The 130,177-nt window shown below is 46.1% G+C and overlaps 3 protein-coding genes across 5 annotated transcripts; 2 read left to right on the top strand and 1 right to left on the bottom strand.

Annotated features, from left to right (window-relative positions):
• Positions 1–9,140: 9,140 nt before the first annotated feature.
• Positions 9,141–20,980, top strand: LOC142923835 (uncharacterized). Its single transcript, XM_076064815.1, has 2 exons — positions 9,141–11,236; positions 20,171–20,980. Exon 1 carries the CDS (start codon positions 9,938–9,940, stop codon positions 10,547–10,549), a length of 612 nt encoding a protein of 203 aa, XP_075920930.1. The 5' UTR covers positions 9,141–9,937; the 3' UTR covers positions 10,550–11,236; positions 20,171–20,980.
• Positions 20,981–22,059: 1,079 nt separating this feature from the next.
• Positions 22,060–82,761, top strand: LOC116956393 (MARVEL domain-containing protein 3-like). Of its 3 annotated transcripts, none has more exons than XM_076064816.1 (7): positions 22,060–22,164; positions 26,418–32,171; positions 49,787–49,912; positions 63,572–63,854; positions 65,660–65,865; positions 70,048–70,136; positions 71,488–82,761. In XM_076064816.1, the coding sequence occupies exons 3-7, from the start codon at positions 49,789–49,791 to the stop codon at positions 71,800–71,802; spliced, it is 1,017 nt and encodes a 338-aa protein (XP_075920931.1). In that variant the 5' UTR covers positions 22,060–22,164; positions 26,418–32,171; positions 49,787–49,788; the 3' UTR covers positions 71,803–82,761. The 3 variants fall into 3 exon arrangements, with proteins under 3 accessions (XP_075920931.1, XP_032833875.2, XP_075920932.1); XM_032977984.2 differs by having other exon boundaries at positions 49,777–49,912; XM_076064817.1 differs by lacking the exon at positions 22,060–22,164 and adding an exon at positions 22,186–23,996 and having other exon boundaries at positions 49,777–49,912.
• Positions 82,762–124,171: 41,410 nt separating this feature from the next.
• On the bottom strand, positions 124,172–130,113 carry RAB24 (RAB24, member RAS oncogene family). The gene is made up of 2 exons (XM_032978155.2): positions 129,987–130,113; positions 124,172–125,778 (listed from the first exon to the last, which is right to left on the bottom strand). The coding sequence occupies exon 2, from the start codon at positions 125,727–125,729 to the stop codon at positions 125,100–125,102; it is 630 nt and encodes a 209-aa protein (XP_032834046.2). The 5' UTR covers positions 125,730–125,778; positions 129,987–130,113; the 3' UTR covers positions 124,172–125,099.
• Positions 130,114–130,177: the final 64 nt, after the last annotated feature.

Below are 130,177 nucleotides of genomic sequence, written 5' to 3'. Positions count from 1 at the left end.
GTTTTGTCGGGATCCGTGGCTATCCAGAACTCGCTAACAATGTGGCCCAAATACGCACTGACATTTGCAAACAAATGACACTTCTGTGGTTTGAATTTAAGATTGGCCACCCGCACCCTGATAAACACCAACCGAAAACCGCTGCAGGTGCTCCTGGAACGTGCGCCCGGACACACTTGTATCGTCCAAATAAAATAGGCAAGAGTCCCACCTGCGAAGACAAATTCCATAAGCTGCTGAAAGGTGACCGGAGCAGAGTGAAGACCCAACGGGAGGCAGTTATATTGAAACAACCCTTGTGGTGTCCGGAACGCGGTTTTAGGTTTGGACCCTTCATGCAAGGGTGGAGAAAAACTGCGCACCCAACAAGGCATCTAAGAAGTCGTCCATCCGGGGTAGTGGGTACGTGTCCGTCACGAAAACTTAATTTAATTTATGGAAGTCAATGCAAAAATGCTAATTCCTATCCCGCTTTTTAAACAAGACAATAGGAGCCCCCAAGGACTGGTGAAAGGGGAGATAATGTCCGCGACCAACATTTCATCAACTGGCTGGCGAACGTGGTCCTTTTCCTTGGGACTGAGCCTGTACAAATTTTGCCGTATTGGGGCAGCATCACCCGTGTCGATACGGTGATGCAATAGTGACATGTGGCCAATATCAAATTTCCCGTGACTAAAAATATCTTCAATTTCTCAGAGCAAGGTACGCAACTCGTCCCGCTGCTCCCCAGACAATTTATAATTTTTCCCACACAACGCGTCCATCCAAGCCCCATCTGATTTCCCTCCCCACTCCACCATGGCAACGACCTCTGCAGCCTCCTCGCGGGCCTCCTCACAGCATGCGGCTGTCGCATGGGCCAAAACTGTACCCGCTTGGACCACCGCAGCCCCCAGCCCGACGTTCAGCACTTGCAAAAAGGGTTCATAGTCCCCTCTTACTGCAGTCTGGTTCCCCACCAACGCGAGGCCCCGAATTGTCCTGTTCGAAATGGTTAAAAGGACCCCTTCAACGGTATCTGCGCAGTCAATTTGCTTCCGTAACCGCAACAGCACCAACATCTGAGCGCCTGGAGGAACTGCAACCGTTTCCTTTGCCAGGGCCTGATCCGTGGTTTCGGACCTCTTTAACTGAGTTGGGGACTTCAGAAAAACCAACTGCCATCTCAGCGGCAATTCAATACAACCCTGATCAACCATAATCTTAAGGGACATCCTCCCGAGAAAATTGGGGTCCAAAAGACGGCACAGCCAATGTCTTAGAAACCAACATTGGCCCTGTCAACTCAATGTCCCCAAAGTGGACTTTCGCCAATATTTGGCAGATAATGCCCAAACTCCCACCATTCGTGGCGACACATGCACTATTAACTCGGTAAAGACAATAGGAGCTAGGTGTCAAGGACTTAAAAATAAGCTCACAAATCACACTAGCCGACACTCTTGTGTTGATCAGCACCCTCAGCTCTACCCCGTGCACATTCCCGACCACCGCAGACGATTCTGCTGCCACGGCACGGTGCGCCAATGCGTTCCACTGCCCCGCACCCCACGGCCACCCATTCCCCACCGAAGTCCGTTGCTCGCATACCGTGACACAATGAGGGATGATGGAGATGCATGGAGTGACATTAGCAGCTGGGTGTCTGATGTATTGCGACTTTCCTGCGGGCCTGAGGAAGCGGAGATCGGCGGGGCGTCGAAGGTGAGGAGAAAGATTCAGTGCCAGTGTGACACCGCCTGGTGATGTGGCCTAGCTGGCCGCATTTAAAGCAGGTGATCGGGGACCTCCATGTGATTAAAACTATTAAAATGCCATACATTGTGGGAGTAACTGATACACTAGCCAAATATTTGGAGGAAAAAAAAAACATCCAAGTCAGTTTTGGCACGGTACATTAAATACAGAAATCAATATCTGGTACCAAAGATATATTACCGGAGCTATCAAGAGAAGGTGTGTACCAGATTAACTGCACTTGTGGCAAATGCTGTGTTGGACAAACATGACGAATGATCAGCATGAGACTAAAAGAACACCAACAAAATATTAAATACTCCAAAATACAACTGCCAGCAGTGGCAGAACAAGTGCGCCAACAAGGACACTCAATTGATTTTGATAATGTTGAAATTCTGTGCAAAACTAGGTACCACTGGCCAAGACTAATTAGATAATCTATCGAAATTGAGATAATTGATTTTTGTTTAACCGTACGGATAGCTACAGGCTTAGTGCTGCTTGGAAGTGAAATCATCAAATACTACATCGTTGAAATCCATGCCTATACAGGTCAACATATGACAATGGGGATTACCTGTGAGCAGACAATAACAGGTACTGCAATTTTAGTGCACACAAACAACAGGAGGTACAAGGACAATGTGCATGCATAACATACATTGATTACCATATGAATAACCCAACCAGTAATGGATACCCATTGTAATTCATATGCATTCATTAACCCCCCTCCTTCGCACGTGAAGGGCTAACAAGTGACGTCATCACATTTTGTCCATATCACTGTGGGAGCATCACCCATGCAGGCCCGTGCCCAGGTAACTGGGCCGTGTAGCTGCGGCTTGGTCAGATGCTGCTGCACCTCTTTGGTCACGGGCGTTCCTGGGGAAGGAAGGCAACCTTCCTGAGGTTGGTTCATCATGGCAAGTGACTTTCCTGACCTTGGCAGTGATGAAGATAGTGAAGGGGTGAAGGTGTAACTTATTAAGCTTGTGCGGTAGGCACCAGAGGGACAGGTGTCTATGATGTTTCCTGGCCAAACCCCATTTGGCAGAGCTAGGAAACAGAATCTTTACCCTCGGGGCTCCTCTAGAAATAACAAAAACCCACGTCGGATGGCCACGTTGAATGTTCAAACGCTCACTGCGGAGGAGAGTCTGCAACTCCTCTGTCGGGAGCTGGACCAGTACCGCCTGGATCTCTGTGGTATTCAGGCTCTGGCTCCTGCCACAATGAGGGGTGGACAGTCTTCTATTTGGGGCAGGAGACTGCCAAACAACTGGGAGTGGCTCTTCTTCTGAACAAAAGAAAGAAGGGGTGTAGGAGCGTGGCGGTGAGGTATGGGAAGCTGTAAGCCCCAGGCTACTTTGGGCTTGCCTTCCTATCAACCAGAGGCGAGGAGTGGGGGTCGTGGTTACTTATGCCCCCACCGAAGACGAACATCCGTGGAGGGATGCAGGAAAGGCCGATTAGTCAGATGCCTTCTATGACCTCCTGTCACAGGTGCTGGCTAAAGTGGCCCCTTGGGATAGAGACATCTTGTTGGGTGACTTCAACGCCCGAGTTAGTCATGATGCTATTACATGGTCGGGAGTGATTGGAAGACATGGGCCAGATCAGCTCAATAACAACGGTAGGAGGCTGCTAGATTTTTGTGCAGCCCATGGGCTTGTAATTACCAACACACTGTTCCGGCATCGGCGCATCCACACAACATCATGCATGCATCCTGGGTCCAAGCAATAACATCTGCTGGACTACATAGTGATGGAACAGCGGATGCGGGCCCATGTCCTTGACACCAGGACCTACCGTGGAGCTGATCTGCCAACTGACCATCGACTATGTGCTTGCCATTCTTCCACTCCGGTGGTGGGTGTACACCCAGGATCCCATTCAAACCCATAGTGGCATAGTCTCAGCTAGCTGATGAACGTTGTAAGCGAGAATTTCATCATCACTTGCGGCTGGGGTTGGCATTGTCCCCCACTCCTCCTGATGTCGAGGGGAAATGGACAAGGTTAAAGACTGTGGCTAATGCAGCTGCAATGGCTGCTTTGGGTACACGGTCCAAACCTCCCCAGAGACTCTGGCTGACAGAAGAGGTGTTCAGGCTGGCTGAGAAAAAGCGACAGGCCCACTCTCATCGTCTACAGCATCCCACGTCAGAGAATGAGGAGGCTTACCGCAGCCAACGCTCAGAGGTTCGGAGAGCCATGAGGCACTGCAAGGATGGCTGGTAGTCGCGGGTTGCTGAGGAGATAGAGTCTGCCTCAACGGCCCGTGATCATAAATCGCTCTTTAATTCCATCAAAAAAGTAACCTGCAGTGCCACACCTATTTCCATCATTAGGGGAAAGAACAGTGATCCAATCTCCAACCCACAGTAACAGGTTTGCAGATTTGCTGAGCATTCTGTGAGGTCCTGGGGGAGGGGAAATCCCTCATCCAGGAAAACATCATGAGACAAAGTGGGGATGACCCCAAGTCACCCCCTGTGAGTAGGCTGAGGTGCCATCTGTTGAGGAAGTAATGAGGGCGATCGAGAGTCTGAGACTAGGAAAGACACCGGGCAGAGATGATCTCCCAAGCGAAATACTGAGGGAGGGAGGCGTTTGTGCACAGACTGCCCTACATGACATCATAACAACAGTCTGGACCACTGGATGGGTTCTGCAGCATTGGAAGGATGCCCTGGTGGTCCCCCTCTTTAAGAAGGGGGACCGCACAGACTGTAACAACTACAGGGGCATCTCACTCCTCAGTGTGCTGGGAAAGGTCCTGGCAAGGATTATTCAACATCACCTTGCCAAGCACGCTGAGGAAAGGCTTGCAGAGCCCCAATGTGGTTTCAGGAAAGGGCGGTCCTGCACAGATGCCATATTTTCTGTCTGTCTGCTACAGCAGATGTGTAGAGAATTCCAAGAAGATCTACATCTCTGCTTTATTGACCTGGTCAAGGCCTATGATACCATCAGTAGGCCTGGTCTCTGGGCTGTTCTCCATGCTTTCGGAGTCCCTGACCCGCTGCTCACGATCATTAACGACCTTCATGATTTAAATTTTGATTTAAAGCTTTCGTGACTGCAGTAATTCATATTCTTAGCTCTTTCGGTAAAGTCACGTTGAAGGGAAACAATAAAATAATAAAATATATATAAAACAATACAAATTTTCACGACGTTTCGACCATAACACAAACGGGCGTCATCAGGTGTGTCGGTTTGCATTAATTAATTTACTTTTAAACGGTGTATTTATTTATTTTAAAAAACGTCACCGCCACGCGCAGCGATTTAGCAGTTTATTTAGAAGGACGAGTCCATCTATGTTCTGAAAAGAGGAGGGGGAGACGAAAAATTAATGTATGCTGTCTGAAAGCCACTGTAAGTGTGAAAAATCAATTAAGACCTGAAATGGTTAATCAAATCTTTCCAATGATTGCTAAGCCAGAATCCATCTTCTCGGTTGAAATTGTCTCTGTGCTTGTATATGTGGATAGCCTCATGAACGAATCTCTCATGGTAGCCAGATGGCTTACAAAGAACCTCTGTCTTGGAAAAGTCAATGGCATGTGAGCCTACTGAATTATAACAATGATCTGCCACGGCCGAGGTGTTGGTCCTACCGTGTTTAAGGTCTGCTTTGTGTTCACGAATGCGGTCCGAGACATGGCGTTTCGTTTCTCCAATGTAACTACTACCACAGAGGCAACTTAGTTTGTAGACACCAGGGTACTGTATGTCCGGAATCACATCTTTTACAGACGGAACCAGATCACGGATTTTATGTAATGTGTTGAAACGGACCTGGATCTTGTGTTTATTCAAGGTTTTGGAGATCTTTTTTGTGATCCCCGCAATGTAGGGTAAAGTGATGGTTTTGAAAGGCTCCTCAAGAGGGTCCTTCTTCATGGTTTGAGTGATAGCTTTGCGGATTGTATAGTCGGAGTAACCATTAGCCTTAAGAGCTTGGTGTACGTGCTTGAGTTTACTGCCTATGTGTTCCTGGTCGGATATGCATTGGGCTCTCTGGTACAGAGTCTTGATGAGAGAATTCTTCTGTGATGGATGGTGGTGGGAATCCGGTTTCAGATAAGCATCCGTATGGGTAGCATTTGATAGACAGAGTGGCTCATTGAACTATCAGGTCTCTTTTTATTAGGACATCCAAAAAAGGTAGCTTGCCATCTTTTTCGACTTCCATGGTAAATCTGATGGCTGGGTGTATGGAATTGATGTGGTCGAAGAATTGGTCTAGAGCAGGCCGGCCATGTGGCCAGATGACAAAAGTGTCATCCACGTACCTCTTCCATAAGGTTGGGCGCAGAGTGGCAGTCTGGATGGCGTCAGTCTCAAATTTCTCCATGAAAATGTTAGCTATAACCAGAGATAGGGGGGAGCCCATTGGGGTGCCCTCAGTTTGTTTGTAGAAAGTTCCATTCCAAGTGAAGTATGTATTGGTTAAACAGTGTCTCACCAGGGGGGGTACCTCAGTGTTTAGCCCTTGATGAACCAAGTCTTCAATGATTGCGATGGTGTCAGGTACAGGAACCTTGGTGAATAAGGAAACTACATAAAAACTGACAAGGTCGTCTGGGGACAGGGAAATACCCTTGATTGTCGATACCAGGTTAGTAGAATTGTGTACCGCAGAGGTGGTTTTTCCAGTGAAAGGACGCAGGATTTCAGACAAAAAAAAACGAGCCAGTTTGTAGGTGGGGGAGTTGATAGTAGAGATGATGGGACGAAGGGGTGTGTCTACTTTATGTATTTTTGGTAAGCCGTATCATCTTGGTGGCCTGGCAGCAGAAGGTTTCAACGAAAACTGTTTAGATTGATCAATTAATGCGGTTGAATCAGAAATTATTTTGTTGGTTTGTGTGACGAGGCTGTTGGTGGGATCTCTTTTTATTTTTGTATAACTACCATCGTCGAGTAATTCTTTAATTTTGTTGTTGTATTCGATTTTATCCATGATGACAGTAACATTGCCCTTGTCAGCTGAGAGGACTACAATGTCATCCCTCTTTTTTAATTTATATAATTCAAAACGCTCATCTTTGCTGAGGTTGCTAGCTGGCATCTTAGCGTTTTTGACCTTTATGATAGTGAGCGGGCCCGGGTAAAACTACGTGGCCGGGAGTCGGAGCCATTCCCTGTACACCTTGGGGTGCGACAGGGATGTCCTCGGGCTCCCACATTATTTAACATCTATTTCGACCACGTAGTTCGTGAAGCCTTTGATGGCTGTACCGGAGGAATTTCCATCTGATACAGATACAATGGGAGGCTGATCGATGCCCGGGTGCGGTCAAGGGATGGTTCCCTATTGCTCAACCATGTTATGTATGCTGATGATCTGATAATTGTCGCTCACTCAGAGGAGGAGTTGGAGGCGCTGCTGCTGCTGAACCTGGAGCGTACCACTAAGAGGTGGGTCTTTACCATCAGTCCCACCAAAACTAAGCACCTGCCTGGGAAATTGTACCATCGGCCACTCCACCCCCACAACTCCCAATTGGTGATGGGGCAGTTGTGGAGAGGGTGGAGAGTTTCCATACCTGGGCAGTGTGCGCATGACCGGTTCCGGTTTGACAGCAGAGGTCTCACTCCGAATCAGTTGAACGGCATTATTTTTACATTGGTTGCGTAATGCTGTGTGGAAGCTACCTGGTCTGTCGCTCCGCACGAAGCTTCATTTCTTCTCGGCCACGGTCATTCCCCCCCATTTCTATGCTTGCGAAATGTGGACCCCCCTAATGGAACATCTTCGCCGGTTAAGCTGGCCTGCCCACGATCAATCCTGGGTTTAACCAGGTTGGATTGTGTGAGGAGCTCACAAATCCTTGAAAAATCTGGACAAAGTCCCATTGGTGAGCTCCTCCCGCAGGCAAGGCTGCGTTGGCTGGCTCATGTCGCCCGCATGCCCAGTCACTGCATGCCTAAACAGCTTTTTTTTCAGTCGGATAGACGGGGCTAAACGGGCGCGGCATGGGCTCAAGAAGAGATGGAGTGATGTGTTAAAGGAGTATGTGGAGTTGAGTGGACTTGCCGATGACTGGTACCAACAACAACGGAGGGCAGAGGAGCGATGCTCACAACGAGCGGAGCGCCTGGTGGCTAAAGCACAGCAAGTTGGCACAGTAGGGGGCACAGGTGGTGCATCAGCCAGTCATCTCAGTCATCTTAGTCAGTCGACCCGTGGCACCTGGGTCTGCCCCGTGACCTGCCAGCAGGCGTTCGACACTTCAGTGGCCTCAACGTACACATAGCCTGGCACAAGCGTCGTGGTGACGTCACCGCTACTTAATGGCGAATGGCGGTTGTTGTTGCTGAAGGTGTAGGTGATCGCAGTAACCCGATTTTTGGTGAGTGTAGTGGGTGCTCTAGTGGTGCGTCTGTGGTATGCTTCGACCGGTCCAGCTTTAAACAGGCGGGATGTACATACAATTGCCAGTGTCCCAATTTGACATGTACACATTGAGGCCTGAGAATCTCCACCACCCAAAATACAGGTCTTTTGAGTTAGATCACTATATAAATGTGTCGTTAAACCCGCCACCATCCGACACAGCCAATTTGTAAGTTGTCATGTAAACAGAACATGCCAATTCGTTACTATTACAGCACACCGGTATGTTAGAGAGCAAAGCCACAACATTTACAACCTTAGTACGACTGTTGCCAGAAATTACAACTATCTACATCAGCCAAATGTGTGGTGAAATACTCCTGTTTCGTTCATTAAATAGAGGGGTAGATGTAATGACATCACTTGTGAGCCCTTCTTAAGCGATATCGAGGGGGGGGGGGGATTAATGAATGCATATGATTTTATGCCTTTTGCCTGATGTAGAGACCGGAGTTAAACAGACAGACAGAAGGTTTCTGATTTTGTATGGTTGTTTTTTTCCCTAAGAGAACTTCAATGTTAGTGTTATTTAGTTGAAGAAATTGTATGTGGGTCCGAAACTGCAGTAAGCCAGGAAGACAGTGGAAAGTAGATTTAAATCATATGAATAAATTTGTGTATCATCGGCATAGCAATGGTGTTTATACCATACTTTGATATGAGTTTGCCAAGAGTGAATATAGTGAATAGAAGAGGACCCAGAATAGACCCTCAGAGAACACTACAAATCAGAGGTTTGTGCGAGGATGTGACACCACTTGTAAAAACGTAACACACCCCATCAGAGAGATAAGAAGAGAACCAAGTTAGAAAGGCATAAAAGCAGCCGACATGGTTATGAAGACCCTCGAGTAGGATGGAATGATGCTGGGGATAAATCCAGGAGACCCAAATAAGAAAGAGATCCAGTCCAAAACCGAATAGCATCTGATCAGAGATTATGTTGAATAATGATTAATTAGATTATTGTATATGACATTCCCTGACCTTCGATAAGAATGGAAGATTTAAAATAGGGTGGAAGTTTCAAAATTAAGCAACGGATTTTTGAGAACTGGGGTGACAGCAGCTACTTCAAGTGCAGATTGAAATACCAGGGACCAAAGTGGGTCATTAATAATTTTGGTAATACATAGAATTAAAACAGTAGAACATGGAATACTTAAAAATTAAAACCTTGATTTAGACAAGAAGAATCCAATGAGCCATGAAGGTTTTTTTTACGCAGATGCCCATTATGGGCGAGTCAGCAAGTTACAAAAAGAAAAAAATACAAACACGACAGGAGTGCAAAAAAGTAAAATAGAAAGCAAGTCGCTAAATATTTTTAGAGTAGTTTGGGGACGTGACATCATACGCGCTGTGTGGTGCGATGACGTCATGTCACCTCGGGGTACTTAAGGGGGGCCCATGACGAAAGCGGGGTCGTTGTGGGAGCCCGGGATGGAGAGCAGTTGAAGATACAGTCAGGGGTAGAGCTGAGGGAGTCTGGAGAGAAGCCAGCGGTAGTTGTAGAAGGTGCTGCTCTCCTTGGTCGGTCGGTGTTGGTTAAACCCCCGATCCAACTCGAGAGAGAGAGCTCAAGAGATAGCTGAGCTAGGGACAGACAGAGACGAGGGTCCACGTGAAAGACCAAGTGTAGGCCACCTACCTCTGGTGATAGTTGTCACCAACCCTTGATAATAAACCGGCGCAAGCCCTTATATGAAGACCTGCCTCAGCGTCGTCATTTAGCACACAACAACTGGTGCCATAAGTGGTGCCGACCTTCGCCGCCATGTCAAAGTCAGCGGCGAAACGGAAGAACCCACCTGTTGTGCAATCTGACGATGAGGACAGCATGGAGGAGGACCCTGCAACGTTCCCGGAGACCGGGGCCCCGGAGATGCGCCCCGTGGAGCCGAGCCGCCCGGAGCAGGAGGAGATGGCGGCCGTGGGTGGCTCCTCACCGCCGCCGGACACCTGGCGTGTCCTCTCGAGCCAGCTGGAGCTGCTCCTTCAGTCGGTCGCGCAGCTCGCCATCACGGTGGCCGAGGTGGGAGCACGAACACGTGCACCCGACACATTTTCGGAGCGGTATCGGTGGATTCCCACCATGGTGCCTCCCGCCTCGCTCGAAATTGGCGCCATTCCCTCAACGGACGCGACGCGGGAGTTGGGCGCCATTGCTGTGCGGGACGCGACACTGCAACCGGACGCCATTTTTGCCGTGATGCCGCAACCTGGCGCCATTGCCAACGTGACTCGACATCCCGGCATTGCTACGGCTTCCCCAGCGACGCCTCCATGTGTGTCCTCATCGATGTTGACGTCCGGTGGCCAGAGGCTCTGTCGCTTGCCACCTGTCCGCCCATTCATCGCGGAAGGAGGTGATTGGATGGCTTTCTAGGACCGGTTTGAAGTGGCGTATGTCTCTGTTGGGTGGCCATTGGACGAAGCTATTAAGGTGCTCCCCACATGTCTTGATGACAGGGCTTGAGCGGATTTTAAAGCCATCCCACTGGCCGATAGGGCGACACTTCCAGCTGCTTAGCGCAGATGGCTGCCATTTTTGAGCCGTCTTCTAGTGCGCACCTTAAATTTTCACTGCGGAGGCGGGAGGAGGGGGAGCCACCGCTTGCCTTCCGCAGCTCCTTGCTGGCGCTGGCATGGACAGCCTATCCCAACCTTGAAGGAAAGGCACTGGACTCGCTGGCCCTGGAGCACTTGCGCTCCCTGGCGCAGGAGCTGGGGATTGCTCCGACAATCGCGGAGGAGGCTGACATCTCGTCGTTGAGAGTGGCGCAGAACATCAATGCGCACCTCGCCCTGCGACAGTCGCCCGGTATGGCGGCATGCGCGGGGGTCCCGATGCCTGCAGGGGCTGGCACGCCTCAAGGGGAGGATGTCCTCGCTGCTCTCGCCGTGGGCGATCGGCGGGCGGGGGCTCTTCGTTCAAGGCTCGGCACCCACGGCCTGCTTCCGCTGTGGTCAGCAGGGCCACATCGCGTTGGACTGCCGCAATGCTCCTGGGGCCTTCAACAAGGATTCTTCTTCTTCCCCCGGCTCCACATCAGCGTCGGCTACTGGTCCTAAGGTTAGTCACGATGCATCGATCACCCGGCCGATCCCCTCACCTCACTCATCTAGCAAAGTTAGGGTCCATACTTGCAAGGTCACTGCTGGGGATTCGGGTTCACTCGGTGCTCACTCGTTGCCATTCGCCGGGTGGCCTAGGCGGGTCCATCAATGGTATGCGCTCGCGCATCAGGTTGTAGCATCCGCGGCCGGTTCCTCTGCGGTGGCTGGTTACGTGCAGGGGGTTGAAGTGCGGGTTTTGGTGGACACGGGCGCGTTGGCCACTATTATATCCAATTGTATTTTTGGGTTGTTACCACTGTTGTATATGTAGGCTTTATGAAAATCTTATGAAAATAATGAAAATGAAATGAAATTTAAAATTTGCACAATGTATCCGAAATTATGCATAGAAATTATGCTAATTCGAGAGATAATCATATTAATTTATGCGAGTGGGTGTAGTTATGTTAATGACAGCCTTTCTGATAATCAGGCCCCGCCTCGTTGACAAGGGTCTGTTATCAATCGGGACAATGCAATTAATCGTATGCAGTTATGCTAGTGTCAAGAGTCAACTCGGCTTCGTGGTTTAACTTCGTATTATCGATCAGGATAATACAATGATTCTCGCTTTAACATTTACCGAGTATGGATTAGAGTTTATGTTAGGTCCCCAAGTTCATATCATTCTCACTTTAACATTTACTGAGTATGGATTAGTGTGTTTGTTAGGTCACCAAGTTCATATCTCATCGCAGAACCAGATCTTATGCATAGATTTCAGGAAAGAATCACACGACCACTTCTGCATTAATCAATTTATTTCTAATTAAACCTTAACTCTAAAAGATACAACTCTCGGCTTGGAATTACAACATAGTATCAACACAGTCTCATCAATGACTGCGTGGTTTCACTTTGACACCAGCACCTGTGGTTAATTCCGGCGCGTAACGCGAGCTGTTGGTGAGAGAGAGAGTCGTTAAAACATCTAAACACAACAAAACTTGATACTCTATTATGAAAGATTACACTGGAATTCACTCTATTATGAGAGATTATACTGGAATTTACTCTATTATGAAAGATTATACTGGAATTTGCACACAGTACCGCACTTATTCATAGATCCATAAGCAACCCTTATCACGTTGTTAGCACATTAGGTCACGGAACAGTTGAGTATTCTGTAGAGTACGCGAGTACGTCCGCGATCAGTAACGAAAAGTACTTAAAGATTATATGACGATATTAATATGAAAAAGGCGATCAAAAACAGTTATTATTCCCAAAGGCACAAATATCTCAACAGATCCATCGGGTAGATTATATGATTACCGGAATGGCTTATGGTGAGGGGGTGCGGTGGGGTGTGCTCTCTCCCCTGATATCCTTATCTTGGACTAACATTTAATTAATTGTGGACCAGATCGCCTGATAAGGAAGCCGGTTGGATACGCTATCCCCCCCCCCCCACGTGAGCGTAGCTCTGTGGTGAAGGTGTCAAGGATTCATTCATATTGATGGATCGGTTGGTACTTATGCGATTAGAAGTACAGCCCAAAACAAAATATTAAGGAGGAAATATTACGAATATACTTATAAACGACGGAGTGTTCACTCGATCTGCCGCGAAGCCTTCACAGCCACTGATGGCCTATGGACTTGAGTATTGGCTTCTGGTTAAGGACCCGTGCATGTTTGAGTGATATGAATTGTTCTGAATAGTCAGTGTTTGGAGTTGAGTCTTTAGGTCAAGCGAACGCCTGATTTGTCGTGTAGTGGAGCAGTGTGCGTCATACGTATCAGTTGATTAGGCTCGGCCCACACTGGTTGACGTAGGCTGACCAGCTGACACGTTGTTGTAGTTGCGATGGCGTACACAGCATGCTCGTAGCGTGCGCAGGAGGTGACGTCGGCTTGGCAGCTGGCTCACGTTGTGTCGCTGAGTGTTGACCACCGATTGCGCTATCGGGCACTGACGATACACGTTCGTTGCGATACTACTTTGATAGTCTTCTTTGGTTCTTTCGGTAAAGTCACGTAGAATGAGAATAAAATAATTAATTGATAAAATAAAATAACACAATAAAATTCTCACGACGTTTCGGCCACAACACAAGCGGCCTTCATCAGGTGAAGGGACGAGACTGTCTGGAGGACAGCGCTGGAGCGAACACAGCCAAGCTCAGACCGCGACCTTTAAGCTGTGTGAGAAAAAACAGCGCCTTGACAAAGGAATTAGCACGGGGCTCGTAGCTATCCGAGGTGCTAAAGTTGATGGTAAGAATCCACCCATTTTTTCGCCATATAGCATTGTGATATTTAACGACTTATTGTTGGTAGCTTAGCTGATTGGAGAATATATAGAGTTTATTGATAACATTGAGGTAAATTTTGATTTAAAGCTTTCGTGACTGCAGTAATTCATATTCTTTGTTTTTTCGGTAAAGCCCTTCAACGTGACTTTACCGAAAAAACTAAGAATAACATTGAGGTAGTTTATATATATTTTTTTTTATTGGTTTACTATATAGTATTCATTATATAGTGTAGTGTATACCCAGTTACTGTTAATAGCTCAGCTTATTGAAGAATATATTGAGTACATTTATTATATTGATGTAATTTAGACTTAGGTTTTTTCACATCGGTTTACTATATGATAGTCGAGTTGTTGCAGCCCCTTTGGCGTCCATGTACTAGGTGCCTCTAGATGTGTAGGCTTTGACTTTAACATAGCTATTTCTATGACCAGTCACAAGCTAATCCCTCAGTTATTTCAATGCTAAATTATCCTGTTTGATTTATACTAGGTGCCTCTGTGGATGTGTAGGCTTTGACTTTAACATAGCCATTCCTGTGACCAGTTACAAGCTAATCACTCAGCTATTTCAATGCTAAATTCTCCTGTTTGATTTGTACTAGGTGCCTCTGTAGATGTGTAGGCTTTGACTTTAACATAACTATTTCTATGACCAGTCACAAGCTAATCCCTCAGTTATTTCAATGCTAATTTGATTTGTACTAGGTGCCTCTGTGGATGTGTAGGCTTTGACTTTAACATAGCCATTTCTGTGACCAGTCACAAGCTAATCACTCAGCTATTTCAATGCTAAATTCTATGCTAATTCCTATGTCAAGGCGCTCTGTTTCTTCTCACACAGCTTAAAGGTCGCGGTCTGAGCTTGGCTGTGTTTGCTCCAGCGCTGTCCTCCAGACAGTGTCGTCCCTTCACCTGATGAAGTTCGCTTGTGTTGTGGCCGAAACGTCGTGAGAATTTTATTGTGTTATTTTATTTTATCAATTTATTATTTTATTCTCATTCTACGTGACTTTACCGAAAGAACCAAAGAAGATGAATCCTTGCAGTCACGAAAGCTTTAAATCGATACTTTGATAGCGCCAACACGCACCACATAGCCCCGTCGCTAAACAGCGAGCCTTGCTACTCTGGCGATGGTAGAGACTTCTTCTGCGTCTGTAGGAATGAGTTGGGCTGGCAAGCTGGTCTTGTCAGCTTGCTGATGAGTTCAGTTGATAAGCTGGCGAGCGGGACTTGCTCGCTTGCAGACAAGGCTGATGAGCTGATGAGCTGGCAAGCTTCTCCGGTGAGCTCACAAGCTACCCCGAACTCTTGCTGGTGAGCTCAGCTGAAGAACTCAGCTGAACTCCCGTCGAACTCAGCGGCGTTCCGGACGAACTGAGTTGAGGTGATGAGCTCCTTACTGGTGAGCTGAGGAGCTCCGTTGAGGAGCTCCATTGATGAGTTCCCCCGAACTGAGTCTTCAATGCTGTAGCGTCCTCTTTTATGCCAAAATCCTTCCTCTTGACTCCTCCCCACAAGGTGGGGCTTCTTTTGATTTAGCGGTGTGTCGTGGTCTGGAGCGCGTGTCCGTATGCGCGTCTGTATGTGTGTCCTTGTGTATGTGTGTCCTCGTGTGCGTCATTTACGGCATTGTTCTATTGATTCCTCTTTCCATAGACCACCAATAAAAACAACAGGTGTTACAAATCGTCTCAAGGCATCTTTGTCTGGGTTGCACAATCTAGAGGGAGGCGAGATTCTCTCCTGTGTGACCGACTCTCACCGCTTCCCAGACCCAGGCCTCCTCTTTCCATAAACCATCAAAAACAACAGGTGTTACAAATCGTCTCACAGGCGTCTTTGTCTGTGTTGCACAACCTGGAGGGAGGCGAGATTCTCTCCGCTTTGAGCCCCGCGTCCGTATGTAACCTTCCCTGACGCACAAAGAAATGGTTAAGTTTTTTTAAAATTCATCACAGTTATTCCATCATAGTCCTACATCGTGGTGCTTGACTTTAGCTCAATGAAAGGTGCTCTCTTAAGCGTATGTATACTCTCATCATGTACGGCAGGGAGACAAAGGCGGCTGGGAGACACTCTTTTTCCCTGGCCCCCGATTTAACAACGCTCAAGTATGTGTAGTTTTTGTTTAACAAGGTTGTGTTTATCGTGTGGTGTGTGCGTTGTTTATTAGGTTTTAACTCTTCCTTGAGCACAGACAGCCTGTGGTAACTCTCTCAGTCTTCCCTTCAGGGATGCGCTTTGAGCTGTTTTTCGGTCTACACACGCCATGCATCTCAAGGTTCCTCATTAATTTCGTCATTCCGTCATTCCGTCTGGCTGCGGTGGGGGAGTGTTATCTACAGACTCTCCCTTCTCGCGAGTACAGGTGGCAGCAATAATGAGTTGGCTCTGATTCTTTCCACTCTTATCTCTAGCGTGCCGAGGTCAGTTTCACACGCTGCATTCAGTGTTGCCTCTCTCCACGCCCTTGGTTTTTTTTAGGCTCTTTGGCTTACGTGTTTTTCCTTCTCTTGCTCTTTGAATTAACACTGCATTATTAGTCGCTTATGTCCCGAGGTTAGGGAATTCGTTTTGACTTAGAAAAAATATTCTGATTGTCATAAGCTTCGGTCAGGTTGTGCAGAAACCACTAAAGGTGAATTAACATGCAGTATTGAACCAACAAATGGGCAATGGTTCCTGATGTAGCTCGTAGCCTGGTCTCCAATTGGAGCGAGCGTGAGGGTCGATAATTTAGCCTACTCCTGTTGTTGAATTTCGAACTTTAACGTTACTTTAAAAGCAATGCAGGATAAATGGATGAGCTTTTTGACTTAACTATGTCTAGGCTAATGCGAACTTTCGGTGACCCTAGGCTCCGTGCTTACGTCACCCTGCAGCTTGCTGTGCTGCGCTCTGTCTGCTTCATTATTTTGATTTCAAAACAACGGCCCTCTCATGGCCTCCACGTGCGGTTTGTTTAGGTTATCTCTACCTTGCACACAGCCTGTGATAATTGCCTTGCCTTCGGGCTTATCTCAGCTCTCTCACTCTACGGGAGGACAAGGTGTCTTTTTGGCTTACGTGTTGGTTTATTCATTCATTATTTCGAGAAGAAAAAGTATATATGTATAAGCAAATTTCTTGTTAATTTTAAAGATGGAAAAATGGGCCGTATACAACACCACACAACGTTGGCCCATAACGGCTGGTTCAAGGGGCTTGTGTTGCCGCAAATGGCGGAGGTTTGGGCATTTTGGGCCACATTGTTGCATCTATCAGAATTGGCGAAATCGAATTGGAAGGACGGATTTCTTGGCCAAGATGCCCATTCGAATACTCGTGGACCAAGGTTGTGTGGAGATGCCATCGGGCCATCGGTTGCACTTTTGCAGTCTCCCACCGTTTTGTCCCCCTTTGCGGCCAGTGTGCGAGCCCTGTCCAGGGATTTCATGACCATTCCACCTGGGTCACAAATGTTGGTACCCCTAAGGTTGCGCAGACCCCTGGATTTGCATTCGCCGGGGACGGGCATCCTGATGTCTCCCTCGAACTACTTCTCGAGGACACCCTGTTTGGTGGGTGCCCGTACAGCCGTGCTAGGGGATCAGGACCCCTTTTTACAGATACTCAATTCAGGTCCCTCACAGGTGACGACTCCGGCCGGCACCTTTTTGGCGCATGCGACCCCGGCTTCTCCACCCGATGATGCCATGCCGGCTGGGGGGGTTGTGGCAGGCATGATGCAGGATAGGAGGATCGACGCATCCTGGATCGATGCGCTGTGTCGGGAGAACGCCCTCTTGTCCCCCAGAGAGCGCCAGCAGCTCCGTGCGCTCATTGAATGGTTCACCAATGTGTTCAGCCAGAGTAAATTCGATATTGGACATACGAACCTATTGGAACATCACATAGACGCAGAAAATTCACGCCCTATTCGGCTAAATTCGCATCATTTCAGCCCTAAAGAAAAGATCATGTCCGCTTGGCCGTTGATGAGATGTTGGCGGGGGACATTATCTCCCCATTAACTAGCCCTTGGGGCGCCCCCATTGTGCTCATCAAGAAACAGGACGGGAGTCTCCGTTTCTGCGTCGATTTCTGGAAAAAGATTTCGGTGGCTGATGCATATCCCTTGCCCCGCATAGATGATTCCCTCGACGCCCTCTCGGGTGTGTGGATCTTTTCGACCCTAGACTTGCTCTCCAGCTTCTGGCAATTGCCACTGGACGAGGCCTCTAGACCAAAAACAGCGTTCCGCACAACACAGGGGCTGTTAATCGGCTCTCTATGGGCCTCCATTCGGCCCCGACCACCTTCCAGCATCTCATGGAGATGGTTTTAGCGGGTCTGCAATGGGAATCTTGCTTAATTTACTTGGACGACGTCATTGTGTTCAACCGTACATTTGACGAACACTTGCATTGTCTTGAGTCAGTATTCGTCAAAGTACGTGCTGCGCGCTTGAAATTTAAACCACAAAAGTGTAATTTGTTGCAACTATCGGTGAAATATTTGGGCCATATTGTTGGTGCGTCAGGTGTCGCCACAGATCCGGAAAAGACAGCTTGTGTTCGGACATGACTGACTCCCACATCTGTCGCTGAGGTGTGCAGCTTCGATGGCTTCGCCTCATATTATCGCCACTTTGTGCGCGATTTCACGATCATAGCGAAGCCGCTGCATGCTCTGTCCACGAAGGGTCAAAAGTTTAATTGGGGCAAAGAGGAGGAAGCGGAATTTGTGGCGCTGCGAGCGTCTTTGGCAGATGCGCCGCCCTTGGGGTACCCCGACTTTTCCATGCCCTTTGTGCTCAACACAAACGCCAGCGACACGGGCATCGAGGCTGGTGGTCAATGGCATGGAAAGGGTCATCGAGTATGGCAGTCGCGTTTTGTCCCCTGCTGAACAGCGGTATTGTGTGACCCGGAGGGAGCTGCTTGCCATTGTGTTCTTTGTGCAGCTATATAGGCCCTATTTGTATGGCAGGCGATTTACCGTTCGGACTGACCATGCGGCCCTGCAATATTCGTTGCGGATCGATAAGCCCTCGGGTCAGCTGTCCCACTGGTTCAAGGTGCTGCAGGAGCACTCCTTTGACGTCATCCAAAGGAAGGGGGCACAGCATGGAAATGCTGATGGGCTGTCCAGGTTGCCTACGGAGGGCGGATGCGCGTGTACCACGGGTTCGAGTCACTGCAGGGCCCCAGTTGACACCTCGGCCCAGTTGGTTGCAATGGCCAACGCGGCCCCCCCTCCAGTTGTATCATTGCCTGTCGATTTCGGCCTGGGTCTCCCTCAAGAGGTATGGTCTAAGATCCAGATGGAGGATTTCTCTCTGCTGAGGCTGCGACACCGGGTTGGGCTGAAAGCCTGGGGTTCAGCTCCTTTGGCCGCCCCGGTTGTCGCTGTGCACGATGGCCTCCTTATGCTTTGGGATACAGAACTGGAGCGATATTGTGTAGTCGTGCCCACTGCACTGTGAGGAAAATTGATCCGAGCCATTCACGAGAAACTCGTGCACCTTGGTTACCATAAGACCTTGCTGACCCTTAAACGTGATTACTACTGGCCAGGTGTAGAGTGACGTGGCACTGTTATTGAAGGGTTGCCACGATTGTGCACGGCGAAAGGCCCCGGTTGGCCGCGATCGGGCCCCGCTGCAGTATATCCGGGTTTCTCGTGTTAATGAGCTCGTGGCACTCGACATTTTGGGGCCCTTCCCAACATCCCAATGGGGCCACAAGTACCTCTTGGTCGGTGTTGAGTACCTCACACGTTGGTCTATGGCGTGGCCTTTGGTGGACCCATCGGCCTCCTCCATCACCGAGGCGTTTTTACAGGGGTATGTTCTTGACAAGGGTGCTCCGGAACAACTGTTGACCGACCAGGGTCGGAATTTTTCTTCCCGGTTGCTCAAGGAAGTCTGCGACCTCCTTGGCACCAAGAAAATACGCACCTTGCCCTACCACCCTCAGTCCGATGGGATGGTTGAACGGTTAAACCGCACCCGCACGTCCATGCTGTGCCACCACGTGAGTACGTCCCAATCGGACTGGAACCTGTTCATTCCGGGGGTTCTGGCCGTGTATAGGTTGGCTCCTCATGCCTCAACGGGGTTCTCGCCCTTTTATTTAATGTATGGAAGGGAACCGAAGCCCCCGATGCACGTCCAAATGGACCTTGGGACATCGAAGAAGGGATCTGCAGTGCTCTCTCCAATGAAGGCCGTGCTCGACCGGCTGCGCTAGGCATGGCAGGCAGCTGTAGACAATTCGGCCAGCCGGCAAGCGGCTAACGAGTGCCTGCCGAAGCATCAAGCCTCCGGCCTTCCGTGGGTAAAGGGGCAAAAAGCGTGGCTCTACTGCTCCCAAGTACCTGTTGGCATGTCCCCTAAATTGCATTGCCCTTGGCAGGGCCCTGTTGAGGTCGTGGAGGTCTGACGACCACAATGTGTCCGCATTCGCTTCGGTCGCCAGCACTGGATCGTACACCCATCTCGGCTGAAAAGATATGTTTCACCTAGCCTCGTCGATTCATCCCCACTTCCTGAGCGGCCGGTGATTGATGCGTCCGACGCGCCGGGCAGCACGGGTCATGATGGCGAGCACAATGTCTGCCCTGTATGTGCGCCTACAGAGCCCTCGCCAGTAGCTCCGGAGGCAACGCCTCCTCCTGTGGAGGCCCCGGCGACGGCCCTGTCACCAGCTGGCACATCGTCTGTCCCGACGACCCACTCCGCATGGGGGAGCGGACCTGCAGTTCACACGCGTTCGAGGGGCGTTCGGTTCTGATGACCGCCATTGGGAACGTTGTCATCGGGCCCCAGCCGTCGCCATCATAATCGGCACATTGTTCCATGAGATGAGGGCCTTCCTTATTGCCATGCTGCCCTATGTTCCTGTTCGTTCCTGCGCAGACGGCTCCGCCTTTACGCTCGCTTCACATGGTTGTTGTTGTTGTTGTTTTACGTTGATGTCTTCCTCTTCGGGTTAACGGGGCACCGCTTTTGTATCGTCAGCCGGGTCGGCTGATTTTTTTTTCACGGTGGGGGGGGGGGGGGATGTAGAGGAGTAGTTTGGGGACGTGACGTCATATTCGCTGTGCGGTGTGATGACGTCATGTCACCTCTCAGTACTTAAGGGGGGTCCCGTGACGAAAGTGGGGTCGTTGTGGGAGCCCAGGATGGAGAGCGGTTGAACAGTCAGGGGTAGAGCTGAGGAAGTCTGGAGAGAAGCCGGCGGTAGTTGTGGAAGGTGCTGCTCTCCTCGGTCGGTCGGTGTTGGCTGAACCCCCGATCCGACTTGAGAGAGAGAGAGCCCAAGAGATAGCCGAGCAAGGGACAGACAGAGCCGAGGGTGCACGTGAAGGACCAAGTGTAGGTCACCTACCTCTGGTGATAGTTGTCACCAACCCTTGTTAATAAACCGGCAGAAGCCCTTACATGAAGACCTGCTTCAGTGTCGTCATTTAGCACACAACATATGAATACGTAATTATATAAGTCTGACGTATACAGATTGGATAAGGCAGAAAAAACAACAAAGCAGTCACAGAGCACACAAAGATAACACACAGCAGTAGTAGGCCCTCAATAAAATGGCACATTAACATTGAACTATCAATAAACAGGTAATGCTCTGCTTCAGGATATACTTAATGAAGAAGGCAAAGCGCCAAGACTCACGATGTTTGTTTTAGTTGTTCAATGTGAAAAGAGAGAATCGTTGTCACCCCAATCTACCTGCTCCCTCCCTGTGATACCCGCGGTACGGGGGAGGGCGCAGAGCCAGGCAGAGCTCGGCGCTCAGCGCCCAATCTGCTGAGGAACGGCGCCCACAAAATCAGAATATTTTTTGATACTGGAAGAATCCGAAGAAATTTGAAGCCCTTTTTCACAGATTTCCAGTAGGAGGCACACAGTCAGAACATTAGAACAACAAGCAATACAAAAACATGATCGGAATGCCAAGTAGAGGAAAGGTAAACACATAACTTAAAAAAATACAAATGAAACTAATCTATTTATTTTGTCTTACTAGGTAAAGCCCACTGAGCTATTAGATTATTTTTTCAGAAACGACCTGGCCACAAATTATAGCTTAACTAAGTGGCTTATCGTGTGTAAATGTATCATAACCAAACAGTAATCTAAATACTTTGACTTAAAACTTTCGTGAATGCAGGAATTCATATTCTTGGTTCTATCAGTAAAGTCACATATATAGAAAACAAAAACGAATAAAAAGAATTCAATCAAATAAAAAATATTGAAAATAATAAAAGCAAAAAACCCACAATAAAAATAGTTAAATAAAACAAAAGTCAATGCAATGTATCTATTATTTAATTTTTATTTATTATTTTTATTGTGTTTTTTCTTTTATTAGTTTCAATGTTTTATTTTTATTTCATTTCATTATTTTTAGTAAATTTTTCTATCTACGTGACTTTACCCAAAGAGCCAAGAATATAATCTAAATATGATCACGCGTGGTGATTCGAAACGATGACGTGAGTGGGCGGAGTTCCCTGGTGACGTCACTCGTGGGGGAACTCCTTTGACCCGACGAGGAGCGCGTCTCGCGCTGATGACGTCACGCGAAGTCGCGAGCCCAGAAGCCACGAGCGGGGTGAGTACAGTGCAGGTGCTGTGTGTACTTTGTGTTGGTTTATTGTGTGTGTACTGTGTGGGTATATTGTGTATGTGTACTGTGGAGGTATGGTATGAGCACTGTTTTTTGTGTGTACTGTATTGTGTGTGAGCATTGTGTTTGTGTATATTGTGTTTGTGTATATTGTGCGTTTGTATTGTGTGCATGCTGTGTGTAAGTATTGTGTGTGTACTGTATGTGTACTGTGAGTATTGTGTGTGAGTACTGTGTGTGTATTTTGTGTATATTGTGCGTTTGTATTGTGCGTTTGTATTGTGCGCATGCTGTGTGCGAGTAATGTGTGTAGGTATTGTGTGTGAGTATTATGTATCTATTTAGTTGTTTTATTAGTGTGCGTTAATGATTAACGTTTTTTTCGGCGGCTTGGTGCGTGTTTTTTTCCATCCCGCGTGCGTGTGAAGCGACACGTTCGTCTGTACAGTATTTGTATTGTGTCTGTGTTATTTGTGTCTGTGTGTTTGTGTATCTGGGTGCGTGTGTTCGTGTCTGTGTATGTTTGTGTGCATTGTTACGTTTTAATGTATTGCACTTATACAGTAGTGTGCAGTTCAGCGTCGTGTGGCTTACTGTATAGTGTTCAGTAACGTGGTGTCCCGCACGTAGCGTGTGGTGCACTTCAGTGTGTGTGTTTGGTACGGGTTGTGTGTGTAGGCTATGTGTGTGGACCGTGGTGGAGTGAGTGTGGGGAGCAGTAGTGAAGTGGTTAGCGCGCTGCGTCAGGAACCCGGCGACCCCAGTTCGATTCCTGCTCACGGCCAACACCAGTGACAATTATCTGAACTGGTCCTGGGCCCTACCCTAGGTCGACTCGGCCTCAAATAAGTAACGAGTGCGGATGCCACTCCTCTGTTAGGAGACGAACCAGTACGGCTTGGGCCTCTGTGGAATACAGAAGGTTTGGTGGAGCGGTTCTGGCTCCAGTCATAATGAGGGATGGACAGTTCTCTACTCGGGGCAGAAAACTGCCAAACAACACGAATTAAGGGGGTGTGGGAGCGTGGTGGTGAGGATTGGGTAGCTGTAAGTCCCAGGCTGCTGTGGGCTCACCTCCCTATCAACAAGAGGCGAGGAATGGTGGTGGTTGCTTACAGCATTACTGAAGGTGAACATAATTGAAGGGATGCAGAAAAGGCTGATGAGTCAGTCGCCTTCTATAACCTCTTTTCCCAGGTGCTAGCTAAAGTGGCCCCTCAAGATAGAGTCATCCTGTTGGGTGACTTTAATTCCCGAGTGGGTCATGACGCAGACACCTCGGTGGGTCATGGGCCAGATTAACTCAATAATAATCTGTGCAGCTTGTAATTACCAACACGCTGTTCCGGCAGCGGTGCATCAACAGTGCATCAAGCACGAACATCTGCTGGAATATATATTGTGACAGATGAGCAGATGCAGGCCCATGTCATTGACACCAGGACGTACCGTGGAGCTAATCTGACCATCGGCTTGTCATCTGTAAGCCGCACCTGTCATTTTTCCACTCCGTTGGTGGGTGTCCATCTCGGACCCTATTCAAACCCACAGTAGCCTTGTCTCAGCTAACTGAGAATAGTTACAAGCAGGTATTTAAACTAGGGTTGGCATCGTATCCCCTCCGCCTGATGGTGAGATTCAGGAATGTTGCTTAAGCAGTTACAATGGCTGCATTTGGTATGCAATTTAGACCTTCCCAGAGACCCTGGCTGAAGGAGGAGGTCTACCGGCTGGTTGAGAGAAAATGACGGGCCTACTGTCATCTACAACGTCTATCATCGGAGAAAGATGAGGCTTACTGCAGCCTTCGCTCAGAGGTTCGGAGAGCTGTACGATGCTGCAAAGATCAGTGGTGGGCGTGAGTTGCTGAGTAGGTGGAATGTGCCTTAGTTGCCCACACAAATCACTCTTTAATTTCATCAAAAAGCTTACTTGCAGTGCCTCCACCTATCACCATCCTTAAGGGAAAGAATGGCGATCCAATCTCCAGCCCACAGGAACTACTGGTCTGTAGGTTTACAGAGAATTTCTATGAGGTCTTGGGGGAGAGGAATTACCTCAGCTCAGACAACATCATGGAGCAAGGTGCGCACGACCTTGATGGGGCTGCTGTGCCTCAAATATTGGCAGAAGTTGCCACCCCTTTTGAGCGGTTGACTGAGGTGCCATCTGTAGATGAAGTGAAAGGGGCAATCCAGGGTCTGAGTCCAGAAAAAGCGCCAGGCAGGGATAATCTCCAAAGCAAAATGCTAATGGAGGGTGGATTCTGTGTAGATTTCTCTACATGATATCACAAATAGCTGAACCACAGGACGGGTTCTGCAGGATTCGAAGGATGCCCTGGTGGTCTCCAGTCTTTAAGAAGAGGGATTGCACAGATTGAACAATTGTGGGGGCATCTCTTGCCTCAACATTGCCTTTCCAGGCAACCTGAGGAGAGGCTTGCGAAGCCGCTGTGTAGATTTAGACCAGGGCGGTCCTTCACGAATGCCATATTCTCTGTCTGCTACAGTAGAGGTGTAGGGAATTCCAACAACACCTACATCTCTGCTTTATTGACCTGGTCAAGGTTTATGATACCATCAACATGACAGGCCTCTGGGCTGTTCTTTGTGCTTCCGGAGTCCCTTACTCTGCACACAATAATTAAGGGCCTTCCTGATGGTGGGCAGGCCCAGGTAAAGCTACTTGATCAGGAGTCACAGCCATTCCCTGTCCACATGGGGGTGCGACAGGGAAGTTCTTTGGCTCCCACATTATTTAACATCATCTTTGACCACGTAGTTCGAGAAGACTTCCATGGCTGTACCGGAGGAATCTCCATCTGGTACAGATACAATGGGTGGCTTCTTGATGCCCAGATGCAGTCAAGGGACGGCTCTCAATTGGTCAACAATGTTATGTATGCTGAAAATCTGGTGATGGCTGCTCCCTCAGAGGAGGAGTTGGAGGCACTGCTGCTGAACCTGAAGTATGCCACTAAGAGGTGGGATCAGCGCCATCAAATGCTCCACCCCCTCAACTTCCCATTGGTGATAGAGCAGTTGTGGAGAGAGTGGAGATTTTTCTACTCCTGGGCAGTGTACTTACGACCAGCTCCGGTTTGACAGCAGAGGTCTCACTCCAAATCAGCCGAGCGGCATTATCTTTTAATCGGCGTCATAATGCTGTGTGCAAGTTACCTGGTCTGTCGCTCCACACGAAGCTTTGGGTTTTCTTGGCCACAGACATGCCCTCCCTTTATGCTTGCGAAACGTGGACCCTTCTAATGGGACATCTGCACTGCTTAGAAACATTCAGGCTAGCCTGTCTATGATCAATCCTAGGTTTGACCAGGTTGGATTGTGTGAGGAGCTTACAAATCTTTGAAAGATCTGGACACATTCCCATCAGTGAGCTCCTCTGGCAGCCAAGGCTGCGTTGGTAGGGTCACATAGCCCGCATGCCCAGCCACTGCATGCCCAAGCAGCTTCTGTTTAGCCGTATAAAGGGGGCTAAACAGGCATGGCACGGTACAACGGGACGTAGAGCTGAGTGGACTTGCCAATGACTGATACCAGTGGTATCAAGATCAGCCTCTGTGGAGGAGGCTTATGAAGGACGCTACTGGGCAGTTGGAGGCAGTCGCCCTCTAGCAACAACGGAGGCACAGGAGCAATGCTCACAACAACGAACGGAGCGCCAGGCGGCTAAATCATAGCAAGTTGGCATAGTAAGGGCACACAGGTGGTGCATCGGCCAGTCTTCTCAGACAGTCAACCCATGGCACCTGGGTCTGGCCCATGACTTCCTGTCAGCAACCCTTCGACACTTCTCGTGGCCTCAAAGTGCACCTGGCCTGGCACAGTTACCGTGGTGAGTGAGTATTGTGTGAGAGTATGTGTTTGTGGATATTGTGTGTGTGTCAGTAGTGTGTGTGAGTAGCGTTGTATGTGTGTAGTATCTAGTAAATTAGGCTACATTAACTCATCGACTGTATTGTGTGAGTATTGTTTGTGTGTGAGGATTGTGTGTAAATGTGAGTGGTAGTGTGCTATGAACCAGGGCGACCAGAGTTTGATTCCTGCTCATGGCCAACACAAGTGACGATTATCTGAACCAGTCAAGGGCCTACCCTAGGTCGACTCAGCCTCAAATGAGTACCTGTAGAAACCAAGGCTGCCTGGCATGGTGCTGGCCACCCACCTTCTTATGAGCCATGCCGGCCTTCATAGGTGTTTTTGTACGTTTATCTGCAGAATCATTCACATGGAGAAGAGACCCTCGACACAGCCTGGTGCTAAAAGGCACCAATGCGACCAGTGTTCGTACCATACGGATCGCACTGGACACTTGAAGAAGCACCAGAGAACACACACGGGTGAGAAGCCCTTCAAGTGCTTTGTGTGTGGGAAGGCGTTTACTCAGTCAGGAACTCTTCAGATTCATCAGAGAACACACACAGGTGAGAAGCCCTTCAAGTGCACTGTGTGTGGGAAGGGGTTTACACAGTCAGAATCCCTTCACAGACACCGGAAAACACACACAGGTGAAAAGCCCTTCAAGTGCACTGTGTGTGGGGAGGCATTTACACAATCAGCAACTCTTCACGTTCATCAGAGAACACACACTGGTGAAAAGCCTTTCAAGTGCACTGTGTGTGGGAAGGGTTTTACAGTGTCAGGAAACCGAAAGAAGCATGAGAAGATCCACAAAGAGAAGAAGGTGAAATCGACTTCTGAATGTCAAAGTGCTGCACTGAGCCCTTCTCTTATAAAACAAGAGCCAGAAGACAATCCCAGCTTTGAAACGTGGCCAGGAGTGAAGGTGGAATGTGAAGAAGTGAAGGTGAAATTTGAAGATGAAGATTCGACTGCAGGACATGACCTCCAGGTGGATAGAGGCAGCGTGAAGCAGGAGGAAAATTCAGAGTCTGAGGGAGAGCGGGTCGGGGAAGGTCTGTAACTCTCTATGTGAGCTGTACTTAATCTCAAAGATGTCGGAGATCATGGCCCTCCATTTAGCTCTGTCTATGATTTCTATGGGATGACTCTTTGTGTTTGACCAGAGAACAACGACAAGAGGCGACCAGTACAAGGACAATGCAAATATCAAAGCATTAATAACCCGGGTCGAGCAGTTATATATCTGGGATGCTTTGTTGCTGGCATCACGATGCTGAAAAAAAAAGAAAATATGCTTTTCCTTTTCTGGCAATAACACTGGGTTTTAAGATGTTCAAGCACCAAATAGACACCCATTATTGCGAGGCATCATCAAGACTGTAATAACCACACTTCATGCTTGTGGTAAAACATGTAAACAAACATGCTTTGATAATAATGTATGCATTGTCCTTTAAACTAATTGGCCTATACAAGAGAGACAAACTCTTTTATAACATTGTCTCATCAGTGTTAGACTAACTGTAGAAGGTGGACAGTACAAGGACAATGCACATATTAAAGCATCAATAGCTCGGGTTGAGCAGTTATATCTAGATAGAATGTTAATGGAAATCAGTCTGAACATTTGCTAAAGTAAATTAAATAACCCTATGCACGTGATTTGTAAAAATAAATATAATCTTATGTGTCTTGACTTTTCAACAAACCAGTATATTCTCCTTTTAAGGTCACAGTGTTATTTACAAATGTGTTTCAGTTATGGGAAGCCCTCAACTTATGAACGGGTTCTGTTCCTGGACTCCATTCGTAAGTCGAACGGTTCATCAGTCGGAACAATAAAAACATATTATGGTTCAACAAAAAAGGGAAGCATTATTAAACTTAGAAATGAGATATTGTACAATTGCATGGAATAAATATTTTATAGTAAATCAAACTTAAACTAAAGTAACAAATTGACGTATTCGTGGTACACTGGTGCAGCATGACGCATCGGTCCTCAATACATGGTAAAATCTAAAAATTAAAACGGAAATTTGTTTATCAGTCTTTTTATTTGACCCTGTCATCAAGTTTCACACAATTCGAAGGTTTATTCAGGCTACTAAGACTTGCTAAAATGGTCAATATTGACCGTTGATTTTGGTCCGTGGAATCGAGGATCCGTCCAACCAAGTCTAGGGTATGAGTCAAATCTGCCTTTGGAACACGGAGCCAATCGTCATCAGGCTGGCCGCTATATGTCAACAGACTGTGAAGCTTCGTGTTCAGCTGCTAATAACATTCATCTTACGATCGCTTCAACATCATGAGAACTGATTTTGACGCATATCACAACATTGACCGGGATTTCGAATCGCAGGAAAATAAATAATTGTGAAAAATGTGCTATTTTATGCCGTGCACCAGTGTACAGCCAATACATTGCTTGTCGGAAGGGATGCAATGAGACCCCACAATTGCACACACACACGGGGATATGTGCGCACACGCACAAAGACAGACACACACCAACAACGGCGATCCCCATACAACCTTTACAGACTGTTGGGGCAAGTACAGTTAGCGAGCAGCGCCTATGAACGCTGGCACAGCACACGAGGGGGTGGGTGATGGCTAGAACCTCGCCTCCGTTGTTGTTGGAGGGCGACTGCCTCCAACTGCCCAGTAGCGTCCTTTACGAGCCTCCTCCACAGAGGACGATCTTGACACTGCTGGTACCAGTCATCGGCAAGTCCACTCAGCTCCACATCCTCCTGTACCACATCACTCCATCACTTCTCGAGCCCGTGCCGTGCCCATTTAGCCCCCTCAATCCGACCGAACAAAAGATGTTTAGGCATGGGTTGACTGGGCATGCGGGCTATATGACCCAGCCAACGCAGCCTTACCTGCCGGAAGAGCTCACCGATGGGACTTTGTCCAGATTTTTCAAGGATTTGTGAGGTGCTCACACAATCCAGCCTGGTTAAACCCAGGCTGGATTGTAGGCAGGCCAGCCTAAATGATGCCAACTGGCGAATATGTTCCATTAGGGGGGTCCACGTTTCGCAAGCTAGAGAAGGGAGGGAATGACCATGGCCGAGAAGACCTGAAGCTTCGTGCGGAGCTACAGACCAGGTAGCTTCCACACATCGTTACGCAACCGATGAAAAGATAATGCCGCTCGACTGATTCGGAGTGAGACCTCCGCTGTCAAACCGGAGCCGGTCATGAGCACACTGCCCAGGTATGGGAAACTCTCCACTCTCTCCACAACTACCCCATCACCAATTGGGAGTTGTGAGGGTGGAGTGTCCGATGGTACAACATACCCAGGCAGGTGCTTAGTTTTGGTGGGCTGATGGTAAGCTCTTAGTGGCACGCTCCAGGTTCAGCAGCAGTGCCTCCAACTCCTCCTATGAGTGAGCGGCAATTACCAGATCATCGGCATACATAACATGGTTGAGAAATAGGGAGCCATCCCTTGACCGCACCCGGGCATCGATCACCCTCCCATTGTATCTACCAGATGGAAATTCCAGCCATCAAAGGCTTCACGAACTACATGGTCAAAATAGATGTTATATAATGGGGAGCCAGAGGACATCCCTGTCGCACCCCAAGGTGTACAGGGAATGGCTCTGACTCCCGGCCACGTAGTTTTACCTGGGTCCGCTCACCATCATGAAGGTCCTTAATGATCGTGAGCAGAGGGTCAGGGACTCCGAAAGCACGAAGAACAACCCAGAGCCCAGGCCTACTGATGGTATCATAGGCCTTGACCAGGTCAATAAAGCAGAGATGTAGGTCTTGTTGGAATTCCCTACACCTCTGCTGTAGCAGATGGACAGATATGGCATCTGTGCAGAACTGCCCTTTCCTGAAACCACATTGGGGCTCTGCAAGCCTCCTCAGCGTGCCTGGCAAGGCGATGCTGAATAATCCTTGCCAGGACCTTTTCCAGCACACTGAGGAGTGAGATGCCCCTGTAGTTGTTACAGTATGTGCGGTCTACCTTAAAGAGGGGGACCACCAGGACAACCCTCTAATCCTGCGGAACCCGTCCAGTGGTCCAGACTGTTATGATGTCATGTAGAGCAGTCTGTGGACAAACGCCACCCTCCCTCAGCATTTCGCTGAGGTGCCTTTCCTGGTCTCAGGCTCTGGATCGCCTTCAGTACTTCCTCAACAGATGGCATCTCAGCCAGCCACTCACAGGGGGTGACTTCTTCCCATATTTTAGGCACCGCAGCCTCAGCAGGGTCATCCCCACTTTGTCCCATGATGTTTTCCAGGCTGAGGGATTTCCCATCCCCCATGACCTCAGAAATGCTCAGCAAATCTGCAAACCTGTTCCTGGGGGTCGGAGATTGGATCACCGTTTTTACCCCGAATTATGGTAATAGGTGTGGTGCTGCAGGTTACTTTTTATGGAATTAAAGAGCGATTTGTGATCGCGGGCCATGTGAGGCAGACTCCATATCCTCAGCAACTCGCGACCACCAACAATCCTTGCAGTGCCTCACGGCTCTCCGAACCTCTGAGCGAAGGCTGCGGTAAGCCTCCTCTCGTTCTCTGATTTGGGATGCTGTAGACGATTAAAGTGGACCTGTCGCCTCCCCTAGGTTGACTTGGCCTCAAATTATTACTTGCTGCAGTGTGTAAACATCGCCACTGGGGAGACAAAGGCAGCAGTGCGTAGTGCTAGCCACTCACCTCCTTATGTGCCGTTTCGGCTTTCATCGGTGCTGCTCGCTAACAACACTTTCCCCAAAGACAGACATACAAGCGTGCCCCATGTGTGTGTCTGCCTTTGTGTGTGTGTGTGCAATTGTTGTTACTCATTGGGCCCTTTCCGACAAGCAAGCCAGCATCAGGACTCAAGGTAAATGAACGTAAAACAGATTTTTATTCATTAATGTTACTTTATTTTACGTTTTATTCGCAATAGAGTATTGTTTTCCACTGTTACATGCAAATGTACAATTTCTTCTTATTTGTGAGTTAAACAATGCTTCCATTTTTCCTGAAACGTAACATTATTTCATAACACCGTATTGGCGTTTAAATACAGTACATTGTTTTGTTTCGACTTACAAACAGTTCGACTTACGAACCGGTGTCAGGAACTAAGTGTTCATAAGTCGAGGACTATATAACGCTTTTTGTCTCAACTGTGATTCTTAAATATGTTTATGTTAGTTTTAATCTTATGTTAGTCATATAATAAAAATCTGTATTCATACTGGAGGAATCCGATGAGGAATGAAACTCTTTTTCACAGATGTCCGCTAGGGGCACGCGTTTATAACGTTACAACAATACAAAAACACGATAGGAGTGCAAAGTATAGGAAAGGTAAAAACATCACTTTTAAATATACAATTAAAACTAAACTTTTGTTTACTAGATAAAGCCCACTGATCTATCTTAACTTATTTTTCAGAAGCGACCTGGCCATTAATGATAACGAAGAGGCTGATGTGGAAATGTATACCTTAAAAATTTAATAGCATCTTTGTTCTTTGGGAGATGAAAAAAATACAATTCTGTCGGGAGAACTTTCAAGTTCCGTGCTATCCGGGTGCCTCGTTTTGAGTGTTGTGTTGAATTTTGTTCAAAACCAAAAACAGGTTTTTCTAGATTTAGTGTGTGTAATGAGGTGCTGAATACAGCCCAACCCTGCATGGGAATGTACACTCCAGCTGAGCACAGAGACACGGGGAGAGACATACACGGGGAGATTAAGATAGATCCAGACAAGAAGATATCAAGATTTGACACAGAGACACGAGACAGACTAAAACACACTCAGACTCGCACGTAAACTTACACTCTGACGTAGACTCGCTCACTCACTTAGACTCAAACACATAAACACACTCGCTCACACAAGTAAACATTGTCACACTCTCACATACTCACGCACGGTCACATAACACACTCACAAAAATATAGTCACACGCACTCACTCAGACTTACACACTTAAACATACATTCTTACATAGTCTCACACACACTCAGACTAACATACTCATTCAGACTCATACACACGAGCCCAGCTGATCGAGTGGAATGCTGGCGATCACCGCTGGTTGATAACTGCAGCCTTCCAAGCTTGAGGTGAGACCCTTCCAATCATTTATGCCACAATGAAAGGCCATTGCCCGAAACGTTTATTATAGATAGTAATACACTAGTTTAACACGTAGGCTTTCGCGACCAATATTCATAAAGGTTTTTGGGTTAGATCGCGTTATTTATAAATGTGTCGTAACCCTTCACCACCCGACACGGCCAATCAGCAAACAAGTGTCACGTTGACAAAAGACAAATAGTTCACTACTTTAGCCCACCGGTGTGCTGAAGAGTGAATCCACAACTGTAAATGTTGATGGGTGCGGTAGTTGTCCTGTCCCCTTAGAAAAACCCCCAAAGCATAATGTTTCCACCTCCATGTTTGATGGTGGGGATGGTGTTCTTGGGGTCATAGGCAGCATTCCTCCTCTAAACACGGCGAGTTGAGTTAATGCCAAAGAGCTCCATTTTGGTCTCATCTGACCACAACACTTTCACCCAGTTGTCCTCTGAATCATTCAGATGTTCACTGGCAAACTTCAGACGGGCATGTATATGTGATTTCTTGAGCAGGGGGACCTTGCAGGCGCTGCAGGATTTCAGTCCTTCATGGCGTAGTGTGTTACCAATTGTTTTCTTGGTGACTATGGTCCCAGCTGCCTTGAGATCATTGACAAGATCCTCCCGTGTAGTTCTGGGCTGATTCCTCACCCTTCTCATGATAATTGCAACTCCACGAGGTGAGATCTTGGATGGAGCCCCAGGCCGAGGGAGATTGACAGTTCTTTTGTGTTTCTTCCATTTGAGAATAATCGCACCAACTGTTGTCACCTTCTCACCAAGCTGCTTGGCAATGGTCTTGTAGCCCATTCTAGCCTTGTGTAGGTCTACAATCTTGTCCCTGACATCCTTGGAAAGCTCATTCGTCTTGGCCATGGTGGAGAGTTAGGAATCAGATTGATTGATTGCTTCTGTGGACAGGTGTCTTTTATACAGGTAACAAGCTGAGATTAGGAGCACTCCCTTTAAGAGTGTGCTCCTAATCTCAGCTCGTTATCTCTATAAAAGACACCTGGGAGCCAGAAATTTTTCTGATTGAGAGGGGGTCAAATACTTATTTCCCTCATTAAAATGCAAATCAATTTATAACATTTTTGACATGCGTTTTTCTGGATTTTCTTGTTATTTTCTCTCACTAATCAAATAAACCTACCGTTAAAATTATAGACTGATCATTTCTTCGTCAGTGGACAAACGTACAAAATCAGCAGGGATCAAATACTTTTTTCCCTCACTACCTACCCATCTACCTACCTACATACCCACCCACACATACCTACATACCCACCTATCTATCCACCCAACCCACCTACCCACCCATATACCAACCTACGTACCCACCTGCCCTGTACAACAACTGCTTTGCGCCGCATATAAAGAAATATAACATACAGTACAATATATTATTCATGTACCATAGTTTTAGGTGTGAATAGTAAGATAAAAATGTATGTATTAAGATATATTCTCACCTTTTATATTATACATTATTAGTTTATCATGTAAGAATAGTTTACACTTGTGTAGTGTCTTCAAAAATTACTCACACCGACACATTGTTACAAGTCACCTGCTTACACTTTATTCACCTATTCTTGCACCAGTTTAAGGCACTCCTATAACTATCTATATGGTCACGTGTTTAACTTCTCCGCACTCTTTTCTACCTTTCACCTCACTTATCCTGCACTCAGCAGCTCTGCTCTCAGCGACTCTGCTCTCAGCGACTCTGCACACAGCGTCTCCGCACACAGCGTCTCCGCACACAGCAGCTCTACATCTCCACCGCTGCCCTCACCTATGCTCCCTCAGACTCTCTCATGCGTCTGTCCCGGGCAGGGAGATCAGCCAAAACCCACCCGGCGACGGTGTGAGGGTTCAGGTCCCGTTGACGGCTAGAGCGGCAGTGGCGAGATGTCTTCACTCTTCGTCTCCAGCAACAACTCCCCCTCCACTCACACCCTTATATCCCTCTGCTAATTATCCGAGACCTCTTGTGTGTCTCTTTAAGCTCTCACCAGGCCGGCGCCTGTTGACCCATCAATCAACCCTTATCTCCCGTCTCCCTGGCAAGACCTCCGGTCTCAACGTGCAAAACCAGTTGACCCCGTTTGCATCTGCTTTGCCCCTTAACAACTGGCGGTCTGTCCGTGCAAACCTCATGTTGCACACGCGCACCTGTTTGTCCTCAGTTGCCCTTAGTTAACTGTTCGCACCACGTATTTCACTCTACACTTGTGTATTGACTAACTCAGAGGCACTAAGAGTTGAAGGCACTTCTTTATTAACAAGCACCATTGGGGTTAACACTTTTATAATAAGTCCATCTATGATTAGCAACGTTACTAATTCAAGGCAGTTGGTAGGCTGCCTGACTGGTGACGCCCCGAGATGGTGAAGACAGAGATGACGACAAAGATGGTGAACAACTACGAGAAGAATGGTGAAAACTTCAGCAGCACGATGGGGATTCCACTCCATATGACAGCCCCAAGGTCCCCTACAGGGGCCCTTCTTATACTGTCAGCGTGGCCTGGCTCCGCCCCCAGCCATGCCTCCTTTCTAGAACCTACCAGCGGGTTCTTGGTGTGTGCCTTCTGTGACCATTCCCCTAGATCCCCTTCTGGTGTATAACCTGGTCTGCTGACATCAGGGCTGCCGAAGCTGCAGATCCCCTTCCCTGCCAGCAGCCAGCGATATGCTGCTACACTACTATTATTCTATGCCACTACACTTGTGTAGTGTTGTAAGGACGAGCAGACTTCTTTAGGAGGCACACGCTGTTTATTGTATTATTTCCTTATACAACGCTTAACACACACAGAGGGATATTCGGTCCCCTCACCCGATACCCTAGGGAGGTACAGCCTCCGGACCTGGCGGGACTCTCACGTCTACCGCTAACCTCCTTGATACCTAAGGAGGTACAACCTCCGGACTTGGCGGGACTCACACGTCTACCGCTATCCTAGTCCTCCGGCTAGGACCTAGGGGAGGCTATCTGACCCACCGCTGGCCCGGTGGGTCCTGACCACTGGGTATGCCGAGCCTTAGCCCTTAGAAGGGCTGAAAGGCTGGTCCAGGGTCCTAGCTAGGCTTCAGCCCAGTCTTCTATCTTCGTGCAGGGAGAGAACTCCCCGAGGTCCGTTGGGTCACCCGTCTTATACCCCTTCGTGGCCAGGTAGAACCAATCATACATTCCCACGTGGAACCGTCTGATTGGTTCGCACCAAACCCTGGCCACGATCCGTTTCACCTCGACTGACCCCAACCGTTGTACCCAGGGGTAATGCTGCACTGCCCTGGTGGCAACGCAGGTTACGCAACAGCGCGTAGTTAACACCTCTACATCACCCCCTCCTTCGGAAGCTCCAGCCGTCCCGGCTGCAACAATGGGAAACTCCGAAATTACCAACGGTAGAAGAATTGTGAGTGTGCCTCACGAACAACAAGAACAATTAAACCCCGATAAATACCCCCCTTAACAACATAACGTATGTACAAGGCACTAGACATGCCAAAAAAACATAACAATCGGCGAGATTTCGCGCGCGTGCGTGCGTTTCGCGGGACCATCGTAGGGGATGGCAGGCTTTGTCAGCGGCACAAGGGAAGGAGGAGGATGAGCCAGAGCATCCGGTGGGCCTTTAGGCATCTCCACGGGGACACCTGCTGCTCCACGGTCCATTGAGGCCGAACGTGGCCTGCATGGAGCCGTCACTCCCGCGTCATCTGCAGGAGGAATGAGACGCCTGCGCTGCGGGTTAGGCACCAACGGGGCAACATCCGGCTCGTCGGACGCGTCGCACACTCGGCCCCCATGTCGTGTGTGTTGTGGAGGGACGCGTGGCGTGACGAAGGGTTTTAACCGAGAGGGGTGAACGCACCAGCGACGCCGTCCCCAGCTAATTTTAACACATTGGGGACGCAGGACTTCCACTACCTCAACCGGGCCTCGCCATGGTCTGAGGAGTTTGGCCGACGTGGACACCGGCACCTGGGGGCAGTGGAGCCATGCCCTGTCTCCCGGTGCCCACCGATGCGTGTACAACCGAGGGTCCCGCAGTCGCAAATTCGCCCGTTGGCGGGAAGCCGAATTTTCAATGGCGGCCTCCCGTGCCTCGGCCAACTTACGGAGGTTGAATCGCAAGTGGTCAACGAGCTTTGACTTTTGCGGTGGCTGTTCGATTTCCAGCCGAACGTCGGCGGGAGGAAAGGCATCCCTGCCGTACATTAGAAAGAACGGGGAAAATCCCGTCGCCGCGTGAGGTGCCATACGGTATGCGGCGAGGACCCCCGGAACCTGCAAGTCCCAATCGAGGTGGGATTCATCGACCTGATGGCATAACATAGCGGTGAGAGTTCTATGAAGGCGCTCCACCATGCCGTCGGTCTGGGGATGGTAGGGCGAAGTGCGCACTTTCTTAGTGCCCAACAGGCGGCACACATCAGTCAGCAAGGCTCCAGAAAAATTTCTTCCCTGATCGGTCAGCAACCGTTCTGGTGCGCCCTTGTCCAGGACGTAGCCTTGAACAAAGGCATCCACAACGGCCGCCGCCGACTGGTTGGGGAGGGCCCAGGCCATAGGCCACCGTGTAAAATACTCTACCCCAACCAGAAGGTACTTATTACCCCGTGGCGTAGTAGGAAAAGGGCCCAAAATATCGAGAGCCACCAACTCATTTATACGAGAGACCGAAATGGGTTGCAGGGGTGGACATGCCGGTTTAGCCGGCGGTTTACGTTGCGCACAATGGGTGCATCCCAGCAAAATGTCAGTGACGTCGCGCAGCATGCCCGGCCAGAAAAATTGCAACCGCAACAACCCAATGGTCTTATGAACACCCAGGTGCAATAAACGCTCATGCGCCGCCCATACGGCCTTGCATCGCAAAGCGGATGGCACGACGATTTTATGTTGACACGAGTCAGCATCCCAATGTATCAACAAGCCGCGCTTCATGACAAATGAATTAAATTTGCCCTGTCTTGGAACCGCATTATTCGCGTGGCGACGCAACCTCAATAACGACATGTCCTCGCCCTGGTGCCGACCCCATTCGGCCAAAGTTAGCCCCAGCAAATCGTCACTGGCCATTGGATCTGCATGATCCAACATCGGCGCTGAGGCGGCGGGCAGTGCAGCTGACACCGTTGTGAGAAGCGCGACCTGCGCAGGCAGTGGCGGCTTACAACGGCCCGAGCCCAAAAAACACGCACATTTTTGAGCCGGCGGAAGGCGAGACAACGCATCGGCATTCGTGTGTTGTGCACCCCTACGGTAAGTGACATTGAAATCGTAGTCCTGAAGGACTTCGAGCCACCGAGAAAGCTGCCCGGACGGTTGGTCAACCCGCAGAGCGTACTGTAAAGCCGAATGATCAGATCGCACGGTAAAATGCTGACCATACAGGTACGGCCTGTATTGCTGAATAAAAAAAACAATGGCCAGCAGCTCACGTCTGGTCACACAGTATCTTTGTTCAGCAAGAGACAAGACTCTGCTACCATAGGCAACAACCCTTTCAATGCCATCAACTTTTTGGGACAGAACACCCCCAAACCCCGTATTGCTAGCGTCGGTGTCCAACACGAATGGCATGGAAAAATCGGGGTACGCAAGGGACGGTGCCGTCACGAGCGCGTTCCGCAAGGAGTCTAACGCAGCCTGTTCTGCGTCCCCCCAATGAAACGCCACCCCTTTTGACGTAAGGGCGTGGAGCGGCTTGGCAATCGTCGCGAAGGCAGCAACAAACCGGCGGTAGTACGACGCAAAACCAATAAAACTATGAACATCGCCCGCAGATGTAGGGGTCGGCCAATGTTGAACACATTTGGTTTTTTCAGGGTCGGTAGAGATGCCCGAGCAGCTAACTATGTGGCCCAGATAGCGCATAGACTCACGCAGAAGGTGACACTTCTGCGGCTTGAATTTCAAGTTAGCGGCCCGCATTTTCAAGAAGACAGCACGCAGCCGTTCGATGTGTTCGCCGAACGTGCGGCTAAAGACGATGACGTCGTCAAGATAAATGAGACATGAGTCCCACTGGAGCCCAGCGAGGACCAGCTCCATGAGCCTCTGGAACGTCGCTGGGGCCGAGTGGAGACCCATGGGCAATCTATTAAACTCAAAAAGGCCCTGTGGTGTCCGAAAAGCAGTCTTAGGTTTTGACGATTCGTCGAGGGGGAGTTGCCAAAACCCCGACAGAAGGTCCAAGGTGGAGAAATAGTGCGCCCCTGCCAGGGCATCCAATGACTCGTCCATACGAGGGAGAGGGTAGGCGTCCGCTACCAAGATTTTATTTAGGCGCCGAAAATCAACGCAAAAACGGAGACTGCCATCGTGCTTTTTGACCAGCACTATTGGAGCACCCCAGGGACTAGTGGAGGGAGAAATTATATCGGCCTTCAGCATGTCATCCACAGCCGATTTAACATGCTGTTTCTCCACCGGGCTAAGCCGAAACGGGTTTTGTCGAATCGGGGCAGCGTCACCAGTATCAATGTGGTGACGCAGCAGCTTGGTGCAGCCAATATCAAATTTAGATTTACTAAAGACATCGGAAAATTCTCGCAGAAGAGCGCGCAATTTAATTCGCTGCGAATGAGACAGATCACCCGTGTCTGTGCAGAGCGCGTCCAACCATCTCATCCGATTCGGAAGGAGGTGGGACCTGCGGCGTGTCATGCACGTGTCCCGCGACTCCGGTCCCCAACGGCACCGGGGTCGCGTGAGCGAGCACAGTTCCTTGCGGAATGACGGTTGTGGACAATCCGACATTCAAAACCTGCAAGAACGGCTCCCTGTCGGCTGCTACGAGGGTCTGTGCAGCCACCAAATCTAACCCCTTAGCAGCTGCGTTTGAAGGCCCCAGCAAAATGCCATGTGCCGAGGCCTCCGGGGCTAGCGGTTTTTTAAGTTGCAAGGGCACGAGCATTTGTGTCCCTGGCGGAATGCGGACTGTGCTCGCAACAAACGCCTGCACCGAGGCACTAGCCATGCGCGGATGTGAGGGTGTGGGCAAGAACGCCATCCGTCGACCCGACGGGAGTTCGATGCAGCCTTGATCTACAAGGATCTTAATAGGCATTTTCGCGAGAAAATCAGTGCCTAACAAAGACGGCACGGCGAGGGAAGAAGAGACCAAAATAGGCCCTGCCAATTTAATGTCTCCAATCGAAATTTGCGCCCGAATTTGCCCAATAATGCCAAGTGAACTGCCATTAGCGGCGAAACACGGGATAGAAACCCGTTCCAAGGGGCGGCATCGTACGGGCAGTATATTGTAAATCAGATCCGAAATGATCGTAGCCGACGCACCAGTATCGACCAACACGCGAAATTCCACACCCTCGATTGATCCGACAACCACGGACGAACCTGCCGTCGCCGCGACTACCCTATGGGCCAACTCAGACCACTGCCCAGGTCCGAGTGGCCGCGAACAAACGCCAGAATACCCCCCATCACACGCCAAATCGCGAGCCCTTCTTATGGTGCATTGCAGTGTGTATGGTGTGAATGAGGGCCGAGCGTGAGAGGCGTCGCGACTTGCCTGGTTTTGCCGCGATGCCGTGGACGTCCTGTAGTCCTGGCCCTGGGATGCGGAGGGGCGTCGTCGAGGCGCACGGCAGTCAGAGGAGATGTGGCCTCGTCGGCCACAGTTGAAGCACGTCACGTCGCCGCGTGGAGCAGGCCGTCCCCGCTGCTGGTCGTTGCGGCGACCAGCGTGGTCGGACGATCGCCGGCCCGTTGACCTGGTCGCCATGAAGGCCCGGTCGGGGGAGAACTTGGCGTCCCTGCTGGCAGGCTCCGACGTTGAAGCCGAGGCGGCGATGGTCGATTCCGTGTGGAGCAGCAGATGTGCGTGGATGCACCGAGCGGCTCGTAGCGAGCACATACCGTCGTCGTCCACCGCTTGGATGACGATGCGCAGCTCGCGCGCCAGCTCCAGCATCTTCTGGAGAACGATGGCATCGATGGCCTCGTCGTCCATGCGAGGGTAACCCGCTCTTGCCATCGCCAGTAGAGCGGTCCGGAATGCCAACGGAGACTCTTTACGGCGGCGTCGCCTGTCGTAAAATCGGCTGCGGATGTCGGATGGAGGCCCGTACACGTCGGACATCCGTCGGAGGGCCGATTGAAGAGTCGCACTTTGTTGCCTGGGGATGGTGAGGAGCGAGGCGAGAGCGTCGTCATCCAAAGTGGCCGGTAGTGCTCGGAGCGCCTGTGCGTCCGACCAGCCCACCATCTCTTGGTGGCTCAGGAAGCGACGCTGGAACGCCGCCCAATCGCCCCCTTCAGATGTGGTGAATTCTCGGAAGATGGGCAGGCGTTGTTGGAGGGCGGACGTCGTCTCCCCCTCAGCTTGTACCGTCTCGAGCCGGAGATCGGCGATTTCCCGGCCGATAGAGTCTACTGTACCGTGTCGGTACAGTGATGACGCGGCGTCCGCTGAGGAACTTGAATTCGCAGCGTCGCGGGCTGATGACGTTGCGGGTTGTGATTGGCCCCCCGCGTTCCCAGGATGCCCCTGGCTTCTGCTTCCGGCAGAATCACGTGGTTCCCCGGCGGGAAAATCAAAATGTCTGCCCCGGCCGATGGCGGGAACGTCTGCCGGCGGTTGACTCGGCCTGCCCGCAACCTCCAAGTTGATCTCTTCGAGAATGGAGGCCGCGGCGTGTAGGAGTTGAGCGAGACGGCCGTGTGCTGCCCTGAGTCCGTCCCCCATGGCAGGGGGAGCAACCGGCTGCTCAACCGGTGGCTGGGCGGCAGTCAACGCGGCAGCGTTTTCAGCGGAGCTGGCGGTGCTTGCAGGTGAGACAGCGTTATCTTCGTTCTGGCTCCGCGCGTGGGCTGAACTTCTGGTTTCCATTTCCAACCACTTCTGACTACAGTTGTAGTGTTGTAAGGACGAGCAGACTTCTTTAGGAGGCACACTCTGTTTATTGTATTATTTCCTTATACAACGCTTAACACACACAGAGGGATATTCGGTCCCCTCACCCGATACCCTAGGGAGGTACAGCCTCCGGACCTGGCGGGACTCTCACGTCTACCGCTAACCTCCTTGATACCTAAGGAGGTACAACCTCCGGACTTGGCGGGACTCACACGTCTACCGCTATCCTAGTCCTCCGGCTAGGACCTAGGGGAGGCTATCTGACCCACCGCTGGCCCGGTGGGTCCTGACCACTGGGTATGCCGAGCCTTAGCCCTTAGAAGGGCTGAAAGGCTGGTCCAGGGTCCTAGCTAGGCTTCAGCCCAGTCTTCTATCTTCGTGCAGGGAGAGAACTCCCCGAGGTCCGTTGGGTCACCCGTCTTATACCCCTTCGTGGCCAGGTAGAACCAATCATACATTCCCACGTGGAACCGTCTGATTGGTTCGCACCAAACCCTGACCACGATCCGTTTCACCTCGACTGACCCCAACCGTTGTACCCAGGGGTAATGCTGCACTGCCCTGGTGGCAACGCAGGTTACGCAACAGCGCGTAGTTAACACCTCTACACTTGTATAAAAAAATGTCGCCATAGATATGGTATGTCAGAAAAATGTTTTTACCACCCTTTCCCATTCCGATGACGTACGTGTACATCATCAGTTTTTTTATTCTGATTCAATTACGATGAACCGGAAGAAAAAATTTAATAAAATATCTTCATTTCTACCGAGGCTCCTGCATGGCCATGTGGGGAGAGCATGTGGCACAGTTTGGCGCCAGCTATTGTAGAGTGTGGTCGTGTCGATACAGTTCTCTGCAGTGAATAACAATTTTCTTCAAAACAGCGGCGCCTCTCTAAAATAAAATTAATGCTGAGCCGCTTGCACAATCTGAGATTCACCAGTAAATGGGACCCACCCTACGACTTGCAGACATTGTCAGAATGGAAAAGGGTTACTTAATAGAGTACACATGAAAGATTTTGGAGTCAGTCATTGGACGCTAACGCTTGGGCCTCACCTGGTGTTTTACCATTCGCCGTGCAACGTAAAATATTTGAGAACGTCATGGCGAGGTACCGCGGTATGGGATTGGGTATCAATACATTGTACGTATGTATGTGTGTTGAATTTATTTCGCACCGTATGTAGCCACCCGTAATAATCGGAGGTGCAGGGAAAGGACAAAAATCTAAATGCAAAAATCAGTTGTCAAGAAATGAGTGTTCAATCGAAAATTTATGCCAGTCTTTGGGTCTCTGTGTCTATGTATGTATGTTGCACTTCTTTCACACTGTACATACCCAACTGTGCTACTTGGAGATGCGGGGGAAGGACGACAAACTATGGGTATCTGTGAGTCTTTGGGGCTCTGTGTGGTTAGCCTATGGGTCTATCTGCGAGTCTATGTATATCTGTTAAACTTCCCTCACACCGTATGTAGTCAATTGTCCTAATCAGAAGTGCGGGAGAAGGACAACAAACTAAACACAACAAGAAGCAGTTCTATAGGTCTCTATATGTGTTGTTGCATGGTTATATACATTCACTCAGACATGCAACAACACATATAGTTATCATTGACTCCCATTATAATTAGCTCCCCCACCTATCTCTAAACCTTTATAAACAGTCTGTCTCAGCAGATTTCCCCCTCTTTTTTCTCCTGATGGCGATTTCTTGTGTTGCGATCAAAATTTCGTGATATATTTTGTATTTTTATTAACTTTATTTTCATTTTAATTATTATTATATTTTTTTCTATCTACGTGACTTTACCGAAAGAACCATAGAATACTCAAATAGAGACCTGTATACTCCCATAGAGACCCATATACTCCCATATAAACTCATCTATAAAAGTCACTTTTTGTCTGTCAGTCTGTCTGTGTACACACACTTGTGACGCTTTTAGCTGACAAACTGTGGGTTTACATATAAAAAAAGTATAGCAGCCCAGCCCCAGCCTGCCTAGGTACTGCCACGGCCGGCTGCAAGGCCGGGGGCTCTCCACAGGACTAGGCCTCACCACGGAACTTGGTATAGTTAGTGGATACTATTATAGAGTCAATATATACTATTATAGAGTCGGTAAATACGACTATGGAGTCGGTAGATACTACTATAGAGTTAGTAGATACTACTATGATCAGTATAAACACCTGCACTGATAGCAGATACTGCTATCGAGTTAGTAGATACTACAATAGAGTAGATGGATACTATTTTAGAGTCGGTAGATACTACAGTAAGTAGATACTACTATAGTCAGTATATACCAATGTAGTGATAGTAGATACTACTACAGTCAGTATATACTACTGTTGTGCTAGTCGATGCTCATATAGATTTACTAGCTACCACTATAGTCAGTATATACTGCTATCAAGTTGGTAGATACTACTATAAAGTTAGTAGATACTACTATAGTCAGTACATACTAATGTAGTGATAAATGTGTTGCCTCCTAAGAGTACGTCTGCGACTTTGTTGAATCCACTACACTAATATAGAGTCGATCAATACTCCCGTAGAGTCGGTAGATACTGCTATAGAGTCAGTAGATAATACTAGAGTCAGTAGATACTACTAGAGATTCAGTAGATATTACTACGGTCAGTAGGTACTACTATAGAGTCAGTAGGTACTTCTGTAGAGTTAGTATATACTACTACATTCAGTAATTACTATTGGTCAGTAGATACTACTCTAGAGTCAGTACATATTACTGTAGCGTTAGTAGTTACTACTATAGTCAGTGGATACTACTATAGAGTTAGTAGTCACTGTTATACAGTCGGTAGATACTACTATAGAGTCAGTAGATAATACTAGAGTCGGGAGATACCACTATAGCCAGTATATACTGCTGCAGAGTCGGTTAATACGACTATGGAGTAAGTAGATACTGCTATATAGTCAACAGATACTATCACAGTTAGTAGATACCACTACGGTCAGTAAATACTGCTACAGTCAGTTGATACTACTATATAGTTAGTAAATACTATTTCCGAGTCAGTATGTACTACTGTAGAGTTAGTAGATACTACTATGGTTTGTTAATACTACTACAGTCAGTAGATACTACTATAGTGTCAATAGTTACTACTGTAGCGTTAGTAGGTACTTCTAAAGTTAGCAGATACTACTATATTGTCTGTAGATACTACTTTATAGTCAGTCGGCACTACTATAGAGCCGGTAGATGCTACTATAGAGTCGGTACATACTACCGTAGAGTCGGTAGATACGACTATAGATTCAGTAGATACTGCTGTAGAGTCAGCAGATACTGCTATAGAGTCTGCAAATACTACGTTAGAGTCAGTAGATACTGCTATAGAGTTAGTAATTACTACTATAGTCAGTGGATACTACTATAGAGTCAATAGATACTATAGATTCAGTAGATACTACTATAGTCATTATATACTACTGCAGTCAGTATTTACGAACATAGAGTTGGTTTATACTACTATAGAGTTGGCAGATACAACTATAGAGTCAGTAGATACTACTACAGTCAGTAGATACTACTACTACCAGTAGATACTGCTATGTAGTCAGTAGATACTACTATATAGTCAGTATATACTACTGTAGAGTTAGTAGTTACTACCATAGATTCGATAGATACTACTATTGAGTTGGTAGATACTACCGTAGAGTCAGTAGATACTATAGTCAGTAGATAATACTAGTCATTAGATACCACTATAGTCAGTATATACTGCTGCAGCGTCGGTAGATGCGACTATAGAGTCAGTAGATACTGCTATAGAGTCAGCAGATACTGCTATAGAGTCGGCAGATACTACTATAGTCAGCAGATACTACTATGGAGTTAGTAGTTACTACTATAATCAGTAGATACTAACATAGAGTCAATAGATACTACCATAATTCTAGTAGGTACTACTAGAATCATTAGATACTACTGCAGATTCAGTGGATACTTCTATAGAGTCAGCAGATACGACTATAGAGTTCGTAGTTGCTACTATAGAGTCGGTAGATACTACTGTAGGGTCAGTAGGTACTACTATGGTCAATAGCTACTACTACAGTCAGTAGATATTACTATACAGTCAATGGCTACTTTTGGGCTCAGTAGATACTACTGTAAGTCAGTGGATACAACATCAGAGTCAGTAGATACTACTACAGTAAGTAGCTACTACTATACAGTCAGTGGCTACTTCTGGGCTCAGTAGATACTACTGTATAGTCACTAGATACAACATCAGAGTCAGTAGATACTCCTACAGAGTCAGTAGAAACTACTATAGAGTCAGTAGATACTACTATAGAGTCAAGAGATGCTACTATAAATTCAGTATATACTAGTGTAGAGCCAGATACTACTGTAGAGTCAGATACTACTATAGAGTCACTAGATACTACTCACCCTATTGTATTTAGGGTGTGTAGGTATATATGCTTACGTGGGGGGGGGGGGGGTAAAAATATGTCTTGAGCGGGGTCGACATTTTTCGGAAACCTTTTACATCAACTATTCACCCTCCACTTTCTAGAACTTTTTGGACTTATGGAAGCTTCTTGTAACTTTGTTGATGGACAAATGGACAAACGGCATGCCGGACTTTCACAATAGCTTAGTATTTGTGTATGTATATGGTACGTTATAGATTTGAAGCTTTTGTGACTGCAAGGATCCATGCCCTTTGGTTCTATTCGGTAAAGTTACGAAGGTAAAAAAATAAAACAAAAATCACGACGTTTCGGCCACAACACAAGTGGCCTTCATTAGGTGAAGGGGACCATACTGTCCAGAGGACAGCGTTGGAGTGAAGACAGCCAAGCCCAGGTCGTGTCCTTTAAGCTGTGTGGGAGAAAACAAAAAAACGCTTTGACAAAGGAATTAGCATAAAATGCACGTAGAGGACCGGCACGGGGGGGGGGGGGGGGGGGGAGTTTCCAAATGTTGGTGTGAAGGGAAATAAGCTGCTGTGAAAGTTTGCGATACCACTACTTGAATAAATATACTGTACCATTGAAAATTAGTTTAATGTTTGGTATGATTTAGAACATCTTTCCAAAGATTGCTTAATTTGTAACCATCTTTTCGGTTGAAATTGTCTGTATTTGTAAATCTGAATTGCTTCGTGGACAAATCTCTGATAAAAACCCGTGGGTTTGCAGAGAACCTTGGTATCGGAGAAAACTATATCGTGATCACCCACAGCGTTGTAACAGTGACCAGCTACGGCAAAAGAATTCGGTCTGCCATGTTCCAAATCTGATTTGTGCTCGCGAATTCGGTCAGAGATGTCGTTTCGTCTCCCCGATATAGCAATCATCACAGGTGCAACTCAATTTGTAAACCCCGGGGTAATGTAAGTCAGGATTGACATCCTTCACGGATGGGATCAGGTCACGAATTTTGTGTACTGTATTGAACCGGACCAGGATCTTGTGTTTGTTTAGAATTTTGGAGATCTTTTTAGTAACACCTGCTATATAGGGTAGTGTGATGGTTTTGTTCGGAGTATCAAGTGGTTGTTTCTGTATGGAGGGAGAAACAGCTTGGCGGATGGTACGGTCAGAGTATCCGTTCCTCTTGAGGGCCAGATGTACATGTTTTAATTCACTGGTCAGGTGGTGTTGGTCCAAAATGCAATGAGCCCTGTGGTATAACGTTTTGATGAGAGAATTATTTTGAGACGGGTGGTGGTGGGAATCAGGTTTCAAGTAGAAATCTGTGTGGGTGGGTTTCTTGTAGACAGAATGTCCCAGTGAGCCATCAGGTCTCCTCTCAAACAGAACATCCAAGAATGGCAGCTTGCCATATTTCTCCACTTCCATGGTGAATTTAATGGCGGGATGTCTGGAATTGATGTGGTCTAGGAAAAGGTTCAAGGCTGGGAGGCCATGTGGCCAAATGACGAAAGTGTCATCTACATATCTCTTCCACAGGGAAGGTCTGAGGGTGGAAGTCTGGATGGCGTCTGATTCAAATTTCTCCATGAAAACATTGGCTATCACTGGTGACAAGGGAGAACCCAAGGGGGTACCCTCATTTTGTTTGTAGAAGGTGCCATTCCAAGTAAAATAGGTATTGGTAAGGCAGTGCTTAACCAGCGCAGGTGTATTGGGGTCCAGTCCATGTTGGACCAAATTTTTTATTATTTCAATGGTATCAGGTACTGGGACCTTGGTGAACAGAGAGACCACATCGAAGCTGACAAGGATATCGTCAGGGGACAGTACAACGTCTTTGACCATAGAGACCAATTGGGTTGAGTTAAGTACTGCTGAAGAGGTCTTGCTAGTGAAAGGCAGCAAGGTATCTGACAGAAAACGGGCTAGCTTGTAGGTAGGGGAGTTGATCGTGGATACGATGGGTCGTAGTGGGGTGCCTTCTTTATGAATCTTGGGAAGACCATAGAATCTAGCGGGTCTTGCAGCAGAAGGTTTTAGGGAGGGACGTTTAGTTGGTTCGATTAGGGAGGTCGAACTTGTGATGATCTTGTTGGCTTATATCGTTAGGCTATTAGTAGGGTAATTTTTAATTTTGAGTAACTTCCATCGTTGAGCAGGTTCTGGATTTTGTTGTTGTATGAATCTTTATCCATAATTACATTACCGTTGCCTTTGTCGGCTGAGAGGATGACTATATCATTTCTGTTTTTTTAAATTCGCGAGTTCAGAGCGTTCATTTTTGCTGATGTTGCTAATGGGTTTATTAGCATTCTTAAGAATAGTGGATATTTCAGCTCTCGCAACGTCTGCTTGGATGTGTCCTACGCCTTTGAGGGCTACATCGACCTGAGAGATTGTATCATCTACAGGTATATGTTTTGGGGTGACAGCAAAATTTAGTCCTCTAGCCAGTACTGTTTTCAGATTGTCCGAAATCGGGGTGCTACTCTGATTATTGACGATTTTGTTAACGTCTAGTTTTGTTATATGTGGGACTGGGTTCTCCTTTGATAGGTGGTTGAATTTAGAAATCAGGTTAGCTTTGCATTTGACTGATAGTGAATCAGCAGAAGAAGCAGTCATGTTGTCTATGTGGTTCCAATCAGAAGGTGACATTTTTTGTGTTAACATTAAATGAGCTTGTAGGAGAGTCCTGTCTAAAGTATCGAGTTCAAATCGGAGTAGCCTTATCCTCTCTGAGATTAAAGATAGGCTGGCCTTAAACAGAATCTGAATTCGAAACAGATTCTTGGATGTTCTGTTTAAGAGGAGACCCAATGGCTCATTGGGACATTCTGTCTACAGGAAACCCACCCACACAGATTCCTACTTGAAACCTGATTCCCACCACCACCCGACTCAAAATAATTCTCTCATCAAAACGTTATACCACAGGGCTCATTGCATTTCGGACCAACACCACCTGACCAGTGAATTAAAACATGTACATCTGGCCCTCAAGAGGAACGGATACTCTGACTGTACCATCCGCCAAGCTGTTTCTCCCTCCATACAGAAACAACCACTTGATACTCCGATCAAAACCATCACACTACCATGTATAACAGGCGTTACTAAAAAGATCTCCAAAATTCTAAACAAACACAAGATCCTGGTCCAGTTCAATACAGTACACAAAATCCGTGACCTGATCCCATCCGTGAAGGATGTCATGATGAAGGCCACTTGTGTTGTGGCCGAAACGTCGTGTTTTTTGTTATTTTATTTTTACCTACGTGACTTTACCGAATAGAACCAAAGAGTATGGATCCTTGCAGTCACGAAAGCTTAAAATCTAGAAAGGATGTCATTCCTGACTTACAGTACCCCGGGGTTTACAAATTGAGCTGCACCTGTGGTGATTGCTATATCGGGGAGACGAAACGACATGTCTCTGACCGAATTCGCGAGCACAAATCAGATTTGAAACACGGCAGAACGAATTCTTCTGCCGTAGCTGATCACTGTTACAACGCTGTGGGTGATCACGATATAGTTTTCTCCGATACCAAGGTTCTCTGCAACCCACGGGTTTTTATCAGAGATTTGTCCACGAGGCAATTCAAATTTACAAACACAGACAATTTCAACCGAGAAGATGGTTTCAAACTAAGCAATCATTGGAAAGATGTTCTAAATCGTACCAAACATTAAAATAATTTTCAATAGTACAGTATATTTATTCAAGTAGTGGTATCCCAAACTTTCACAGCAGCTTATTCCCCCCCCCCCCCCCCCCCCCGTGCCGGTCCTCTACGTGCATTTTATGCTAATTGCTTTGTCAAAGCGTTTTTTGTTTCCTCCCACACAGCTTAAAGGACGCGACCTGGGCTTGGCTGTCTTCACTCCAACGCTGTCCTCTGGACAGTATGGTCTCCTTCACCTGATGAAGGCCACTTATGTTGTGGCCAAAACGTCGTGATTTTTGTTGTTTTATTTTTTTAACTACGTGACTTTACCGAATAGAACCAAAGAGTATATGCTACATTTTTAAGATAAGTTTTTAAATATATTTTCCCCCCAGGCAACGCCGGGTACATCCCACTTGTAAACTTATATAGAGACCCATAGACTCACACATAAACCCATAGACTAACACAGAAAAACATCGAGTCACACAGACATCCACAGACTCACACAGAAACGTAAAGACTCCATGTAGACCCATAGGGATGCCTAGGCTGACCACTTTTCCATGAGCTGGATGCAGGGATGCCGGTCACAAGAGAGGACGACCCTCCCCACTACTGCAGTGATGCCAGTTGCCATGGGGCCATGGCAAGACACCCCAGCGCCAACTGCTGCACGAGGCTTCAGTACGTCTGCTCACCGCGTGGTGAGTGCCTTTTGGTAACCATTCCAGAATCGTCTCTGTCCTACTCCGTTCCTCCACCTTAATATTCGTCACTCCTCCCTCTTTTTCTTTCGCTGACCCACTCCCGCACTCATCCACCACCCACTGACTCATCCACTCATCAAGTCACTCACTCATCCATTCACTGACGCCAACATGAATACAAGTGTAGTGATTGTAGCATCACTATTGTGTACACAAACACACGTGTGACATCACTATGCGGGGGAGCGTCACGACCATGCCGGTTTACACACACACATGACGTCATCCCGGCTGGAGGCGGGAATGACGTCAGGGATGGTTCTGGACTCGGGAGGCCACGAGGGTGGTGTGAGGTCGTGGCACTCTGTGACCCCGGCTGGACACGTGACTGGACCCCAGTGGGGGCCGGGGGCCTAGGGGGCACCTCGGGGGGCACGTGGACAGCAGGAGGGCTTCGAGAGGGTTCTTGAAGGGAGGCGTGGCTGGGGCGGGGCCCGGGCACGCCGAGGCCCATATAAGCAGCCTCCTCACGAGGTTCAAGGCTGCCCGTATCAAGAACGAAGATGCATCGTGAAGACGCCAAGAAGAGTCAAGCCTCCAGTCAGCGGACCTGGCAGTAGCCCACCTGGCTTGGTCACGCTAGAGTATCTGAGAGTTAGAGAAGTGTGTGTTAGCTAGAGTAGGTCGGTGGTCACCACCCTATGTGTAATGTAAGAGTTAACTGTTGTGTTCATTAATAAATAAGTGTTGCCTCCGAAGAAGTTGTGTGCACTTTATTCGAATCCACTACCCAAGTTAGAAACTGCTGACTTGACCGTGACTATTTTATAAGAACATCGCAAGTACTGTGCACAGACCTGGTTGACTAGTTGGGCTGCCACAGTGGCTAGAAGATAGTATTTACCTCGTCTGGTATACAGGATGTCGTGGGTTCGATCCAGACCCTGACACCTGCTATATATTTGGAGTTTGCATGTCTCTCTCCCCATGGTGAGGAGATGTTAACTGCCTCGCCTGGTATACAGGAGTTCGTGGGTTCGATCCCAACCCTGATGCCTGCTGTATATTTGGAGTTTGCATGTCCTTCTCTCCCCGCGATTGCATGGATTTTCTACAGCTACTCCAATTTTACCTCTACATGTAGAATCCACATGAGTTTAGAGTATTTGGCTTCTCTGAATTTCCACATAAGCCACTTTGTTGAGCTATCGTTTGTGGCTAGGTCACTTAGAAAAAAGAGTTATACAGCTCAGTGGGCCTTACATGGTGAAATAAAATAATTTTTTATTAGTTTCTTTCTTATAATGGGAAAATATCATGGTGGTGCGAAGCAGCTCCACCACATCGTGTGCTTTTAGATGCGCTTCTGCGGTCATCTGGAATGCTCTTCCTTCCGATATTAGGAAGCCACTGGAGCTATGCACTTTTAAATCCAGATTGAAAACTGATTTCTTTATAACTCTTTCGATTAACACGGTTGGATACGTACGATGCGAAAGAAGTTTTACATAATACACTCACAAAGAGAGCCCCAGGAATTACACAAAGACCCATAGACTCACATAAAGACACGACTCACACAGAGACCCATATACTCTCATAGAGACACAGACTCATATAGAGAGACACAGAGAACCATTTACTCGAACAGATACCCAGAGACTCACACAGAGACACTGCATCAAATAGACTCACACATAGATGCATAGACTCGCATAGAGACACAGAAACTCCCATAGAGCCACGTCATCCCATAGACTCACAACAGAGATCCATAGATTCAAACTGAGACTCACAGAATCGCACAAAGACCCATAGAATCGCAAAGAGACCCATAGAAGCACACATTACCATCTTGGATTATCATACACCACCTCCAATAAGCACAGTTGGTTATGCATAGTGCAAAAGAAGTTAAACATTTATCAGCATTTATGCCTGATGACTGGAGCATGAACTATGTTATGCCATCAAGCACTCTCACTCACACACTTTTGAACATGGGGATAACGTGAAACAATTTAAAATATTATATTTCTATTTTACCAGGTAAATCTTTATAGCTCTTTCTCAGAAGCAACCTGGCCACAAATTGAAGTTCAACGAAGTGTCTTATCATGTGGAAATTCAGAGCTGCCAAAGACTCTAAACTCATGTTGATTCTAAATGTATAGGGAAGAAACAGAGGACCCCGAAAAAATCCACGAGACCACGGGGAGCGAGAGAGACATTCAAAACTACAAATATAGAGGTGTCAGGGTCGAGATCGAACCCACGACCTGCTAAATACCAGGCGAGGGAGGCAATATCTCGCCACATACTCCCCGTAGCTTTGTGCTTACGTCGGACATCGAATCCAGGCGTCTTCTTGCTGTTGAGTGTTGGCTGCTGCACAGGGATAGCTTCCGCTGGGGAAATGTACAAAGAATGTACAGTGTATGTTGAACTTCTTTTGCAACAATATGTAGCCAACCATGCAAATCGGAGGTGCGAGAAAAGACAATGAACTAAACACAAGTATTTATGAAGAAATTGGTTTTCAATTTAGTATAGTGTAGTGCATAGTGTAGTATAAAGTAGTGTGTAGTGGTGTATTGTACAGTGTACGTATATGTAGCACAATGGATTGTGATAAGTCCTCCCTCCCCCTTTTTCAATTTGTACTCGACAGTGCAGTGAAACCTGTAGGTCTGAGCACGGGAGTTAATTCTGCTCCAGAGCTGTCACAGGCAGAGATTCGGGTTTTGAGACCGGTCCAGGCCAAGACAAAGGCATGGGGGTGGGGTACCCCCTGTAAAGTCAGCTCAGTTGAACACCACAGGGCGCGGCAGGAGCAGAACAAGGCAGCGGCAGCAGTACCAGCACTGCCAGCACCGCCAGCACCGGTACCAGCAGCAGGAGCAGAACTGGCAGTGGCAGTGGTCCTGGCAGCATCAGTAACAACACTAGAAAAAGCGTGTGCACGTGTATGTGCAGAGTCTGTAATTGGTTGCGCTAATAAACCCAGTTGAAGTCACCATAATGAAGTGTTCCCTCTGTGCCGTGCAAGAGTCCGATTGAACAAATACATGTGTAGCCATCAGTCTGAAACCGAACTCAACAGTCTGAAAGTGCAACATGTTACTTCTTTCACACCGTACATAGCCAACCATGCTAATCGAAGGTGTGAGTGGAAGTACAGCAAACTAAACACAACACCAAACTCTTCTAAAGAAATTAGTTTTCATTCTAGATCAGCGGTCCCCAACCTTGTTGGCACTAGGGACCGGTTTTCGTGGAAGACATTTTTTTCACGGACCGGGAAGGGGGGGGGTCATTATTGGGTCTTTCCCCCTTTTCAAAGAAGCTATCCAGCGACGTTTGTTTTTTACTCATTTTGGCTAGGGTTAGCTTGTGGGCTTAACAAAACTGAGACACGTGCGCAGTTTGGGAAAGAGGCGCGGATGGAAGTGGTAAATAAAATAATTGCTCACTTCCTGCTGTGCGGCCTGGTTCCTAACAGGCCACGGACCAGTACCGGTTCACGGCCCGGGGGTTGGGGACCCCTGTTCTAGATTATTTAAAAGTGCATAGCTCCCATGGCTTCCTAATAATGAATAAATAGCAACCCCACTATTGTTGAAAAGCACTTTGGATTAAGGCGCTGGTATATAAATCTTTGAAAGATAAGATGATAACTAAAGGCAACTTCCACTATCAAACTTAATTTCATGGTAGGTGGCTAATTCTAGACTTCTCTTTATGCTCTCCTTTTGTCTTCCTTTTGAATTATTATGCAGTTCAGACTCTCCCTTTCTTCAACTCAAGACTTAAACCCCCATTTGTTTTCAAAGCTAAACATAAAGGGGTTTCCCGTCTGTGACACATCTGCATATATGGTTGCATTTAGACTAATTGCATTGCATTGTATGGATAATAATACATTTTACGTTAATGTACATTTGTAAAGTTGTGGATTTCATCTGTCGATCCCACGAAAGCGTCCATGAAGCAAAAGCAGAAAAAAACCTGCAGGGTACACGACCAGAACTAAAAAGTAAAGAGCAGTTTACCCACTCGCTCAGCCACCAACTTACCTACTAATCCACTCGGTCACCCATTCATGCACTCACTCGCCCACTTACACACCCAGCAACAACAACAACCGCCATTCGCCACGAAGTGGTAGTGAATTCAGCACTGCGCTTGTGCCAGGCTATATGATGCACCTTAGGGCCATGTGAAGTGTCGAACGCCTGCTGGTAGGTCATGGGACAGATCCAGGTTCTATGGGTTGACTGACTGAGATTACTGGCCGATGCACCACCTGTGTGCCTAACTGTTCCAACTTGCTGTGTTTTAGCCACCCGGTGCTCCACTTATTGTTGTGAGCGTTGTTCCTCTACCCTCTGTTGTTGCTGTAGGGCATCTGTCTCCAAATACCCAGTAGTGTCCTTCACGAGCCTCCTTTATCTAATCTTGACACCGATGGTACTAGTGAATGGCAAGTCCACTCGGCTCCATATTCTCGTACCACATCATTCCACCTCTTCTCTAACCCGTGTGGTATCCGTTTAGCCATCTCTATATGGCCAAACAGCAGCTGTTTGGGCATGTGGTGGCTGGGCATGCGGGCTACATGACCCAGCCAATGCAGCCTTGGCTGCCAGAGGTATTCGCAGATGCGACTCTGTCCAGATATTTCAAGGATTTGTGAGCTCCTCACACAATACAGTCTAGTTAAACCCAGGATGGATCAAAGGCAGGCTAACTTGAATGTTTTTAACCAGCGAATATGTTCTTTAGGGGGGTCCGCATTTCGCAAGCGTAGAGAAGAGAGAGCATGACTGTGGCTGAGAAGACCTGAAGCTTCGTGTGGAGTGATATACCAGGTAGCATCCATACGCCATTATGCAGCCAATGAATAGATAATGCTGCTCGACTGATTCGGAGTGAGACCTTTGCTGTCAAACCGGAGCTGGTCATAAGCACACTGCCCAAGAATAGGAAACTCCACTCTCTCCACAACTTCTCCATTACCGGTGGGGAATTGACAAGGTGGAGTGTTTGATGGCACAACATACCCAGGCAGATGTTCAGTTTTTGTGGGGATGATGGTATGATCCCACCTCCCATTGTATCCGTACCAGATGGAGATTCCTCTTGTACTGCCAAGGAAGGATTATCAAACTACGAGGTCAAAGATGATGTTAAATAATGTGGGAGCCAAAAAAGCATCCCTGTCACAACCTCAGGTGGACAGGGAATGGCTCAGACTCCTAGACACATAGCTTTGCCCGGGCCTGCCCACCATCATAAAGTTTTTAAATGGTTATGAGCAAAGTCAGGTATTTTAATGGTATCATAGGCTCATAATAAAGGTTTTTGGGTTAGATCGCGTTATTTATAAATGTGTCGTAACCCTCCACTACCCGACACGGCCAATCAGCAAAAAAGTGTCACGTTGACAAAAGACAAATAATTCACTACTTTAGCCCACCGGCGTGTTGAAGAGTGAATCCACAACATTTACAGTTTGAGTACGACGTTTCGCTGGTTTAAACATATAGCATCGGGCAATTCGCCAGAATGGTAAAGCCCTCGCTTGCTCCCGGTTTTATATAGAGCAGCAGGGTGACGTCATCATTTAACTCATATCAGGTGAAGTGATTAGAGGTGGAGGGGGGGTATTGTAATTATATAATCGATTAGTAATCAGTCAATGGTTATGATTAGTAATGAGTTGTAGATAAGTAATTAGTTGTAATTTGTGTTAATGATTATATGCTATGTTAGTAATCCGTTAATTAGTATGTGTTTCCCCTATAAGGAATTGTAATGTGCATTCATATTCTTAGCTCCCTCGGCAAAGCCACGCCAAAGGGAAACAACAAAACAACAAACATATATATTCTATTATTTTATTGCTTCCCCCCAATGCGACTCCACCGAAAGAGCCAAGAACATGAATTACTGCAGTCACGAAAGCTTTATATCAAAATGTAATGTGTATTATTTAATAATACGCTTCCAGGCCACACTAAGCCTGTAGCTGTGAGAGCTATTAAAGTTATTCTTATTCCTCTCAATTTCAATGGATTCTCTAATTAGTCTTTGCCAGTAATAATTAGTTTTACACAACACTGCAACATTGTCAAAATCAATTGTGTCCTTGTTGACAAGCATGTTCTGCCACTGCCGACAGTTGTGTTTGAGATAATTTAATATTTCTCTGATGTTCTTTTAGTGTTACGCTGATGTTACGTCCCGTCTGTCCAATATAGCATCTGCCACATAAACAATTAATCCGATATACACCTTCTGTTGATTATTTAGGTAATGCGTGTTTAGTGCAAGATACTAATTTTTGAATTTTGTGTACTGTACCAAATCTTACTGTAATGTTTTGCTTTTGCAAAACACGGGCTAATTTGTCAGTTACTCCTGAGATATGGATTTTTTTTATTGTTTTAACAATCTGATCGCTTTCAGCAGTATTGCTTTGCGATCGTGATTTGGCATTCAGTGCTCTGTTAATTTGAACATTATTGTAGCCATTCTGTCGTAGTGCGTCTTTAACGTGTTTAATCTCTCTCACTAGACTCTCACCATCTGACACTGTTTTAGCCCGATGTATGAGCGTCTTGATAAGAGATAATTTCTGAGCTGGATGATGATGTGATTCTGCATTCAGATAGGCATCAGTGTGCGTTTGATTTCTGTAAACGCCGTGTGTTATTTTACCGTTTAGGCCATGTCCAAGCAAAATATCTAGGAAAGGGAGTGTGTTATTCACCTCCATTTCCATGATGAACTGGATGGCCGGGTTTTGTGCATTGAGATGATTTAGAAAATCATTAAGTGTATCTTTACCATGTGGCCAGACAACCAAAGTGTCATCCACATATCTAAACCAAAAGGAGGGTTTTAATGTGCTCGAGGCAAGTGCTCTTATTTGAAAGTTTTCCACGTACAAATTTGCTATAGCAGGGGATACAGGAGAGCCCATTGCTGCTCCTTCCTTTTGTTTAAAGAAATCCCCTCTCCATAAGAAGTAAGTGTTATTTAAACAATGGCCAGCAAGTTTCGGAATATCTTTTGGTAAACCAGTATTCTTTACTAGTGTATCAAGTAATTTAAGCGATTCGTTCACTGGAACCTTAGTGAATAGAGAAACCACATCAAAACTTACCAGAATATCATCAGGAGTAAGTTTAATATCTTTAATCACATTCACAAGATGTTCTGGATTTTTTATGAATGAAGATGTCCTACCAATGTAGGGCTGTATTTGTTTGGTTATATATTTTGCTAATTGATGTGGCAGAGCCAATTGTACTGACTATGGGTCGTAATGGGATGCCGATTTTATGAATCTTTGGTAGCCCATAGAGTCTAGGTGGTTTTGAGGCCCTTGGCTTAATTTGGTATAGCTCATTTTTAGGGATTAATGAATTTGCAATTATTGCAGTGGTCTTACGTTCTAAAGTATTAGTTGGATCTCGTTTAATTTTAATGTAGGTACTTTCCTCTAGTAAATTTCTAATTTTATTATCATAATCGGCTCGTGACATCACTACAGTAGTGCGGCCTTTATCAGCTGCTAGCATTTGAATATCCTTATTTACACGCAGCTCTCTTAAGGCTTTGCCTCGTTAGAGCTAATATTTACTTCTGGAACTTTGCTATTCTCAATTATTTTGGCAACCTCATGTCTAGTCATCTCTGCCTCATTATGTGGAAGGAGTCTAACTGCTGATTCTACCTCAGCAATTATCTCATCCACTGGAATTGTGCGTGGGGTAACGGCAAAGTTAAGGCCTTTAGAAAGGACAGAGATCATGTCACCGGTTAATACAGTGTTAGTCAAGTTCAGTCCGGTTTTGTTTTTAAATTTTTGGTTTTTAGTAGGGATTTGTTTATTATGTAGTCTAGAAAGTTTATTAATTTGGTTAGTTTTTGTTAGTTTAAACACATTATCAGCCGATTGTTGTGTTATGGTATCGATTATATTCCAATAATGCATAGATACACTATTGCTTATATCTAAGTGTAACTGCTTTAGCGATTCCGAAATGTAAGATAATTCACTCCTATTGTGCTGTATTCTCTGTTAATAATAATAATTCGCTAGCTTTGTGTAGTATTTGGTTAGCTTTAGAAGACTTTGTGATGTGTTATTTTAACTGCGTTTGGTATTACCTTTGAATCTCTGCACCTTTTGAGGAACGCCAGTGAAGATATCAATTTCATCCGCTTAATGCGGAGCTTCTCCAATTTTCTGGTTTTAAGAAAAGTATCCTCCCCATAGAGGTTAGTCAGTTTAACACGTAGGCTTTCGCGACCAATATTATTCATAATAAAGGTTTTTAGCTTAGATCGCGTTATTTATAAATGTGTCGTAACCCTCCACCACCCGACACAGCCAATCAGCAAAATTAAGTGTCACGTTGACAAAAGACAAATAATTCACTACTTTAGCCCACCGGTGTGTTGAAGAGTGAATCCACAACATTTACAGTTTGAGTACGACGTTTCGCTGGTAAATACATCCAGCATCATCAGGCAATTCGCCAGAATGGTAGATCCCTCGCTTGCTCCCGGTTTTATATAGAGCAGCAGGGTGACGTCATCATTTAACTCATATCAGGTGCAGTGATTAGAGGCGGAGGGGGGGATATTGTAAGTATGTAATCGATTAGTAATCAATGGTTATGATTAGTAATGAGTTGTAGATTAGTAATTAGTTGTAATGTGTGTTAGTGAATATATGCTATGTTAGTAATCCGTTAATTAGTATGTGTTTCCCCTATAAGGAATTGTAATGTGCATTCATATTCTTAGCTCCCTCGGCAAAGCCACGCCGAAGGGAAACAACAAAACAACAAACATATATATTCTATTATTTTATTGCTTCCCCCCAACGCGACTCCACCGAAAGAGCCAAGAACATGAATTACTGCAGTCACGAAAGCTTTAAATCAAAATGTAACGTGTATTATTTAATAATATGCTTCCAGGCCGCACTAAGCCTGTAGCTGTGAGAGCGATTAAAGTTATTCTTATTCCTCTCAATTTCAAACCAGCGAAACGTCGTACTCAAACTGTAAATGTTGTGGATTCACTCTTCAACACACCGGTGGGCTAAAGTAGTGAATTATTTGTCTTTTGTCAACGTGACACTATTTTTGCTGATTGGCCATGTCGGGTGGTGGAGGGTTACGACACATTTATAAATAACGCGATCTAACCCAAAAACCTTTATTATGAATAATATTGGTCGCGAAAGCCTATGTGTTAAACTGCTATCATAGGCCTTGACCAGTTAAAAAAAGCTGAGATGTAGGTCCTGTTGGAATTCCCGACACCTCTGCTGTAGCAAACAGACAGAAAATATGGCATTCATACAGGACTGCCCTTTCCTGAAAAAAACATTGGGGCTCCACAAGCCTTTCCTCAGTGTGCCTGGCAAGCCAATGTTGAATAATCCTTGTCAGGACCTTTCCCGGCACTCAAGTCTGTGCGGGTCCCCCTTCTGGACAAACAGGCCATCCTTGTAATTCTGCAAAACTTGACGAGTAGTCCAGATTGTTATTATGTTGTAATAAAGGGCAGTCTGCACACTAACACCACCCTTCCTCAACAATTTGCTTGGGAGATCATGCCTGCCCAGCACTTTTCCTGGTCTCAGACTCTGGATTGCCTCCCATCCTGCCTCAACAGATGGCACTTCAGCCAGCCACTTACAGGGGGTGACTGTTTATTCGAATATTTGAGGCACCATAGCCTCAGCAGGGTCATCCCCACTTTTATCCATGTTTACTGGGCTGAGGGATTTCCACTCCCCAAGATCACGCATAAATGCTCAGCAAACCTGCAAATTTGTTCCTGGGGGTCGGAGATCGGACCACCATTCTTTCTCTCTTCTTAGGATGGTGATAGGTGTGATGCTGCAAGTTCCTTTTTTGATGGAATTAAAGAGTAATTTGTGATCGCGGGCTATTGAAGCAGATTCTATCTCAACCCGCGACCACCACTCATACTTGCAGCACCACACAGCTCTCCGAACTTCCAAGTGAAGGCTGCGGTAAGCCGCCTCATTCACCGATGTGGAAAGCTGTAGACGGTGAAAGTGCGCTTGTCGCTTTTTCTCAGGCAACCTGGAATACCTCCTGCCAGCCATGGACTCTGTGGAGGTTTTGACCATGTCCCCAAAGCACCCATTGCAACTGCATGAGCCACATTCCTTAACCTCTCCCATTTTTCCTCTGCATCAGGAGGAGGGGGGGCGATGCCAACCCCAGCTGCAAGCGATGATGAAAATCTTGCTTGCAAATTTCATCAGATTGACAGGAACATTTTACAGTTGACTAACCAATAGCCAATAGTCAGTAGGCAGATCAGCTCCATGGTAGGCCCTGGTGTCAAGGACATGGACTCGGTATTCGTATCACTATATAGTCCAGCAGATGTTCTTGCTTGGACCCGGCGTGTGTCCATGATGTTGTCTGGATGCGCCAATGCATGGGACAGTGTGTTGGTAATTACAAGTCCATGGGCTGCACGTAAGTTTAACAGCCTCCTAACGTATTTATTGAGCTGATCTGGCCCATGCCTTCAAATCACTTAAGCCCAGATGCCAGTGTCATGACCCAATCGAGCATTAATGTCACCCAACAGGATGACTATCCCGAGGGGCCACTTTAGTTATCACCTGTAATAGAAGGTTATATAAAGTGTCTGGCTCATCGGCCTTTACTGCATCCCTCCACTGATGTTCATCTTCGGTGGGGACATAGGCAACCACCACTGTCATCATTTCTCGCCTCCAGTTGAAGGGGCAATGAGCCCACAGCAACCTGAGGCTTACAGCTTCCCACCGCTCTCCCCCACGCTCCCACATCCCCTTTAATCTTTTGCTGTCTGTTGTTTGGCAGTCCCCTGCCTCGAGTAGATGACTCTCCACCGCTCATGGTGACTGGAGCCAGAGTCTATCCCCCAGACCTCCTGAATGCCACAGATCCAGGCGGTACTGGTCTAACTCCCAATAGAGGCAGCCTCCCCTCTGCAGTGAGTGTTCGAGCATTCCACAAAGCGACTCACAGTGGATTTTTTTTTACTTTCCTGGAGGAATCCCGAGAGGGTTCAGTCTCGTGGCTCCGCCAAATGGGGTTTGGACAGAAGGCTTCTAGATGCCTGTCCCCCTTGGGTCTCTGGCACACACCTACTCACCCACCCACCTACCCACCCACCTACCCACCAACTCGCCTCCTTATTCGCCCACCCACTCACTCACTCACCCACTCACTCACTCACCCACCCACACATTCTCCAACTCTCACCGACTTACAGAACGATTTACTCACCCACAAACTTACCTACTCACTCGCCCACTCGCTTATTCGCTCTCTCGCTCACTCACCCTTCCAAACACTCACCCACCTACTCTTGCTGGACATCTGTGAAAAAGTTTCATAACTGATCGGGTTTCTCCAGGATGAATAAAGATTCTGATTCTCACCTTCTTACTCATCCACGCACTCAAAACAAGGGTAAATGACCAGAACTATGCAGGGAGGCTAAAGTGACATTTAAAGGAGTGAGTTTTCAGGACTTAAAAATTGCCTAATTAGCAAACACAAAGCATGGTTCCAAAGCCTAAGTGCTGCACTGGCAACAGCCCAATAACTCCAGGACCAGAGCCTTGACTTATTTAACTATTTTTTTTATTTTACAAGGTAAGATCCAATGAGCTATGTGGCATTTTATTTCAGAAGCGACCTCGCTATCACAAATGAAGCAGCTGAATGAAGTGTCTTATCACGTGGAAATTTATAGCAGTAGCCAAATACTCTCAACAAGTGAAAATCCACAGGACCACGGGGAGAGAGAGAGACGTTGACTACAAACGGTGTCGGGATGGCATCAAGCCCATAGCCTCCTGCATACCAGGCCAGGGAGTAATGTCTCCAAGCCCACCGTGGCGCCCGGTGGCGAGTCTTTAGAAGAAGGCGATCCGAAGATCTCAGGGACTTCGTTGGAGAATAAACACGGATCAGTTCCAGCAAATATTGGGTGGCTAGCCCATTGAGATCCTTGTAGGTCAGCAGCAGGGTCTTATAATCCACTTGATACTGGACTGGTAGCCAGTATAGAAACAAGAGAGCAGGTTTGTGATGATGATGTTCTCACGAAACGGTGGCCCTCCTTTAAAGCAGATACATTTCTACGAAGGATTATTGCCTGAAATGTCGCCTATTATGAATTAATATAACATACTTACATTATATGTTATATATACAGTACATCTACGATTATCCGGCAGCTTTGGGGGGAAGGGCGCACCGGATTTTAAAAAACGCCGGATATTAACATCATTATTTGAAATAGCTTATTTTTTCACATTCTTGCATGACATTATGTTTTAAGTGTTGTATACTTTATTTTAGTGTCTTAAATTAGTTTACTATATGAAATTGGCATAAATAAACATACAAATATACTCAAATAAATATCATACTCCAAAAAGTTGCGGTATTTACTTGCTGTACTTACCACTCCAATCTCGAAGACTCTGCATGGGGTGCTGTAAGTAGTACAGCTCTTGTTTCAACAACATGGGTTTGACGATTGCCGGACTGATGCGAATGCTGAATTACATACACTTTCATTGGATCGCAATGTATATTTTCAGTTTTTTCTTACAATTATTATTAGTCATGAACTATTTAAATACGTGCAGTATTTTAATTTTTGTAGTGTATAATTTGCTGTAAATTATTTGACACTGAAATCAAGCGTAGCTACTTTTTTTGGCACACACATGGTGCCGATTGCCGGACTGGAACAGCCTGCGGAGCAGTTTTGCCGGATCAGCCCGGGACCGCCGGATAATGTTGGAAGCCAGAAAATCACGCGCCAGATAATCGATGATCAACTGTAATGTATATATAATGGTCTATTGTAGAATTTTACGTGCTTTGAAGAGAGTAGACATGGATAATTTGCTATAGATATTACGGGGCAGCGGACATAGCCAACCATTTTGAAGGGGACTGAGAGATGGAGGCCAACCAATGATGCAGTGCCCCGATCATACATGATCTTGTAGAGGTCATTAGTAATTATCTTTAGTATAGCCATCTCAGTGCTGAATAACTTCCGGTATGCCGACTGCAACGGGTTGAATCGACCCATCACAGCGACGTGGGGAAGTAACCGCTTCAGACACAGACACTCCACGACCTTTGAAATCATCATACTCGGATTTGCGATTAGTATAATGAGAGAGCTCTCAACACCTGCGTTTTGTCAGATCTGCTGTATGTTGCGGAGGCCTGGACATTACTTCAAGCTGATTTGGATCAGCTGCAGTCCTTCCACATGTGAATGCCACAGATGCCTTCTTGGCATCGGATGATTCGACTTGTAAATGTCACCATTGGGGCATTTGCCACCAGTCTCTAAGCGACCGAGAGCTCAGTTCAAGGGAGACGGCTCTGTCACTTTGTGGACACGTCGCCCATCTTGCTGCACAAACTTCAACAAATTGCGCAACTTGAGTTGGCGATCAACGTTTAAAGTGGACTGCGACCATAAAAGGAATGGCGCCGCCTCCATGACCTGTGGATCATACAAATATATGGGTAATAAATGAATGAATCTCAACACCTCCAGGTCTCCTGCAGTTGGCCGAGGCGCTGCTCGCCCTGCTGGTGCTGGTCTGCGTGGCTTCATCACAGGCCGTGTTGGCCGGCTACAGTACACTTGGACCAGGCCTCGGCTATGGGAGCTCTGAGCTATCGGGGGGCTACTCCGGGTTCGAGGGAGCTGAGCTGCAGCGAGTGCACGACCTGGACGCTGCCTTCACCCTTCTAAGGGCGCCGGCGCTCTACGGGGGGGTGGCGTTCTCCCTCGTGGCCGCTGTAGTCACGATCGGGGTCATGCTGGCCGTGGCGCGGTATGCAACAGTCGGTCGGCTTCAGTCGAGTTTATAGGTAGTTGTATGTGTGTGTGTTGAACTTCTTTGGCACTGTATGTAGCCAACCGTGCTAATCAGAGGTACGGGGAAGGACAACAAACTAAAACAACAGGCAGTTCTAAAGAAATGAGTTTGTCAATATAAGTGATTTAAAAGTGCATCACTCCAGTGGCTTCCAAATATCTGAAGAAAGAGAGTTCCAGACGGCTGCAGAAGTGCATCTTAAAGTGCGTGATGCAGCGACATTCTTTTTGTTCGATAGCTTGTCAAAAGTTTTGTATACAGTGTTTAGTGTAGTGTATAGTGTAATATAGTGCAGTGTCTATAGCATCTGAAAGCGCACGATGAATAGACCGTCTTTATTTGTGTGTTATCCAAAAGTGTAGTGTATAGTTTCGTGTATATCAGTGTATATGTAGTGGTTGATTTCACTGACAACTTTTGTCTTTCTTCCAACACCACTTTATTACAGTTCTCCACATGTCCTCAATGCTCCACAGTTCCCTTGTTGCCACAGCTCGCTCGCTGTGCTTCACTCGACTCGCTCGCCGCCTTTGTCTCTCCAATCTCCACTTCTCCGTCAGCTCCGATGTCTCTGTGCTTCCACCACTGCTGGCTGCTTCGCCTCTGCTCTTCGCTCTCCGCTATCACTGTGCTCTCTCCACTGCTAACTGCTTCGTCTCTGCTCTCCTCTCTTCGCTATCACTATTCTCTCTCCACTGCTAACTGCTTCGTCTCTGTTCTCCGCTCTTCGCTATCACTATGCTCTCTCCACTGATAACTGCTTCGTCTCTGTTCTCCGCTCTTCACTATCACTATGCTCTCTCCACTGCTAACTGCTTCTTCTCTGTTCTCCTGCTCTTCGCTATCACTAGGCTCTCTCCACTGCTGGCTGCTTCTCTCTTCAGCTGCTCCACGTCTTACCTCGTCCAGCCCCCGACTCCAACTCCCTGTTTCTCCACACGTCTCCCCAATTTATCCCCGCTCTCATTACACCCCAATTAATTAACCCGCGTCCCAACGACGCTCCGCGTGCCCGTGCACCTGTTACTTCGCCAGACTTCAAGACGCCACCTCAGCTCTGACAACACCAGCCAATCATAGCCGTCCTTGGCTCCCCCAGCTTAATTGGCCCAAATGTTACCTCATCGTCCCAATATGACCCCTATTGTCCTGTTCCTGCACAAACTCACCAATTACCCCCATGCGCCTATTTATTCCACTACATATACTATAGTGTATAGTCCTGCATAATGTAGTATATAGTTTAGTGTATAGTGTAGTGTATATATAGAATCTGAAAGCGTGTGATGCAGTGACCATCTTTGTTCGATGGCTAGCCAAAAGTTGCTGCGAGGATGAAGGGAGTTTGTGTGATTGTTCATGCTCCTTGACGAGATCAACAAGGTATTGTGGTTCATTTGTGGCAAGAACGTTGTGTGTAAAGAGTGCAGCCTTATATTGTGTTAGTTCGGCAAATGGAAGCCAATGCAGTTCAGTGAGCAAAGTATGTTCACTCTTGCGCACCAGATTCACACTCACCACAGCCGAGTCGCATGTACCGACCAGGTCGGGCAGATGGGAGCAGATGTATGAGTGTTGAACTTCTTTCGCACCATATGTGCTAATCTGTGGTTCCCTTTCACACCTCTACGAGAATGAGTGAATGCCGTGTGGGGTTATTAAAAGTTGATGGATAATAATCAATGTGCTTCCTATGCTTCTGTACCTGCCTCTGCCTACCCCCTACCCCTCATGAACTACCTCGTGCATGCGCCCAGCAGGACAGAAAAGAGGCCGGACAGAAGCGCCTTCGTTCGCCTCCTGTGGGTAGAGCTGTTCATAGACGCACTGGGTAGTGCGGCATTCATAGCCGGCGTAGCGCTCTACCTGTACCAGGTGTTGGAGGTGAACAAGAGCGACACCTGCAAGCAGCGGGAGCAGCTGTACATAAGCCGCGGTTACACTTGGATGACGTGTACACTCGCAGGTGAGAGTTGGAGGGTACGGATGAAGGCGGTTGCTGTATCTTATCTTTGTACTTTTCTCGCTTTATATAGCAGCAATGTCTGAAAGAGGCACCGTGTTGGCGAAATGTTAACGCCCTCTCCTAGTATGCCTGTACATTTGGAGTTTGCATGTTCTCCCTGTGGTTGCATGGATTTTTCTGTGGTTCCTCCAATTTTTCTCCCCACATTTAGAATCAAAATGGTTTTAGAGTATTTGGCTGTTATAAATGTCTACATGATAAGCCCCTTCATTGCTCTATTATTTGTGGCCATGTCGCTTCTGAAAAAAAGTAATATAGCTCAGTGGGCTTTACCTGATAAAATAAAAACATAGTTGAGTGTTTAGTTTACTCTTAACCCAAGGTGCTTTACGATGATTATAAAATTGTACATGAGATGAGTGTGATTGAGTTAAACAGTGGGGTTTATAAATTTTGATTCATATTCCTGGTTCTTTCGGTAAAGTCACGTTGAAGGGAAACAATAAAATAATAAAATATATAAAACAATAAAATTATCACGACGTTTCGACTGCAACACAAGCAGTCATCATCCGGTGTGAAAACCAACGGCGAGAACATTATGAAAAGCGGGGTGGTATAGTTATGGTGACAGAAGGGTAGGTCGGAATGATTAAGGAGGGGTTGGGGTAGTGATAGTGGTTGGGTTAGTGATAGGGGTGGTGATCGGGTGGGGGGGGGGTGGTGATTGGGGTAGTGATAGGGGTTGGGGAAGCGATAGGGGTGGGGGTAGTGATAATAGTAAAAGAGGTTGAGGTAGTGATAGGGTAGAGGTAGTGATAGGGGTCGTAATAGGGGGTAGTGATAGGGGTTACTTCAGGCCTGATCATATCTGGAATAGCTGGGGTAGCGGGGGCAGGGAGTAGCAGTAGCAGCAGGATGGGCTAGGGGAGAAGAGATTAAATAGGTTTCTATGAGATGTTTTCTCCTTCACCTGGTATACAAGGGATTTTGGGTTTGATTGCGACCCTGATGCCAGTTGTATATTTGGGATCTGCGTATCTCAATCTCTCTCGCTGCCACTTCGTTGAGCTATCATTTGTGATAACCAGGATGCTTCTGAAAAAGAGCTCATTGGGCCTTATCTGGTAAAATAAAAAAAATAGTTTAGTTTTAATATTTCTGGCAACTGCCTGTTGTACCGAACAGTGAAACGTTGTATCGAGTTGTTAAATATTATTAGATTTTTCTCCAACATCACACTGGTGCTGCTGAAGCGACAATACATTGGCATGTTTATTCACGTTATATATTTATTCATTGGTTGTGTCATGTGGAGGAGGGTGTACAACACATATTTTACTGACGCCAAAAAAATAATAATTATTAATCGTAAGATTAATAGGAATTTAGTACATGTAGCGCAAGGCTATCTAGAAACAAGGCCCTACATACACATTGAGTTTTCAGAAGTTTCACAGAAGGGGGCAATGGTACTATGTCTGTGCAATCCCAAATCGAGTAATTTTCTTACATTTTTTTAATATGGCAAAATTTGAATCATGATGCACGGCGCACAATGAGTTACTCCTTTGCCATAATGTGAGTGGATTTGTTTACATCTACTGTGAAGCAGTTGGGTCGTAGTCGACACTTTCCCATTCCGATGACGTAAGTGTAAGTGTATGTCATCAGTTTTTATTCCGATTCCATTCCGCTGATGTATGTGTATATTCTGATGATGAACGTGTACGTCATCGGAACAGAAGTGGAATAAAAACTAAAATAAAATAACTTTATCATACTGAGGCTCCCACAAGGCCATGCGGGAGAATGCGGTGCCAGCTATCGTACATTTTGATTTAAAATTTACGTGACTGCGGGAATTCATATTCTTGGTTCTTTTGGTAAAGTCACGTAGATAAAAAAATAATAAAAGTAACATAATAAAAAATAATAAAACCTGATTCCCATCACCATCCATCCCAGAAGAATTCCCTCATCAAAACGCTACACCATAGAGCTCAATGTATCTCTGACCATGAACACCCGACCAGTGAACTCAAACATGTACACCAGGCTCTCAAGGCGAATGGATATTCTAACTACACAATCCGCAAAGCCATCACCCCACCCGTGAGGAAGGAGCCATCTGAAGATCTAATGAAAACCATCACCTTGCCTTACATAGCAGGGATAACCAAAAAGATTTACAAAATCTTGAACAAACACAAGATCCAGGTCCGATTTAACTCAGTGCATAAAATTCGTGATCTGATCCCATCTGTGAAGGACAAGATTCCTGACATGCAATATCCCGGCGTCTACAAATTAAGCTGTATCTACGGCAGCAGTTACATTTGGGAAACTAAGCGACATGTCTCGGACCGTGTTCGTGAACATAAGGCAGATCTGAAACATGGCAGGACCAATACTTCTGCCGTGGCTGATCATTACTTTAATGGGGCTGGCTCACACTACATTGATTTCTCTAAGACGATGGTACTTTGTAAGCTGACTGGCTGTCAACAAAGATTCGTTCATGAAGCCATTCATATATACAGACACAGACAATTTCAAACGAGACGACGGTTTTAAACTCAGCAATCATTGGAAATATGTCATCAACCACTTTGGATCATGACTTGATTTGTGTTTTCTTGTCAACCTCTACCATCAGCAGTGTGGATGGGTGTAGTGAGGTGCAATGTTACCCCCCATCTCTACCCCCTTCTCTCCCCCTATCTCTTCCCTCTTCCTCCTCCGCATTGTCTAACACACTTGGACTGCGCCCTCGCCTTTCAGCTCCACCTCTATCTCTACCCCCCCTCTCTCTCCCTCTGTCTCTGCCCCCCTTCTCCCCATTGTCTAACGCACTACTTGTACCCCCTCTCTCTCCCCCTGTCTCTGCCCCCCCTCCCACCATTGTCTAACGCACTACTTGTACCCCCTCTCTCTCCCCCTGTCTCTGCCCCCTTCCCCCCATTGTCTAACGCACTACTTGTACCCCCTCTCTCTTCCCCTGTCTCTGCCCCCCCTCCCCCCATTGTTTAACGCACTACTTGTACTCCCTCTCTCTCCCCCTATCTCTGCTCCCCCTCTCTCCCCCCCCCCCATCTCTACCCTCTTCCTCCCCCTCATTGTCTAACACACTTGGACTGCGCCCTCGCTTTCAGCTCCACCTCTATCTCTCCCCCCCCCTCTCTCTCACCCTGTCTCTGCCCCCTTCATCCCCCCATTGTCTCCTATATTTGTGCTGGCTGCCCCGCCCACTTTGAAAGCCCTTATAAGCAGTTGCATTTGGAGGCTTGCCCCCTCTTTTCTCTATGCCTGATGAAGACCGCTTGTGTTGCGATCGAAACGTCGTGAGCTTTTTGCTTTTATTATTTTCAATTTTTTTTGGATTTGATTTAATTTTATTATCTGTTATTTTATATTTTATTTTCTATCTACGTGACTTTATCGAAAGAACCAAGAATATAGTATCATAAAGTTCGGTCATGTTAATACGGTTCTCTGCGGTAGGTACAATGTCTTTATAAATATTAGCGCTACACCTCTGTAAATAAAATTAATGCTGAGCCGCTTGCGCGTTCCGAGATTCAGCAGTGAACGCAACCCACCCTGAAACTTGCAGACGTCTCAGAACGGGAAAGGCTTAATACGTCCAAAGTAAAACTGAGAAGGCCTGCCAGATTCGATCTGCGAACATCTGCAACAAAGCACTACAGCTGGGCTGTGGTACTGCTCCAGTTGTGGGTTGTGGTGGTGGCAGCTTTAACTTATTAAGCATTGCTTGAGTTGTAATGTTATGTCTTATCGACAACAACCTGTGTAATGTTAATCGAGTCTTAGTATGGCTCTATTGGCGTCTGTGATTAACACTGAACCCTATAGGAGCCAATAGTTCTGCTCTGTTATTCTCATTGATTAACACTCAACCCTATGGGAAGGTCTGTGTGGCACTGTGATCATCCAAAGTGTTAATTTAGTAAACATTATCGTGATTGTCCTAGTCTAGTGCAGTGGTTCCCAATCTTGTACTTATAGTTTAACTCCTATCTGCACTAACAACTGTCCATATCACTACCAACTATAAATTTCACGGCAGCCCTACCAGCCTTACCAACTCTCTGTGTACCCCTAATAGCAACAGCAGCAACCATATATCCTCACGACTCGCTCTCTTGTCTTCTTAATAAGGAACCGATGCAGCGGTGGCTGTCTTTGGGTTGATCGCCGCTTGCTGCTACTTGGCTGGAGCTGTTCTGTGTTGCATCGGACTGACAAAGGTATAACAATCATGTTTTTTGGTTTCTCTGTCTATTAACCCTTTCCCATTTCGATAATATACGTGTGTAGTGCCGTGAATTCACTCGGACGACAACCGTCTTTCTTCCACCGTCACTTTTATTCCATCGTTCCGTACACACATTAATTCTCCTCTTCGCGCTCTACCAACTCGGACACTCCGATTCACCTCAGCACCGTCCGCTCATCCTCCTTCCACACACAGTGGTTCTCCCTCTATCTCTTCACACACAGTGTCTCTATCTCTTCACACGCAGTGACTTCCTCTATCTCCGCACACACAGTGGCTTGTCTGTCTATTCACACACAGTGACTGTATCTATCTCCACACACACAGTGACTTGCCTGTCTATTCACACACAGTGACTCTAGCTATCTCCGCACACACAGTGACTTGCCTGTCTATTCACACACAGTGACTCTAGCTATCTCCGTACACACAGTGACTTGCCTGTATATTCTCACACAGTGACTCTAGCCATCTCCCCCGTAACTACCTCTCCGCTAACTCTCCCTATCGCTATTTACTGTCCTTTGGGTTCAGCTCTCAATCTATTCTTCCCTAACATTGCCAGCTGTCCTCTTCGTATCTCTCCACCTCTCGCCAACGACTGCCCAACAATAACTCAACTCCCCGTTCAAATCACCTAGCGTTTTATCCCCTTTCCAATTAGCCTTAATTAATTGCCACGTGGCTCGCTGGCATTTTCCCGCCAGCTCGCACCTGTCCAACGGTCAGACTTCGAGATGCCGCCACTTTACGCTAACAGCCTCTCGACCAATCACAGCCCTCGTGCCATGACTCCTTTAATTACGTCGGTTTGTTTACGCCACCCGTGACTCGACCACCTGTTCGACCTCATGTGACCCACTCTCCTTGTATGTCTGTATGTACTGTATGTGGCCAATTCCTATGCGTATCGTTTACTCCACTACACGTGTATGCCATTAGCTTTCCTGAGGACGGTAAAAAATAAAATTTAATTAACTTATCAGTACCGAGGCTCCCACAAGGCCATGTGGGAGGGCGTGTGTCACAGTTTGGCGCCAGCTATCATAGAGTGCAGTCACGTAGCTATAGTTCTCTGCGGTGAGTACTATGTCTTTAAAAACAATGGCACTCTACCTCTAAATAAAATGAATGCTTAGCCGTTTGCATGTTGCAGGATAAGCAGTGAACGGGACCCACTCTGCAACTTGCAGATGTCTCAGAATAGGAAATGGTTAAACTAATATTATAATGGTAATGATAATTATTGCAATAAATACGGTGACAAAATTATGATGAAGGTTATTAATTATGACAATATAACCGAGTTTGTCTGTATGCAGGTGAGAAAATGCAGGCAAACACCTAATGGCACTCACGCCACTGCTGATGCTGCTTCTGAAGATACCACTTCTGGAGACCAGGAGATAGGGGACAAAGATCGGAAAAGGAATATACCGCCTAGAGTTTGGACTACGAGCAATGGACACACAGTACAAAATGGCTGTACTGGACATGAAACACAAAATGGCCATCATAGAAATGAAATGCAAAACGGTCGCTATGGAAACGCAACTCAAAACGGCGGCGCAAAGCCGGCGCAGGCTCCAGTGCAGGGGCAGAGTAGTCACGCAATGCAATTGAGAACAGAATTGTAAACTCTCATCAACCAGTCCTTGTATTCTTGGTTCTTTCGGTAAAGTCACGTAGAAGGGAAACAATAAAATAATAAAAAATATAAAACGACGTTTCGACTGTAACACAAGCAATCATCATCAGGTGTGAAAACCACAACAAGAAAATTTTTAAAAAGTGGCGGTTATTTCCCTTCTACATGACTTTACTGAAAGAACCAAGAATATGAATCCCTGCAGTCACGAAAGCTTTAAATCAATATTTAACCAGTCCTTAGTTTACTAAAAAAAAATACAGATCATTCAAATAATTTTAAACAAAACTTTTTTTTTATTTTACCAGGCAAAGTCCACTGAGCTATGTAGCCACGAATGACATCTCAACAAAGTGGCTTATCCTGTGAAAATTTATATTAGCCAAATACTCTAAACGCGTAATATAGATTATTAACGTGGAGGGAAAAATTGGACGAGGACCTGGAGAAAAATCTACGCTACTTTATGGGATGTCAGGGGTAGGGATGGAGATAGACAGTGGATTAAAGGGGCATGGAGATGATTCCCGCCAAAATGAGGGGGGCAGTGGAGCAGGAACAGTGGAAGAGGGGAGTAACAGGTGAGGAGATATATGAGGGGGGCATCAGGGGGCTCGTGGCATTCTGGCGGGGGTACGGATTGAGAGAGGTCTGTGGGCAAGTGTGGACTGGGGGAAATAAAGGACGGACCCCCCCCCCCCCCCAACCTTGTGTCGGCTATACTTTACACTACCATAAGGAGAGGGAGAGAGACATAAACTCCATTTGTATGGCAGGTGTTGTCAGGGTCGGGATCGAACCCACGACCTTCTGCACACCAGGCGAGGGAGATAACATCTTGCCACATATAACCATCATTTTTAACCACTTCTGGATGAGGGTTTCCCAAGCTAATACTATCTTTAATGGTTTTGCAACACAACACGATTTAAGGGAGTAGAGCTTACAACCCCCTTCATTGAAACAGTGGCCCTCGCGGGAATGGAACATTAAAACCACGAACTTAAAGGCAAGGGAACGGGAGTTCGAGGTCAGATAGTTATATTTCTGTGGAGCCTGATGTGATGTGCGATCACTGGGAGGTCGGGGATGAGCACAAGGAATGCCTCCCTTCCCCTGGGGATGGATGGGATGCAATAAACGCTCTATGGGACTAAAAGTTCACCGAACACGTATAAGTTATTCTTTCCTAAGTGCTTCTCCCTTTCCTTTAACCATTACACTCCCCCTTCCCCTCTCCCACCCACCTCCCCCCCCTCCCCCCCCCCAACTTCTTCCCCTCACTCCCTTCACGTTTTCATGGACCCAACTCGGTGGGGCAGATTTAAAAGAATGCCGTTCATTTTCATCAATAATATATGCAATGTTCTGACAGGACGACTGCATGGCGAGCGTCATATTGCTTTACTTTAATTTGAGCTTAAAGATTTGTTTGACTTATTTTAAGTGTAATATGCCTTACAACTAGTCAAAGACTTGTTGCCACTGCAAAAAAATTAGCAAGAAAGATTGATATTGACATGATTGCCTCTGTATATACACTGTGCCTATCCTTGCTATATAAAAAAATATTTATTTAAGAATATATTTTGGTTACAATTTTTATTATACAAAAAAACATGGTCAAACTTTTATTCAGAGAGGCATAGTGCCGCAGTTTTTAAATACATTATAGCCATTGCAGAGAATCGTAGCGACACGACCGTGACACTCTATGATAGCTGGGACCAAACTGTGCCACACGCCCTCCGACATAGCTTTTTACTTCTGCTGACATACATATACGGAATCGGAAGAAAACTAATGAAGTACACGTCATCAGAATGGGAAAGAGTTAATTTGTTGGGTCATCTGGCTATGATTGGGCAAAGCCAAGCACGGACTACGTGTTTCTGACATAAAATCAAATTAACATTGAAAAATCACGCACCCACATCAGCGTGCTATACTGTTGCACTTCTGCTTGTACAGGAACGTTGCTTCCTGTGCAGTTTATACTTGCGTCACTACCCATGCTGAATGCCACGCTGAGGCTGACCCACCACACAAAATCTAAAACCCCAGATGCATGCACAGTCTGTTCTCCGAAAAACGCATGTTTTCATAACGCGAATTGAATCAGATTAATGTATTAGGGAACACATTTTTAATGCATGTGTAGTGACATAGAATCGGTTATTTAGCATAGCGCTTGTTGCTGGCAGAGAAGGGGATCTGCAGTTGCAGCAGCCATGACTGAAAGCAGGTCACGTGATTAACCAGAGAGAGGGATGTAGGTGAAAGGTTACAGAAGGGGCACGTGAGGGAAGCCCGGGAACCCGCTAGTAGGTTCCAGCTGAAGTCTTCATTCTTCTTGTTGTCATCTCCATCATCACCATCTCGGGGCATCACCAGTCAGGCAGCCTAACAACTGTCCTGACTGAGTAACGTCGCCGACCCCATATGGACTTATTATAAAGTGTTAACCCCGATGGTGCTTATTAATAAAGAAGTGCCTCCAATCTTGATTTGAAGCTTTCGTGACTGCAGGAATCCATACTCTTTGGTTCTTTCGGTAAAGTCACGTAGGTATAAAATGAAAATAAATCACGATGTTTCAGGTGCAAAACAAGCATCCGTCATCAGGTGGGAAAGCATGGTCTGCTGCTGAGGCAGACTGTTTTAAAAGGTTTGAAATGGGTGTAGCCTAAGGATCATAAAGAAGTGGCTGGGACTAGTGATGTTAATGTGAGAAATTAGCATGTAACTCTAAGATAGAAGGAGAGCGGCCTCCTCGACAAAGCTACAGAAGTGGCTATGTTAATGTGAGAGATGAGCATGATGTTAATGTGAGAAAATAGCATGTAACTGTAAGATAGAAGGAGAGCGGCCTCCTCGACGAGGGCACGGAAGTGGCTATGTTAATGTGAGAGATTAGCATGTTAATGTGAGAATTTAGCATGTAACTGTAAGATAGGAGGAGAGCGGCCTCCTCAACGAGGGAGTGCAACCCAACGGATGCAATCCAAAGGGCATGTGAGTATGAGAGTGCAATCCAAAGTACGTGAGCATTAGAGATCTAAGAGAGGCATAGCGAGAGAGACACAGAGAGTCGGAAATGACAGCTGACATAAGCAGGTAGGATGGAAACATCACAGTCAGTTAAGACTTTACCTGGTTAATAACGTCCTTTCAATGATTGCTCTGTTTGTACCCATCCTCTCAGTTTAAGTTGTGTCTGTGTTTATATATCTGGATGGCTTCATGAACAAATCTCTGAAGGTAGCCGGTAGGTTTGCAGAGTACCTCCGTCTTGGAAAAATATATTTAGTGTGAGCCCACAGCGTTAAAACAATGATCAGCAACGGCAGAGGTATTAGTCCTGCCGTGTTTCAGATCTGCCTTGTCTTCACGAACGCGGTCCGAGACATTCGTTTCATTTCCCCAATGTAACTGCGGCCGCAACCACAACTCAGTTTGTAGACACCAGGGTATTGCATGTCAGGAATCGCATCCTTTACAGATGGGATCAGATCACGAATTTTATGCACTGATTAAATCACGGATTTTGTGTACTGTGTTGAAACGAACCTGGATCTTGTGTTTGTTTAAGATTTTGGAAATATTTTTGGTAACCCCTGCTATGTCCTGTATGGTAAAGTGATGGTTTTTGTTGGATCCTCAGAAGGTTGTCTCCGCATGGCAGGGGAGACAGCTTTGTGAATTGTACGGTCCGAGTATCCGTTCATCCTGAGGGCTTGGTGTATGTGCTCCAGCTAGGTGGTGCTGGTCGGAAATGCAACGGGCCCTATGGTGTAGTGTTTTGATGAGGGAATTCTTCTGGGCTGGATGGTGGTGGGAGTCAGGCTTTAGATAGGCATCCGTGTGGGTGGCTTTCCTGTAGACCGAATATCCCAACGAGCCATCAGGTCTCTTCTCGATCAAAACATCCAGTAATGGTAGCTTTCCATCCTTTTCCACTTCCATGGTGAATTTGATAGACGGGTGTATGGAATTGATGTGGTTGAGAAATTGGTTCAGTGCTGGCAGGCCATGTGGCCAGATGACGAACGTGTCATCAACGTATCTCTTACACAAGGAAGGACGTAGGGTGGATGTCTGGATGGCATCTGTCTCAAATTTATCCATGAAAACATTCGCTACCACTGGCGATAAGGGAGAACCCATTGGGGTAACCTCATTTTGTTTGTACAATGTACCATTTCAGGTGAAGTATGTGTTGGTAGGACAGTGCCTACCAAAGTTGGTACATCTGGATTCAGTCCTTGTTGGACCAAGTCTTCAATGATTGCAATGGTGTCAAGTACAGGTACATTGGTGAACAGAGATACTATATAGAAACTGACAAGCAAATCATCCGGAGACAGTGAGATGTTCTTGATTAGAGAAACCAAGTGAGCTGATATAAATACAGCTGAGGTGGACTTGCCCATGAAAGAAAACAGGGTCTCAGACAGAAACCGACAGATGTCAGCATATACTGCTATCAAGTCGGTAGATACTATGATAGAGTCAGTATATACTACAATAGTGACCGTAGATACTGATATAGAGTCGATAGATACAAATATAGTCAATATACTACTGTAGAGTTAGTATATTCTACTATAGTCCGTATATACTACTGTAGTGATAGTAGATACTATTATAGAGTTAGTAGATACTGCTATAATCAGTATATACCACTGTAGACTTCGTAGAAACTGATATCGAGTCAGTATATACTACAATAGAGTTAGTAGCTACTGCAATAGAGTTGATATATACTATTATAGAGTTGGTAGATAATTCTGCCGTCAGTAGGAACTACTGTGGAGTCACTAGATACTACTATAGAGTCACTATATACTACTATAGAGTCAGTAGTTATGACTATTGAGTCAGTACATACTACTTTAAAGTCGATAGATATGACTATAGAGTCGATAGATACTCCCGTAAAGTCAGGAGATACTACTGCAGAGTCGGTAGATGCTCCTGTAGAGTTAGTAGATAGTGATATATAGTAAGCAGATACTGCTATGGAGTCAGTATATACTACTATAGAGTTAGTAGTTACTACTATAGTCAGTAGATAGATACTACTATGGATTCCGTAGATACTACGGTAGAGTCAGTAGTTACTACTGCCAGCAACCAGCGCTATGCTCCATAGTGACCCATTCCATGTAACTACACTGCTATAGAGTCTGCAGATACTGTTATAGAGTTAGCAGTTACTACTATAGTCATTAGATACTACTATAAAGACAGTACAGAACAATAGAGGGACAGTATGGTTCCCGGGACCATGGTTACTAATGTAAGTGCTAATGATTATTGATGGGACAAACATTGACAGGGTCATGTTAGTAGGAGCAGGGGATCCAATGGCAGCAAAGTGTAATAAGGGCGGAGATTGACAGAGCCATGTGCGGTGAGGATAATTCGAGAATGTGGGCGTGGTCGGATCGGGCGAGGCACAGAAAGGTAATAAGTTCCTTTTGGTCGGGGTAATTCTCCCAGTGGCCGGTGGCTTTGATGCTACCCGACCAGACGGCGGTGTCTATAGCGGACGCCTTTTTGCACGGGTATGTGTTGGATAGGGGGACTCCCGAGCAGCTCCTTACAGACCAGGGCAAGAACTTTTCATCGAAGTTGTTATGCGAGGTCAGTAACGTGCTAGGAACAAAGAAGATTCGGACGTTGCCTTACCATCCTCAGACGGATGGCATGATGGAACACCTTCACGGGACCCTAACAACGATGCTTTGCCACTGTGTTGGTGACAAAAGTGGCACAATTTTTCTAAGTCTAGACTTAGCTTTTAGTGAGGTGATATGTTCACACGTCGCAGGCAACCTACCAAACACTCCTCGGGTAACGAAGAATGTAGAAACCATCCCTCTGACAGCCCTGGCGAGTGCCGTCCTGGAAAGTTCAGACGAGACTTTGCTGCCAGCGGAGCAACGCTGGCGACTCAAGCAGCCGCGTCATTGCCATCGAAGATTTGCCGCCCTGCCTGCTGAGCTGCTGAATGCCACGGCTGTGCTAGTCGCCGAGCTCGACGGTGAGGAGCCGCCGATGGAGGAGGCAGTCCCAGAACCACGTGGCGTCGACCTCGTCGCTGCTGCCGTCGTCCGCACGCGCGATTCTCCCGCCACGCCGCCCAACCGCTCGGCGGCCATTTTGGCGGGAACACGTGGAGCGGAGCCCGCCATTTCCCCCCTCCTGCCAGCCTTGCCACGGGACATTCCAGCGCTGCAATGGCGACTCCCATTCGTCTGGGAATTCACAGCGGCTGGCGGGGACTGGGAGGTGTTCAAACGCCGCTTCTCCGCGAACTGCACGTTGGCGGGCTGGACCGATGCGAAGGCGTTGAAGGCGCTTCCCACCTCCCTCGATGACGACGCTTTGGCGGAATTTTATGCCATCCCACCAGAAAAGAGGACCACACTGGCGCAAGCCTTCATGCAGATGGCTGCGGTGTACAACCCGCCGTCGTGCGTTCGACACAGATTCGCTGAGCGAAGGCGAGGGGAAGCCGAGATGCCCCTCGCCTTCCGTAGTGCTCTGCTGTCCTTGGCACAAACAGCATTTCCGAAGATGGAGCCCGTGGGAGTTGATTCATTGGTCCTGGAGCGATTGCAGTTAAACATTGCCTTGCCAGCTATGGGAGCACGATCCGTCATCCCTCAAGATTGCCCGATGTATTCAGGTTCACCTGAATCTGAAGCGACAAATGGGGCTGGTGGCGTGCACCGCTCCTGCGGAGGTGCTTGACACGTCAGAAGAGGACGAGCCCACACCAGCTTGTGCCGCGATCGACGGCGGAGGAGGACGGAGGCGCGATGCAGAGCAACGAGGGAGACATGATCGCCCTCGGGGGACCTTCCCTCATCTGGGCTACAGCCACATCGTCTGCTACAACTGCGGGCTGCCTTGACATGTTTCCTTGGGGTGCCGCGCTGCACGTCGAGGATGGTTCAGGCCACCATCGTCGTCTTCTCGGGTGCCGTCGACTTCAAGGGGCCCTAAGATGATTCGCGGTGCACCACACACTCGGCCCTCGTTCTCACCTCACCCATCTCATCCTCGTGTTGATCCGCGTCTGGTCGTTGTTCGTCCTCGTTGGATTGCGGCGCGTGATGGGTCGGTTGTGTCGGGTAAAGGCTGGCCGCTCCGGACGGCCCAGTGGTCACAGTTGGCCCACCATGTTGTTGCTGCGGCAGCGGGATCATTGGCAGTCATCGGAAGGATATAGGAGGTGGAGGTGTGGGTGCTCATCAATACGGGGGCATCTGCCACCATTATTTCTGAATTGATTTTTTATATCTTGCCACGGGGTTGTCGTTCCTTGCGCCCCGTTACCATTCCATACTTTGTCGCTAACGGGGGTTCGTTAGGAATTATAGGCCAGATATCGGCAGAAGTGTCCATTGGCGAAATTAAATTGGAAGGGCCTGTGCTGGTTTCTGCCTCTCTAGCTGTGCCCTGTCTGCTGGGAACAGACTTTCTTGGTAAAATGCCCCTTAAGATTTTGACAGATCAGGGATGTTTGGAATTGCCCTCGGGCCGTCGCATTGCGTTCTTGTCTTCCCCCACTTGTCTGCATTCGGTTAACATGACTGTCCAGAAGCTAGCTACCATTACGGTTATGATTCCCCCCGTGTGCGCAAATGCTTGACATTGGTCGCATGACCTTCCCGAGCCACCATGTTGACACAGGTGACTCTGCCCTCATTCGGCAAAACCCTTACCGCTTGAGTCCTGCTGAAAAGGAACATGTGCGCCACGTGGTCGACGAAATTTTGGCCGCCGACGTCATTTCTCCATCCACAAGCCTATGGGGTGCTCCGATTGTGCTCGTGAAGAAGCACGATGGGAGATTACACTTTTGTGTCGACTTCCGCAAGATTAACAAAGTATTTGTGGCAGACGCGTACCCCCTGCCACGTATGGATGATTCGCTGGACGCGCTGGCAGGGGTGCGGTTTTTCTCGACACTCGACCTGCTTTCGGGATTTTGGCAACTGCCCTTGGATGATTGCTCAAAGCCTAAGACTGCTGCGGGTGTCCGCAGTTTCATTGGATTCGCTTCTTACTACTGGAGGTTTGTTAAAAATGTTGCCACCATTGCTAAACCACTGCACACCCTCACGGCCAAGGGCCAGAGATTTCGGTGGGATAAGGCTGAAGAGGATTCCTTCCTCGCCCTCCGTGCCACCCTCGCCGATGCCCCCCCCACTTGCGTATCCCGATTTTGCTAAGCCCTTCATTTTGGACACAGACGCCAGCGATACGGGCATTGGGGCAGTCCTGTGCCAGCTTGTTGAGGGCACAGAGAGAGTGGTTGCTTACGTCAGTCGAGTCCTGTCTCCGGCTGAACAGCGCTATTGCGTTACGTGCAGGGAGTTACTGGCCATGATCCATTTCATTCAGCTCTATTGTCCTTATTTGTACGGATGGGACTTTGTCCTTTTTCAACGTTGGCAACGTTTAAAAAGGACTTTTACTGGCCCGGCATGGAGAGTGATGTCCTCCTCCTGATTAAAGGTTATGCCAATTGTGCGCGTTCGAAATCTTCCGCCCTGTGACCGCAGGATTCCGTTACAGTCCATTGTTGTGTCACGTGTGAATGAATTGGTGGCCCTTGACATTTTCGGTCCCTTTCCGGTCTCCAAGAAGGGGCACATTTACTTCGTTTTTGGGGTCGAATACCTAACTCGTTGGCCTATGGCCTGGCCCTTGGTTGACCTTTCAGCTGCATCTATAGCCAACGCCTTTGTGAATGTCCAGCTACTCACGGATCAGGGCAGGAATTTCTCCTCCAAGTTGCTCCAGGAGCTGTGCGAGTCTTTAGGCATGCGGAAAATAACACCTCACCGTATCATCCGCAGATGGACGGGATGGTTGAGCGGTTGCATGGAACCCTCACCGCCATGCTATGGCAGCAAGTGACTGAGGGCCAGCCGGTTTGGGATCTGCACATTCTGGGGGTCTTTTCTCCGTACAGACTTGCTCCCCATGCCTCAATGGGATTCTCACTCTTTTATTTAATGTATGGGAGGGAGCCCGAACCCCCTGTGCAAGTTCAGTTGGGATTGCACTCCTCGCGGAAAAGATTGGCAGTGCCTGACCCAATATTGCAAACACTTGAGCAGCTAGGAGCAACTCTGCCAGCAGACAGGCCGGTAACGAGCAACTAAGGGGACAGGGAGGGCCAGGAATACCTTGGAAAGAGGGGGGCAAGGCTTGGTTACATTGCCCCCAAGCGCCTTTGGGCATGTCCCAAAAACTGTACCTTCCCTGGCAAGGACCCGCCGAGGTAATTGAGGTTCAGCGGCCGCAGTGCGTGAGTATTTGATTGGGAAAGCGGCGCTGCTTTGTACATCGATCGCGGTCAAAAACATACTTTCTGGTCGATTCATCCCCACATCCCTAGCGGCCAATGTCTGATGTGTCCAGTGCGCTGACCGCCACGCCTGAGGTAATGGGACGTGAGGAGGATTGTTCTGTACGTCCAACAGGACCAGAGCACCTAATGGCAATGGACGGAGCATTGCGGACTCCTGCAGTGGACCGCTCATCACACCCGAGCCGACCCGTCTCTACCCGCGGGGATGGCCCTGCTGCACACACTCATTAGAGACGCGTCGATTTTTGTTGATTTCCCATTCCCTTGTTCTTGTTATTTGTTTCATGGTCACCGCTTATGATTATGTTGTTGTTAGGGGTCAGTTACTGGTCACGATAGCGTTGTTGTTAGAAGTTGGTCACGATACATACAGTTACATATATTAACAGCCGGGACAGCTGCATTTTTATTCGTGGGGGGGGGGGGGTGGGATGATGTAGTGTCATTAAACACATGGCTCACACTGTTGGACGAGAGCAACCGAGGACAAACACGTGCGCGTGTGCAACATTCTGTTGCACGAGCAAACCGCCACCTAATTTGGAAGGAAAGATGGTGTAGACCAGGTCAGCCCGGGGTTGCACGCTGACACCAGAGGTGTTGCCAGGGAGACGTGCAATAAGGGGTGATTAATGGCCTGACAGGCGCCAGCCTGTCTGGCCCTAAATAGACACAAGGGAGGAGCTGGATAATTGGGAGGGGGATATAAAGACGGGCAATGAGAGCGGAACGGGAGTTCGTGTTGCTGGGGACCAGAGGGAGAATACGTTTCGCCGATGCCGCTCAAGCCGGGAACGCACCTCAACCCTTACGAGTCGCCTGGCGGGTGATGGTTGAGATCCCCCCGCCTGAGATTGACGAGTGAGTGGGTGTGGGGGAGCGTAGGTGAGGGCAGCGGTGGAACGGGGGTCCTGTGTGAGAAGCTGTGCGCAAGTCTCTGTTTGAGCGCTGCTGTGTGCAAGCCTCTGTGTAAGCGCCGCTGTGTGCAAGCCTCTGTGTAAGCGCCACTGTGTGCAAGTCTCTGTGTGAGAGCTACTGGGTGAGAGCCTTGAGTGCGGAGCTGCTGAGAGCAAGAGCTGCTATATGAATGTTAGCGAGGTGTAATGTAGATGAGGGAAATTGGTTAACATAAGTGACCGTATAGACAGAGATAGGAGTGCGTCCTCTTCCACGATGGCTGGATGTCCTGGCAGAGGTCATGCACCCACATTTTACCCAACTATATGACAGTTATAATATTTATTTTTTTGGGTTAAATCACTTAAATATAAATGTGTCGTTAAACCCAGCACCACCCGACACAGCCAATAAAAAAGGTTTGTCACGTAAACAGAACATGCCATTTTGATTTAAAGCTTTTGTGACTGCAGGGATTCATATTTTTGGTTCTTTCGGTAAAGTCACGTGACTTTACCGAAAGAACCAAGAATATAGAACATGCCATTTCGTTACTAGTACAACATGCAGGTGTGTTGGAGAGTAAATGCACAACATTTACAATCCGAGTACGATGTTAATGGATTATATTGGTCTTGAAAGGCTACACACTATACCAGGGGTCGGGAACCTATGGCTCGCGAGCCAGATGTGGCTCTTTTGATGATTGCATATGGCTCGCAGATAAAACAAAATATTCTCACTTGTTTTAATCCATCCATCGATTTTTCACTGCGCATGTCCTGTTCAGGGCTGCAGGAGCAATTGTCCATTATTTTAATTGGATGATACTGGCCTACGTTTGCCGTTGCTGGGTAAAACAGGTAAACGCCCCCTTTTGAATCAGTCTGAGACTGCGTCTGCTCGGTCATTAGCTCAAAGCTAACCCTTCGACGAAGAAGATGGCGAAAAGAAAAAAAGACGACGAGTATCGTACATTTCAGGACGAATGGACCGAAGAATTCGCCTTTGTGGAGAGAGCGGGTTCTGCGGTGTGTCTAATTTGCAATGACAAAATTACATCGTTGAAACGGTCGAATGTAAAGCGGCACTTCGACACGCGCCACGCTACCTTTGCATCAAAATACCCTGCGGGAGACAGCAGAAAGAAAGCGTGCCAAGAGCTTCTGAGCAGGGTGCAAGCTAGCCAGCAGCAACTCCGCGTATGGACCCGGCAAGGTGACTATAATTCGGCTAGCTTTGCTGGTTCTTTAGCAATAGTGAGGAACGGAAAACCATTCACAGATGGCGAGTATGCTAAAACGTTCATGCTGGATGTAGCCAATGAACTTTTTGATGATCTTCCGAACAAAGACAAGATAATCAAACGGATACAAGACATGCCTCTGTCGGCAAGAACTGTTCATGATCGTACCATCGTGATGGCAAACAAAGTGGAGGAAACGCAAGTGAAGGACATAAATGCAGCGCCGTTCTTTTCTCTGGCTTTGGATGAGTCAACAGACGTGAGCCATTTGTCGCAGTTCAGCGTGATTGCAAGATATGCTGTTGGTGACACACTGCGCGAAGAAAGTCTTGCTGTTCTGCCATTAAAAGGGTCCACAAGAGGTGAGGATTTATTCAAGTCTTTCATGGAGTTTGCTCAAGAAAAAAGTCTACCTATGGATAAACTTCTCTCAGTGTGTACTGATGGTGCTCCGTGTATGGTGGGGAAAAACAAAGGATTTGTGGCGCTTCTCCGTGAACATGAAAATAGACCCATCCTAAGTTTCCATTGCATTATACACCAGGAGGCACTTTGTGCTCAGATGTGTGACAGGCAGTTTGGCGAAGTGATGTCGCTGGTCATTCGTGTGATCAACTTTATTGTTGCCCGAGCCTTAAATGATCGCCAGTTTAAAACACTGCTGGATGAAGTTGTAAATAACTATCCTGGTCTGCTTTTGCACAGCAATGTGCGTTGGTTGTCAAGAGGGAAGGTGCTTAGCCGTTTTGCGGCTTGCCTGAACGAAATCCGGACTTTCCTTGAAATGAAAGGCGTCGGGCATCCTGAGCTAGCCGACACCGAGTGGCTCCTCAAGTTTTACTATCTCGTAGATCTGACTGAACATCTGAACCAGCTCAACGTGAAAATGCAAGGCATTGGAAATACAGTGTTATCCCTTCAACAAGCTGTATTTGCTTTTGAAAACAAGCTGGAGCTTTTCATCACGGATCTTGAAACAGGTCGTTTACTACATTTTGAAAAACTGAGCCAATTTAAAGATGCATGCACAGCAAGTGAGCCCATTCAAAACCTTGATCTCCACCAGCTAGCTGGCTGCACATCCAGTCTCCTACAGTCCTTCAAAGCACGCTTTGGAGAATTTCGTGAGCACACTCGTCTTTTTAAGTTCATCACCCATCCAAACGAGTGTTCACTGAACACAGCCGACCTGAATTACATCCCTGGTGTCTCCGTCAGAGATTTTGAAGCAGAAGTGGCTGACCTGAAGGCCTCAGACATGTGGGTGAATAAGTTCAAGTCACTGAATGAAGATTTGGAAAGAATCACACGACAGAAAGCGGAGTTGGCGAGCAAGCACATGTGGACAGAAATGAAAAAACTCCAACCCGAAGACCAGCTGATTCTCAAAACTTGGAACGCGCTTCCTGTCACATACCACACACTGCAGCGTGTGAGTATTGCTGTATTGACCATGTTTGGATCTACGTATGCATGTGAGCAGTCATTCTCACATCTTAAAAACATCAAGTCCAACCTACGATCACGTTTAACGGATGAATGCCTCAACGCTTGCATGAAGCTTAACCTCACCAAGTACCAACCCGACTACAAAGACATCAGCAAATCCATGCAGCACCAGAAGTCGCATTAATGGTGAGTGTTATAACAACATTATTTAAAATAATAAATTCAGAGGCTTATTATACTGACATTTAGTTGAATTCCCTTTTAAAATATATTATATGGCTCTCACTGAAATAAATTTCCAAATTTTTTGCTTTCATGGCTCTCTTAGTCAAAAAGGTTCCCGACCCCTGCACTATACTGTATATAACCAGCTGCCAATCAAAATAAATGTTTGTACTTCTTTACATTCCTGGGTGGATAAAAGCGTGGGGTAGATTTACGATTAATGAACTGAATGCATGCCATGAAATCAGACTAAGCTGTTATTTAAAGACAGCTTAGTTAAAGTCCATGGCCGTGCGTGCTTGCTTGTGCAGCACACGCAGGGAGAGCAAACGAAATTCTTCTTCTATTTCATGATCGCCAACTTCCTCATCGCTCTCCTCCACCCTATTGCTGCCCTCAAAATCGTACAAGTGTGCTGAGGGGCAAGCACTCAGGCTCCACAACACGAGGGAAGGGAGGCGTGTGTTGGTTGCACAGTGCAGACAGAGGTGGTATCATCATCGCTCAAGGAATCCTCATTCTCATCCAGATTGATTCTGCGGGACAACCGGGAACAGGTGTACAGCATCTGCTTCTTCATCACCAGGATGGATTTGACCTTCAGGAATTCGTTAACCTTAATCACCAATTGCTCCTGCAGGCACACAGTGTGGTGGTGAATAAACAATGATGCTGGTGGTGCTGCTGTTGATGTTGGCTGGGAAGTGCCGACGCCCAGAGCCACGATGGCGTTCATAGCAGAAGTTATCCTCTCCACGTGGGACACCTTCTCTGCTGCACGTCGCTTCATGCGATCTTATTCTTCCAACCCCAAACGCAGGCGCGCTTTGGCCTTGGCTTGTGCCGCCTTCACTTCCTCCTCGCGATTCTTTAAATCCGTATTCGGCTCTTCAATCCTGAGATTGGTCTTCCAGATTTCCTTCAAGGCAAGTACATGTAGGTCCTCCTGATGCTGTCACTGTGGAGGCTGCATCTCCATCGAGGAAACCTTTCTCCCTCAATCAGGCGGGCAACCTCCTTATTAATGGCTGCATTCAGCTTCTTCCTCCGCTTTCGCATTGTCTTGCTCGACAGCCTGGTAGTGTTGGAAGAAAGAAAACTCAACAAGCGAAGTGCAGCAGAGAAGGTGGAGAGGATGACATCTGTTATCAATGCCATCGTGGATCTCCACCTTGACACCTCCTCTCAGCTAACATCAACAGCAGCACCAACAGCATCGTTTATTCACCGCCATGTGAGAAGACACCGCACTGTGGGACTGCTGGAGCAATTGGTAATCAAGGTTTAAACTCCTGAAGAAGCAGATGCTGTACACCCATTCCCGGTGTTCCCACGGAATCGATCTGGATGACGATGAGGATTGCTTCAGCGATGATCATGATCTCACGCTGCCTGCACTGTGCGACCCATGAACGTCTCCCTTCCCTCGTGTTGTGGAGCCTGAGTGTTTGCCCTCAGCACACTGGTAAGATTTTGAGGGCAGCAATAGGGTGGAGGATAGCGATGAGGAAGTTGGTGATCATGACATAGAATAAGAATTTCGTCTGCTCCCGCAGCATGTGCTGCACAGGGACAGCTTAGTTTGATTTCCCGGCATGTATTTAGTTAATTAGCCCTACATCCACCCCCATGCCTTTATCCAGCCAGGAATGTAAAGAAGTACAAAAGTATTTAACTTGATCGGCAGCTGGCATATACGTAGCCTTTCGCGACCAATATCTTACCTATAAAAGGCATTTTTTGTCCGTCCGTCTGTCTGTTTGCCTGTGAAGTATTTGGGTCTCAGGTGCAGTGATTTGAGGCGGGGGGGGGAGGCGGGGCATTGTAATTATATAATCGATTGGTAATCAGTCAATGGTTATCATTAGTAATGAGTTGTAGATTAGTAATTAGTTGTAATGGGTGTTATTGTGATTATATGCTACGTTAGTAATCCGTTAATTAGTATGTGTTTCCCCTAAATGAGTTAAATGATGACGTCACCCTGCTGCTCTATTTAAGACCAGGAGCAAGTGAGGGCTTTACCATTCTGGCAAATTGCCCGATGATGTTGGATGTAATTACCAGTGAAACGTCGTACTCAAACTGTAAATGTTGTGGATTCACTCTTCAACACACCGGTGGGCTAAAGTAGTGAACTATTTGTCTTTTGTCAACATGACACTTTTTTGCTGATTGGCCGTGTCGGGTGGTGGAGGGTTATGACACATTTATAAATAACGCGATCTAACCCAAAAACCTTTATTATGAATAATATTGGTCGCGAAAGCCTACGTGTTAATCGGATTGTATCTCTCTATAAACATAAACCAAATAATAATTATGAAGTATTAGACCAGGGGTCGGGAACCTTTTTGACTAAGAGAGCCATGAAAGCAAAAAATTTGGAAATTTATTTCAGTGAGAGCCATATAATATATTTTAAAAGTGAATTCAACTAAATGTCAGTATAATAAGCCTCTGAATTTATTCTTTTAAATAATGTTGTTATAACACTCACCATTAATGCGACTTCTGGTGCTGCATGGATTTGCTGATGTCTTTGTAGTCGGGTTGGTACTTGGTGAGGTTAAGCTTCATGCAAGCGTTGAGGCTTTCATCCGTTAAACGTGATCGTAGGTTGGACTTGATGTTTTTAAGATGTGAGAATGACTGCTCACATGCATACGTAGATCCAAACATGGTCAATACAGCAATACTCACACGCTGCAGTGTGTGGTATGTGACAGGAAGCGCGTTCCAAGTTTTGAGAATCAGCTGGTCTTCGGGTTGGAGTTTTTTCATTTCTGTCCACATGTGCTTGCTCGCCAACTCCGCTTTCTGTCGTGTGATTCTTTCCAAATCTTCATTCAGTGACTTGAACTTATTCACCCACATGTCTGAGGCCTTCAGGTCAGCCACTTCTGCTTCAAAATCTCTGACGGAGACACCAGGGATGTAATTCAGGTCGGCTGTGTTCAGTGAACACTCGTTTGGATGGGTGATTAACTTAAAAAGACGAGTGTGCTCACGAAATTCTCCAAAGCGTGCTTTGAAGGACTGTAGGAGACTGGATGTGCAGCCAGCTAGCTGGTGGAGATCAAGGTTTTGAATGGGCTCACTTGCTGTGCATGCATCTTTAAATTGGCTCAGTTTTTCAAAATGTAGTAAACGACCTGTTTCAAGATCCGTGATGAAAAGCTCCAGCTTGTTTTCAAAAGCAAATACAGCTTGTTGAAGGGATAACACTGTATTTCCAATGCCTTGCATTTTCACGTTGAGCTGGTTCAGATGTTCAGTCAGATCTACGAGATAGTAAAACTTGAGGAGCCACTCGGTGTCGGCTAGCTCAGGATGCCCGACGCCTTTCATTTCAAGGAAAGTCCGGATTTCGTTCAGGCAAGCCGCAAAACGGCTAAGCACCTTCCCTCTTGACAACCAACGCACATTGCTGTGCAAAAGCAGACCAGGATAGTTATTTACAACTTCATCCAGCAGTGTTTTAAACTGGCGATCATTTAAGGCTCGGGCAACAATAAAGTTGATCACACGAATGACCAGCGACATCACTTCGCCAAACTGCCTGTCACACATCTGAGCACAAAGTGCCTCCTGGTGTATAATGCAATGGAAACTTAGGATGGGTCTATTTTCATGTTCACGGAGAAGCGCCACAAATGCTTTGTTTTTCCCCACCATACACGGAGCACCATCAGTACACACTGAGAGAAGTTTATCCATAGGTAGACTTTTTTCTTGAGCAAACTCCATGAAAGACTTGAATAAATCCTCACCTCTTGTGGACCCTTTTAATGGCAGAACAGCAAGACTTTCTTCGCGCAGTGTGTCACCAACAGCATATCTTGCAATCACGCTGAACTGCGACAAATGGCTCACGTCTGTTGACTCATCCAAAGCCAGAGAAAAGAACGGCGCTGCATTTATGTCCTTCACTTGCGTTTCCTCCACTTTGTTTGCCATCACGATGGTACGATCATGAACAGTTCTTGCCGACAGAGGCATGTCTTGTATCCGTTTGATTATCTTGTCTTTGTTCGGAAGATCATCAAAAAGTTCATTGGCTACATCCAGCATGAACGTTTTAGCATACTCGCCATCTGTGAATGGTTTTCCGTTCCTCACTATTGCTAAAGAACCAGCAAAGCTAGCCGAATTATAGTCACCTTGCCGGGTCCATACGCGGAGTTGCTGCTGGCTAGCTTGCACTCTGCTCAGAAGCTCTTGGCACGATTTCTTTCTGCTGTCTCCCGCAGGGTATTTTGATGCAAAGGTAGCGTGGCGCGTGTCGAAGTGCCGCTTTACATTCGACCGTTTCAACGATGTAATTTTATCATTGCAAATTAGACACACCGCAGAACCCGCTCTCTCCACAAAGGCGAATTCTTCGGTCCATTCGTCCTGAAATGTACGATACTCGTCGTCTTTTTTTCTTTTCGCCATCTTCTTCGTCGAAGGGTTAGCTTTGAGCTAATGACCGAGCAGACGCAGTCTCAGACTGATTCAAAAGGGGGCGTTTACCTGTTTTACCCAGCAACGGCAAACGTAGGCCAGTATCATCCAATTAAAATAATGGACAATTGCTCCTGCAACCCTGAACAGGACATGCGCAGTGAAAAATCGATGGATGGATTAAAACAAGTGAGAATATTTTGTTTTATCTGCGAGCCATATGCAATCATCAAAAGAGCCACATCTGGCTCGCGAGCCATAGGTTCCCGACCCCTGTATTAGACCAAGGGTCATCCAGAAGAAATACAATGTGAAACAGGTCAATCACACACGACCAAGATAAAATGTATTCCATAGAATCAGAGCCTCCCAACCGCCTTTGTCTTCCAGAAGCACGTGGTAGCAATAAATTACACATGCAGGGAGGGCGCCTCCCCTTGAGATATCAAACACCATATCAAACACTATTGTCAAGGGGTGCCTCTGCGGATGTGTATGCTTTAACTTAGCTATTTCAATGCTAAATTCTATGCTAATTCCTTTATCAAGGGGTGTCTCTGCGGATGTGTATGCTTTAATTTTTAACATAGCTATTTCTGTGACCAGTCACAAGCTAATCACTCAGCCATTTCAATGCTAAATTATATGCTAATTCCTTTGTCAAGGTGCTTTGTTTCCTCTCACACAGCTTAAAGGTCGTGATCTGAACGTGGCTCTTTCACTCCAGCGCTGTCCTACCAGACAGTCTCGTCCCTTCACCTGATGAAGGCCGCTTGTGTTGTGGCCGAAACGTCGTGAGAATATTAGACCGCAGTCCATTCGCTGGCACTGCCTCTGAGTACTTTTCACACGACGGTCAATAGTATGGTTTATAGCATGTATAATAATAAAATAGTATAACAGTGTAATGTTTAGCATAATTCATAAGGCAATATATAGTATCGCAATTGTATAGTGAATATACAGCAGTGTGATACACAGGAGGGTTGGTAGAATAATACATAGTGTAATATTACAAGTCTAATATTTTATAGTCTAAAGTATAGGGTAATGTATATTAACGTATTGTATAATTCAAGGGTGGGGTTTGTCTACGGCAGTGTATATTAAGGTGTATAGTCGTGTAATTTAGAAAACAGTTTAGTTGGAGGCATATCAATATAATGCCTATTGTTAGAGCTTACATTGGGCTGTGTATACGATATTATACAATGTAGTTTAGATTGGAAGGTATAATATTGTAATGTATAGTAGTCTAGTTTGTAGCATAGTAGTAACGCAACACAGGACAGAGCAGCGCATCGTTGCTGTTTCTTCTCTCCCCCCTCCTCCGTTCCGAGCATAGATGGACTCGTCCGTCTGAACAAAGCTCGTCGCTTTCTATGGTGCTAACCACAGTGGTGCTAACGTTGAAAAGAAAAAAGAAACCGCCACTTTTTTCCGACATAGTTCCAACATAATTACATGCTAATCCCTCACACTAACATCATGCTCATCCCCCAGTTACATGCTAATTTCTGACTTTAACATCATGCTAATCCAACACATTAACATAGCTACTTCAATGCTAAATTCTTCTGTTGATCTGTAAACTCCTTGGTCAAGGCGCTCTGCCCCTCCCACCCAGGTTAAAAGACGCGGCCAAAGCTTGGCTGTGTTCACTGAAGCGCTGTCTTCCCGACAGTTGTCTCTTCACCTGAGGAAGGCTACTTGTGCTGTGGCCGAAACGTCTTGAGAATTTTTATTTTATTATGTTGTATTTTTATTATTTTATTTCAATTCTACGTGACTTTACTGAAAGAACCAAGAAGAAAAATACATGAACTGTTTCCTGCGGTGATATCTAAATCTTTAGACCTGACATAAACACACTAAAACATAATCGGTAAAATTAAAGCAGGAATCATTGTATTATCCTGATATATACAACAACACAACACCTCACGACGGTAATGTTAAGCAAGTGCTATTTTCTTCTTCTTTCGCTAAACTCACGTAGATAGAAAACTAACATTATAAAAATACGTTTGGAAATATTAAAATAATATTTTTGTGTGTAGACAACTAATATTTCAAAATTAAGTTGTTAAATATTAAAATAATAATGTGTGTCTATGTCCTTGTGTGCGTGTGAGTAGATGTGCGTGTCTTCTACGATGTGTGTGTACGTCCATGTGTTTGCATATAAGTCGATGTGTGTGTGTGCAAGTCGATGTGTGAATGCGTGAGTCGATATGTGTGTGTGTAAGTCCATGTGTTTGTGCGTGCGTCGATGTGCGTGTGTGTACGTCCGTGTGCTTATGTGTGCGTCGATGTGTGTGTGTGTGTACGTCCATGTGTGTGTGCAAGTCGATGTGTGTGTGCGTGAGTCGATATGTGTGTCAGTCGATGTGTGTGTTAGTCAATGTGTGTGCGTGGTGTGTGTGTGTAGACAACTAATATTTTAAAATAAAGTTAGCACATTTTAAAATAATAATGTGTGTGTCTAAGTCCATGTGTGCGTGTGAGTCGAAAGCAGGTACCACCACAGTCGGTATGCACTGCTGTAGTGATAGCAAGAACAACCACAGTCGGTATGCACTGCTGTAGTGATAGCTGGTACCACCACAGTCGGTATGCACTGCTGTAGTGAAAGCAGGTACCACCAGTCGGTATGCACTGCTGTAGTGATAGCAGGTACCACCGCAGTCGGTATGCACTACTGTAGTGATAGCAGGAACCACCACAATCAGTATGCAATGCTGTAGTTAAAGCAGCTACCACCACAATAGGTATGCACTGCTTTTGTAATAGCCGCTACCATCACTGTCAGTATGCACTGCCTTTGTGATAGCAGGTTCCACCACAGTCACTAGGCACTGCTGTAGTGATACCACAAACCACCACAGTCGGTTTGCACTGCTGTAGTTCAAGCAGGTACCACCACAGGCCGTGTGCACTGCTGCAGTGATAGCAGGTACCACCAAAGTTGGTATGCACTGCTGTAGTGATAGCAGGAACCACCATAGTCAGTATGCAATTCTGTAATTAAAGCAGCTACCACCATGGTCGGTATGCACTGCTGTAGTGATAGCAGGTTCCACCAAAGTCGGTATGCACTGCTGTAGTGATAGCAGCAACCACCACAGTCGGTATCCACTGCTGTAGTTAAAGCAGGTACCACCACAGTCAGTATGCACTGCTGTAGTGAAAGGAGGTACCACCAAAGTTGGTATGCGCTGCTGTAGTGATAGTAGATACTGCTATAGAATTGGTAGATACTACAATAGAGTTAGTAGATACTAAAACAGTCAATATATACCACTATGGTCAGTAAATACTGCTACAGTCAGTAGATACTACTATACAGTCAGTAGATACTACTATGGTCAGTAGCTACTGCTATAGTCAGTAGATACTGCTGTAGAGTTAGTAGTTACTACTATAGTCAGTGGATACTACTATAGAGTCAGCAGATACTACTATAGAGTTAATACGTACTACTATAGAGTGGGTAGATACTACTGTAGGGCCAGTAGATACTACTACTACTACGGTCAGGAGTTACTACTACAGTCAGCAGATAGTACTGTAGGGCCAGTAGATACTACTCCGGTCAGCAGCAACTACAGTCTGTAAACACTACTATACAGTCAGTAGCTTCTACTGGCTCAGTATATACTACTGTAAAGTCAGTAGACACACCTACAGAGTCAATAGATACTACTAACTCCGTTGTATGTATGGTGTAGGTATAAATACCTAAGCGGGGAAAAACATATTGTTTAGGGGGGGGTCGACAATTTTCGGAAACCTTTTAGATCAACTATTTACCCCTCACTTTCTATTACTTTTTGGACTTCTGCAAGCCTCTTATAATTTTGTTGACGGACAAATGGACAAACGGGCTACCCGGCTTTCACATTAGTTTAGTATCTGTGTATGTATATGTCAGTATTTTAAGAGAAGTTTTAAAATATATTTTTCGCCCGGGCAACGCCGGGTACTTTCCGCTAGCCTTACCTATAAACGTAATTTTTTGTCTGTCCATCTGTGTGTCTGTCCATCTATCTGCGGACACAACTTGCGAAGGATTTGTCTCGCAAACCGTGGGATTTACATTTTTTTTAAAGTAGCCAGATACCACGCCATAAGCCCCGTGGTGAGCCAGCACTATTCCGTTTTCCCATCGGTAAACTTTAAAGTAGTTAAATAAACAATTTAGTGCTATTTATTATTTAATAATTTCATCGCGCCGCTCCGCGAGCGCTAAAGCTGCCCGGGGGTTGCCTCTAGCAATAGGGCATCGGTGGAGGGGGGGATTTCTCATTCGCCTTCAAAATGCAAAAAAAAACAAAAACACACAATGCTGAGGTAAATTCATCAAAGTGTCATGTCTTCTTCTCCCCCCCCCCCCAACCACAATGTGTGCACTTACTACTATAGGGGCGGTAGATACTAATATTATAGACCTCATGCCACGGCAGATCTCTCGCTTACTTCAGCAGTGCTTTCTTTCTGTGGTTGTCCCACCTGATGATGATTGCTTGTGTTGCGATCGAAACATCGTGATCTATTATTTTTCTACCTACGTAACTTTACCGAAAGAGCCAAAGAGTATGGATTCCTGCAGTCACGAAGGCTTCAAATCAAGTCATCAGATGTTTAAGAGACGATGCGGGTTTCAGTACAAACTTGTTGTGGAAATTTGAAGTGGCACGCTATTTATTAATTGTCATCAGTCTTCTTGCATGTGTTTGTATGATGGTGAACCTGAAACTTTTTACAAGCTCATATAGCTCAGAAGTCTCGTCCGGCTTTTTTGCTGTGCACACTTAATCAATTTTGTTGATTCCCTCAGGTGTATTGAATGAGGGATGATCTTCTATCCACATGAGCATGTCTACGTAGATGTGGACTTCCACGGTTTTGGAACTCGATTCGCCACCAGTAATCCGTCAATCGACCACCAAACACTTCATGATTATTTGTCAGGAATTTCATGAGTGCGTTAAATCGAATCATGAAGTGTCGAGTGACTATGACAGGATACTGTTCGATCAATCGTTGTGTGGCACATATGTTGAGTTCATTTGGATGTTCATTGGGTCTTTCATCAGCTATTAAGAGTGACTTGCACATATCAAGCAAATTCAAATCATTGCAACTGAATGTCCCGAAGTATGTTGGTGGTCCTATTGAACATATTTGTCCAATCAATTCATTCTGCACTCTTTGCCAATATGCAGCTGAACCCGAAGGTTCTTAAGGTAGAGGTGAAGATCTTCTACTCTACCATGTTGTCCTTGAACCTTCTTTCCAAAACCTAATGTTAGATTGGATGCGATAATACTCGAGCATTGATAATGCGTAGAAGAGGTAGTCGTTTAATTGAAATGGTGTATCACTACCCACAATTCTGAATTGAAAGTAGTCCAATGGAGTGATTGACAGGTCTTATTTCTTTGAGTCCATTGCTTCCTTTTGGGAAGAGGTAAAACCATACAAACTCTTCAACTTTCAAATAATGTGCTTTGTTGGCAATGTTGTTGGTTGTTTTAGGCCTTATTCCGTGAGTATGATCACAGGCTTCGTATTCATCCTCCACATTTGGCTGATCACAATCTATGGAAGCCATGACTGATGTTTGTACAGGCATCTATTCCACTTGTGCTGCCATAGTTTCTTGCATTGCCTCTCGCAGATGTGGTGATGAATCTTCTTCTTCTCGCATTCCTGGATTGACAATGTCATTTTTCGGGTGAACATCTATGAAGTTGATGGTGAATTGAACATTTCTTGATCCTGTTGATCATCTGCAGATTTCTTCATGTTCTTCAATTGTGTTGCACTCAATTATGCATGCTCTGCCATTGCCTGCTGGTGCACCTTTCTGACCACATGAATGTGGATCAGTGAAGTACTATTTTGATTTGAAGCTTTCGTGACTGCAGGAATCCATACTCCGTTTTATTTTATTTTATTTCTAACTAAGTTGACTTTACCGAATAAACCAAAGAGTATGAAGAAGTATTTGTCATCGTAATCCATAATTCCTAGTGATTTCGATCCTGTTATTAATACACCAGCCTGATGATTTGTGATCAAATCATTAAATGCATCACCCAAAGTGATTCCTTGTGAATCACCTTCATTGACTGAGTCTTGTAGACTTCCAACGAGTAGTGTTTCCTCATCATAGGCTATTGAGAATGAGTTGCTGAACATAATTAAGTCGTGTCTTATGGCATCGAAATATTCAGATATCCATTAGCTGTCATTGGATATCCTAGATTCACAAGTTTGGCAAATCGAATGGTTTCATACATTTCATCACCCTCAACCAAGTTCATGTTCAATGTGTTTGTGGTCCATATGCTTGGTGGCAGTATACAGTGAGGGAAAAAAGTATTTGATCCCCTGCTGATTTTGTACGTTTACCCACTGACAAAGAAATGATCAGTCTATAATTTTAATAGTAGTTTAATTTGAACAGTGAAAGAAGGAATAACAACAACAAAAATCCAGAAAAACGCATGTCAAAAATGTTATGAATTGATTTGCATTTTAATGAGGGAAATAATTATCTGACCCCTCTGCAAAGCATGACTTAGTACTTGGTGGCAAAACCCTTGTTGGCAATCACAGAGGTCAGACGTTTCTTGTAGTTGGCCACCAGGTTTGCACACATCTCAGGAGGGATTTTGTCCCACTCCTATTTGCAGATCTTCTCCAAGTCATTAAGGTTTCGAGGCTGACGTTTGGCAACTCGAACCTTCAGCTCCCTCCACAGATTTTCGATGGGATTAAGGTCTGGAGACTGGCTAGGCCACTCCAGGACCTTAATGTGCTTCTTCTTGAGACACTCCTTTGTTGCTTTGGCCGTGTGTTTTGGGTCATTGCCATGCTGGAAACCCCATCCACAACCCATTCTCAATGCCCTGGCTGAGAGAAGGAGGCTCTCACCCAAGATTTGATGGTACATGGCCCCGTCCGTCGTCCCTTTGATTCGGTGAAGTTGTCCTGTCCCCTTAGCAGAAAAACACCCCCAAAGCATAATGTTTCCACCTCCATGTTTGACGGTGGGGATGGTGTTCTTGGGGTCATAGGCAGCATTCCTCCTCCTCCAAACAAGTCGAGTTGAGTTGATGCCAAAGAGCTCCATTTTGGTCTCATCTGACCACAACACTTTCAGATGTTCATTGGCAAACTTCAGACGGGCATATATATGTGCTTTCTAGAGCAGGGGGACCTTGTGGGCGGTGCAGGATTTCAGTACTTCACGGCATAGTGTGTTACCAATTGTTATCTTGGTGACTGTGGTCCCAGCTGCCTTGAGATCATTGACAAGATCCTCCCGTGTAGTTCTGGGCTGATTCCTCACCGTTCTCATGATCATTGCAACTCCACGAGGTGAGATCTTGCATGGAGCCCCAAGACGAGGGAGACTGACAGTTATTTTGTGTTTCTTCCATTTGCGAATAATCGCACCAACTGTTGTCACTTCTCACCAAGCTGCTTGGCAATGGTCTTGTAGCCCATTCCAGCCTTGTGTAGGTCTACAATCTTGCCCCTGACATCCTTGGAGAGCTCGTTGGTCTTGGCCATTGCGGCGAGTTTGGAATCTGATTGATTGCTTCTGTGGACAGGTGTCTTTTATACAGGTAACAAGCTGAGATTAGGAGCACTCCCTCTAAGAGTGTGCTCCTAATCTCAGCTCGTTACCTGTATAAAAGACACCTGGGAGCCAGAAATCTTTCTGATTGAGAGGGGGTCAAATACTTATTTCCCTCATTAAAATGCCAATCAATTTATAACATTTTTGACATGCGTTTTTCTGGATTTTATTGTTATTCTGTCTCTCAGTGTTCAAATAAACCTACCATTAAAATTATAGACTGGTCATTTTTTATTTATTTAAAGCTTTCGTGACTGCAGGGATTCATACTCTTGGTTCTTTCGGTAAAGTCACGTAGAAGGGAAACAAATAATAAAAATATATTTTTATAATTTTTATAATAATAAAAATATCTTTTTATAATTTTTTTGTAGAAGGGAAACAATAAAAAACATATTTTTTTATTATTTTATTGCTTCCCTTCTACGTGACTTTACCGAAAGAACCAAGAATATGATCATTTATTTGTCAGTGGGTAAACGTACAAAATCAGCAGGGGATCAAATACTTTTTTTCCCTCACTGTATATAAATAATAAGTTGTCCATATAAAATGTGAATTGCTTTAAAGGAGCCAATTAATTGATTAATTGATGGCGATTTTGATACAGGCATGCATTGTCACCGGAACTGAGTAGGTGTGCAAAATTAAGAATTTATTGGACAAGGGAAGTGGACAAAATGTAGATTACAAGATTTGACCACGACACAGCTTTCAAGTTAAATAAAACCGTTGAATAAAAATGAAATAACAAACTAAAAACCACTCATGTAGACTGTAGCCTGGTTCTTAACTTGAGTGAGCATACTGCCAGTATATAAGGTCTTTTCGTTATAAAAAATAATAAAATAAAAATAACAAAAGCCACGACGTTTCAATCACAACACAAGCTATCGTGTTGTTATCGAAACATTATAGACTACCAGTATGCTCATTCAGGTTAAGAACCAGGCTACAGTCTACATTAGACTGCCAATATGCTCACCAAGCTTAAAATCCAGGCTACAATCTACATTATAGACTAACAGCATGCTCACCAAGCTTAAAATTCAGGCTACAGTCTACATTATAGACTGCCAGTACACTCACCGAGGTTAAGAGCCAGGCTGCAGTCTACATTAGTTTGTTTTCTTCAATCTACGTGACTTTACCAAAAGAACCAAAGAATATGAATTCCTGCAGTCACGAAAGTTTGAAGTCAAAATTTGTTAATCTTTTTTTATTTTTGAAAAGCCATAACAATTGTCACGCTAACTCTGTAACACTCTCATTAATAATCATGAGCGGAATATTATTTTTGATTGAATTTCAGATTTACTGCAATACACCCGTCCTTGGACGGGCTATAGGCTAGTAATATATTTACAATATGTAAATTAGATAAATAATTTCTTCACAATAAACATAAAACAATTATTCTTCTTATAGCCGAATTGGGAACGTGCCTTATCAATGAAGAGCGCATGAGCAACTTAATAATAGAAACCGTTGTAAACTATTACAAAACCTTATATAAAGAATTAAAGCTTTCGTGACTGCATAAATTACTCATTGTTTTTTTTATTCTAGTCTCTCATCTTCTTGTTGTTTTTACCTCTGTGCAGTTTAACGCTCTCTATGTGTTGCTTTGATGTCACCCTATATGCTCCCTCGCTATTTGTTTTTTACACCTGATGAAGATCACTTGTTAAATTTCGATTTAAAGCTTTCGTGACTGCAATGATTCATCTTCTTTGGTTCTTTCGGTAAAGTCATTCTACGTGACTTTACCGAAAGAACCAAAGAAGAAGATCACTTGTGTTGCGGTCGAAACGTCGTGATTGATTTATTTTAATATCATTTTATGGTATTTCTACATACGTGACTTTACCGAAAAAAACAATGAGTAAAAACTTATATTTTCACCACCAAAACATTTATCGTCTTCCAACTCCATTATATATGTAGTGGATTCAAGGAGAGTAGAGACGGCTTGTAGAGGCTACACGTTTATTCTAATAATAACGGTAACAATTCCTAACACAAAGGGGTAGCGGCCCCTCCACCCAATACCTGGGGAGGTATAGCGGAGGTATAGCCTCCGAGCTAGTGTGTCCTATTGACTAGGCTACGACTCTCGGCCCTCCGGCTAAGGGGCTCTAGGGGAGGGCATCCGACCCGACCCAGCCAAGGTCCTCGGGTCCCGGCCACTGGCCCACTCGGTCCCGGCCCTTAGAAGGACGTCAGGTCCCGGGGGTTCCCAGGATCCTAGCCTAAGCAGTCTTCAGTCTTCAGCTTGACGATGACTGCCGGACCCGTCCAAAGGTCCGGCTTTTATACCCGTTTCAGGGTATCTCCGCCCCTAGCCACGCCTCCCTTATGGAACTCTCTAGGGGGCTCTGGAATATCCCCCCAGCCCCTCTTTTGAGGTCTGGGGAGCCCTATTGGCCCAACGGGCCAACTCATCTCACCCAATCGTTATACCACCCCCTATTGACACGTGCCTGCTACTAAAGGTAAGGATGAATGGGAAATGTACACTGCCCAACCATGCTACAACATATATATTGATTCGAGTTGTAATGATGAAAATAAACAGGCCATTAACACTCGTAATAATAAATTAAATAACTCACCACAAGGCTGGACACCATCTTGTTATATTCTCCGCGCAAAAACGGCAATATAATACAACTCAAGAATACACGAATGTCTCGTTACTGCAATAGCGATCACAACACTGCAGCTGAATTCCCCTGTTAATGAGATTGAGCGCCAGTTGTCAATATTTTGAAGTATTTTTATATATTGAAATTAACTTTAATATCAAAGTGTTGCGCACATATCTTTATTACCACCACTAACTCGGTCAACTCAATTAACATTTCCGAGTTCCTGTCAGTCGGTTTACATATCAATTTATAACAGTTATGTATATTAATTATCATTGGAAATAATGTAGCATGCATCTTACCTGCTAGAAATCCGCCCCAATATAAATCGCCCCGCAATGTAAATGTGCACGTGGTGCTCTGAGACCAATCCCCGATCGCCTTCGCGTTTCCTGAAGTGAATCTTCTATCTATATATTTATTTTATATAAATAAATATGTTAATGTTCGTTTGTTCAAAATCTTAAATCTCCGAAAGTTCTTCACCGATTGCTTTGAAATTTTGACACAACGTTGCATTCGAATACACGCATGTTTTTATATACCTACTATGTTTTTATATACCTACTTTTATATAGATGTCACACCTGTGACAGGTAAAAATATGCTTTTGGAAAAACACCGCCATCTGTTGGACGTAAAAGCAACACACGCTATACTAAATATTTTACGATTCCATTTCAATGTTTCAGATTTACGATCCTTTTACGATTTCCAAATTTCCAATTTTACGATTCCATTTCAATGTTTCCGATTGCATTGTTAAATTGAATTTTCATAGATTTCGATTTTATTTCATTTTCATTTAATTATTTCGTGTGACATTGCCGTGGATTTCAGCTGTGTCGTTTACCTTAGCGTTCATTTCGTGAGTTTAGTTTTTTTTCTTTTTTCATTGTTTTCATTACGTATTTTTAACTGTTTTTCTTATTTTTCAATGCAATTGGCGGTGGAATTGAGCTGTGTCGATTGATCTGCGTTTGCATTGAAATATTTTGTTAATATTTTTTATCTTTATTTTTTCTTTGTTTTTTAGTTCGTGTTTTTTCCTTTTTTAATGTTTTGCAATTTTATATGTTTTTGTTATAACTTTCTTTCGTCTTTTTCAGTACAATCGATCTGCTTTAGTTCACCCAAATAATGCCTCGCAGAAGATCAAACTTAGGTCGTCGTACTCGCGGAGCAGAAGCAGTGCGACGAGTAATTTGAAATCAAACCGAGGAAGAACGGGCATCAGCGAACGAGCGACACAGACAAAGAATGGCTCAAATACGTGCCGAGGAAGCAGCAGAGCGACGTGCAGCCAGACTTGAGGAGGCCACGGGTTGCGAGCACGGCGATCGCGTTCTGCAGCTTCAGATCTGCTTCGGTCTCAACAGAAAGAACGAGACGGGCTGAGAGTGGCTGAAAGACGTCAACGAGAAACAGCAGATCAGCGTCAAACACGACTACGTGCTCAGCAATCACGCGATCACAATCGCCTTGCATTCCGGTACAACCCAGCTGATGATTATAGTTTGATCCGGCATGTTCTCATCGGCACTATGACTGAAGTGTGTCCTTATTGCAAGGCTCTGAAATTTAATGGAGAAACGAAAGGAATGTGTTGTGCCACCGGAAAAATTGAACTGCCTCAACTTGGAGAACCGCCAGTGCCATTAAAAACTTTGCTTGCCGGATATACCGCCGAATCAAAGCATTTCCTATCTAACATCAGGAAATACAACTCATGCTTCCAAATGACGTCGTTCGGCACAGAAATCGTAACAGCTCAATTCATGCCAACTTTCAAAGTGAAATGACAAATTTATCATAAAGCCGGCTCCCTGCTTCCGTTCCCAGATGGTCAACATAAATTCCTACAGATGTATTTCATCGGTGATGGCAATGATGAATTGAATGCACACTGCGGAATTTCTACCGGCATAAAAAGGTCCATCGTTTCCCAACTGCAAGAACTTCTTCACGAATAAAATAATTTAGTGCGTTTGTTCAAAACAGCAATTGACGTGATGCCATCTGATACACACAAGTTTGTTATTCATGCTGACAAAACGCCTGCTGGAGAACATGTGCGAAGATTCAATGCTCCAACTATAGACGAAGTGGCAATTGTTATAGTCGGAGATCAATTCCAACCTAGAGATATTGTTCTTCATCGGAGAAACGATCAATTGACAAAAGTTGCAGAAACTCATCAATGCTACGATGCCCTGCAATATCCAATCATTTTTTGGGATGGTGCCGATGGATATCACTTCAACGTTAAGATGATAAATTCAGTCAGTGGCGAAGAAACAAATAAGAAATGCAGCGCAATGAACTATTATTCATACCGATTAATGATTCGAGAGAATGAAGACACTCACATTTTTAAATGCCGTCAATTGTTTCACCAATACATCGTAGATATGTATGCAAAAATCGAAACAACGTTTGATATTCATCCATTTGAATCAGACCAAGCTTCGCTCTGAAGAATACGTTAATTTGCGAGATGCAGTTGTAAATGACGGTAATACAACTAACGTTAGAAGACTAACGATTTTGCCATCTTCATATACAGGCAGTCCACGTCATATGCATGAGTACGCTCAAGATGCAATTGCGTATATTCGTCACTACGGGCGTCCAGACCTATTAATTACGTTCACATGCAATCCAGCTTGGGACGATATACAACAGCTCTTACTTCCTGGGCAATCGCCGGTGGATAGGCATGACATCACAGCACGTGTTTTCAGACAGAAGCTGAAATCGCTGATGGATTTCATGGTAAAACATGAAGTGTTTGGGTCTGTGCGCTGCTGGATGTACTCAGTTGAATGGCAAAAGAGAGGATTGCCACACGCACATATACTAATCTGGCTTTATAACAAAATAACTTCAAACGAAATCGACGATGCAATATGCGCTGAAATACCCGATGCCGACGTCGATAAGGATTTGCATGAAGTTCTGACGAAAAATATGATACATGGACCTTGCGGTACACTGAATCCAAATTCACCATGCATGATAGATGGAAAATGCTCTAAGCGATATCCTCGAGCATTAGTATCCAACACAGTTACAGGAAACGATGGATATCCTTTATACAGAAGACGATCAGCAGAAGATGGCGGTAAATTAGCAACCATACAAATGCGAAACGGTGACATCGAAGTAGATAACCGGTGGGTTGTTCCATATTCGCCTTTGCTATCAAAAACATACAAAGCGCACATAAACGTGGAATATTGTAACTCCGTCAAATCGATCAAATACATTTGTAAGTACGTGAATAAAGGCAGCGACATGGCAGTTTTTGGCGTGCAACCAGAAATAAGTGATAGGAATGCGGTCATACATATCGATTAAATCGCACAGTATCAGGCTGGAAGATCATAAGCAGCAATGAAGCTGTATGGCGAATTCTTTAATTTCCCATACATGAACGAAGTCCAGCTGTTGTTCACTTAGCAGTACATCTAGAAAATGGACAACGCGTGTATTTCACAGCTGCAAATGTGCAACAAATAGCCCTGAATCCACCGGCTACAACGTTAACTGCTTTACTCTTTGGTTCTATTGGGTAAAGTCACGTAGGTGAAAATAAAATAACAAAAAACACGACGTTTCGGCCACAATACAAGCGGCCCTCATCAGGTGAAGGGAGGAGACTGTCTGGAGGACAGCGCTGGAGTGAGAAAAGCCACGCTTAGATCACGACCTTTAAGCTGTGAGAAGAAAACAAAGCGCCTTGACAAAGGAATTAGCATATAATTTAGCATTGAAATGGCTAATTGAAATAGCTAAGTTAAAGTACACATCCGCAGAGGTACCCCTTGACAAAGGAATTAGCATAGAATTTAGCATTGAAATAGCTGAGTGATTAGCTTGTAACTGGTCACAGAAATAGCTATGTTAAAGTCAGTCGTGATCTGATCCCATCCGTGAAGGATGTCATTCCTGACTTACAGTACCCCGGGGTTTACAAATTGAGTTGTACCTGCGGTGATTGCTATATCGGGGAGACAAAGCGACATGTCTCTGACCGAATTCGCGAGCACAAATCAGATTTGAAACACGGCAAAACGAATTCTTCTGCGGTGGCTGATCACTGTTACAACGCTGTGGGGGATCACTATATAATTTTCTCCGATACCAAGGTTCTTTGCAAACCCACGGGCTTTTATCAGAGATTTGTTCATGAAGCAATTCAGATCTACAAACACAGACACAATTTCAACCGAGAAGATGGTTTCAAATTAAGCAACCATTGGAAAGATGTTCCAAATCGAACTAAACATTAAACTAATTTCAATGGTACAGTATATTTTTTCAAGTAGTGGTACCCCAAACTTTCGCAGCTCTTATAAATTCCGTTTTCACACCATCAATAGGTAAATTCCCCCCCCCCCGCACCAAACGGCAAGTCCACCGGCACGTACACCACCTCTTTTCTAAAATCGGCCAATCAAATGCGAATTTTTATGCTAATTTCTTTGTCAGAACACCTTGTTTGCTCGCACACAGTTTAAAGGTCCGCTGTCTGAGCGTGGTTGTGTTTCGCTAAATTCTCTTGTTTGATTAGTACTAGGTGCCTCGGTGAATGTATATACTCTGACTTTAACATAGCTATTTCTATTCTTAGCTCTTTCGGTAAAGTCACGTTGAAGGGAAACAACAAAATAACAAAATATATATAAAACAATAAAAAATTCTCACGACGTTTCGACCATAAAACAAACGGTCGTCATCAGGTGTGTCGGTTCGCATTAATTTATTTATTTTTTACACTGTTTATTTATTTATTTAAAAAACGTAAGCGCCACGCGCAGCGATTTGGCAGTTTGTTTAGAAGGATGAGTCCATCTATGTTCTGAAAAGAGTAGGGGGGAGACGAAAAAATTAATGTATGCTGTCTGAAAGCCACTGTAAGCGTGAACAATCAATTAAGACCTGAAATGGTTTATCAAATCTTTCCAATGATTGCTAAGCCAGAATCCATCTTCTCGGTTGAAAGTCTCTGTGCTTGTATATGTGGATAGCCTCATGAACGAATCTCTCATGGTAGCCAGATGGCTTACAAAGAACCTCTGTCTTGGAAAAGTCAATGTCATGTGAGCCTACTGAATTATAACAATGATCTGCCACGGCCGAGGTGTTGGTCCTACCGTGTTTAAGGTCTGCTTTGTGTTCACGAATGCGGTCCGAGACATGGCGTTTGGTTTCTCCAATGTAACTACTTCCACAGAGGCAACTTAGTTTGTAGACACCAGGGTACTGTATGTCCGGAATCACATCTTTTACAGACGGAACCAGATCACGGATTTTATGTAATGTGTTGAAACGGACCTGGATCTTGTGTTTATTCAAGATTTTTGAGATCTTTTTTGTGATCCCCGCAATGTAGGGTAAAGTGATGGTTTTGAAAGGCTCCTCAAGAGGGTCCTTCTTCATGGTTTGATAGCTTTGCGGATTGTATAGTCGGAGTAACCATTAGCCTTAAGAGCTTGGTGTACGTGCTTGAGTTCACTGCCTATGTGTTCCTGGTCGGATATGCATTGGGCTCTATGATACAGAGTCTTGATGAGAGAATTCTTCTGTGATGGATGGTGGTGGGAATCCGGTTTCAGATAAGCATCCGTATGGGTAGCTTTCCTGTAGACAGAGTGGCTCATTGAACCATCAGGTCTCTTTTTAATTAGGACATCCAAAAAAGGTAGCTTGCCATCTTTTTCGACTTCCATGGTAAATCTGATGGCTGGGTGTATGGAATTGATATGGTCGAAGAATTGGTCTAGAGCAGGCCGGCCATGTGGCCAGATGATAAAAGTGTCATCCACGTACCTCTTCCATAAGGTTGGGCGCAGAGTGGCAGTCTGCATGGCGTCAGTCTCAAATTTCTCCATGAAAATGTTAGCTATAACCGGAGATAGGGGGGAGCCCATTGGGGTGCCCTCAGTTTGTTTGTAGAAAGTTCCATTCCAAGTGAAGTATGTATTGGTTAAACAGTGTCTCACCAGGGGGGGGGGGGGTACCTCAGTGTTTAGTCCTTGATGAACCAAATCTTCAATGATTGCGATGGTGTCAGGTACAGGAACCTTGGTGAATAAGGAAACTACATCAAAACTGACAAGCAGGTCGTCTGGGGACAGGGAAATACCCTTGATTGTCGATACCAGGTGAGTAGAATTTGTACCAATTTTGTACCAATTCTTCGACCACATCAATTCCATACACCCAGCCATCAGATTTACCATGGAGGTCGAAAAAGATGGCAAACTACCCTTTTTAGATGTCTTAATTAAAAGGAGACATGATGGTTCAATGAGCCACTCTGTCTACAGGAAAGCTACCCATACGGATTCTTATCTGAAACCGGATTCCCACCACCATCCATCCCAGAAGAACTCCCTCATCAAGACTCTGTATCATAGAGCCCAATGCATTTCCGACCAGGAACACATTACCAGTGAACTCAAGCACGTACACCAGGCTCTCAGGGCTAATGGTTACTCCGACTATACAATCCGCAAAGCTATCACTCAAACCATGACGAAGGACCCTCTTGAGGAGCCTTTCAAAACCATCACTTTACCCTACATTGCGGAGATCACAAAAAAGATCTCCAAAATCTTGAATAAACACAAGATCCAGGTCCGTTTCAACACATTACATAAAATCCATGATCTGGTTCCGTCTGTAAAAGATGTGATTCCGGACATACAGTACCCTGGTGTCTACAAACTAAGTTGCCTCTGTGGTAGTAGTTACATTGGAGAAACCAAACGCCATGTCTCGGACCGCATTTCCTGAACACAAAGCAGACCTTAAACACGGTAGGACCAACACCTCGGCCGTGGCAGATCATTGTTATAATTCAGTAGGCTCACGACATTGACTTTTCCAAGACAGAGGTTCTTTGTAAGCCATCTGGCTACCATGAGAGATTCGTTCATGAGGCTATCCACATAGACAAGCACAGAGACAATTTCAACCGAGAAGATGGATTCTGGCTTAGCAATCATAGGAAAGATTTGATAAACCATTTCAGGTCTTAATTGATTGTTCACGCTTACAGTGGCTTTCAGACAGCATACATTAATTTTTCGTCTCCCCCTACTCTTTTCAGAACATAGATGGACTCGTCCTTCTAAACAAACTGCCAAATCGCTGCGCTTGGCACTGACGTTTTTATAAATAAATAAATACACCGTTTAAAAATAAATGTATGCAAACCGACACACCTGATGACGACCGTTTGTGTTATGGTCGAAACGTCGTGAGAATTTTTTTTGTTTTATATATTTTATTATTTTATTGTTTCCCTTCAACGTGACTTTACTGAAAGAGCTAAAAATATGAATTACTGCAGTCACGAAAGCTTTAAATCAAAATTTATAGCTATTTCTGCGACCAATTACAAGCTTATCACTCAGCTATTTTAATGCTAAATTCTATGCTAATTCCTTTGTCAAGGGGTACCTCTGCGGAAGTGTATACTTTAACTTAGCTATTTCAATTAGCCATTTCAATGCTAAATTATATGCTAATTCCTTTGTCAAGGCGCTTTGTTTTCTTCTCACACAGCTTAAAGGTCGTGATCTAAGCGTGGCTTTTCTTACTCCAGCGCTGTCCTCCAGACAGTCTCGTCCCTTCACCTGATGAAGGCCGCTTGTGTTGTGGCCGAAACGTCGTGGTTTTTTTCGATTTAAAGCTTTCGTGACTGCAATGATTCATCTTCTTTGTTTCTTTCGGTAAAGTCACGTAGAATGAGAATAAAATAATAAATTGATAAAATAAAATAACACAATAATATTATCACGACGTTTCGGCCACAACACAAGCGGCCTTCATCAGGTGAAGGGACGAGACTCTCTGGTAGGACAGCGCTGGAGTGAAAGAGCCACGTTCAGATCACGGCCTTTAAGCTGTGTGAGAGGAACAAAGCGCCTTGACAAAGGAATTAGCATATAATTTAGCATTGAAATGGCTGAATGATTAGCTTGTGACTGGTCACAGAAATAGTTATGTTAAAAGTTAAAGCATACACATCCGCAGAGGCACCCCTTGACAATGGAATTAGCATAGAATTTAGCATTGAAATAGCTAAGTTAAAGCATACACATCCGCAGAGGCACCCCTTGACAATGGAATTAGCATAGAATTTAGCATTGAAATAGCTGAGTGATTAGCTTGTAACTGCTCACAGAAATAGCTACGTTAAAGTCAGACCATACACATTCACCAAGGCACTTAGTACAAATCAAACAGGAGAATTTAGCATTGAAGTAACTAGGCGAATTTAGCATTGAAATAACTGAGTGATTAGCTAGTGACTGGTCACAGAAATGACTACGTTGAAGTCAAGGCCTACACATCTGAGCTATTCACAGTACTATATAGTGAACCAATAAAAACTAAAATATAAATTACCTTCATGTTATCAATAAACTCTATATTCTCCAATCAGCTAAGCTACCAACAATAAGTCGTTATATATCACAATGCTATATGGCGAAAAAATGGGTGGATTCTTACCCTCAACTTCAGCACCACGGATAGCTACGGGCTCCGTTCAGACGGACGAGTTCGTCCATGGTCGGAACAGAGGAGGGGGAGAGAGACAGCTGCGAGGCCCTAGTATACTCCATATTGTAAAACCATACCATTAACCGTGGTGTGAGAGGTATTAAGAGGCAATGCTGGCGAAAGAGCTGCGGTCTGAAGGTCATCGTAAAAATACAATTAATTAAGAACAGAAATGATTTAAAACATCTTTCCAGTGGTTACTAAGCCAGAATCCATCTTCTCGGTTGAAATTGTCTCTGTGCTTGTATATGTGAATGGCCTCATGAACGAATCTCTCATGGTAGCCGGTTGGTTTGCAAAGAACCTCCGTCTTGGAGAAGTCAATGTCATGTGGGCCCACTGAATTAGAACAGTGATCTGCCACGGCAGAGGAGTTCGTCCTACCGTGTTTCAAGTCTGCTTTATGTTCGCGGATGCGGTCCGAGATATGTCTTTTGGTTTCTCCAATGTAGCTACTACCACAGAGGCACTTTAGTTTGTAAACGCCCGGGTACTGTATGTCTGGAACAGCATCTTTTACAGATGGAACTAAATCACGGATTTTATGTACTGTGTTGAATCGGACCTGGATCTTGTGTTTATTCAGGATTTTGGAGATCTTTTTAGTGACCCCTGCAATGTAGGGTAAGGTGATGGTTTTGAGTGGCTCCATAAGAGGATCCTTCTTCATGACTGGAGTGATGGCTTTGCGGATTGTGTAGTCGGAGTAGCCATTAGCCCTGAGAGCCTGGTGTACGTGCTTGAGTTCACTGGTAATGTGTTCCTGGTCGGAAATGCATTGGGCTCTATGGTATAGAGTCTTGATGAGGGAGTTCTTCTGGGATGGATGGTGGTGGGAATCCGGTTTCAAGTAAGCATCTGTATGGGTAGCTTTCCTGTAGACAGAGTGGCTCATTGAACTATCATGTCTCCTTTTAATTAAGACATCCAAAAAGGGTAGTTTGCCATCTTTTTCGACCTCCATGGTAAATCTGATGGCTGGGTGTATGGAATTGATGTGGTCGCGGAATTGGTCTAGAGCAGGCTGGCCATGTGGCCAGATGACAAAGGTGTCATCAACGTACCTCTTCCATAAGGTCGGGCGTAGAGTGGCAGTCTGGATGGCGTCAGTTTCAAATTTTTCCATGAATACGTTGGCTACAACCGGAGATAGGGGGGAGCCCATTGGGGTGCCCTCAGTTTGTTTGTAGAAAGTTCCATTCCAGGTGAAGTATGTGTTGGTTAAGCAATGTCTCACCAGGGGGGGTACATCAGTATGCAGTCCTTGATGAACCAAGTCTTCAATGATAGCGATGGTGTTAGGTACCGGGACTTTGGTGAACAAGGACACCACATCAAAACTGACAAGCAGGTCGTTTGGGGACAGGGAAATGCCTTTGATTGTCGATACCAGGTGAGTAGAATTTAGTACCGCAGAGGTGGTTTTTCCAGTGAAAGGTCGCAGTATATCAGCGAGAAAACGTGCCAGTTTGTGGGTGGGGGAGCTGATAGTAGAGACGATGGGACGAAGGGGTGTATCTTCTTTGTGTATCTTTGGAAGGCCATATAATCTTGGTGGTCTGGCAGCAGAGGGTTTCAACGAGAACTGTTTGATCTCATCAATTAATGCTGTTGAATCAGAGATGATTTTGTTCGTTTTGGTGACCAGGCTGTTGGTGGGATCTCTTTTTATTTTTGTATAGCTGCCATCGTTGAGTAGTTCTTGAATTTTGTTGTTATATTCTGTTTTGTCCATGATGACAGTGGCATTGCCTGTGTCGGCTGAGAGGACGACAATATCATCCCTCTTTTTTTAATTGAGATAATTCAAAACGTTCGTCTTTGCTGATGTTGCTGGGTGGCAACTTAGCGTTTTTGAGGGTTGCAGCGATTTCAGATCTTGCTACGTCTGCAGAGATGTGACTCAAGCCCTTGAGTGCAACGTCGACATGGGCAATGATATCATTAACCGGTAAGTGTCTCGGTGTTACAGCAAAGTTTAGACCTTTAGCTAAAACGGATTTCAGACCATCAGAAATGGAACTGTTACTGCGATTAATTACGACTTTGTTGACGTCTATCTTTTCGGTGTGTGGATCCGATTTTTTGCTGGAGAGGTGATTGAATTTGGAAATCAAATTGTCCCTACATTTGTTCGACATAGTGGCAGCCGAAGAGGTAGTCATATTGTCTACATGTTCCCAATCCGATGTAGACATTGTTGCTGTCAATTTTAAGTGTGATTTGTAGAGTGTCTTGTCTAACTGATCGAGTTCGGTGCATGTAAGTCTGATTTTTTCCGAGATAAGAGCGAAGCTAGTTCTAGCTAGAATTCGTTTTGCATTGAGAGAAGTTGCAACAGCAGAGGTTAGTGTAAATGCGGTTGGTATTACCTTAGAGTCGCGGCATCTCTTCAGAAAGGTGAGAGACTCGATTAGTTGAGCCTTCTTATCCCGAAGTCTGTTGAATGATCTTAAGGATGTGTGGAATCCCTCCCCGTAGAGGCGGTTAAATTTCGATTTAAAGCTTTCGTGACTGCAATGATTCATCTTCTTTGGTTCTTTCGGTAAAGTCACGTAGAATGAGAATAAAATAATAAATTGATAAAATAAAATAACACAATAATATTCTCACGACGTTTCGGCCACAACACAAGCGGCCTTCATCAGGTGAAGGGACGAGACTGTCTGGTAGGACAGTGCTGGAGTGAAAGAGCCACGTTCAGATCACGGCCTTTAAGCTGTGTGAGAGGAACAAAGCGCCTTGACAAAGGAATTAGCATATTAATTTAGCATTGAAATGGCTGAATGATTAGCGTGTGACAGGTCACAGAAATAGTTATGTTAAAAGTTAAAGCATACACATCCGCAGAGGCACCCCTTGACAATGGAATTACCATAGAATTTAGCATTGAAATAGCTAAGTTAAAGCATACACATTCGCAGAGGCACCCCTTGACAATGGAATTAGCATAGAATTTAGCATTGAAATAGCTGAGTGATTAGCTTGTAACTGCTCACAGAAATAGCTACGTTAAAGTCAGACCATACACATTCACCGAGGCACTTAGTACAAATCAAACAGGAGAATTTAGCATTGAAATAACTAGGCGAATTTAGCATTGAAATAACTGAGTGATTAGCTAGTGACTGGTCACAGAAATGACTACGTTGAAGTCAAGGCCTACACATCTGAGCTATTCACAGTACTATATAGTGAACCAATAAAAACTAAAATATAAATTACCTTCATGTTATCAATAAACTCTATATTCTCCAATCAGCTAAGCTACCAACAATAAGTCGTTATATATCACAATGCTATATGGCGAAAAAATGGGTGGATTCTTACCCTCAACTTCAGCACCACGGATAGCTACGGGCTCCGATCAGACGGACGAGTTCGTCCATGGTCGGAACAGAGGAGGGGGAGAGAGACAGCTGCGAGGCCCTAGTATACTCCATGTTGTAAAACCATACCATTAACCGTGGTGTGAGAGGTATTAAGAGGCAATGCTGGCGAAAGAGCTGCGGTCTGAAGGTCATCGTAAAAATACAATTAATTAAGAACACAAATGATTTAAAACATCTTTCCAGTGGTTACTAAGCCAGAATCCATCTTCTCGGTTGAATTTGTCTCTGTGCTTGTATATGTGAATGGCCTCATGAACGAACCTCTCATGGTAGCCGGTTGGTTTGCAAATAACCTCCGTCTTGGAGAAGTCAATGTCATGTGAGCCCACTGAATTATAACAGTGATCTGCCACGGCAGAGGAGTTCGTCCTACTGTGTTTCAAGTCTGCTTTATGTTCGCAGATGCGGTCCGAGATATGTCTTTTGGTTTCTCCAATGTAGCTACTACCATAGAGGCACTTTAGTTTGTAAACGCCCGGGTACTGTATGTCTGGAACAGCATCTTTTACAGATGGAACTAAATCACGGATTTTATGTACTGTGTTGAATCGGACCTGGATCTTGTGTTTATTTAGGATTTTGGAGATCTTTTTAGTGACCCCTGCAATGTAGGGTAAGGTGATGATTTTGAGTGGCTCCACAAGAGGATCTTTCTTCATGACTGGAGTGATGGCTTTGCGGATTGTGTAGCCCTGAGAGCCTGGTGTACGTGCTTGAGTTCACTGGTAATGTGTTCCTGGTCGGAAATGCATTGGGCTCTATGGTATAGAGTCTTGATGAGGGAGTTCTTCTGGGATGGATGGTGGTGGGAATCCGGTTTCAAGTAAGCATCTGTATGGGTAGCTTTCCTGTAGACAGAGTGGCTCATTGAACCATCATGTCTCCTTTTAATTAAAACATCCAAAAAGGGTAGTTTGCCATCTTTTTCGACCTCCATGGTAAGCCTGGTCACCAAAACGAACAAAATCATCTCTGATTCAACAGCATTAATTGATGAGATCAAACAGTTCTCGTTGAAACCCTCTGCTGCCAGACCACCAAGATTATATGGCCTTCCAAAGATACACAAAGAAGACACACCCCTTCGTCCCATCGTCTCTACTATCAGCTCCCCCACCTACAAACTGGCACGTTTTCTTGCTTATATCCTGCGACGTTTCACTGGAAAAACCACCTCTGCGGTACTAAATTCTACTCACCTGGTATCGACAATCAAAGGCATTTCCCTGTCCCCAAACGACCTGCTTGTCAGTTTTGATGTGGTGTCCTTGTTCACCAAAGTCCCGGTACCTGACACCATCGCTATCATTGAAGACTTGGTTCATCAAGGACTGCATACTGATGTACCCCCCCCCTGGTGAGACATTGCTTAACCAACACATACTTCACCTGGAATGGAACTTTCTACAAACAAACTGAGGGCACCCCAATGGGCTCCCCCCTATCTCTGGTTGTAGCCAACGTATTCATGGAAAATTTTGAAACTGACGCCATCCAGACTGCCACTCTACGCCCGACCTTATGGAAGAGGTACGTTGATGACACCTTTGTCATCTGGCCAAATGGCCAGCCTGCTCTAGACCAATTCCGCGACCACATCAATTCCATACACCCAGCCATCAGATTTACCATGGAGGTCGAAAAAGATGGCAAACTACCCTTTTTGGATGTCTTAATTAAAAGGAGACATGATGGTTCAATGAGCCACTCTGTCTACAGGAAAGCTACCCATACAGATGCTTACTTGAAACCGGATTCCCACCACCATCCATCCCAGAAGAACTCCCTCATCAAGACTCTATACCTTAGAGCCCAATGCATTTCCGACCAGGAACACATTACCAGTGAACTCAAGCACGTACACCATGCTCTCAGGGCTAATGGCTACTCCGACTACACAATCCGCAAAGCCATCACTCCAGTCATGAAGAAGGATCCTCTTGTGGAGCCACTCAAAACCATCACCTTACCCTACATTGCAGGGGTCACTAAAAAGATCTCCAAAATCCTGAATAAACACAAGATCCAGGTCCGATTCAACACAGTACATAAAATCCGTGATTTAGTTCCATCTGTAAAAGATGCTGTTCCAGACATACAGTACCCGGGCGTTTACAAACTAAAGTGCCTCTGTGGTAGTAGCTACATTGGAGAAACCAAAAGACATATCTTGGACCGCATCCGCGAACATAAAGCAGACTTGAAACACGGTAGGACGAACTCCTCTGCCGTGGCAGATCACTGTTATAATTCAGTGGGCTCACATGACATTGACTTCTCCAAGACGGACGTTCTTTGCAAACCAACCGGCTACCATGAGAGATTCGTTCATGAGGCCATTCACATATACAAGCACAGAGACAATTTCAACCGAGAAGATGGATTCTGGCTTAGTAACCACTGGAAAGATGTTTTAAATCATTTCTGTTCTTAATTAATTGTATTTTTACGATGACCTTCAGACCGCAGCTCTTTCGCCAGCATTGCCTCTTAATACCTCTCACACCACGGTTAATGGTATGGTTTTACAACATGGAGTATACTAGGGCCTCGCAGCTGTCTCTCTCCCCCTCCTCTGTTCCGACCATGGACGAACTTGTCCGTCTGAACGGAGCCCGTAGCTATCCGTGGTGCTGAAGTTGAGGGTAAGAATCCACCCATTTTTTCGCCATATAGCATTGTGATATATAACGACTTATTGTTGGTAGCTTAGCTGATTGGAGAATATAGAGTTTATTGATAACATGAAGGTAATTTATATTTTAGTTTTTATTGGTTCACTATATAGTACTGTGAATAGCTCAGATGTGTAGGCCTTGACTTCAACGTAGTCATTTCTGTGACCAGTCACTAGCTAATCACTCAGTTATTTCAATGCTAAATTCGCCTAGTTATTTCAATGCTAAATTCTCCTGTTTGATTTGTACTAAGTGCCTCGGTGAATGTGTATGGTCTGACTTTAACGTAGCTATTTCTGTGAGCAGTTACAACCTAATCACTCAGCTGTTTCAATGCTAAATTCTATGCTAATTCCATTGTCAAGGGGTGCCTCTGCGGATGTGTATGCTTTAACTTAGCTATTTCAATGCTAAATTCTATGCTAATTCCATTGTCAAGGGATGCCTCTGCGGATGTGTATGCTTTAACTTTTAACATAACTATTTCTGTGACCAGTCACAAGCTAATCATTCAACCATTTCAATGCTAAATTATATGCTAATTCCTTTGTCAAGGCGCTTTGTTCCTCTCACACAGCTTAAAGGCCGTGATCTGAACGTTGCTCTTTCACTCCAGTGCTGTCCTACCAGACAGTCTCGTCCCTTCACCTGATGAAGGCCGCCTGTGTTGTGGCCGAAACGTCGTGAGAATATTATTGTGTTATTTTATTTTATCAATTTATTATTTTATTCTCATTCTACGTGACTTTACCGAAAGAACCAAAGAAGATGAGTCGTGTTTTTTGTTATTTTATTTTCACCTACGTGACTTTACCCAATAGAACCAAAGAGTATGGATCCTAGCAGTCACGAAAGCTTTAAATCTAAAAAAGTTAACTGCTTTCTTCACGTTATGTCAAAATGACACGTTTGCGAAAACACTGCTGTATTCGGAAGTGCCTACGTATTACACATGGAATGCGAGTAGAAAATAATTTGAACGACGCAAACGAGGAGAGCGAGTCGACGGACAACCTAGCATATTCAAAGAAACTACGATAGGTAGACTGTACACCGTGCATCCCAATCAAGATGAATGCTTCTTTCTTCGCATGCTATTGGTAAATGTGCCCGGTCCAACGTCTTTCCAGCAATTGAGAATTGTCAACGGCGTTAAACATGCCACTTTCCGCAGTGCATGTCAAGCACTGAATTTATTGGAGAACGATCGACACTGGGATGTATGCATTAATGACGCGTGCAACACGTCACATCCAAATCAAATTCGTGCATTGTTTGCAATCATATTGACCGCCTGCTCTCCTTCATCTCCAACAGTTATGAGAGAAATATAAATCGCACATGGCTGAAGATCTTTTCCGTCGAATACGAAACGAAAATTTAAATATGAACATGGATTCACAGCAGAAATCTACAATGAAGCGTTGATAATGATTGAAGATTTGTGCTTAGAAATCGCGAACAAAGTTCTCAATCAATTGGGAATTCCATCACCGAATCGATCTGCTGCTGCTTCGTTCGATATAGAATTGCGTCGTGAACAAAATTACAACACGGGTGATCTTTTGTCGTATGTGCAATCAAATATTCCTAAGCTAACGCTTGAGCAAAAAGGCATTTACGATCAAATAATGCAGACTATCAATAACGGAGTTGGAGAAATCTTCTTCTTAGATGCGCCAGGAGGAACTGGTAAAACGTTCCTAATTAGATTGATTCTGGCAGCAATTCGATCCCAAAATGACATAGCCTTAGCTCTTGCGTCATCCGGAATAGCTGCGACATTGCTACCAGGTGGAAGAACTGCTCATTCCGCTTTGAAATTGCCATTGAACATGCAATTCATTGAAACTCCCACGTGCAACATTTCCAAAGCATCCGGCATGGGAAAAGTATTGCAGAAATGCAAACTTATTGTTTGGGATGAATGCACAATGGCGCACAAAAAAATCGCTCGAGGCTCTTGATCGATCATTGCAAGATTTGCGTGGAAACATCACACCATTTGGGAACGCATTAATATTGCTTGCAGGAGATTTCAGGCAAACATTACCTGTAATTCCTCGATCGACACCAGCGGACGAAATAAATGCTTGCGTGAAATACTCTACTTTGTGGCGACACGTAAAGACGTTAAAATTAACTACAAATATGCGTGTCCAGCTGCAAAACGATCGATCACCTGAAATATTCTCACATCAATTGCTGGAAATTGGGAACGGAAAGGTGCCGGTTGATCTGACCTCAGGACGAATGTCATTGCCTCATCACTTCTGCAATTTAGTGACGTCAAAAGAAGAATTGGTTGAAAAAGTATTTCCCAATATTCAAACCAATTATAAGAATCACGATTGGCTGAGTGAACGAGCTATTCTTGCGGCCAAGAACAAAGACGTCTACGAACTTAACAATATTATTCAGTCTAACATTCAAAGCGAGGCAGTCACATACAAGTCCGTCGACACTGTTGTGGAAGCAGATGAAGCGGTTAATTATCCAACAGAATTTTTGAATTCACTCGATCTGCCAGGGATGCCACCGCACGTACTGCAATTGAAAATCGGCGTGCCAATTATCATGTTGCGAAATATCAACCAGCCAAAGCTTTGCAACGGCACGCGGCTTGCAGTAAAACAATGAGCGACGTCGTTGAAGCAACAATCTTGACAGGACCTTTCAAAGGTGAAGATGTCCTCATTCCTCGCATTCCTATGATTCCAACGGATATGCCATTTCAATTTAAGAGATTGCAATTCCCAATTCGATTGGCGTTTGCAATCACCATCAACAAAGCTCAGGGCAAATCTTTATAATTATGCGGTTTAGATCTACACACGGATTGCTTCTCACATGACAATTATATGTTGCGTGTTCTAGAGTCGGCAAACCAGACAATCTCTATACCTACACAGACAATGGAACAACAAAAAATATTGTATACCCACAAGCATTGTGAAATTAAATATTTTAGAAACGTGCGCTCTCTTTTCTTTCTTTTCCATTTAACCAGACTGAGCCACAGCAACGCGTGGCCGGGTACAGCTAGTAATACATAAACAAGCAATTATAAAGACCCACACCTGCCAACCCGTAGCTAGGTAAACACAGTCTGAGGTTCCCATGTTGTAGAGTGCTGTGTATATGTTGCACACGTATGTATGTTGTATACGTGCGATTAATCGCGGGCGAGCTCACATTGGTTGCATTTTGCTTAACTTTAAATATAGAGTACTTTGCACTCCTATCGCGTTTTTGTATGGTGTGTTGTTCTAACTTATCTGTGTACCCGTGTCTCTCTTGGCCCTGTGCCTCATTGTGTCGGTCTTTGTATCCCTGTCTCTCCGTGTATTCCTGTCTCTGTTTAAAGATATATTAAACTTAAACCTCATGATATTCTGGTGAGTTTTGATGTGATTTCTCTATTCTCTGTGTGGCCGTGTCTCTCTGTCTGTGTATCGCTGTCTGTGTCTCTCTGTGTCTGTATATCACTGTCTGTCTCTCTGTCTCCCTGTGTCTGTGTATCGCTGTCTGCCTGTGTCTCCCTGTGTCTGTGTATCGCTATGTCTGTCTGTATCGCTATGTCTCTGTCTGTGTGTATCGCTATGTCTGTGTGTATCGCTATGTCTGTCTGTATCGCTGTCTGTCTGTATTGCTATGTCTCTGTCTGTGTCTCCATGTGTCTGTGTATCGCTATGTCTCTCTGTGCCTGTCTCCATGTGTCTGTGTATCGCTGTCTGTCTGTGTCTCTGTGACCCCTGTGTCTCTCTGTGTCTCTGTCTCCCTGTGTCTGTGTGTAGTGTTCGATTTCACTCGGACAACTTTTGTCTTTCTTCGAACACCGCTTTATTTACAACTCTCCGCATGTCCGCAATATTCCACAGTATCCTGGTCGCCACGGCTCGCTCGCCGTGCTTCACTCGACTCGCTCGCCACCTTTGTCTCTCCAATCTCCACTATTACTGCGCTTACTCCACCGCTAACTACTTCATCTCTGCTCTCCGCTATCACCGTCGCTATGCTCTCTCCACTGCTAACTGCTTCTCTTCTTCAGCTCCGCTATCGTTATGCTCTCTCTACTGCTAGCTGCTTCTCTTCTTCAGCTCCGCTATCGTTACGCTCTCTCTACTGCTAGCTGCTTCTCTTCTTCAGCTCCGCTCCACACTCTGTTTCCAAACTCCGTCTCCAACTCTGTCTCCAAACTCCGTCTCCAACCTCTGTCCCCAACTCTGTCTCCAAACTCTCCTCCAAACTCCACGTCTTGCCTCCTCCAGCTCCCAACTCCAACTCCCCACTCTAATTCCCGACTCCCCAATTTATCCACGTTCTCATCACACCCCAATTAATCAACCCGCGTCCCAACGGCGCTTCGCGTGCCCTCTGCACCTGTTACCTCGCCAGACTTCAAGACGCCACTCCAGCCTTGACAACACCAACCAATCACAGCCGTCCTTGGCTTCCCCAGCTTAATTGCCCTAACATAACTTGTACTGTATTTGCCTTCGCTACAGGCTGACCCAACATGACCCGTACTGTCTTTGTTACCATGCAATCACACTGTTTGCACTACGCACCTTCCTACTCCACTACATGTGTATCGCTGTCTGTGTCTCCCTGTGTCTGTCTGTGTCTCCCTGTGTCTGTGTCTCTCTGTGTCTCCCTGTGTCTGTGTATCGCTGTCTGTCTGTCTGTCTCTGTGTATCGCTGTCTGTCTGTGTCTGTGTGTGTCTCTGTGTGACCCTTGTGTCTCTCTGTGTCTCTCTGTCTGTCTGCGTATCCATGTCTCTCTGTGTATTGCTGTCTCACTCTGTCGTCATGTGTCCGTATCACAATGTCTCTGAACCTCTGTCCGTTTCTCACCTGAGTCTATGTGTCTGTCTCATTCTCCGTCTCGCTCGGCTGCAACTCAGCAAGAGAATTAAAACATTCACATGACTAAAGATTCTAGATCCCCAGCGCACACCCAGCGATGACCGGGTTGAGCTGAGGCAGCATGTAGAGAGCAGCTCTTGGACGTCGAGGAGACGTCGAGAAGAAATCTCCTGCTCAGGGCGCCCAGGCAAGGACAGGGCTGGCCACGTGGTAACAAGGCCGCACCACAGCACTCCCCCCAAGGGGGCCCTGGGAGGCTCGGCCATACAACTCAGTGCGGCTCTTCTTGGCGAGGCTCGTCCCTCTCTCCGGCCGTGCAGAAGGCTCACCAGGTGAGCACTCCTCACTCCGACGCTCTATCTCTCCCAACATATTCCAGGCCTGGGGGGGGTGGGGGGGGGGCAGGCAAATGGTTACCTGGCCCCCACGCTTCCACCCCATCCCTCTCCTGCACTTTAAGGCCACGTGAGGTGTGGGACACCGCTGGCAGGTCACGGGACAGACCCAGCAGGTGCCCATGGGTTGACTGACTGAGATGATTGGCCGATGCACCACCAACCTGTGTCCGCTACTGTGCCAACTTGCGTATATTAATCGCCCGGCGCTCCTATCGTTGTTGTGAGCATCACTCTTCTGCCCTCTGTTGTTGCTGAAGGGCGACAGCTTCCAACTGCTCAGTAGCGTCTTTCACGAGCCTCCTGCACAGAGGCCGATCTTGACACCGCTGGTACCAATAATTGGTAACTCCAACTCCATATCTTCTTGTACCCCATCACTCCACCTCGTATCTAGCCCGTGTTGTGCTCGTTTCGCCCTCTAGCTGGCCTAGAGGCCGACCGAAATTCGGTTTCGGCGCCGAAAGTTGGCAAATGGCCTCTTTCGGCACAGTTTCGGTTTCGGCCGAAAGTAAATTTGTTACTTTCGGTTTCGGCCAAAACCAGATATTCAGTTTCGGTCAGCCTCTAATCCAGCCGAACAAAAGCTGTTTGGGCATGTGGTGGCTGGGCATGAAGATATACACAGGGAGATAGAGATACAATAAAGACAAAACAAAGTGTGAATATGGCCATGCAACCCTAACCATAGACCTTATAGTAAACCCATAGAGACTCGTAGAGATACACAGACTGCAAGAGACACAAAGCGATACATTGAAGAGAAGACCCAGTTGTGAGATTGTGGCCATCCAACCCAAACTATGAGCCGTATCATTAACCCATAGAGATACGTAGAGACCCATAGATATGTCTAAATACATAAGAGTCCCATAGAGACTAATAGAGGCATGTACAGGTCTGGTGACGCCATTCGCAGTAGCCGCATTGTCTGATAGTTTTCAATGTTAAAGTCTCCCATTAGCTTCAATGTTAAAGTCTCCTCCCATAGGCTTCATTGTTAAAATCTCCCATTGGTGTGTGTGGCAGGAATCCTGAATCCACGTTGTACCAGAGATGTCCAATAAAACAGCACATGCATGATGCTATGCACGGAGAGGAGACATGTGAGGAAGTGCAGCAGCTGCCAGATGATTCACGGGGGGTGGTGGCGCAGCGATTAGCACACCGCACTGCGCTACGAACCCGGGTTGGATTCCCGCTCTCACGGCCATCAGCAATGTTGGTCACAGCAAATATCTTGAATCGTGTCAGGCCATCTGTCCCTCCCTCTTCTAGGTCGACTCAGCCTTAAATAAACGAGTATAGCTGATGCAGTGCTTTTGAATAAATCGGCACTGGGGGAGAATAAGGTGGCCATGCGTGGCTCTGGTCACACCACCCCCCTCCCTATTTAGGTGCTGCTGCCCACTTACAAACACTTGCCAAAAAAAATTCTGAAGGCTACATAGGGGATCTTTCCCAGATTACTAATTTATTATATTATTTAGTCCCCCAGCTGCTAAGTGTTCCAGCTTGTGGTTTTATTTAGCTAATGTTTTTACGCGTGACTATCACACAGTTAAGAGTGCACAGATATGAAATAACATTAATTAAATATTATTTCAATGTTATATATATCTCGTGTGAGTGGACGTCAGCCCCATGTAGCCACAGAGCCATGTGACAGCTTCCTCCTCCTCCAGCACGTGCAGGGCAACAACCAGTACCGCCCGTAGCACGCCCTGACGGACTTCACAACCAGAGACGATGTCTGTACGCCACGGTCTCACTTCTCGCCGCATTCCCACAGCGGGGCTTGTCAAGCAGTAGTACAATGCCCCATTAATGTTCGGAAGCGGTACACACACACACACAGACATTCTGCCCTGGCCACAGCGGAAGTGGTTCAGCTGATCCCGACTGGTGCCTTTGGGAGGTCCAAGCCAGTGGCACTCTGGACAGATTACCGATGAGGTTCTTGTTAGGCAACATCCACACATCTCCGTTCCTCGTACCCAGGCAGCGTGGGTATGCCGTATACACGGAGTCTTCGGGCTGTCGTAATGCCCACCACACTGGGTGTCTGGACTTGACTTCAGACATTGGGGTGGAGGCTTGAAGACGTCGAAGTGAAGGGGCAACTCTGGTGCTGCCGTGCGTTCCACCTTGTTCAACTTCTTGGCCACTGCAGATTTTTAGCGGCGGGGGGAGGGATGTTGCAGAGTACTGGCAGCTACGGCAGTGGGGTTGTCCTCATTTAGCTGAGTGCCACGAATTTGGTTGCACGGTGCTCTGTTAGATTACACTGGTCTACATTTTTTTGGATGTCTGCTTCAGAGATGAAATTGACTGTTTATTATGGATTTTGATGTACTGAATTCAAATATAATTAAAACTGATTAGCTGTTCCCAAGATATTTAAGTTTTTACATTTTACATCTATGTATATTGTGTAGGTAGAGTTTTACTCATAAATTGTAAACCTAGGTCTTTTTATGTGTTTATGGTTGCTTTACATGATAACAGGTCACCTGTCCTGTCCATGTAACACTTTAAAAATCAGCAAAAGGGTTGTATAAATAAAATGTATTATGAAACAAAAGGCAAAAATCTATTATGTATATATAAGTACATAGTTGAGTCTTTATTCAGTGGCTACTCGGCACTTCTTGGCTTGTCTCTTGTATTGATTAAATGGAGCATCTCTTGTCACTGTCCAGCAATAGTTTGCAAGCATTGATGGGCTCCATTTGCCCTGATAGCGTTTCTCCATTGTTGCAATGTCCTCGTGAAATCGCTCGCCATGTTCGTCGCTCACTGCTCTGCTGTTCGGTGGGCAAACATCTAGATGAGAGTGCAATTTTTTTTTATCTTTAGTGACATGTTACAACCAAGGTTTTTGTATGCCGTGAGGTTTTCTACCAACTCCCTGTAGTTGTCTGCCTTGTTGTTTCCGAGACAATGCGTTGCCACTAACTGGAAGACTTTCCATGCCATATTTTCCTTGTCACGCAGTGCACTATCAAATGCATCATCTCGAAGAAGTTCACGAATCTGAGGACCAACAAAGACACCTTCCTTTATCTTAGCTTCACTTAACCTTGGAAATGTTCCACGGAGGTACTTGAAAGCTGCTTGTGTTTTGTCCATGGCTTTGGCAAAGTTCTTCATCAGACCCAGCTTCATGTGTAAGGGTGGGTACAAAATCTTATTTGATTCAACAAGTGGTGGATTAACACTTTTCCTCCCAGGCACCAATGACTGTCGGAGTGGCCAATCTATCTTGATGTAGTGGGAATCTCTCGCATGACTATCCTATTCGCAGAGAAAACAGCAGTACTCTGTGTAATCCAGTCTGCAGACCAAGCAAGAGAGCAACAACCTTCAAATCGCCACAAAGCTGCCACTGATGTTGGTCATAGTTGATGCACCTCAAAAGTTGTTTCATGTTGTCATAGGTTGCCTTCACGTGGACTGCATGACCAACTGGAATTGATGGCAAAACATTGCCATTATGCAGTAACACAGCTTTAAGACTCATCTTCAATGAATCAATGAACAGTCTCCACTCATCTAGATCATGAACGATGTTGAGGGCTGCCATCACACCATCGATGTTGTTGCAGGCTCCAAGATCACCTTCCATGAAGAATGGGACAAGATCCTTTTGATGGTCACGGAACATGGAAACCCTAACATCACTTGCCACGCCTTTAGCTTCCTCTATCCACTGCTGGCCTAGACTACCTCCAGTAATAGCATACTTTATCCAATGCTGGCCGTGACTACCTCTGGTACACCATGCCTATTGCATGCGCTATCCACTGCTGGCCTAGGTTCCATCTATCATGGCCTAGACTCCATCACTATAGGATGCTCTATCCACTGCTGGCCTAGACTCTTGTGCCCCGCCCACTCCGTTCTAACACTTGGCCTACGCCCACTTTTAAACCTTTATAAACAGTTGCATTTAGAGGCTTACCCCCCTTTTCTCTCCGCCTGATGACAACCGCTTGTCTTGCAATCGAAACGTCGTAGTTTTGTGTTTATTCTATTTTTATAATTTGAACCCATCTATGTGATTTTACCGAAAGACCCAAAGAATATAAAGTAATGCTTTTAACATGCAATTCCTTATTTTTCGATTAACAGTTATTTTGGTTAACAGCAGTTTTCGTGGAACGGATAAAAAGACGTTAACGAAGGGACTACTCTATATTTTCATCAAGTGGAAATCGTAGGTGACCATTTCGGTGAACATGTCACACTATCTTTGGCATTCGTCATACAAATAAATAAATGTAACACCTCATAGTGTCTTTATAAAACCATCATTTAAAATGTTTTGACCTTCAGGCATTAACCGGCATGACAAAGTATGGTCAAAGAAATCCCCACGGGCAATGCGCACTGGAGGCATTCACCCAGGGGTGAATTTACAAAGATGTGTGATTAAAATTATCAGAAAAGGAAGTTACTTTAAACCAGGAGTGTACACAAGAGAAGTTTTAATAATAGATTAACTTACAGCCAGTTGAACAAACTTAAGATAATACGAGCTTGTGAAACTAATCACAAAAGTAAACATTTAGGCATGAGCAGCTTGGGCAAGACCGACTTGGCAATATGAACACACAACAAACTAAACACAAAAAAGCAGTTCTAAAGAAATGTTTTAAATCCAAATGAATTAAAAGTGCATAGCTCCAGTGGCTTTCTAATATCGGAAGAGCGTTCCAGACAGCCGCAGAAGCACATCTGAAAGCACTGCGTGATGCGGTGACCATCTTTATTCGACGACCAGCCAAAAGCTGCCGCTACTATTGCCAGGATGAGCGGAGTTCACGTGATGATGGTTTACGGTCCTTGACGAGATCAGCGAAGTAGAGACCGCATGTAGATTCTCAACCACTCGTCCGCCGTCGTTTAAAAGCGTAAACAAGAGACAGGGTGCGCACACGTGAGGAGCACGGCGCGCACACGTGAGGAGCACAGCTCCTCACGGTATTGGTAGCATGCGTGGCTCGCCATCCACTCCCGTGATCGGTCGACGTTTCACTTCACGTTCCCTTCCCTACAAACAAGAAACGTACTATATTTTTATTTTACCAGAGGGTAAGTACCACCGCCACTGAGCCTATGTAGTTCTTTTCAACATCGACCCTGGGCTATCACAAATGATAGCTCAAAGAAGTGGGATTATCGTTATCATCGCGTGGAAATTTATAGCAGCAGCCAAATACTCAAATACTCTGGACGCGTGACGTTGATTCTAAACGTGGAGGGAAAAAGCGGAGGACCCAGAGAAAAATCCACACAACCATGGTGAGAGAAAACGAGCTAACATAGCTCAGTGGGGCCTTATCCACTGATAAAATAAAAGTTTTATCGTTTCATAGTTTATAGTCCCAGGGGGGCCTCACTTCACGCAGCACTTGGAGCCGCCCGCGGCACTCGCGCCACCCGCCGCAAGGTCGACCCCCGACTTCTCCCTCGCTGGCTCGTCCGCAAAGTCCTCGGCGACGGCGCGGAAGAGCGCCTCCACGTTCTCGCCGCTCTTGCTGGACGTCTCGTAGAGGCGCGCCTGCAGCTCGTCAGCCAGGTCCTGTGCGTCGTGGCGGTCCACACGTCGGCCCACCCCTCCTCCGCCCTCCGTCGCGAGGTCGAGCTTGGTGCCGCACAGATAGATACGGCACTCGGGCTCGCAGCGCCGCAGCTCGTCGGTCCAGAAGCGGGCACGCTCGAAGCTGCGCTCGTCCGTCAGGTCGTAGCAGACAACGGCTGCCCGGGCCCCGCGGTAGTAGACTCGGCTCATGGCCTCGTAGCGCTCCGAGCCGGCCGTGTCCCACACGCCCAACGTCAGCGAGCGACCGCCCCGGCCCGACGATGATGACACGTCCAAGCGACGGGCGCCGAACGCGGCGCCGATAGTGTTCTGGTAGGGCACAGCCTGGAAGCGCTGGTGCACAAACCGCTCAACCAGGCTCGTCTTCCCGCTGTACTCGCGCCCCAGAAGCACCACCTTCACGTCCACCTTTTGCCCGCTCATCGCCGCCTCCTGCTGGTGGTGCTGCTGCTGCCGCTGCGGCCGCCAGCTCCTGTTGCACACGGCGCAACCGCTCATTAGGGCTGTCACACATCGACGCACTCGCCGCCCCCCAATCCCCTCTCTCTCTTCTGGCACGATCTGTCGCTACGTTTGATTTTTTTGTTAGTGTATACGTTCGATTTTCGGCATTGTGTGTACGTACGTATGTTGATACTTACATCGCACCTTACATTGCCAACCGTGGAAATCGGAGGTGCGGTGGAAGGACAACAAACTAAACAATGTATGTATGTTGAACTTGGGAGTGATGGTGCTGATGATGATACTCATGATGGTGGTGATGCTGCTGATGATGGTTCTGATGACTGTGTTCATGGTGCTGATAGTAGTGATGGTGATGACAGTGATGATGTATGTTGAAACTTCCTTCGCACCATACGTAGCCAACAGTACTAATCGGAGGTGCAGGGGAAGGACAACAAACTAACCAATATAGGTATGTTGAACTTGGGAGTGATGATGACGGTGGCGATGGTGGTGATAATGGCAGTGATGCTGATGATGGTGTTGATGACTGATGGTGACGTATGTACAGTGAGGGAAAAAAGTATTTGATCCCCTACTGATTTTGTACGTTTGCCCACTGACAAAGAAATGATCAGTCTATAATTTTAATGGTAGGTTTATTTGAACAGTGAGAGACAGAATAACAACAACAAAATCCAGAAAAACGCATGTCAAAAATGTTATTAATTGATTTGCATTATGATGGAAATAAGTATTTGACCCCCTCTCAATCAGAAAGATTTCTGGCTCCCAGGTGTCTTTTATACAGGTAACGAGCTGAGATTAGGAGCACACTCTTAAAGGGAGTGCTCCTAATCTCAGCTTGTTACCTGTATAAAAGACACCTGTCCACAGAAGCAATCAATCAGATTCCGAACTCTCCACCATGGCCAAGACCAAAGAGCTCTCCAAGGATGTCAGGGACAAGATTGTAGACCTACACAAGGCTGGAATGGACTACAAGACCATTGCCAAGCAGTTTGGTGAGGTGACAACAGTTGGTGCGATTATTCGCAAATGGAAGAAACACAAAGGAACTGTCAATCTCCCTCGGCCTGGGGCTCCATGCAAGATCTCACCTCGTGGAGTTGCAATGATCATGAGAACGGTGAGGAATCCGCCCAGAATTCTAGATTTGAAGCTTTCGTGACTGCAAGGATCCATACTCTTTGGTTCTATTCGGTAAAGTCACGTAGGTAAAAATAAAATAACAAAAATCACGACGTTTCGGCCACAACACAAGTGGCCTTCATCAGGTGACGGGACCGGACTGTCCAGAGGACAGCGTTGGAGTGAAGACAGCCCAGCCCAGGTCGCGTCCTTTAAGCTTGTTGTCGCGGCGACAACAAGCTTAAAGGACGCGACCTGGGCTTGGCTTAAAGGACGCGACCTGGGCTTGGCTGTCTTCACTCCAACGCTGTCCTCTGGACAGTCCGGTCCCTTCACCTGATGAAGGCCACTTGTGTTGTGGCCAAAACGTCATGATTTTTGTGATTTTATTTTTACCTAAGTGACTTTACCGAATAGAACCAAAGAGTATGAATCCGCCCAGAACTACACGGGAAGATCTTGTCAGTGATCTCAAGGCAGCTGGGACCATAGTCACCAAGAAAACAATTGGTAACACACTACGCCGTGAAGGACTGAAATCCTGCAGCGCCCGCAAGGTCCCCCTGCTCAAGAAAGCACATATACATGCCAGTCAGAAGTTTGCCAATGAACATCTGAATGATTCAGAGGACAACTGGGTGAAAGTGTTGTGCTCAGATGAGACCAAAATGGAGCTCTTTGGCATCAACTCAGCTCGCCGTGTTTGGAGGAGGAATGCTGCCTATGACCCCAAGAACACCATCCCCACCGTCAAACATGGAGGTGGAGACATTATGCTTTGGGGGTATTTTTCTGCTAAGGAGGCAGGACAACTTCACCGCATCAAAGGGACGATGGACGGGGCCATGTACCATCAAATCTTGGGTGAGAACCTCCTTCCCTCAGCCAGGGCATTGAAAATGGGTCGTGGATGGGTATTCCAGCATGACAATGACCCAAAATTTCGATTTAAAGCTTTCGTGACTGCAAGGATTCATCTTCTTTGGTTCTTTCGGTAAAGTCATGCTCCAGCGCTGCCCTCCAGACAGTCTCGTCCCTTCACCTGATGAAGGCCACTTGTGTTGTGGCCGAAACGTCGTGAGAATTTTATTTTATTTTATTAATTTATTAATTTATTCTCATTCTACGTGACTTTACCGAAAGAACCAAAGAAAATGACCCAAAACACACGGCCAAGGCAACAAAGGAGTGGCTCAAGAAGAAGCACATTAAGGACCTGGAGTGGCCTAGTCAGTCTCCAGACCTTAATCCCACAGAAAATCTGTGGAGGGAGCTAAAGGTTCGAGTTGCCAAACGTCAGCCTCGAAACCTTAATGACTTGGAGAAGATCTGCAAAGAGGAGTGGGACAAAATCCCTCCTGAGAGGTGTGCAAACCTAGTGGCCAACTACAAGAAACGTTTGACCTCTGTGATTGCCAACAAGGGTTTTGCCACCAAGTACTAAGTCATGTTTTGCAGAGGGGTCAAATACTTATTTCCCTCATTAAAATGCAAATCAATTTATAACATTTTGACATGCTTTTTTCTGGATTTTTTTGTTATTCTGTCTCTCACTGTTTAAATAAACCTACCATTAAAATTATAGACTGATCATTTATTTGTCAGTGGGCAAACGTACAAAATCAGCAGGGGATCAAATACTTTTTTTCCTCACTGTACGTTGAACTTCCGCGACGTTATTATCGACAGGCACGTCATTCACGTGCGGAATGCCAACGCACGCGTCTCCACGCTTGCACCGTGGTCTATCCACTGCTGGATTGAAAATAAATGCAACGTCCGGAACTGTATTTTGTGTTCCCACCGAATCCACGCGACTCGCCTCCCCCTACGCCCGAATCGTCGTCTCTCTCACGCGTGATGGGACGCGTTTTCACTGCATCACCACGGCACCTGTACCAGGCCCGGTACACTTTGAGGCCACGTGAAAGTGTCGGTGACTCGCCTGCCGGCCGGAGATCCCAAAGGAACACAGACCCAGCAGGTGCCCCCCCCCAATGGGTTTCCCGGCTTGAGAAGACTGCCCGGATGCACCACCGCCACCTGCTGTGCCCGTCCACGACTGTGCTAACTCGCTGCGTTTTAGCTGCCCGGCGCTCCGCTCGTTATTACAACCCATCATCATCACCACCATTATAATCACCACAGCCACCATCATCATCGCCTTCAATCACCATCACCACCGCCACCATCATCCTCATCCACACCCCACCGTCACTTGTCCACGCGTGATTGACTGCGATGCAGATACGGCGGGGGGGGGGGGCATGGGGGGCTCCTCTGTGCCTGAGCCGAGTGGCGCCATCGTAGGGCCGTGAGAGAGTGGGGGGGGGGGCACCATCATCCAGCAGTGGATTTGAGCACGGCTGAATAATGAAGGAACGCTCCGAGGTGACGGTGGTAACTAGGGGGTAGGGGGGTAACAAGGGGGTGGGGGGTAACGAGGGGGTGGGGGGTGGTAACTAGGGGGTAGGGGGGTAACGAGGGGGTGGGGGGTAACGAGGGGGTGGGGGGTGGTAACTAGGGGGTAGGGGGGGTAACGAGGGGGTGGGGGTGGTAACTAGGGGGTAGGGGGGGTAACGAGGGTGTAGGGGGTAACGAGGGGGTAGGGGGGGTAACGAGGTGGAGGGGGGGTAACGAGGTGGAGGGGGGTAACGAGGTGGAGGGGGGGGTAACGAGGTGGCGGGGGGGTAACGAGGTGGAGGGGGGTAACGAGGTGGAGGGGGGGTAACGAGGTGGAGGGGGGTAACGAGGTGGAGGGGGGGTAACGAGGTGGAGGGGGGGTAACGAGGGAAGGGAGGGGGTAACGAGGTGGAGGGGAGTAACGAGGTGGAGGGGGGGTAACGAGGTGGAGGGGGTAACGAGGGGAGAGAGGGGGTAACGAGGGGGTAGGGGGGGTAACGAGGGGGTAGGGGGGTAACGAGGTGGAGGGGGGTAACGAGGTAGAGGGGGGTAACGAGGTGGAGGGGAGTAACGAGGTAGAGGGGGGTAACGAGGTGGAGGGGAGTAACGAGGGGAGGGGGGGTAACGAGGGGGTAACGAGGTGGAGGGGGGTAACGAGGTGGAGGGGGGGTAACGTACCCGCGCTAGAGGAGAAGTGGAAGCGAGTGGGACTCAGGGGCCGCGGCGATTTTACCGCAGGAAGTGACGCAATTAACCCCTCACCCCACCTGGGGACCGTGGCGTTTTGCGCGCGGCTACCAGGCTGCCAGTCTGGTTATTTCGGTAAAGTCACGTGGGGTATAAATTAAATCACGACGTTTCGATTGCAA

This window comes from Petromyzon marinus, unplaced genomic scaffold (assembly GCF_048934315.1).
Source record: "Petromyzon marinus isolate PM22_M1 ecotype Great Lakes invasive population unplaced genomic scaffold, UKy_Petmar_22M1.pri1.0 PM_Scaffold_77, whole genome shotgun sequence".
Taxonomy (NCBI): domain Eukaryota; kingdom Metazoa; phylum Chordata; class Hyperoartia; order Petromyzontiformes; family Petromyzontidae; genus Petromyzon; species Petromyzon marinus.
Note: the sequence above shows the minus strand (reverse complement) of the source record. Positions and strands in the feature narration are given on the sequence as shown.

What these genes read in the sequence shown, in the direction of transcription:
- LOC142923835 (XM_076064815.1), top strand. Translation starts at nt 9,938, where the DNA reads ATGTCAAAGTCAGCGGCGAAACGGAAGAACCCACCTGTTGTGCAATCT.
- LOC116956393 (XM_076064816.1), top strand. Translation starts at nt 49,789, where the DNA reads ATGCCGGTCACAAGAGAGGACGACCCTCCCCACTACTGCAGTGATGCC. An exon ending in GATGACGTGTACACTCGCAG is followed by an intron (nt 65,866 to 70,047) that starts GTGAGAGTTGGA and finishes CTTCTTAATAAG; the next exon opens with GAACCGATGCAGCGGTGGCT. An exon ending in GTTGCATCGGACTGACAAAG is followed by an intron (nt 70,137 to 71,487) that starts GTATAACAATCA and finishes GTCTGTATGCAG; the next exon opens with GTGAGAAAATGCAGGCAAAC.
- RAB24 (XM_032978155.2), bottom strand. Translation starts at nt 125,729, where the DNA reads ATGAGCGGGCAAAAGGTGGACGTGAAGGTGGTGCTTCTGGGGCGCGAG.